Source organism: Sardina pilchardus, chromosome 3 (assembly GCF_963854185.1).
Source record: "Sardina pilchardus chromosome 3, fSarPil1.1, whole genome shotgun sequence".
Lineage (NCBI taxonomy): Eukaryota > Metazoa > Chordata > Actinopteri > Clupeiformes > Clupeidae > Sardina > Sardina pilchardus.
In genome coordinates, this window is record NC_084996.1 from 11,343,587 (window position 1) to 11,483,945 (window position 140,359).

The 140,359-nt window shown below is 42.3% G+C and overlaps 13 protein-coding genes and 1 non-coding gene across 18 annotated transcripts in view; 8 read left to right on the plus strand and 6 right to left on the minus strand.

Moving 5' to 3' along the window:
• The first annotated feature begins 6,637 nt into the window (after positions 1–6,637).
• Positions 6,638–12,067, plus strand: pick1 (protein interacting with prkca 1). Its single transcript, XM_062531790.1, has 13 exons — positions 6,638–6,776; positions 7,266–7,337; positions 7,886–7,997; positions 8,164–8,292; positions 8,399–8,465; positions 8,598–8,687; positions 8,897–8,950; positions 9,103–9,165; positions 9,547–9,680; positions 9,787–9,879; positions 10,063–10,113; positions 10,426–10,570; positions 10,979–12,067. Exons 2-13 carry the CDS (start codon positions 7,297–7,299, stop codon positions 11,233–11,235), a joined length of 1,236 nt encoding a protein of 411 aa, XP_062387774.1. The 5' UTR covers positions 6,638–6,776; positions 7,266–7,296; the 3' UTR covers positions 11,236–12,067.
• A 1,952-nt stretch (positions 12,068–14,019) lies between these two features.
• trnar-ccu (transfer RNA arginine (anticodon CCU)) lies at positions 14,020–14,092 on the plus strand. Its single transcript has one exon. It is a non-coding gene; the product is annotated as a tRNA-Arg (tRNA).
• A 178-nt stretch (positions 14,093–14,270) lies between these two features.
• plbd1a (phospholipase B domain containing 1a) lies at positions 14,271–19,024 on the plus strand. The gene is made up of 11 exons (XM_062531791.1): positions 14,271–14,430; positions 14,688–14,910; positions 14,990–15,073; positions 15,168–15,306; positions 15,527–15,667; positions 15,915–16,059; positions 16,462–16,662; positions 16,842–16,982; positions 17,322–17,507; positions 17,814–17,920; positions 18,107–19,024. The coding sequence occupies exons 1-11, from the start codon at positions 14,361–14,363 to the stop codon at positions 18,281–18,283; spliced, it is 1,614 nt and encodes a 537-aa protein (XP_062387775.1). The 5' UTR covers positions 14,271–14,360; the 3' UTR covers positions 18,284–19,024.
• A 3,954-nt stretch (positions 19,025–22,978) lies between these two features.
• On the minus strand, positions 22,979–36,473 carry gucy2ca (guanylate cyclase 2Ca). Its single transcript, XM_062531092.1, has 27 exons — positions 35,966–36,473; positions 35,533–35,645; positions 35,154–35,221; positions 34,206–34,427; positions 33,760–33,878; positions 33,130–33,229; positions 32,893–33,007; positions 32,338–32,479; positions 31,527–31,612; positions 31,303–31,417; positions 31,138–31,219; positions 30,760–30,862; positions 30,549–30,608; positions 30,367–30,438; positions 29,501–29,605; positions 29,160–29,246; positions 28,836–28,968; positions 27,907–28,044; positions 27,535–27,623; positions 27,251–27,342; positions 26,739–26,897; positions 26,136–26,328; positions 25,486–25,660; positions 25,112–25,210; positions 24,542–24,636; positions 24,348–24,424; positions 22,979–24,051 (listed from the first exon to the last, which is right to left on the minus strand). Exons 1-27 carry the CDS (start codon positions 36,165–36,167, stop codon positions 23,865–23,867), a joined length of 3,228 nt encoding a protein of 1,075 aa, XP_062387076.1. The 5' UTR covers positions 36,168–36,473; the 3' UTR covers positions 22,979–23,864.
• Positions 36,474–41,937: 5,464 nt separating this feature from the next.
• On the plus strand, positions 41,938–50,616 carry LOC134076645 (phosphomannomutase 1-like). The gene is made up of 8 exons (XM_062531796.1): positions 41,938–42,318; positions 43,724–43,841; positions 44,564–44,640; positions 45,322–45,413; positions 45,678–45,777; positions 46,098–46,173; positions 48,621–48,736; positions 49,162–50,616. The coding sequence occupies exons 1-8, from the start codon at positions 42,232–42,234 to the stop codon at positions 49,282–49,284; spliced, it is 789 nt and encodes a 262-aa protein (XP_062387780.1). The 5' UTR covers positions 41,938–42,231; the 3' UTR covers positions 49,285–50,616.
• A 1,647-nt stretch (positions 50,617–52,263) lies between these two features.
• Positions 52,264–56,535, minus strand: LOC134076646 (cold shock domain-containing protein C2-like). Of its 2 annotated transcripts, none has more exons than XM_062531797.1 (4): positions 56,319–56,535; positions 54,618–55,043; positions 54,359–54,481; positions 52,264–52,458 (listed from the first exon to the last, which is right to left on the minus strand). In XM_062531797.1, the coding sequence occupies exons 2-4, from the start codon at positions 54,794–54,796 to the stop codon at positions 52,296–52,298; spliced, it is 465 nt and encodes a 154-aa protein (XP_062387781.1). In that variant the 5' UTR covers positions 54,797–55,043; positions 56,319–56,535; the 3' UTR covers positions 52,264–52,295. The 2 variants fall into 2 exon arrangements, with proteins under 2 accessions (XP_062387781.1, XP_062387782.1); XM_062531798.1 differs by lacking the exon at positions 56,319–56,535 and adding an exon at positions 55,965–55,982.
• Positions 56,536–56,749: 214 nt separating this feature from the next.
• polr3h (polymerase (RNA) III (DNA directed) polypeptide H) lies at positions 56,750–60,167 on the minus strand. 2 transcript variants are annotated; one of them, XM_062531094.1, is made up of 7 exons: positions 59,987–60,167; positions 59,691–59,802; positions 59,407–59,503; positions 59,175–59,261; positions 58,432–58,495; positions 57,952–58,165; positions 56,750–57,322 (listed from the first exon to the last, which is right to left on the minus strand). In XM_062531094.1, exons 2-7 carry the CDS (start codon positions 59,799–59,801, stop codon positions 57,272–57,274), a joined length of 624 nt encoding a protein of 207 aa, XP_062387078.1. In that variant the 5' UTR covers position 59,802; positions 59,987–60,167; the 3' UTR covers positions 56,750–57,271. The 2 variants fall into 2 exon arrangements, with proteins under 2 accessions (XP_062387078.1, XP_062387077.1); XM_062531093.1 differs by having other exon boundaries at positions 59,691–59,805.
• A 292-nt stretch (positions 60,168–60,459) lies between these two features.
• LOC134076643 (aconitate hydratase, mitochondrial-like) lies at positions 60,460–75,836 on the minus strand. The gene is made up of 17 exons (XM_062531794.1): positions 75,768–75,836; positions 74,508–74,650; positions 73,135–73,393; positions 70,940–71,032; positions 69,763–69,921; positions 69,509–69,659; positions 68,668–68,772; positions 68,472–68,563; positions 66,720–66,825; positions 66,313–66,470; positions 66,098–66,171; positions 65,802–65,913; positions 64,831–65,109; positions 64,288–64,479; positions 63,918–64,050; positions 63,448–63,569; positions 60,460–63,243 (listed from the first exon to the last, which is right to left on the minus strand). Exons 1-17 carry the CDS (start codon positions 75,801–75,803, stop codon positions 63,109–63,111), a joined length of 2,349 nt encoding a protein of 782 aa, XP_062387778.1. The 5' UTR covers positions 75,804–75,836; the 3' UTR covers positions 60,460–63,108.
• Positions 75,837–78,327: 2,491 nt separating this feature from the next.
• LOC134076644 (protein Tob2) lies at positions 78,328–84,065 on the plus strand. The gene is made up of 2 exons (XM_062531795.1): positions 78,328–78,476; positions 80,653–84,065. The coding sequence occupies exon 2, from the start codon at positions 80,850–80,852 to the stop codon at positions 82,137–82,139; it is 1,290 nt and encodes a 429-aa protein (XP_062387779.1). The 5' UTR covers positions 78,328–78,476; positions 80,653–80,849; the 3' UTR covers positions 82,140–84,065.
• Positions 84,066–87,254: 3,189 nt separating this feature from the next.
• tefb (TEF transcription factor, PAR bZIP family member b) lies at positions 87,255–93,365 on the minus strand. Its single transcript, XM_062531799.1, has 5 exons — positions 92,755–93,365; positions 91,503–92,024; positions 90,718–90,932; positions 90,298–90,509; positions 87,255–89,732 (listed from the first exon to the last, which is right to left on the minus strand). The coding sequence occupies exons 1-5, from the start codon at positions 92,879–92,881 to the stop codon at positions 89,699–89,701; spliced, it is 1,110 nt and encodes a 369-aa protein (XP_062387783.1). The 5' UTR covers positions 92,882–93,365; the 3' UTR covers positions 87,255–89,698.
• A 1,990-nt stretch (positions 93,366–95,355) lies between these two features.
• Positions 95,356–118,839, minus strand: LOC134076648 (zinc finger CCCH domain-containing protein 7B-like). Of its 2 annotated transcripts, XM_062531800.1 has the most exons (23): positions 118,607–118,839; positions 118,146–118,247; positions 117,980–118,016; positions 117,456–117,656; positions 115,609–115,767; positions 115,257–115,337; positions 114,812–114,871; positions 113,639–113,681; positions 111,476–111,699; positions 110,894–111,236; positions 109,492–109,553; positions 109,296–109,395; positions 107,675–107,836; positions 107,163–107,368; positions 104,271–104,371; positions 103,879–104,063; positions 103,396–103,472; positions 102,829–103,019; positions 102,315–102,414; positions 101,041–101,149; positions 100,322–100,455; positions 99,913–100,076; positions 95,356–98,791 (listed from the first exon to the last, which is right to left on the minus strand). In XM_062531800.1, the coding sequence occupies exons 2-23, from the start codon at positions 118,202–118,204 to the stop codon at positions 98,611–98,613; spliced, it is 2,979 nt and encodes a 992-aa protein (XP_062387784.1). In that variant the 5' UTR covers positions 118,205–118,247; positions 118,607–118,839; the 3' UTR covers positions 95,356–98,610. The 2 variants fall into 2 exon arrangements, 1 of the variants encoding a protein (XP_062387784.1); XR_009938621.1 differs by lacking the exon at positions 95,356–98,791 and having other exon boundaries at positions 99,937–100,076; positions 100,322–100,450.
• Positions 118,840–119,363: 524 nt separating this feature from the next.
• On the plus strand, positions 119,364–128,042 carry LOC134076651 (ran GTPase-activating protein 1-like). 2 transcript variants are annotated; one of them, XM_062531802.1, is made up of 16 exons: positions 119,364–119,489; positions 120,515–120,634; positions 120,998–121,125; positions 121,572–121,631; positions 121,800–121,979; positions 122,147–122,281; positions 122,387–122,545; positions 122,844–122,957; positions 123,147–123,246; positions 123,702–123,786; positions 123,907–124,036; positions 124,802–124,918; positions 125,314–125,419; positions 125,561–125,649; positions 126,861–126,982; positions 127,341–128,042. In XM_062531802.1, exons 2-16 carry the CDS (start codon positions 120,523–120,525, stop codon positions 127,414–127,416), a joined length of 1,713 nt encoding a protein of 570 aa, XP_062387786.1. In that variant the 5' UTR covers positions 119,364–119,489; positions 120,515–120,522; the 3' UTR covers positions 127,417–128,042. The 2 variants fall into 2 exon arrangements, with proteins under 2 accessions (XP_062387786.1, XP_062387787.1); XM_062531803.1 differs by having other exon boundaries at positions 119,412–119,493.
• A 497-nt stretch (positions 128,043–128,539) lies between these two features.
• Positions 128,540–134,035, plus strand: chadla (chondroadherin-like a). Its single transcript, XM_062531801.1, has 8 exons — positions 128,540–129,029; positions 129,203–129,379; positions 129,734–129,928; positions 130,276–130,577; positions 130,810–131,317; positions 131,892–132,584; positions 133,190–133,356; positions 133,505–134,035. The coding sequence occupies exons 2-8, from the start codon at positions 129,203–129,205 to the stop codon at positions 133,812–133,814; spliced, it is 2,352 nt and encodes a 783-aa protein (XP_062387785.1). The 5' UTR covers positions 128,540–129,029; the 3' UTR covers positions 133,815–134,035.
• Positions 134,036–135,164: 1,129 nt separating this feature from the next.
• Positions 135,165–140,359, plus strand: part of rbx1 (ring-box 1, E3 ubiquitin protein ligase) — a 5,990-nt gene continuing 795 nt past the window's right edge. Inside the window, exons 1-3 of the mRNA XM_062531805.1 lie at positions 135,165–135,321; positions 135,957–136,035; positions 136,132–136,202. Of these exons, the coding sequence (XP_062387789.1) occupies positions 135,244–135,321; positions 135,957–136,035; positions 136,132–136,202 (228 nt within the window). The 5' untranslated portion in view covers positions 135,165–135,243. The remainder of the gene's footprint in view (positions 135,322–135,956; positions 136,036–136,131; positions 136,203–140,359) is intronic.

Below are 140,359 nucleotides of genomic sequence, written 5' to 3' on the forward strand. Positions count from 1 at the left end.
GGATTAAAATGGACCCCTTACTGAAATTTATCTGAAATCTGAGTTTACAATGGTTGTGCAACAGGATTAAAAATAATAGTTAATGTTTGGTTTATGCCAAGATTATAAAGGACTGGTTTAAATATACTAATGGTATCTTTACCAGACTAGATTTAAAGTTTGGTTCAATGGGATTAAACCTTTAATTTAATCCAGGTTCAAATTGAATAGTTGTTGGTGCAACTCACCCTATGCCTTTTATCCTGAAGTCTTGACCAGTTTAAATCCCTTCAATAGCATGCATAGCATGGATGATACACTCACTAGCAAACACTGAGTGTCCACCTATGACACCTTCAAAGGAATAGGTCAGTTTTGATTGAAAAAGTAATTTTCGCAGTGATCCTGGTGAAGCCTATTTACAATGTTTGCCTTGTCATTCCACTGTCATCTTCCGGAGTCATACTAAACTCCATTTTGTTCTAAAGGGTGTGGAGAGAACATACATTCTGTTCAGTGAATACCTTTTCAGGCTGCCAAATAAACACACCCCTTTCTCAAAATATGTTTGGACGTACAGTATATGTCAAATTACTGCTCTTGGTATTGCATTAGGACAATTATATTAAGAATGAAGCTGTAAAAACATAAATAAATGCCAAATCAGCTCTGAGATAAGCCATCAGGCTATGTGCAGGCATATTAGGCCTATAGCCTACATAAAACTAGCAAATCAACCTGTAGTCATCAAATATGCCACTAAAAGGCTGTTTCAGCCAGAACAATATGTAACTGTGTCGTGTAGCAACAGCATCCTTTGTCATATTCTGCTCCTTTTGTGTAGCCTAGAAATCTTTGGCTTGCCAGGCTACCTTTTGTGTGCACTCTGATACTAAACATCTTGTTTATGCCCAACAGTAAAACTCTTCGTTCAACACACACACAAATCTTTCTGCTGTTTTAACATGCTCATTCACTTACCGTGTATACACTAATAAAAATGCAAGTGATGGTCAATCTGAAATGTTTGTGGCTAGTTTATAGGCAATTTGTCATCAATTCGCGCAAAATAACAGGCAAAACAATGTTTGTGTAACCGGAAACTTATAGGCTAGCTAATACTGGGTTAATTCTCTTTCCACATGAACTTTGTTGGAACCAACTTTTTTTCATCTAATAGAACATGAACAGAAATTATTGTGAAAAATGAAAGCGACTATAACAAAAACTACACAGTCTGACAATAAACCATCAAATTCATGCTGAAAGAGCAATCCTCTTACCTTGTTTTAGAATGTTGAGAGCGTAAATGGGTAGATCCCTTTTATCCCAGATGTCCTGTCAATCGCAGTCCTGTTTCATAGAAATGAAAAGTGAAAGTAGACAAGAACAAAGAGAAATGGAAACTGAACCAGATAAGTCAAAGGTCTATGCCTCCCTTCAGCCCCTCATATGAACAGTTACTGTTTAGGTAAGCTTTGATGTAAATACATCTGGAGATAAATTGAGAGTGAATGAAGTGGGAATTTGTCTGTTTGTTTTCCTCAAGTGTCACATGCACCGTCATGTTGCATACACAAGATATGAGACAGACTGTGATATATGTTGTCCTGATGTGTGAAGTATTAGCTATGGATGATTTATTTTCAGTAGGATCTGTGGAAATGATGTGAATTTGATTTATCATTTCCATGGGTGTTGTTCTACATTTTGCATGGAGGGCGTAAGCAAATGTCAAGCATTCCTCTGTATGACTCTGAGTATTGGCGTGTTACAGATGATGGAAACCTACCTTCAGAAAGTTAAAGACCTAGTCTACCGCATATTTGTTCCAGTCACTGATTGGTATTTGCTCAACTCTTCTTCCAGGTATAAGCTAAAAAGCTAAGTCACCATTTGTAGGTGCTCAGGTAGAAGGTAGGGCTTTTACTTTCTGAAGCTGGGTTTCCAATCTCTGGTGAGTTGTAAAGGGGGATGACACAGTAGTGCAGCAGTAGTACAGCACTGATTCCATCGAACGTGCCCACTGATTTGATGATACCAGTAGGTATTCAAGAAAGGAGGTTTAACAAACACTGTGATAAACTCTAAATTCTAGGTTGTCTGAACTAGTGTTGGTTTCTCCAGATATTGAACAAAGACACAACAAGGTTCACTTTATTCACTCACAGATAGTCTCCTGATACACTTGTTTATATCCAATAGGGCGCTACTTGTGATGCCCCTTGACTGCCCCCTGGTGCCCAGGCAATGTAACAATATTATAGATCACACCAAATCTCTCTTTCCGAAAAGCAATCGACTGTGATCGACATCATTGTCACAAGGTTGCATCAAACTCTTAATCTAACTTTTGTATCACTGCAAAACATTTGATCTACGACAATACTCTTCTTTACAGTGCTAATTTAGCACTCTTCTTTCCTGTGAACTCATTTAAGACTCTAAACACTAAAGAATATGAACTTATTGAGGCCTCTTTAAGCTACAAACAAGCACACAGTAGTCACATAGACACACAACAGGATTCAACCTCCCATTAAAGCCTTAACAAACCACCCTATATTGCCCACGTTTTTCCACATTTCCATTTCTTTTTTTTTCTCATTTGAGTTCTCACAGGTCCAGTAGATCTGGCTTTGTGATAGACCTGCCAGACCTGGTCCTCACAGTTTGAGGAGTGCCCTGAGGCCTCTCCAGAAACCCCTGATCAGTGTCTGTTGAAGTATCTTGCAGGATACCCCATGCTCTTGTGTTTTACTGCTGTTGTCTGGAGCTTTCTAGGCATGTTGAATTAACTAGGCAAGTGGAGAAATCAAGTACAGATCCTATACAGAAAAACATATATACTGTAATATATTTTTAAGTGTCACAAATATATTTCTGAGCCAATTTTGAATATTTACATATAATATTTGAAAATGTATTTCAAATATATATTTTTTGTGTAGCCTATGGGATGGGCACAAGGTGGCGAAGATTAATCCTTAATCATCATGTGCAGATGTCACAGTAGATGACGATATTGTATCTGTGATCTACACTGGGTCTCCTGGTGACAGGTCAGAGAGATTTCGGTAACACTTTACTTGACGGGTTACTTGACATGTTTCATGACTGATTCATGAAACATGACTCAACATTCATACCAACACTTTCATGAATGTGGAAGACAAAACGAGGGGTTTGTGGTCTGTCTCCAGCTCAAAATGGAGACTGATGATCACTGAACCTTTCATATGCCCAGGTCAGCGCTAGTGCTTCTCTCTCCATTTGCCTATTAATTCACCATGCCTAGAAGCTCCTGAGCTCACTGATGTTGTGTGGCGGGTCCATCTCACATACAACGTTTGTCTTTTCTGGGTCTGGGCTTGTTCCATCTGCCAAGGTGATGTATCCGAGGAATTTCACCTTGGTTTTGCTGAACTCACACTTGGCTGTGTCCGGTGTGATGCCAGCTGCCTGTGCCCTCTGCATGCTCCTGTGTGTCGTGCTCTGCCTGTGTGGAACCCCATATAAGAACATCATCCACGTGGCAGTCGACTCCTTCTAAGCCCTCTGTCACTTCCGTCACCACTTGGTTCTGAAAATGTTCTGGAGCTGAGGCATCAAATGGTAAGTGGTTGAAGAAGTAGGGCCCGAATGAGGTGCATGAATGTTGTGCATGTTCTCAGATTATGAAACATGGATGTGTGAATGTGTTTTGCCCCAACCATTGCAATGCATTTGGGGCGAAAGTGTTGAGGGCATGACACTTGAAAGTTGTTAACCACAGGATAGGACTTGTGTATCTGTAACAAGGATTTAGGATACCGTGAGGCACTTTCAAAAACACAGACTTGGCATCTGCTCTGAGCTTAAGTTTGTAAACTAAACCTAACCCAATGCACAACTTTGGGTATTACTTTACAGAGTCCAAGTTGATGCTGTCTATGGCTACCAGTCTGAGGCAAGTCAACTCAGTAGAGCTGTGTTCAAGTACTTCACTACATAAATGTCCTCTGTGATATATTCATCAACACATTTCAGTATTTCTCTGGCTACACCCACTACAGAGAGAGGTACAGGGCCTGGCCCAAACAGTGCTTTGTTACAGGTTGCATTCGGCGCTTCTGCATATCTGTCACCTGCTCTGGTATGACAGTAACACCGCCCCTGTATCAATCTTGAACCTCACATATGCCTGACTTGTAAGTCTACTGTCCATGCATGTTCTCCTGCATCAACGGTCCCAGGAATATGTTGTCGTCTTTCGTGACAGCGCTCACACCTTTGGTAGATTTGCACACTTTGCCATTGTTGTGGCAGGCAGTCTGCATTCTTTGCTGGGCACTAGAATTTAGCACGTGACTTACCACATTTAGGGCAAGGCACTCTGATCTTGATTGTGCCTTGTGCTTGTCTTCGTACTGTTTCGATGTCTGTCTTTCATTTTTCCAGGCTTGCTGTTTTACTTTCCTACTGCACTGCATCCACGTATAGCATCTCCTTTCAGATCTGTTTGTTGCCGTCTCTGAAGTTAATCATGCAGTGCCCTATACTCACAATCTTCAGCCAGTGCATATAAACGAGTATGCAGATTCGGATGGACCATGAGCTTGCAGGTTAAATTTAGCTCATCGAAAAATCACATTTTTCTTTGCCACGAACGTTGCAGATGCTTTAGCAGGAGGCTGTGCAGGGTCATTCTGTTCTAGCCCATGGTACTCGGCAGCTTGCTGTCCTCGTTTGGAGTGTGACATGCTTACTAGCATAGTTTGAGCTTCTCCACTTAAAGGGGAAATCCGGTGTTAAATGGGTTTTTAGAAATGTTAAGTGTGACCTGATACCACAGATGAATGAAGACCCAGTCAGAACAATGTCAGGAAAAATTAGGAACAGAGTTTTATTTACAAGGAGAGACAGCATGCCTTCACCCTAAAGACACACCTAAAGATCCATCAGCTGCTCTAACTAGACAAGGAAATACGGTTTAAGTACTCAACAGCAAAAGATAGATATCAGTAACAGTGGCAAAGTTAGGAGACATCCAGTCTACATCAATGGCTGTTGATGCGAAACAGACAACAATAAGTGATATCAACCCTGGCGCCTTCCATGTTTAGGGAACAGTACAGATATCATACATGGTCACAATGCAGGAGCATACTTTTAGTGTCAAAGTGACCTACTATAGTGAAATACAGAACATTAAACCACCACATACTGGAATATTGGACATAATGTTCTATATTCCACCTTCTCTCAGACCATAAGCTAACCTATTCTTTTTTTTTTTTTTTTTTTTTTTTTTTACTTAATGATGTATTGAGTGTCCGAGATGTTGTCTGTATGCCTGCCTCCAGGGTCTTGTTATAACCTTTGACTTCCAAAGTTTACAAAGTTTGTCTGTAGAAACCCTCACCACATTTATATGTCGAGCATTGTTAGGGATTAATTATATTTCGAGCATTGTTAGAGATAAAATAGCGATGTGGCACCTTGCCCCATCAGTGTAAGCCCATATTCAGTGATAACGGTTTTACTGTAAATAGAGTTGTTAGCCAGAGTTAGCCTTTAACATATATTTAGTGGTTTTTTTTTTTTTTTTTTAGAGGCATTTTAATGTAAATTTGAGTAGCTTTCATATCAGTGTATGAGAGTGAGAGTGAGAGTGTCCTGCACAAGTTCTGTCAGACATGGGCTCTGACCCACAAAAAAAACTAAAATACTAACTTTCCAGAAAAAATCCAGGGAAGAAGAAATTCACCCTATACATTTGAAATGGAACAAATAAAAAGTTACTCCTACCTTGCACTGAAAAGGACTTCAACTGGTAATTTCAACTTGGCTGTGAATTATTTGAAAGAGGAAGCAAGAAGAGCTTTCTATGCGAGCAAAAATATACCTATTCAGATCAAAATATTCCCAACAGTTAGTGAACCAATCGCATTATAGCCTATGGCAGTGAAGTGTGGAGTCCTCCTACAATGGATTTGAAAAATGGGACAATACCCAATTGAAACACTATACAGCGTTATTTGCCAGACTACCTTTTTCACAGTCACTGATACCAGGTAGCCTAGAGAAAAACCTTAGATACAGACTGAATAGCCACAGTCTGGCTAGGCTACCGAGAAGGGCAAACCTGGCAGCCCAGAGAGGACAGGCTGTGTATACCAACTGTAACCAGTGCCATAGAAACAGAGCAAGGCCTACACTTCTGCCAATAGAAAGAAGTAAGAGATCAATTATTTCCTAAATTTAGAGAAATGCACCCAGACCTTCACAACTCTAAAGACCCAAATCTGAAAATAGGCTATTAGCCTATTAGAAGAGGAAAGAGCGCGAGTGGAGCAAGATACATAATTACCACAGAAAAAAAGTAGGCCTAACTTCATCAGTGAAGCACACACACACGCGCGCGCGCTCACGTTCTCACATCCATCACGCACGGACACACATATGTTTTGTTTTCTTTCTTTTACATAGGCCTACTACTACTTGTACTTCTATATATACTTCTATATGTACTAAGAAATGCTTTGGCAATAGAAATTGTAATTTTTTTGTCATGCCAATAAAACTCAATTGAATTTAATTGATAGAAAATTCCGTTTCTCACGGAACGCTGGTGTTGCGACACACCACCTACTTCCTGTATTATCGGAAATGACGAACTAAATTAAACAAGTCCTCTTTTACTCTGTGTGAATCGAATAAGTCTCATAGGCTTGGCAGGTGAAATATAACAGCAGCATATAACTTCATATGAAGACAGCACCGTTAAACGTGCATTGTTGAGTCGACCAGTTAAGGTATTCAAAGATTGAATCCCCGTTTTGTAATGTGTATTTGTTGGTTAGCTACTGTTAGCTAACATCCTCTTTAGCTTGTGCACCTGTCACCTCTCTCTATGCCTGAACAATAACGATGCATTTAACGTACATTTTTGTAACGGTACAGTTTAGATTCCAATGCTTGAATGTTACTTGAATTAATATTTTCATTTTGATTTGAAATTGTTGATGGCAGTGGTTTCATGGTCCAACTGTTTAATATGGGGCTGTGGGCAAGATAACATATTGTCCAGTATGATCCATAAAACTGGACGCTATTGGTTAGCTAGCTGAAATCACATTTACTGTCAGTTTATTATTTGTCGACGCCCAGAGCCAGTTGATGTTTCAGTCTAAAATATGATACATTAATTGATTTTACTTCCGCAGCATGGTCAAAATATCTTCTGTTGACTAAACAAATGTCCACTTATGATTGTTTGTGTGTGATTATGTTGCCCGCCACAGGTCGAATCGACAAAACCGTCTGAAGCCTAGAATGTTTACAGACATGGACTACGAGTTGGAGGAGGACAAACTGTGAGTGATGATATAATGGTTAATGAAGAACTCCTTGACTAATTATGTTGAATAATGTCAACAAATTCACCAATACATTCATTAAACACATACTGGGATCTCATACATTTACCTTTTCAGATGGACCTTATGCACAAAAGGCTCTTCGGGCAGCTAATTTGTTTCCAGTGGAGCTTGGTGTGTTTGAACCTGCCACTGTTGTTAATGTAATTGGTGTCTACACGAGCCTGGTTGGTTGATGCACCTAGTGAATCAGCATGTTACTATGTAAAATTATGTATGCGTGTGTCAATATAAATGATTATATTTAGGCAAACAAGATATTCAGTGTTGGAGTGAGCATGTAAGTAGCAGAGTATAGCAGAAGATGCTGTCACAACACTGTTAACGCTCCACTGGAAATATGTGAGCTGCCTAAAGAGCCTTCTGTGCATAAGATCCTTTGAATGGTACAGTAGATGAACCAACTATTGTTTTGTTTCTACAGAATAAGGGTGTATGGAATTATTGAGGATGCATTGCTAACATCTCTTTATTTTCTCATGAAGTGGGATTCCAACAGTACCAGGAACGGTTACTCTGCAGAAAGATGGACAGAACCTGATTGGGATCAGCATTGGTGGAGGTGCCCAATACTGCCCCTGTCTTTATATTGTACAGGTAATGGATCCAGACCTGCCACTTTTGAGCTGTTACCAATCAAGAAATGTTACCTATTAAGCTTGACCTATCTCCCTAGATAAGAAGGTATCAATTTGTTGGTTTTTGTACAAAATGACTTTGAAATCCTATAGTGAATGGTTCCCTCTCCCTCTTATATTCTCAGGTCTTTGATAATACCCCTGCAGCTTTGGATGGAACATTAGCTGCTGGGGATGAGATCACTGGAGTCAACAGTAAAACGGTTAAGGGGAAGACCAAAGTGGAGGTGGCGAAAATGATTCAGGCTGTGCAGGTACTGTACTTGGAATGGCACCGTGATATTCATGATCCAAAACATTATTTCCACCAGCTTTTTAAAAATTGATTTATTACAGCTTTGTTTTATTTTATATTTTTAGGGAGAAGTCACAATCCACTATAATAAACTTCAAGCAGATCCAAAGCAAGGGAAATCTCTTGATATAGGTAGGTTCATCTGCTCTACAGCATGCAAACAAGAGCAGAAGACTGCAGCCAAATCTTGAGCATTTTCCAAGCACATTCTGTCAAATTGACTTATGATATTATATTGATTATTCTGTATGTGTAATGCATTAGTGTTGAAGAAGGTGAAGCACCGACTTGTGGAAAACCTGAGCTCAGGTACAGCAGATGCCCTGGGCTTAAGCAGAGCCATCCTGTGCAACGGTGAGAACCAGCCATTCTTTGGCATCTTCCTCTATTATTCTTAATGTACATCTATGGAACCATATACACCCCTGTCACTATCTTAACAATCCCATCAGATCTTCTTTTTAATTGGTTGTAAATGCCCGAATTAATATTATGTAAAAGTTCTCGCATGTAACCTTTCTGGTAAAGCAGTGGTGCTATGAATGTCTTTGGTATTTTTGCAGATGGACTGGTGAGGAGACTAGAGGAGCTTGAGAAAACGGCAGAGCTCTACAAAGGTAGCTTAAGTTTTTCTGTCTGACCTGGTAGAAGACTATAACCCTCTAACTAATCAATAATATGCGGCATGCCTTCTGATATCTGATCGGAGGCAAAAGATTAGAATTGTTCAGCTGTTTGCTGTCTGATCAGTGCCCTCCTCCCCCCACAGGACTAATGGAGCACACCAAGCGGCTACTCAGAGCTTTCTTTGAGCTCTCGCAAACTCACAGAGGTAAGGGGTGGGGATGTCCACGTTTTGCTCTTCTTTTAGATAGATAGATAGATAGATACTTTATTGATCCCCAAGGGGAAATTCAACTGTGGAAAGTTACTGTGTGTGGTTAATAAGGCTGGGGAAAACAGACCCATGTTTACAGCATTTGGTCTTTTATTGTGGTTAATATGTAGTACATTATAATCCTAGAAAAAACTGGATTGATTACCAATAGGCTGGCTGAACTAGGCCTAGCCCTAGTTGGACTTCAGTCCAATCCATTAATAAGAAAAAATTAAGTGGAAAGGTGAAACAGCATGTAATACTTGAACAACTATGTAAGCAACCTCATTGTTGTCTGTTTGTTTTTAATTCCCATCTCCTTGTTCTGGATTCCAGCTTTTGGGGACGTCTTCTCTGTGATTGGTGTGAGGGAACCCCAGGCTGCTGCGAGCGAGGCCTTTGTGAAGTTTGCCGAGGCGCACCGCAACATCGAAAAATATGGCATCCAGTTGCTGAAAACCATCAAACCAGTTAGGAGATGTCCCACTCTTCATTTACATATTCTTCTACACACTCTTCTAAAGACTGTGAAACATCAAAGAAACATCACTGAATTGAATCCTCTCTTTTGTTCAGATGCTTCATGATCTGAACACCTACCTGCATAAGGCCATCCCTGACACCAAGCTTACCATACGCAAGTACCTGGATGTCAAGTTTGAGTACCTGGTAAAACAAAAACAGCAATTTCTCACCATATTAGCTGTATCAAATAGTAACTTTCAAGGCCATGTGTATATATTTCTATGTTAAAGGCATAATCTGTAATTTGTAAATTTGGCAACATGATATATTTTGGTGTTGTCTTGGCTGCGTTTGTGCTAATACACCATATGTGTTTCCCCCCCGTAGTCCTACTGTCTGAAAGTGAAGGAGATGGATGATGAAGAGTACAGCTGTATCGTAAGTGTCTCCTTTTTTGATTACATTCAAAATACTCCGATGTTGTATTGGTAATGCTGTTGAGGACCGCCAACAGGTTTAGGGGCATGTTTTGAACTATGGAGAAACACAATACCTTACAGTTATTCATTGCACTGTAAAGCATTGTACATTGTAAATGTCTAGCCTACAGTATGTATCATTCATGTTATAGTCAAATACTTTATTTTCATTACGTTACGAAGCATTGGTCTTTCATGGTGTGTTATGTCTCTCTCTCTCTCTCTCTCTCTCTCTCTATTTTTCTCTCTCTCTCTGTGAACCCTCCACCAGGCCCTGGGAGAGCCCATGTACAGAGTGAGCACGGGGAACTATGAGTACCGGCTGGTCTTGCGCTGTCGCCAGGAAGCACGGGCTCGCTTTGCCAAGATGAGGAAAGACGTGCTGGAGAAGATTGAGCTGCTGGACCAGAAACATGGTCTGTACTGTGTGGCGCTAAAATCAGCTGACTTTCTTCTCATTATCTCTGTTTCTCCATTACTCTAGTCTTCCCCTTTACTTAATCTCTCCATTTATCTGGCCCCATCTCCCACTACGTTTCCAGTTGTTGCTTCTATTCTCTTCAGTCCATACATGTTGTTACTCCCTCTGTTGATTTAATTAGTTTCTTTCTAATGACATGGGTCTATTTATTATGTTTTCTTCACCGTTCCTACTTTTGTTTTGGCACATCACCCAGTTAAGACTTCTTGGATGTGTGTGCTTACTGGACTTTTGACTACTCAATGTATTTTCTCTCTCTGTCTCTGTCTCTCTCCTCCTTTCTTCCTGTCTATATCTATCTCTCTCTCATTTTGTTCACTTTACTCTCCTTTTTGCTTTCCAGTCCAGGACATTGTATTCCAGCTGCAGCGCTTCGTCTCAGGCATGTCTCGTTACTATGACGAGTGCTACGCAGTGCTGAAGGAGGCTGATGTCTTTCCCATCGAGGTGGACCTCTCTCGCACCATGATCAACTATGGCAGCCAGTCGCAGGGATACACGGAGGATGAAGAGGAGGAGGAAGAGGAGGAAGAAGCTGGAGACAAGAGCTCCGCCCAGCAGACAGAGAATGGAGCTGAGAAGTTGATAGATGATGAATGACTGAATGAATGAATGAATGAATGACAGTAAATGAATGGTCATACAGTTACACACAGAGGCATCAAACACCCCCCCCCCTCCATGATAGCTGCTGTTGTTTCATCCTAATGTATTTAGCATTACCAATCTTGAAGATCTCTTACTTTCCACAGATTATATGTGCATTATGCGAACTTTTGCAGAATCTTACAGTGCACATTCTTGACTCCTGTCTATGACAGCACATCTTCATCTCAATATCTACTGTTGTATCAGAGCCCCAAAGCGTTTTATGTTCATTTTTTTGTGGTAAAGAAGTGGTTAGCATTCATTTGTTCTGAGTGAATAGGGGAACTTGATGCCTCTGTTGGAATTGTATTTTGGGTGCCTTTGACATTAGTGTCTCACAATACTTTCAAACCCAGTCCAAATACGTGTACACGAAAGTAGTTTTATGAAGGTACAATTAATAGCAGAAACGTGTATGTATTTACAGGTTCCTTTAAAGAAGACAAAAGGCATTCCGATGAAAAGAAAATTGATTTTGCTCATTGATATAAGCTCTTGAATAAGAATTAATTCTTGTCTTTACAGGGGCATTTGTTTATTTTGCTGCATGAGGCACTTTCAAGTTAGAAAAATGTTGGACACCTTACACTGTTACTCAAAGACTGGTGCCACATAATTAAAATCTGTTTTCAAAAACAAATTAATTTAACTAACTGGATCTTGAATGGCACAGTGTGTGATTCAGTTCCGGTTGCGTAAAATGTTGTAGACATTTGAGCTGAAACCCTATGATTGTTTTGTTCATGTCCGTAATTGTTTTCCCCATACAACATTTACAGCTTAATATTTTAAGTCTGTTGTTCATTCACAGCCATCAGGAAACACTACACTGCACTCTACAGAGTCAGTCCCCCGTCAACCCAGCCCATATTCTCACTGAAGTTTTTGGGCCCAGGGAGCATTTTAAAAAATTATTATACTTTGCAATTTCCCTAAATGTTGTTTACCATTATCTCAGATCATTGTCACGACCAGAGAAATTCAGCTTATGTTGTGCTTTCTCATTTTTTTTATTCTGCAAGGATAATGCCAAATATATGGCATTTAACTCTCAAAAAGCCTGTTTGTTCTACTATAAAGGGTCAATTCTGTGGAGTAAAAATGTTGCCCTCCCACCAAGCACTGCATTGCAAGGTGGTCAACGCCTGTAACTAGATTGCACACTGATAATCAAGGGACCTATTTAACTTATTTATTTTCCAATGTTTTTTTATTATTATTATTATTGAGGAAAATTCCAAACTAATCTTTTCTATTGCATCTTTATCATTTTATTGTGCTCTTTATAATCGTTTTGCCAGTAATGTATTGTGGTTTCTTTCCACCTTATGAGTTTTTTGAGTTTCATCAATATGATAGGTTTGCGGGTTCTTTAATGTAGGTGGTAAAAATTGTGTGTGAAGAAGTGGATGTTTGATTTATATGCAAATGTATAGTGTGCGTGTATTAAATAAAAATCTATAAAATATTTTTGCGTTTAGAAGAAACTTTTTACTGCTTAATTGCTCAACTTAACCTACAGTTAGAGCATGGAACATATTTTGTTTTATATTGTATACATTAGCGAAGCGTAACAAGACATGAGAGTGAACCCTCTACCTGTTCTGTCCAGTTATTCATTTAAGGCTACAACATGTTTGTGTAGCGATACATTTTTTTGGAAGCAGTGTTAGACATTTTGACATGAAATCATCTAATGTCGAATGTCATAATTTTAATATTCAACTTGGAAACGAACGAATTTAAAAAAACAAAAAAAAACAAACCACACAATTGATCAAATGCATCTAGCCTGCAAGAGTAATTGATGAGGAATTACAACATTTTCGAGGGCGCATCAGGCTAAACACTGAATATTTTAATACCACGAGGTGGCGCCATTTCACTGCACTTCGGGCATATATGTGACCCTGTAAAGCGGAACCAGTCGTTTCGGTAAAATTAATTAAATTAAGTTATTGTGCTCACGTGAACGGCCATAAACTAAGCTTTCCAACGATATGTATATCGAGGGTATTACACAAATTATCGCTAAGATAACAGCATCCAAAGTTGACATGGTTCTCCTGTCACGATATGCCAGAAGAGGAGAAATCACCTTTTTAAGCGGCGCGTGCACAACGGGAATGACAGCAAATGTGTTGAATCTTCGCCGGGTTTAACAGTCAAAACGTATGTTTTTCCGTGAAATGCGTTCACGATATGAAACTGTAGACTGTGTACAATCGAATTAGGCGAAAACGTGAAATTCAACATATTAACCCGGAAGTTTGTTATTGTTGATTTTCTCAAAATAACGTTGTGCGCAAAACGACTGATTTCGCTATGAATGGTCACATATGGGTTGTGAAGCGCTGTTAGGCCCTAAGCGCAGTGAAATGGCGCCATCTGGAGTCCATATCTTGAAATAGTCTTTCGGCCGTTTTCATAAGATTTTCTCCACATTGCTTTGAATTTCTGTTATTCAAAGCAATGTGGAGAAAGATCGCTTTAATCCAAAGCAAAGATCCGCTTTAACCCCCCTCTGGTGAAAAATGTAATAAACCTTCTCTGATAGTTTGTTTCCTTTTAAAAAGGGGCGTGGTGCCGAGAGCTTTCTATGTATGACGTTTGCCGGTCCAACGAATGGGAAGAGTGGATTCGATGACGTCACAGACCAGCTGATTTGAGTCGACGCCTGTTCGTCTTGCCATTCGACAATTTATATACAGTCCTGCCCCTTTTCCTGCTATCCCCGCCCCAGTGGCCTAATGGATAAGGCACTGGCCTCCTAAGCCAGGGATTGTGGGTTCGAGTCCCATCTGGGGTGATACATTTTTCACTATGATTGTAACATTATGACAGTACACTTGGTCGTACTATGCTGCGACGGAATAATTAAAAAAAAAAAAGTCTTCGTAGAGAATTCCCTGAATTCACACAATTCGTTGGCAACCAATTGGAATACGTCTTATCTGTTCAACCAATAAACACCATTCCCTCCCTACAAGTGAACAACTTTCATTTCTCCGAAGTCGCAGTCTTGGTTCTCCTTTTACCTTAAACGTTAGGCTACCGGGGTCTTCTCCGTCGAAGACATGGGTGTAGGAAAACAGTTATTAGTAACTTATCTCGTATTAGTGACAATAGCTTTCGTCGCAACAGAAAGTAAGTGGAAAGTAACACAAGTGGCCTTTGATAGTATAAACAAACGTAATCCGTTTACGGTTGTTCACTTGCCATTTAGCTGTATCGATTTAAAGGCCACGATGTCTTTTCATGGCCATACAGGGGCCGGGCACTGCAAATATATGGGAAGTCTGTGTAGCCAGTTTATGAAGTAGGCTAGCACCGATTGTGCAGTCTGTTGTCTGCTACAGCTGAGCAAATGTAGCCTACTATTGTTTTGTTTTTGAATATTTTAGGACTACGATTGGCCACCGCCTACTGGGATGCTACACATAAAGCTGTCCTTTTGAAAGACGGGGTGTTGGAGAAAGAAGGAGATGCTTATGGATTTTTCAACAACTCACTCTCCGACACTGGCTGGGGAGTGCTGGAGCTACGAGCAGGCTATGGAAAGACCCAAGAAAGAGACGATGTCACCTATTTTCTCGCAGGATATCTGGAGGGTTTCCTCACAGCTGAGTAAGCGTTTCTCTCTCAGAACCACGCAAAATAGCCTACCGCTAAGTCCATTTCCCCTGAATATGTGTTTGCTTTACAGGAAGATGTACGATAACTACAACAATCTGTACCCGCAGCTGATCAAGGACTCAAAGACGCTGATGGTTGTGAAGGATTTCATGAAGTCAGTGATTTTTCCCCATTTCATGCTAAAATCCTCTAATGAATGCACATCGTCAAGCTGTCTGAAATACCTTTATGGCATTTGTGTGTTCCAGTAAGCAAGACAACTGGACTAGGCAACAGGTTAAACTGCACAAGGCTGATCCTTTCTGGCAGCATGCAGGCTTTCTAGTGGCTCAGACAGATGGCCTTCAAGCTGGGGTTGCCCATTGGGCCAAAAGCCAAGGGAAAACTGTAAGTGGGAATCTATAGAGTGGGGATTGTTCTCATCACTAGGCCTATTTTTTATTTAGTTTTTAGTTTTGTTATTTGACCTGGTTGGTTGGACAGTAAATTAGCTTGATATGAAAAGCACTAACATTACATTTCAGTTGCATGTCATTGAGACGAATGTGAACGTGTCTGAGGATCTCTCACAGATCACTCTGGCTCTGTCTTCTGCATCCCTCCACAGCCGCTGTCCCTGTTTGCAGTGCAGTTCCTGAATGCAGTTGGAGACCTGTTGGACCTGATCCCTGCCCTGGTGCATGGACCAAAACTGTCTCTTGGAGACTACAGACAGCCACCAATGGGTCACTGCTCTGCTCTGATTAAGGTCGGCATCATAGGCGCTCATTGCAATTCATTGCAGCATGTTCAGAGTGATTGGGTCAACAGTGATATGGTCTGTTTTTGCTTTTTGTGTACACATCTTTAGATTTGTATTTTTTCTCTCCACTGTCTTTAATGAGGCACATTGAGATACACTGTATTTGAGTTTGTTTCTGAGTTTTAGCTCGAGAATAACGTGTGTGTGTGTGTGTTTCCGATCCCACTGTCCTTCCTTGCCCTGTCCTTCTCAGATGCTGCCAGGCTTTGAGAACCTCCTGTTTGCCCACTCCAGCTGGTACACGTACGCTGCCACGCTGCGTATCTACAAACACTGGGACTTCAACGTGCAAGAGCCGTCGACTGCCACCGGCAAGATGTCCTTCAGCAGCTACCCTGGTGTGTAAAAATCATCTTCGGGGCTGGCATGCAAAAACACGGCGCATAAAACAACCACAACAACAATCAGTATCAGCTGCCTGCTGTCTGTTAAATGATGCATGGTAATGCAGCAAACTGGCTGAGTGGGCCTGTTGTAGAATGGAGGGCGCTTTACAAATGAGGACTCGCTAATGGATAGAAGATGGATTGTCAGTTTTGAGTAGTTGGCTGTGAAAAAGACTGCCAAGTATTCAACTGAATGACTGGTCTGTCTGGTTTAATGATACTATCATGAGTAAACGGACACCAGTCTGAGTGTTTCAGGAATAGTTTTGTAATAATGTTGTCCATCCATTCTCTTACACACACACACACACACACACACACACACACACACACACACACACACACACACCACAGGTTTCCTGGTATCTCTTGATGACTTCTACCTCCTGGGCAGTGGCCTGATCATGACCCAGACCACCAACAACGTCTTCAACGCCACCCTGTTCACGCTGATTAAACCCGACACCCTGTTTGCCTGGCAGAGGGTGCGGCTGGCACACGCCCTGGCCCACACTGGCGAGGAGTGGGCAACGCTCTTCTCCAAACACAACTCCGGTGAGCACCAGTGACGTTTTTTTTTAGCCCCTTGCTTTGTCAAGCCTGTTGTTTAAACAGCAAGCAGCTGTTAAATTCTCATAGGGTGTTTGCAATGACCCCCCCCCCCCCCCTGTTTTGTGCCTCTCTTCATTGTCGCTCCCTGCCCTTTCCATGCCCCTCTCTCCTCTCTCCTCCAGGCACCTACAATAACCAGTACATGGTGGTGGACACGAGCAAAGTGACCCTTGGGGAGCAGATTGAGGACTGGGCCCTGACGGTGGTCGAGCAGATCCCCGGCCTGGTGGAGTACTCCGACCAGACACAGGCCTTGCGCCGAGGTCAGCAACGAAGCCACAGACAAATCACACGCCACCACATTACATTTCCTCAAAATGGTTGTGGATGAAACACTGTTTTCATTGCCTGTTTGCGTAAGACCACAGAGCTGTTCTGTCTGTTTGCCACGCGCACACATTGAGATTAGAAGTTATTTTTTTTATCGGTTTGAACTGCAGGTTCAAATAGCGCAGTGGAGATTTCAATGGATACACGAGAGGAGGAGAGGAGAATTTTCTTTTTAATCTCTAATTATTAATTTTAAAGTCTATATGGTCATGCCAGGTGTAAAGGTGTGGTGTACCATATTGATTGTTTCCGACTGGCATTGGTTTGTGCAGGTTATTGGCCCTCCTACAATGTGCCCTTCCATGCTGAGGTCTATGCACGCAGTGGCTACAGGGAGATGTGGGAGAAGCACGGGGCGGACTTCTCTTACGACCTCTGCCCCAGAGCCAAGATCTTCCGCCGGGACCAGGCCGGCGTGACCGACTTGGACTCTCTGAAGCACATCATGAGATACAATGGTGCCTGCCTCCCCTTGTATACTGTATTTATCATAGTTGATTTATGTAAACTGTTTGCCAGTTGGCTTTTGTAAGTTTCCCTTTATGCAGCAGCTTCCCTATTTTTATCTCCGGCTGTTCTCTTGTAAAGTGAAGCCATTGCTCTCTGTTCTCTTTTCCATAGCATGGGGTTTTATCATCACTCCTGTGTGCTGTGCAGCTTTTATACTCTTTTGTTTTTGCAGCTCCCATTTTGGGAGCCAGAGCAACTAATCATGTTGCATATGGAAAGCCATATTAAGGTCTTTCATATGGATGTTTCTGCAGATTATAAAAATGACCCTTACTCTAAGGGCAATCCATGCAAGACCATCTGCTGCCGCAATGACTTGCAAGAGTCGAAACCCTCACCAGGAGGATGCTATGATACTAAGGCAAGACTTCCCTTATTCTAGCCATCTACTGCTCTCCCTTCCCTTGTATTGCTCTCCCTTCCCCTTTGCATTGATAAACTACATTTTCCATTATTTTCTCTCTCTCTCTCTCTTTCTCTCTCTCTCTCCCACTACCCTCTCTCTCTCTCTCTCTCTCTCTCTCTCCTTCCTGTTTACTCTTTTCAGGTGACTGATTTCAGTCGTGCCCAGAAGTTCATAGCGGAGGCGGTGAACGGGCCCACCACGCAGGGCGGACTCCCTCCCTTCTCCTGGGACCGCTTCAACAGCACCGCGCACCAGGGCCTCCCCCCTGTCTACAACTTCACCTTCGTCACCATGCAGCCCGTGCTCTTCACGCCCTGATCAGGCCGAGGACTGGCAGGCAGGTGCACGTGCCTGGGCGGGGGCGGGGTTGGATGGGCGCTGGGGCCACCAGGGGAGCTCAGGGAGGAGAAGAGACAAATCATGAATCAAAGAGCCATAGAAGAAGCATACTGAATTTTCTTTCCATCTTTTAAAAGCCAACCAATCGATGAGTGTGTGTGTGTGCGTGTGTGTGTGTGTGCATGTGTGCTGGCAAACCTGTGTGTGTGTTTGTGTGTATGTGGTTTGTCCAGGACTAGTTGATTGTTAGTTGGGAATGCTGCAGTTTGACAGCAGGAAGAACCACCCTGCATGACCTCTGTGTCTTTGACTAACACAGTGCAATATTGTAGATTTTGGTTCATACCAATTGCTGATCATTCTTGCCATATGCAGTACAAGTATTGGATATATTACTGCCTGTGGAAACGGATGGGTTCCTAATTTTAAAGCCAGCATTGCTTGTTGAGTTTCTGAGAAGATCAAGAAAGCAATCCAGTGGTGGTTTCTTCACTCTGATCATTTTTTTGCAAACAGGGGACACAAAATAATGTGTTCACTGATACTGATGCAGTCTATCCGATACTGATTTGTCTTCTCAGGGCTAATCACAAGATTATATTTGATGACGTTTTTATTAGTCCAATGTCTTGATTTCTAAGTGGGTGCATCTATGATACAATCACTTGACAGTTTGCAAATTCTTTTTTTCCATGATGGTTAAATAAATATAAAGAAACATTTTGTGTCTTTTACCTTGACTCATTCTATACAATATGTAGCCTACACGTCTACACAGTTAACCAACCAAGTCATTCAGGACTCATATCAAGAATTCTTTTAAACATTCATTGATATTAACATCCTACACTTCCCCCCCCCCCCCATCATATTTTCCTTCAGTGAATTGACAGTGTGTTAAAAAAAAAAAAAGCTGAAAGTTGAAGGCCTTTAGTTCCAGACCTCATTTACACCTGAAATACAAAGGTATGACATGGACAGGCTTGATGTATTGAGACAATACACTGTTTGTTTTATGTGGTTGGAACACCAGTGTAATGAATGAATCAGCATTCACATGTGTCCCTCAGCTTCTGAGTAATATCTCTGGGATGCTTGAGGAATAGCCTGCAGCAAAACAACCAACTGTTGAACCCAAGCAACACCTTCACAGCACAATGATGAAATGAGCTGGGAAGCCAATCGAACTTTCATCCATGCAAAATCCGATGACCCGCTTTCTCTCGGATGTTACAAAATCCGATTGGTTGGAACATTGACTGACTATTGCTTTGTCCAGTCAGAATCCCGGGAAATGAATGAAAATAAAATAATTATTAAAAAAAACAACCACGTCACTCCAAACGTATTATTTACTTATTATTAAAGTGTCAAGCTAAATCAGACCAGCAATAAAAATGTTAAAAAATCAGAGCTTATACCGTAGCCTACTTCCTATATGTGTAGTAGCCTATGCTGATTGCTGTATATGATTGACGTATATGCAGGGTAGAAATTTGACTGAATTGGCATTAAGTCCCTTTTGATTCATTTGCATTTGCAATTTGATTCAGCGGGCCAAGACATGGAACCAAAATGCGAAAAAAAAATATTTTAACCATATCGTTTTGCTGCGTTCATGGAGTCAGGTGGGCCTTGAGTCCCCTCCAAAGTGGGAAATGACATGCCAACATGTTATCAGCTAAATATAGTTAATATAACAATTCAGCAGTCGGCAGTCAGCAGTTGCAGTATTCAGGAATTGAGCCCTCGGCTTTGTTGGTCTCCTTTATCAGTGTATTGCCACTAAACCACTGATTTATCTTGGTTTGTGGCCACATAATTCTTGGCTAATTGGACCATTTTATATTCCTCTTTATAGTCAACTTTAGCATATGTTCCAATACTTGCGGAGATAACTGTAATTCTCGGCTAAGTGGACCACTGCTCAAATGTATCTGCCTCTTGCTTGCTGTCAGCGCCCCCTCTGCCCAGCGCCTACCCGCTCCATTCTGTCTCCCCTCCAGGGACCCTGTGGATGATTCACTCTTTCCTCTCGTAGAGAAGAACCAGAAGTGAAACAGTCTTGCCTGCAGCCCCTCACACCACTACCCCTCCTTTCTTTCTTTCTTTCTCTCTTTTTCTGTCACTTGTTCTCTCTTTCTCATTTCCAGTGTGCACAGGTTAGTCCAGAAAGCACAGAGTGTAGAGCTAACACAAGAGTTTCTCCAGGTAAGGTCGCTGGCTGTGAAGGGATAGCCATGGCTCAAAGGCCATGTCCCCCTGGCACGACATGGGACTCCCTCGTCGATTTTTGTGTGAAGCTAGATATGCCCACCATCGGTGAGTTCTGCCAAGATGCTATATTCTGACCTTTTGCTCTGACAGTTTCCGTATAATGAATATCATCTCTGCTTCCATGCGGTCATAGGATCTTAGTACTGTCATGTTTATAGTGAATAATGTAGACATGGGATATATAGTTGCTGTAGATCATATAGGCATAACAGATCATGTTTTACTGGTTAGTGAGGTTCGTTCTGCCTACTGTACAATGGCATTGACATCTGGAATGTGGAGTACATGTATGTAATCTTTAATAGGTGTTAATATGTGTATTGCTGAACGTAGACAGCGCCCCTGTTCTGCGGCAGAGCACCGCGGCACCCCCCGAGTACATCAGCGTGTCCGTGTGGATATGTGCGGCTGTGGTCCTGAGCGGATCCATCCTGGTGCTGTTGCTCTTATTCATCATTTATCGACGGCATGTTGCTCAATCTCACAGCACAGGTGAGAGCTTAAACCTATGCGTGGTCAGGTCACGCAGGTGGACCGGACCGGGCACCTAGTGACCTTTGCGAAGTTCATTGGTGGGCCTGTCATCATGATGCTAGTCATTTAAATCACTCTTCTCTTTCTGTCTGTTATTTCTTTGTCTCACTAGCTCTCTCTCACTCTCTCTCTCTCTCTGTGTGTCTCACACTCTGTCACTCACACTTTGTCACTCACTCTCTCAGTATGACATATGGGTCTTAAAAGGGCCCCCCTCCTCCTTATATATGAGTATTTGCAGCCCCTTCCCCTCGTGCGTTTCTGAAGTTTCTGTTCTCTCTGAGGGTAGTCCTAAGGGATCCCGTCAACCACACCATCTCTTTTTGCAGAGCTTGCTCACATCCGTTAGATGTATGTGCTGAACTTGTGTCTTTATGGACTGGTAGTCAAACCCTAACAGGCTAACTATGACTATTTTTAGCCAAGTCTATTCTGCATGAGTGTGTGTGTGTGTGTGTGTGTGTGTGTGTGTGTGTGTGTGTGTGTGTTACTCGTGTCTGTTGCTGCTATTGTGCACTTGTGTGTAGGCTACAATACTGCATACTTGGACATACACAGTTTGCATGCATCAGTGCTTTTCTGAGAGCATATGTGTGTTATGAGTGTGCGAAATTCTGGAGGGTCCCTCAACATAGAGAGATGTCTTGGTGATAACTGACCTCACATGCCCTTGTCTGTTGTGCTCTAGAATAGACGCCCTGCATTCCGATTTTACACCGAGATCCTTCCCTAAGCATTGCTCCAGGATAGCACAGTGGACCACTGTTCACTAATTAGGCACATGGATTGGGAGAATGCAGGCAAAGAGGGCTGACAATTTTTTTTTAAAACAGTGCAGTTTAAACTTTGCTGACTGAAATATGTCACATAATGTGCAAGCTCATGCATTCTATTAAAATAGGGATGTTGAAGACTGCGAATAAATATCACATAGTTGCCAAGTAACTGTGCACTGTACGTGCTTTGTGTAAGATTTAGTCTTAAGGGCAGCATCCTAGAAAATGATCCACTTGTGTGTTGTGTTGTGTTGTGTTGTAGCAGATAAGGAGGCCCAGCCTTCTGACCCTGTTGCTGTGCCAGCCCCTGAGGGACCCCCAGCCGTGGTGGCGGTGAACGGGGACCCCCACCACTCTTCCTCTTCCTGCTCCCATCAGAACGGAGGCCTGGGGGGGCACTGCCAGCAGGAGGGCATCTGGGGGACGGGTGACGGGTGGAGCAGCACGCACATGTGCAACGGCCGGACGGAAGGTGGCATCCCACTTCCTGCCACCGAGCTTGGGGATGCCGCACTGGTGACAACCAAAACTGTGCAGTACTGAAGGTGGGGTAGTACGAGTGGCAACTAATAAGAAGGGTTTGGGGACCGAGAAATGTCTGTGTGTGTGTGTGTGTGTGTGTGTGTGGGGGGGGGGGGGGGGGGTGTCAGCACTGAGCATTTATTTTTATCGACAGTATGGCTGCCATAAACATTATTGCCGAAGAGTAAACCACTGAAGCAAAAGCACAAATCCTCATCTGCACTCAACTATATGGAAGGTGTTACAGTATTTTGCCTTTATCTTTGTTTCAATACCCAACTGCCTTTTTGAGGATAATACTTGTTCATTATGTGTCATATTTCTGTGTCCCTTATTTACAGTTAACTTTTTGTAAAGTTTATACTTTGCCTAAAATATCTGTTGTGGCTGCACACAACTGTTGTTGTTTGTGTGTTTATATAAACATTCTTAATTTCGAAACATAGGCTAATGTAAATGTAAATAAAATATCTTTCCACAAAAGTACTTAATAGCATGCAGATATTTGTTTTGATATGAAGTGGAAATGATGTACCTGTTTCGAGGGGGTGGGTGTGATATTTCATGTAAATTTATATGCAAAATATATAATATCACAAAACCCATACATATGCAATACATTCACATTTAGGAAAACATTAACTATGGCACAGACACAATCAACACTAATAATAGGATAGCTTATGAAAATGGAGTTCCTAAAACATGTTGACATTGACCACCTTGTTATATCATGAATTAACTGAAATAAGACAACAGTAACACAACACATGACCAAGAGAAATGTGCAGTAATTTAGGTAAAAACAATTAGTCATCCACCTGCAAGACATAAGACAAATGACAATATGACAATCATCATTAGATAGAGATGCTTGGACAAATGCACAGCTCTAAATCAATAATCACAACTCAGAATCCTGTTGTATTATGTAAAGTGCAGTACTACAGTATGTCATTTTGGGCTCTTTTCTCAATTTTTGGTCGCAGTTTTCCCTACAGAGCTTCTCTTACAGCTTCAGAGTATATATTTTATACGCTCCTCGCTCGGAGTGTCAACCCGGAAAAAGTCATGTAACCATTCTAATGACTCCGAAGCTGTTAAGTTAAGGTAAATTAAGCTTAGAAGAGCATAGTTCCCCTTTAAACCGATTAAAAAAAACCATCAACAACAGAGAAATAGCACAGAAAACTCCACAATAACACACTGGTATGCAAACCAGCATCATCTCTCACAAGAAAACTACTCGGTCAACCACGAAAGCTCCTCACAGATAGCTACATCTGTAAGGTGGAAGTTCACATTTAGTCCCTGGCTCCCCTGGTCATGACAACCAACACAGTACAGTGCCGTACTGTGGGAGGGATGAAGGTCAGTGTTGGAGGTGGCAAAGTGAATATCGACCAGTATAGAGGGAACAGAGGATGGGGATGGGAGGCCGGGGTTTGGGCCTACAGGTAGGTGCTGGGGTCGGCCAGGTGGAAGTACTCAGGCAGGCCCTGGCTCCCCTGGCTGCTACGGCGGTCTCGTTTCCTCTGCCGGGTGGAGAGGGTCTTGCCCCGTCGGGTCGCGCCACCCTTCTCCAGGCCGGACTCGATCATCTGCGCCAGGTCCTGCTGCAGCCGCTGGAAGTTCTCCCTTGACAGAGGACAAATAAAGGGCAAGAGGCTGAGCAGAGAGCAGCCCCTGAGCAATGAACCGAGATGTACAGTATACCTCCCCCCACAGTCCCCTGAGGAGGGGAGGGGCTGCCACCATGAAGTGATTGTAAGAAACAAGTGCAGGCCGTTTCCCAGTAAGTGGCAGAAAGGGAGAAATAAATTGAGATACCAAATATACAAAAATCTGACCAAACAGCAATGAGTCGGTGACAATATGAGTAAGAGCCAGAGCGGGTGGGGGTGGGGTGGGGGATGTGAGAGAGGTGTTCTTACTCTGTCGGCGGTGTCGGGAGGTCGTACTTCTGCCCCGTGACTCCTGTCAGCCAGTACGTCATCTCTTTACCTTTCCCCTGAAACGAGAATACACAAACAGAGCAGCCCAGAGCTCTGGTTAACCACACTGCATGTGTGAACGTATACGCATCAAAACACTTGCCACCGTCATCAGTCTCCTGGAGACTTCTCACCTTCAGGTATGTCTCCCCCCGCTTCTCGTACTCGAACTTGCAGTCCGTCCTCTGAAGGATGTTGATGGTGGACTGACTGACATGGATTCTGAGAGCTGAATCAAAGGTGATGCACGTCAGACATGAATGTGGCTTGTAATCGTTTCAAAAACATAGGGTGTGAGTTTGACAGCGTTTTTTGCCGACAGTGGGCCAGAGTGAAGTCAGACACACAAAGTGGGGCAGTCAGGCAGTCTAAGTTAATTAATAAAAAATAGATATATAGATCAGAATTTATGGAGAGAGAGAGAGAGAGATGCCGCACACTCCGAGTTACAGTATAAGTAGCCTAAGTTTTTAATAAAGCGGTAATGTTTCGGCCTATGGCCTTCATCAGAACAGAAGTTAACATCGTTTGCATGTGATTGGTTTATTCAAATGCACTTCACTGGGGAGGTCTCGCCCTGCCTTGACATAACTTCCTGCTACCTATATTGCCCCAGAACTCGTGACCATAAATAGTATCATAGCACTGTTTGTGTTTACAGTAATTGTGTGGAAAATTGTGCTTTTGTGACTGATTTGTCTTACGTTGTCCAGTTGACTCCATGCGCGCGGCGGTGTTGACCGTGTCCCCAAACAAGCAGTACCGTGGCATTTTGTTCCCCACCACCCCTGCAGCACAAGGGCCTGTGGACATATAAATGATAAACATACGGTTTTGTGAACACTTGAGGGAAATATCCTGCTGTTAGAAATGTTCATTCGCACCTCAGCTTGCATGTACCAAGTGAGGCTATTGGTAATGGAAAATAATGAATATAAAACAATCAACCTTTGCTGTCATCGCTTCAAAGGTGAACACTGCCCATTTGGCATACTGAGTGTTCAACCCATGATGCACCTGAATCATTCTCAAGTAAACAGATTCAAGTAAAAGGAGGCCAGATCCAGAGGAAGCCTACCTGAGTGCACACCGATGCGGATCCACAGCGGCAGGCTTGGCAGGTGGCGCAGCCGGAAGGTGCCCATGAAGGCCAGGATGTCCAGTGCCATGTGGGCGATGTCCACAGCGTGTCTGTTCCCATTGCGCCGGGGCAGCCCCGACGCCACCATGTAGGCATCGCCAATCGTCTCCACCTACCATGATGGGGACCAGTTCATAGCATAAGGAGGACAATAGGAGCTGTACAATTACGGTATGTATTCAAGTTGGCTATGAAGCAGGAGCGCCACTAACAGGACATGTGGTTGGTTATGGTAAAAATGCACAACATATGTCAAAACATATCAAGGGGTCAACAAGAGGATTCCAAGTAGGGACATATCCTGCCATTTTAAAGGTACACTATGCAAGATTTTTACAAAGGGAGCTCCTATAGGGAGCTCTACAGTCACAAAAAAATATCTTATCTTGCATAGTGTACCTTTAATCTATAAAAAGGATAGAGGTGAATATAAAGATCATTTTTAGCCAAAAGCATCTCAGTTCTCTCGCCAATAAAAAGGTTATTCATTTCTCAATATAAAGAGAGCCTGCCATTTTTGTGCCCACATGCTACAGGCTTCAAAAAGAATCGCTCCACCCTCCCAGGGCCTCCCCAGCCCTCGCTACCTTGTAGACATCGTGATGGTCCAGGATGCTGTCGAAGTTCTTGTAGATGTCGTTGAGCATGTCCACCACCTCCATGGGCGTGCTGTAGTGGCAGAGGGTGGTGAAGCCCACGATGTCGCTGAAGTAGATGGTGACCTCGTCAAAGAGCTCAGGCTCCACGTGACCCGTCTCCTTCAGCGAGCGCACCACCGGCCTGGCAAGGGGACACACGGACAGTATAAGTGTAAGTATATACAGTATGTATTTATACTCTTTTGATCCCGTGAGGTGACACACGGACAGTGAGCCAGACCTCCAAGAAGCCCTTTTTCTGATTTCTATTGTTCTATTCACCATGGTAGCAACTTAACTGGAAACAGAACAAAATGCCCAAAACAACTAGATGTTCTTTACAGTAGCCTACATCCTCCTATGTATTGTTGTGTACACAAAAATAGTGGCGCAATTCTCTACAAAGATGGAAATTCTAGTCTAGTAGTTTTCGTAGAGAAAGCTTCTTATTAAAAAAAAAAAAGCACCACTCATAGAGAGTATTTTTCATATGGTGTTCACTCTAATTGCAGAGAGAACGGCGTGTGTGCTCCTGTACCCCCAGACACTGACCCTGGCAACAGCATGAAGTTGAGGCGATCGGCCCTGTCCCTCTCGGCCTTGTACAGAGCGGTCCTCTCCTCCACCAGGTGCTCCAGGTTACGAGAGTACATCTGCAGCCGCCGAATCAGGGTGTCCATGTAGCTCTCGTTGGCATGGTTGTGGACGTTGCTGCAGTGTGTGTGTGTGTGTGTGTGTGTGTGTGTGTGTGTGTGTGTGTGTGTGTGTGTGTGTGTGTGTGTGTGTGTGTGTGTGTGTGTGTGTGTGTGTGTGTGTGTGTATTTGTGTGTGTGTGTGTGTGTGTGTGTGTATGTGTGTGTGTGTGTGTGTGTGTGTGTGTGTGTGTGTGTGTGTGTGTGTGTGTGTGTGTGTGTGTATTTGTGTGTGTATGTGTGTGTGCATGCATGTGTGAGTAGCAAATAGAAAATATCACCGTCATTCAAAACAATTGGTTGTCAAAGCACCACACTTCACTAAATATAAATGTACAGTATGATGCCAAAACCCTCCAAGTCTGTTCTTACCTGAAGATCTTTGCTACTGATCCCTCAATCTTTTTGAAGTCAGGTCTCTTCTCTGGATCTTCATCCCAACAGTTTTTAATCAACACATTTAGCTGCAGGGACACAGATTAGCATGCATGCTCTCACTGGTTAAAGGCTGCAGTGATTATCAATATGTTTGTTTATGTTTATGTTTATGTTTATGTTTATGTTTATGTTTATGTTTGTGTTTGTGTTAGTGTTAGTGTTAGTGTTAGTGTTTGTGTTTGTGTTTGTGTTTGTGTTATTCATGTTGTAAGTCATACCTCCACCTCTCTCTCATTGCCTGTCTCAAAGTTGAGGTCGGGCCTGAAGTACAGAGGTCCATTTGGATACTGAACCCTTTTAAGCTTCTCTGTGGAATAAATGTGGAACAAAAAGCCACATTTTTACAATCACAATTTACATATTTAACTGGTTTCTTGCAAATCAATGGAAAAACAGACAACAGACAAAAATAAAACATTAACACCACAAATAACCAGTTGGAGTATTTATATTTATAACCAGTAGGTGGGGCCATTGTACTTTAGACGTTCACCGCTCAAATGCTGCTCATTGCTAAAGGCAGTTTCACCAATCCCCTTGCGTTTGGCTCTCCCATCATAACAGCCGTTCAATCAGATGCCTTGTCTAACCTGCCACATCTAAGTTGGTCTCCATGTAGAAAGGTCTCTCCCTCAGGAGAATCTCGTGGGCCACGATGGCAAAGCTGTACACATCACCCTTCTGGGAGATGCCCTGCTCACGCAGATGTTCTGGAGCTGTCCACAGATCTGGAGGAGGGAAGGAGAGAGAGAGAGAGATAGAGAGATGGAGAGAGAGAGAGAGAGAGAGAGAAAGAGAGAGATTAGCAGTTTATGGATAAGGCTGCTTCTCCTACCCATCAATTTCCCCCATATACTGTGCAAAAGTCTCAGGCACCTTACATGTTTTGTTTCAGCAATGCCATAAGGACCATATTGTTTATTTCTCACTTTTTGAATTAGAATATGAAAAGAGAACACAGGAAACATTTACATAGGCCATTTAAATACACATCAAATGTTTTTTTGTTATTCATATTCCCTCTACCTAATACTTAATTATAATAAAGACAATGAAAAATGAACATTATGGTCATCATAACATTTCCAAAGATCTGTGTATATAATCTCTTAGGGCACATTCACACTAAACCGTTTGATAGGGACCCAAAACCAGAAAATAAACTGCAGTTTTTGCGATGTTACTGAGTGATATTGGTAAATAGAAGCTAGTGTGTATTATGTCATACAGTGTATGACATAAATGGACCCAGGTCCGCAAACAAAAATATAGTGTTTACAGAGACCAGCTAGGTCAGGGGCTAGGAGGAAGTAATTACACTCAGGTATGGTCCAGATAAATAGACCCAGGGTGAAGCCGACATTTTGAATATGACTGTCAACTTATTCAAATGTCGCTCAACAACAAGGATGACATCATAAAATGTGAAGTGGTCTCTCAATTTTGTCTAGAGAGAGAGGGGGAGAGAGAGAGAGAGAGAGAGAGAGAGAGAGAGAAACTGTGGTCTGAATATGCCTACCTTTGCTAGGGCTGAGGATTGTATGACAACCAAAGTCTGTGATCTTCACCACCATGCGGTTGTCCAGCACACAGTTGGTGGACTTGAGACGCCCATGCACACCAATATTGCTTGAGTGGAGATAGGACATCCCCTAATGTGTAGACATGAGCATCCACAGACATACAAAACACAATCACACACCCACCCACCCACCCACACACACACACACACACACACACACACACACACACACACACACACACACACACACACACTTAGTCACAGACACCTACGATGGAGTGCTGGAAAACGGAAAACATTTACACAAAACACACAAGGTACCTTAGCTATGTCATAAATGACAGAAATTTTAAACTCCAAATCCATGAAAGTCTCTTCAGGGTAGGAGATTTTGTCATCTAGAATGTACTGCAAGGGGGTAAAAAAGAGATGTCATCATGAAAGGATAGCATTATGTTCTCAGGCTAGTGACATTCAAATCTACAAGCTGCTTTGGATATTGGTGCATCTACTGTATATGTAAATGAGGATTTAGGCAAACTTTAATCACGTTCAGAGAAATAACCTATAAAACATTTACAAGCTTATCAAATAGCCAATAAAGTTCCTGTCGTGACAATCGCACCATTGAAAACATCATAAATGTAACCTGTCTCCCTTACCCTTAGCGAGCCTCTTTCACAAAACTCAAAAACTCCAAACACACCATACTCAAACTTCACTGTGCCGTAGAATTTGGTCAGGTTGTAATAGTCAATCCTCAAGAGCTGAGAGGGAAAGGTTTAAAGGACACAGAGTCAGAAGGTGAACATAATAGACAGAAAAAAGTGTGTCAATGGCAGCTGGAACATTAGACAAATGTCTGTGGAAACACACTTAAACCCTCATTAATAGCTCTTTAATAAAGCATTGGGTTTAAAACACTCAGACAAAGGTGGGATTTGACATCTTTTTCTCATGCCTCAAAGCCTGACCTCTCTCGCCCCGCTGTTACGAAATAAATCAGAGACATGGTCACTTATCTGACTCCAGTCTGACGGAGAGGCTGATAAGAGATTGAATATGACGACAATCGGCCTGATGCCATTTTTAGAACAATAAAGAGCCCTCACTCATGAGGACAAGCATTGTAAAACCCAGGCATTTCAACACTAGTTTGAGAGGGACTTAGCACTGATGTTGAATCTTGATTGAATTATGAGGTGTTGACAAGAAAACATCTAGGAGGAAGGGAACAAAATACAGGAAGTGTGGGGTGCTAATAGTTTAAAAATAAAGGGGCTCTATATATCACATATGCAATCAAAGATAGCCTACAGCTTGATAATACATGCTACATGCATGTGTGTGTGTGTGTGTGTGTGTGTGTGTGTGTGTGTGTGTGTGTGTGTGTGTGTGTGTGTGTGTGACTGTGTGTGTGTGTGTGTGTGTGTGTGTATGTGTGTGTTTGTACAGTATGTCGTTATTTGTATAGCCTATATGTCAACGTTTGTAATAAGGATGAAGCAGAGATATGAAAAGACATTACAGAATTCAGTTCTATCCTCTGGTCATCACTGAAGTTCCCATCGGTGTTCCTTAGCTCTTTAAGGATGACAGGCTGTAAAAGGCAAAGCACAGCACATGCAGGAGCACTGCAGTTTTCTCACAAAACCAGTCAAAAGACCTGAGTGAAATGGTCATGCCAAGCGAGTTAGGTTGATACTGCACCTTCTTGTCATAGTGAGCCTTACGGACGTAAACACCACTATCTCTCTGTTCCTCATCAATCTGGCAAATGCAGAGAGAGAAGAATTACCGTTAATCACTGTGTGTGTTCTGAAGTTAACACTGTCCTGCTGTAAGCCAGTGAAAGAGAAAGAGTCAGGAGTGAAAGATGTTATGGGAAATGTTACGGGACGTGTCAGCATTGAGTTTTCACCCTGAGAGATATCATGCTGTGCTTCTTGTCATACAGCTGGGCGATCAGTTCAGGCTGGATATGGGACCATCTGGTCTGCTTCTGACGCTCCTTCCTGTTCTGTCTATGAAGAAAACAGCAATATTGTTATCTATTTTTTATGACACGCTTTTATGTTGCATGGCACCACAGTGGTGTTAGCCTTCTTACAGTGCTTCTCTGAATGAAATTTAAAACATCTGGGCTTTAATTGAACATATTCAACCGTTTTGTCCAAAAAAAAATGGTGAAACAGTGATAATTTGGAGTCATAAACTTTAGTACATTTTAGACAATAGCTAATGATAGCTTCATAATATCTAATGCTAGCAACAGGATCCTTCTAGACAGTATATTTACCTGTAGAAGATCAAAGCAATGCCTGTTACGATCACCACACTGATGCCAAGGACAATCACAATGATGTTTTGAGCCTCATTATCTACAGTAGAACAAAAACACAGACATCAATTAACTCATCATACATCTTTAAATGCAACAGACTCTGCCGATCAAAAACATTACCTTTTTTTTCTGGTTTGTCATCTGGGAGCATTGATCTTGCCCAGCTTAAGGAAGGGCTGCTGTCGACCAGCACCACGGTATTTGTGGCCGATTGAAACTCAAATAGGATTTTATACTGAAAGGGGCATTGGAAGGGAATCACACAGAAACCATCAGGTAAGTGAAATATAAAGGCAGAGCATGTGAAAATGTCTTATGGGGGTATAGGATCAGTCCTGACTGACCTTCAGCGCAACATTGGAGACGTACATGAGGGAGAAATTAACATCCCTGTCTCCATACTCATCCAGAACATAGTGACCTCCCAGGCCTGTAACAACATGTGTAGAGGAAGGTCTGAAGAATATACAAACTTGTAGGCCCATGGCCACAGAGTGTTAGCTTATCATACAGTATGTTGTATATATCATGTTTTCTGTTGCATTACACTACACTACGGTGAAACATTACATTGTTACGCTATGCCTTTATTTTCTTGACTTATTTTAAAAATGCAAATACTGAACACATATCAATCTATAAAATCATTTGAAAAAGTCCATCAACATCACATTACTGCTACTACAGCACGCACGTCCATAATTATTGGCACCTGATATGAGTAACAAATGTGTCCAGATCAACACAACACAAATCAAGCTTCTACCATGGTCATCTTACAGTACAGCCCATCTGAATATTCTGCCTGGTTATTTCTATATTTGAGCCCATTTCCGAATAACCAAATACAATCACAACCATTCATGGCATGGGACAGGCTTTATATGACAGACAAAAGATTTCGGTTAGCAGCAGAAATTTCAGTGCAGAGCATAGCACTCTACAATCTTTGGCTAGCAGTGCTGTTGATAGGCAGTGGTTGTGCTGATGCTGTCAGTGCTAAATTACATGGACATGTACTGTATTTGGAACTAGGCCTACACAACTACATTCAAAATCTTATACGAGAAAGATGTTTGCTGTGTTTCTGAACATTTGGTAAGGCTTAAATGTATCTGGTTACACCCTAGCCAGGTTACAGTATTGGGGTCTTACCGTCAAATTCAATATTCCTGAAAGGATTGGTGAAATGCGGTGTAACTGAAGATCCCCCAGCCTTCTTCTGGATTAACTGTTGTCTTATCACTTCACCAAACAGCAACACACCATCATGGTAACCTGCCACATAGTCGTTTATCTGATGATTTGGAGAGATACAATTAATAGAGATCCAGCCAAATTAAGAGACTATAAAAACAAGAAAAGGGTCAGATCTGCAAATAGTTGCAAAACAAAATATGTTAAATTCTATGAATTCATACATATGTGGTGGAAGTTTCCTTCATGACTTAAATGTTGTGAATGTAAGCCTAAATTAGGCTCAAAATGTCTACCAATGTACATAGCTGATGATTTGAAATTTTTTCCACATCAAACAAGGGCCATGCAGACTTAAAACATTAAACTAATTAAGGCATACAGCTTTAAATGTAATAAAACTACCTTGGCAGCTGTACAACAACAACAACAACAACATTTCTAACTTCAGTCAAATGATGATTTCACCCAGATACAAAGTGTCATAAAGTATAGTAGAAACAGCTTGCTGACCATGCTTTGGTTGGAGGTCCAGTCTACTCCACTGTAATTCCTTGTGTTGGGTAGCGAGAACACCAGCACATCCTTCATGTATGGCTCGGCTGTCTCGTTAAGGTAATAATTTTCACTAAAAATAATAATAATTTAAAAATCTCTTTTTGTGTTCTCAATCAAACAGGTTCATGAATGTTTGTCAACTAGCTCAGAAACTAAATAGAGGACTATATATATAGTATGTGGCCTACTTACTTGTAAACGTCGATGAGGATGAAGACGATGTCGGGGTGAATGGAAGGTGATGTCTCTTTAATTTCTCTAATGTCATCTGGTGTTCCACATAGAATGAATACTGGGAAAGGGAAACAGATACAAAACAGGTTGGTTTTGTGAAGGACATCCATTGTAGATGTTACAAGTTCACGAATAAAATACGTTGTTGAAACATTCAGACGCTGCTTTTGAAACTAGGGAGTCACCAATCTGTCTTTTTCTATCCCAGTACCAATAATGCTGTGGACTTGCAGTGTTTTAATTGATTTCAACACTATATGCACTCACAGAATTTCGAGCAAGTCCTGATGATTGATGTAGTACATGCAGTCATGCATGCATGTATACATTAGCAATGAATAACATAGAATTGGGTTGAATAGATTGGCCCCATATTATGTTACCCCGGTTGTCACAGTTCTTAAAGTCTCACTGTTACCAATATCTGATCCATCTATCAGACAAATATCCAATATCAGTGCAGGGTCAGTGCATCCCTCATTGAAACTCTTCAATACCACTGATAAATAGCAATTTACAATTTAAAATATGTTTGTTTTTGTTTTTTTCGGTAGAACTAAAACTCCAACCAAAAGGAACATTTCTCACTGTTGCTGTGTCTCTTAGGGTCTCCGAGGCTATTTCGTATCTCAGGCAAACTGCGTAGCATCTTTCTATTGACTTCTTTGGCAAAATTGAATGAGGAGGCCTCCAGGGCATTGATGTACCTAGGGGAGGAGGTAGAGAATTCTTAAGCAAGGAGTTCTCTGCCATCATTGTGTGTGTGTGTGTGTGTGTGTGTGTGTGTGTGTGTGTGTGTGTGTGTGTGTGTGTGTGTGTGTGTGTGTGTGTGTGTGTGTGTGTGTGTGTGAGTGTGCGTGCGTGCGTGCGTGCGTGCGTGCGTGCGTGCGTGTGTGTGTGTGTGTGTGTGTGTGAAATCCTAACAGTTGAAAATATCTCTGTTATCTGTGATATAAATAAACCAAATAAACCATAGAGTGTGTGTGTGTGTATGAACGCACTATAGGCTTGTGTGTTTGTATGGCTCTCCTCACCAGAAGCACTCCTCTGAATATTCTTCCTGCTTGTACACATAGGCTGTTTCCCACTTGGTCTTTTTGACGTCGTTGCCGGTGACATTCCAGAAGTGCCGGAAGAAGTTGGAGATCTTGCGGGCTGGGGGCAGCAGGCGTGTCAAGTTGGGCTTGTTGTCACATGACAGGCCGAAGCTGCCCGCCGAGATGATGGGAATGGTCAGGATGAAGCCCACTTCCTGACTGACACAAAGAGGGCACAGGGTGCACAGCTTACACTCTTCAGCGACTCAGCCAGGTGACATGGGTTGATTAAGCTGGTGCCACAAGTAGCTCCGATTTGAAAAGAAGGCTTTGACACCCTTGTCACACCCCAATCTTGAGGCATGTTGCATACAGAATTACACAGAATTACATACCATGACATGGAGCAGCAAACAGACAGAAATCAAGACAGAAACAACCCCTAGTGTTATTAATATCAAATGGCAATTAAAAATAAAATATAATGAGAATAAAAACAAAAAACTGTGTCCAAAAAGAACTGTGATATATTTTTCCCAGTGTTAATCCTGCATAATGGTTTTGTAACAAAACTCCCTACCATTACGCAATGAACATTGCTAACAGGTGGTGTCTGACGTGAACTGCAGGTTATCTGCAGGGTGACGCTTTAAATCTATAGCTAAGGGACAAGACAACAATGACAAAGGCACCCAGGGTCACATAGAGATGAAAGACAATCGGAAGCTGATAAAGAGGTTAGCATACCGATGTCAGACACACAAGGATCATCAACTCTAAAGCCAAATCCATGGCTTTAGAATACTTACAAAAAATGTTCTTCACATATGGCTTACAGCATTTTTATGAATATTTAGCTAGTAACAGGTGAATGAAATGTCACGATTGCATTTTGCGTGAAGCCTGTAGCTGTTTGTGTAACAGCAGCCCAGATGGGATACTCACTCGACCAGCTGAAAAGTGGCGTATGTGCACGATGGACCCAGCATGGCACAGCCAGCGGAATCAGTCTCCTGCTCCAAACAGAGAGCATAAGGTCAAAGTTCAAAGAGAAAACTGAAAGAGAAACTATAAAGTGAACCTGTAGACCAATGGTTCAAATAATCTTTATACATGTAATAATTTAGCTTAAAGTATAAATTAGGTTTAGTGTGAGGAACATCACAGGATACATGTCAGTCAAGACTGCAGAAGCAGTCATCCTCACCAGGGGTTAAGGACCATAAGTTGCCCCCCTGTTTCAATACTTTTGTTCTTTGCCAAAGTGGCTGGGGAAAGCATAAGCAGTTCATGAACGAGATTGGTGCAAGAACAAGATTCTCACATATAGTGACTTCAGTATCTGCACTCCTTCACAGCTGCTGCTTTGGCAACCTCTTCTCCTGTACAAGGTGGTGTTGAACCCCGTGAAATTTGGGTTTATTGCATATGTTAGGCCTAAGACAAAGAAATATTGGAGACAGAGAGGCAAGGGGATACAACATGAACAGCTCCATGAAAATAATGTCCATAACCGTTTACAAGAAGCAGTTACGTTGGCATAACTAATGTAGATGTCATTGCAAAAAATAGTAATTCAATGACATGAACAGCAAATACATTACTGTTTGTTCATGGGCATTGCAATTGCATTAAGTTTGAACACTTTTCCAGTGACAGTTTCAGAGCAAAAACGGGCAATTGAGCCAATGGTTCATTAAGGGCATCATGAACACAGAACACTGTGCAGCCATTAGTACTGATAGCAAGACTGATACCGGCAGCTTCATTTAACGCCTTGTTCTTCTCAATTGCTGAGTAGACAGCATCTTCCACATATCTCAAGCTCCAGTCCACATTCTCGTCTTCCAAAAGCACCACGTTCAGATTAAACTGTCTGCTGAGGCAATTGTCCAGGAAGTCCCCCTGTATCAGCCAAGTGAGAAACAACAGACCGAGCAAGCATCGCAAAGCCAGCATGATGACCTTTAACACTGACCAAGTCCGGCTGTAAATTATTTTTTTTGAAAGAAGAATCGTAATGAGCCCTATGGCAGTCCTGATTTGATAGAGAACACTGCCATGATAGCGCGCCCCATGAGTTTAAATCAAAGCATGATCCAATAATTTCTTCCAGGAAAGATTTCCAGGCAGTCTCCAAAGTGGAGTATTCCAGACTGATTGAATATTCCAGACCGATTGGCAACACCCGATTTCGTGAGTAAAATATGTTTGACAATCCCACGCAATACAAAAAATTTTTGTAACTTTTGTAAGTCAGATTCGTCACAGTTGTCCACAACTTGTGCTTCCTGCAGTTCAACTGAATCTACACTTGCGCATCAGTACACCCCACCTGTCTCCGTGTTAATGAACAACCTGTTATGACAACACAGAGACAGCTCCCACACATTGCCGGGATCTGAAGCTGGTTTGAGAGAAGCCATTCCCATCTGTTACATCAAACGTATAGCGTTCAAAGTACTCTGAAAAATTGTATAATTTGTGTCAAATCAGTTATAATTATTGAATTGACTGATATTCCTCAGTGTTATCTTACATTTGTAAGGTTTTTTCTATCTGATCCCTTTGAGTATTGATAATTCAAATGTAAGCCCAGTGTGTCCTGTATATATATATATATATAAGTTATCAAAACAAAGGCTTGAAATGATCAAAATAGCCTACATGCACGACACCTTAACTGGACAGATCATACAGCCCAATGAAGAGGTAAGAGGTGTGCAAAGGTCATGAGGGGTAATAAAACAAATGCTTTCTGTCCGCTTCACAAAGGAGACAGATTGGATAGATCCTCAGACACCACAAACACTGTCAACACTTAGGAGAATTTATTTTCATAGTCCCATACAGTCCTGCACAGATACAAATACATATTGGTGTGTGTGTGTGTGTGTGTGTGTGTGTGTGTGTGTGTGTGTGTGTGTGTGTGTGTGTGTGTGTGTATGTGTGTGTGTGTGTGTGTGTGTGTGTGTGTGAGAATATGTGTGTGCCCATGTGTGTGTGCATGTGTTTTAGGAGAATTTGGGGGGGGGGGGGGGGGGGGGCAGTGTTCCTGAGAAGCTTCAGTGATTTACAAGTACAGTGGAAGCCATAAAATCTTAAATAAACATGTTGGCACATTAGCGTATGGAGGTAGCAGAAGACAGTGGCCTCTTTAAACACCTCGGTAGTTTTGGAGACAATAATAACAGTGGCCTGGCATAGTATGGTGTGTAAGCAATTACAGCTTTTATGGCTTTTTAAAGTGACATATGGGGCTATACAAAGTTCCATGACGTAAGCATGTATTATTTCAGCGCTGATTGTTGCCATTTCACGTCTGTAACATTGAGTTGTTTTTAACTCTTTACATTTTTTAGGTTATGGACAGAAATTCCAAGTGGTGTGATAGCATTCTGTGCTATATATGTACAGATCAGTTTTAAGTGTTTTTTTTTCATGGTAGCATCTGGTAGCATCTCTTCTATACCTTGAATTTAACAACTCTTTATGTCTAGCCACTGGTAGCCAAATCATAGTACTGTACATGCATTTGTCACAATGACCAAACATGTAGGTGAAGCCTGAGATGACAGTGTAGGTAAGCTCCTCTGCACCTGACCACAAATATAATTTTATGAGTCAGTGCTGCTTCAGATTGCCGGCTCATGCATATTCTATTAAAACTGTAAACTACAATCTTTCAGTTGGACATGTAAGTGAAATGATGCTGGAAATGTCGACAGATATCTACATGGACCATGACAGTGTCACAGACAAAAGTCAGGAGAGTGATGAAGGTGAAATGAAATTTGAACCCTAGGAGATATTTGGGTTAATGAGTCATTAGTCTGACTGATTTTGCCTCTCCATATTTGAGGAAACATCCCGTTGTTAGAGCCATATAAGATTATCTCAACTTATGACTGATAAGATATAAATTAATCATGAAGCTGTTAGTAAGAGAGCCTTAACAGGCTTTAGCTACACAAATATTTTTGTAAAAGTTGTCACATTAATTTTACCATGGAAAATGTTACATTTGCAAATGTTAAACTACTCTGTATCTTCCTTGGCAATCAAACAGGTCTTCATCTACAGGAAACCACTCTTCTAAGAGGAAGCAGCTGATAACAGCACACGTAACTTATCTGGGGTGGAAGGTGACAAATTAGAAACTCAACTAACTGTAAATGGCTAACTTTGCCAGCATTTTTTCTAAAGGATCTAAAGGATGTTTGAACGTTTGCAATACTTTTAATAATCTAGCTTCATATGGATGACCAGCCAAGTATAGGCTACTTTTGTATTTTTTTACACTGCTAGAATTTCTACTATTGTCATGCTTTATTTTTCATTATTCATTTTAAAAATGTTTAATCTAATAAATAAATAAAAATAAATCTAATAAAAACACAGTCTAAGCTCGCATGAGAAAAATGCTTATGTATGCTTTCCAGGTGGTGGCTCAACTTACCTACTCATCTATTCTTCGCTATTCTTAGCCAATGGCAGAATACACGCTCTGCACATACTCTGCATCATTGCTCAACGTACGGTGCAGAGCAAACACAATAATCAACTAAGTCAGCAATAAGTTAACAGTGTCCTAACCATTTGTCAAGTTAATAACTCATTTGTAACATGTTGATCACAAACATTTGGATAAGACTGACCTATCAGATAACAGACAATGAGCAAATTCAAAAAGAATAATCAATAAGGTCACTTCACTAACTAACTTCTTAGTGACGATAGCTATATGATGATATATATAAACTTTATGTTATTCTTCATTTTTGGAAGTTTGGATGCTTCAGAAGCGTACAGTATATGATGCAAAGTGCATCATTTTGAAATGTAAGCACATCTAAATCAGCAATATGTGACACACATTACTAAAATGAAGACAGAGATTACTTTTCAAAAAGGTACTTTTTACTTTTACTTATACTAACAGTCCCAAGTACAAAGACATACATATGAAGGCAATCATCTGTTTATATATAGGCATCGTGTAGCCTAAATCTTACACACCAAAACCATTTATTGAAGTGCATATACACACCAAATGGTACCATATAGGATATATTCAAATGAAGATGCAAATGTCCAAATGTAGCTGCTGATTCAGGTCATTTATTAAATGTGAATCTGTTTATCATTCACTGAATGTGGTCTTCTGCAACACAAAGTGCTCTTGTCAAAGCGAATGTTCTCTGTGAAACAGTAGGAAAGCCTTTGGCGCCACCCTCTGATGCCAACATTATACACCAGCACGTACTCAAAATACTGCTTTCTTCTGGAGTCTGCCCAAATGTCCCCCTTGTACTGTTACTGTCCGCAATTCTATTTCAGTAGGCTAGCATTTTGAGAATTGTCCTCTTGCTGTCCGTTCTGTGTGTGCACTGAAAAGAATCTTTAAGACGACTTGAGCTTAAACATCAACAAAGTTTTGCCAGACACACAGACTTTCCCTTTAAATTCTCATATAATGTCAAGGTTTCCCCCACTCTTTTCATTTTAACAATGTGTATAGGTTAAAGTAGCATTAGCCTACAAATCCAGATCCAAATCTGGAAAGATCTAGATTACAAGAAGACACACTTTTCTGTGATCTTTTTTATTTACAGGGACTGAAGTGTCTGCTCAATTGTCTACTGATAGTCTTATCCCTTCACTCTGCCATGTGAATGCCATTTGATATTGACATGTTCACCCTGTCCCAATCCAATCTTGGCTAAGAAAAGGTTGCATGGTGTACTCTTCCTGCAGAAGCCTAGAACACGTAGCTGCCAACTCTCACACATTGAGAGTGAGATTCATTCATTTGATTGGCTCCATGCACTCTCACATCAATCAACTGTGTGACTCTCACTCGAGAGTGAGATTCATTCATTTGATTGGCTCCACGTACTGTCACACCAATCAAATGCGTGAGGGTTGACAGCTATGATACTCTGACGTCAACATGCAGATTTCAAAATGTCTCAGTCTGTCTTGTCGTCATGGTTTAGTCAACAACCAGTTCATGTTGGTTCATGTTCTGTCAAAGTATCAGTTTATGACCTCCCTATTTGAAGTTCATTCATCCTGGCGGTGGCTGATATAGGCTAGCCTACCGAATATAGGCCTACTCAATATATAAATGTAACTATAGTTAACTAAAGCCATGGAGCCATGCAAAAGGAGAAGTGAGTTAACAGAGTGGGCAGGCAGAGGGGCCTTTCAATGCAAGGAAAGGAGAGGGAATGACAAAGCCAAACAACAGGCCCTGATGAATGCTCTGCAAATATCTAAAATAACTGATGTACCCTATTTAGGTGTGCTGAAATTTTTGTGTGTGAGAAATTTTCATAGTAGGCTACTGGCAAGAATTAAAAACTACTTTCACGCCTGCATTTACATGCATATAAAAATAAATTACTGACATGACATAAAACACAGAGTAAACACAGATAAATGTCAAAATATTGAGATTTATATTTTTTATCGTGAAATAGACTAAAAATATTGAGATTTTATTTTTTAGTCATATCGCCCAGCGCTAACTCACTCATCCCCATTCTTTTGAGCCTGATCTTTTTCTTAGTTTGAAATAAGTGCCCCGAAGTGTTACCAAGATGGCCACCAAGTGACAAGACTTGCTTTAAAGGACTTTGGCTACAGTTTACTAATCAGCCATAAAATTATGACCACCAACAGGTGTGAAGTGGGATATATTAGGCAGCAAGCGAACATTTCGTCCTCGAAGTTGATGCTTTTGAAGTAGCTAAAATAGATGTTGAGTGACTTTGACAAGGGCCATGTTTGACAAGGGCCTGAAATCGCCAAAACTTTAGTTCTTGTGGGATATCTGCAGTGGCCAGTGCCTAGTGCTTAATAAAGCAAGAGAACCAGCGACAGGGTCACCATGGCTATGGCTCATTGATGTGCATGGGAAGCAAGTTCTGACCTGTGTGGTCAGATCCAAAAGAAGAGCTAATAGCCCCAACTGAAAAAGGTAATGCCGTTTCTGATGGAAAAGTGTCAGCATGTGCATTGCATCTCCATTCATTGCATGTGTTGCATAGCAATAGCGGCAGATTGGTCAGGGTCAACCCCTGTTAATGGAGGCATCAAACATGCACCAGCACCATAATTGGACCACCGAGCAGTGGAAGATGGTGATGGAAAATACCATTTTCTTTTACATCATATGGATGATCAGTTGTAGGCCTATATGCATCACTTAAGACATGGCCCCATGATGCACTGAGGGAAGAAGGCAAGCTGGTGGAGGCAGTGAAATGCTTGGAAATGTGGATGTTACTTTGAGACAAACCACCTCTATTGGGAATTCCTTTTACATAATTGTTGTACGGCCTTTCCTTACAAAATGAATGCAAACTTAAATATAGACCTGATGAATAGTGCCCACTCATTTATTATTTAGTGTAAATAATCATTATTTCTGAGTAGGCCTTTAATTGGGCATTAATACATTGGCTAAAGTTTAACTGAACTTATTCGAGACTATCTCAACCGAAGCATAAGTGTTTGTGTTGCCTATTTATTTAGATCCTATACTTCTGCATTCTTTGTCAAAGACGGTTTCATGTGACAGTGAGTGAGACTTCAGGGAAAATCACTCTGTTCAAGTCAACTTGTCCATGTGATCTCCTAAAGGAGCTTTCAATTGGATGTTGGTTAAACCCTCCTCCTGTGACGACACACCAATACAGACTGCGTGCATTGACACATTGCCCGAAAGAATGTGAATTAACTCAGTCCTACTCTTACAGAACCGGTATTGGACTCTCAGCTTCATCCACACAGGACTCGAAGCATGATAAGAAAATAGCCTAAAAATAGACAAAAAGTTTAGTCGTGGGTAGGGTCACTTTACTGGTGCTTTGTTTGACGGAGGTTATTTTAAATTATTCGAGAATATCTGGGTTTTTTTTTAGAAGAGTGAATTTAACTGTTTTATTTCACCTTTTCGGTGATATATAGAACAATTTACTGTTTCTACAAAGCTGATTAGGCTACTGAACGTCGAATGATGGACGAGATACGTTGCTTTTCCTCAAACAGAAACATCTTGTGCTTATTTGATGTGGATGGCACGCTGACTTCGCCAAGAGAGGTCAGTTTTGTATCCTCATGGATTATTGAGTCGTTTTGGCTACTTGTATAACTCTGTGTTTTGCAATAGAGGCTCCTGCATGCGCAATATCCAGAATTTGCTTACTGTCAATTATAGGATAGGTAAATGTAGGCTATAGTCTTCGCTTGGATTGCATGTTCTTTTCTTACGTAACACCATTAAGGCTATTTCTAGGATGATGCTCTGTTGAAGGCTACTTGATAGCGTACTTGTTACACAGATCCTTATAATTTCAGCACTTAGTGTACTGAAAACAACCCCAATTTACCCTATATCCCAGGGCAAAACAAATACTATTAACGATATAATATCCCTGTATTTGAACAGTTATTCAATGACATTTTATTTCATTATTTATGTATTTATTTATTTATTTATTTTATCTCATTTTGCTGTAAAAAAACAAAAACATTATTATCATTGACGCAAACCGCTGTGTTTAACATATGTCCCATGTAAATATATATAAATCAAAATAATTTCAGGTTTCCTTTGGGTCGCTACATTAGCTTCCACAACAAAACATTCTCGAGTACGCGGTGTTCTCCGCGATTCCTATAAGGGCTGTAGCGTATGCTTACATAGACCATAGTTGTGTAATGTCCATAACATGAGATGTCAGTGGTTCTGAGCGTAGGAGAAGATCACGGCGTCAGTTTAATCTTATAGTAGGCTACTGAAGGAATGGTGCATGCATTGTTGTGTGTATTCAACGTGAAGGTCGTCTGTAGAGCAGACACGTCTTTGATCGTAAATTTTCCTGAAGCCTGTTGGCCGAGGGATAGTTTCCCTTGTATCAGTCAGTAGGCTAGGCTATTTTCCCATGACCGAAAAGTTTGGGCGAGCTGATCCTTGTTTTGCCATCCAGGAAATAGCCTACTGTTGCTATTAATCACCGTTTGTTTAATATTTTACACAAGGTGAAACGCACCAGAGGGCATGGACTTAAACTGGACAACAGCATGCGCAACTTATGACACTCCCAAAAACCGTGTTGGTCCTCACGTAACCCATGGACTGGGCTGAGATTTCCCAAACAACTTATCAGTATTGTGCGCCCAACGTGCAAGGACCAGTTACATAAGTCAGGGTGTCATTAAATCACAGAGCTGAATGTACAGTGCCTAACAGAGGTTTACAGTGCGCAGTAAGAACACACCTTGTCATTTTGATTTTGAGCCAGCTGATGATGGGGCCTATCTAGTGTTGTGACACACTGGTCAGAGTGTTGAGAGCAGTTTTGGTCAGTCAGACAGGAAGACGATGTAGCCTATCCTTTTAAGTAAAGGTATATTTGGTATGTTTACTTTGTGTTATGTGTCGTAACCTTGTAAGTATCAGTGCTTTTTGATCAAATTCTCCTCATTGTGTTGTCCTCATGCAGAAGATCGACCCGCAGCTGGATGCTTTTTTCCAGTCCCTGCGGAAAAAGGTGAAGATTGGTGTGGTGGGAGGGTCAGACTACTGCAAGATTGCAGAACAGTTGGGTGATGGAGATGAAGGTGAGTGTTGTAGGCCTACCCCCCTTTCCCCCCCTACATTCCCCTCCATCCCATTCACTTGCCTTGACACTTTGATGTGAAGAATAGAACTGATCAAAAGACTTTCACTACCTGATGAAAATAAGAAAACAAGGACCATTTCACACACTGATGAGGCCCTGCCAAGATGAATGGTTAAGAGACTCCTGCTGCACGCCTCACGTTTGTGATCTGCTGAGGCCACTGACGTCTGTTGGCCCCACTGTTGCATGTTGCCTGAGTGTGGGGGGGGGAAAAAGCATGTTGACGGACAAACACACGCTGATAGCACAGTTCACTGACGTACGTACCTGTGACATTCTCATACGTGAATGCACTGGCCTGGCCTGTGACCTAGTGACCTTGGAAGGGAATGGAGCATGTCTGGCCAAGTAAACAAAGAGTTGTGGAATGTGGGAGAACTGGCATTGCGACCCGCCGCTCCCGACCAGACAGTGCGCAGACATGCGGTCATGTTCACCACACTCTGTCAAATCTAAACAACAGGAGAGAGTCTTTACAGCAATTCGGGGTCAGGCTGGCTTTACATTGGGCGCTAATCTACAATGCTGTAATCCTACAATGTCCAAGAATGGCTGTCCTGAAAGGGAGGGTGGCTATTTGTGTGTCTTGTCATTGGGCTCAAAGTCTTAGTTCATGTAAGGTATGAAGCCTCATGCATGCTCTGACCCTTTCTCTTGTAGTAATCCACAAGTATGACTACGTGTTTGCTGAGAATGGAACGGTGCAATACAAAGATGGCAAGCTCCTCTCCAAACAGGTAATTCAGACTGCAAAGATTATAAGTGATGCAAGATGCTCTTAGTCTTATCTCTGATGTTGCAACAGTCTCTGTAGCTGATCTCCTCCTCTGTCCTCTGTCTTGAAGTGTAGAGTTAATTCCCACTCTGCAACCTCCTGTGCTGTGCACCTTGTCTATGGAGTCGCACATGACATCATGTCTGAGGAAGGGCTAACAGGCCCGAAATGTCACGGTTTTGTATATTAAAAAAAATTGGGAGCAAAAGTTTGGTTGCAGCGGACATTTTCCTTTACTCATTACTTTGCTTTGAGTCCTGCTCCCATTTTTTAATTGGGATGTGCGTGCTTTGACTGCACATGACATAGGACATGACATAGTCGCACGTGACACTACTACACTCAGACATAGGTCATGTGTGAGGTCATAGTTGACATTGTCCCTCCTCAGTAAACTTCATACATTTTAATGACCCCTTAATCCAGCATCAGAGACACTCCCTCAGATTACCACCAAGACTTAGAGCCATGTGCATTTCTAAACTATGCATTTTTAACCAAGTCCCACCTAGTTTGGCCAAATGAACAGTGCACGGAGCCACAGCTGGTGCTTCTTACCCAGTTATAACATTGTAATAGTGCTGGCAAGAGATTTCTGTTCAGCCTCAAAACACCCAGTTGAGCTGCTTCTTCATCTCTGTAGGCTATTCAGAACCAACTGGGAGAGGAGCTTCTGCAGGATCTCATCAACTTCTGTCTGCGCTACATGGGACTGATCAAACTGCCCAAGAAAAGGTTGGATATCTCTTATGTAGCCAAAATTGCACATCATTCGTAAAATTGTTGGTGCCAAAGTTTGAAGGCAGCATACATGTATCCTTAGTGACTTAAAGACTCATTAGACAGTTGAGGGCAGCTAAGCAGCTGGTAGCTGCCTTTCGTTTCAGTCAAACCCATTGACCTTTCTCCCTATTAACCACATGCCAAGCTTCAGAGCAAGGATGAGTTACAACTTGCTAATGAATCTAACAATCCTAACACTCCTTGTCTCTATCCCAGGGGCACTTTTATTGAGTTTCGCAACGGAATGCTGAACATTTCTCCCATTGGAAGAAGCTGTACTCCAGAGGAGCGCCTTGAGTTCTCTGAAATTGACAAGGTAACTGTGGTGGGCCAACTGGTATAGTTTTCCCACCTACTGTATACTTGGTACAGAGTGCTAGTGAAGTGCAATATATAGTCACATCTCACCTTAAAACACACAAACAAGCCTGCAATGTGAATAGGAGCAAAGAATATGTCAACACTGCAGGTTTCCAGATACTCTCTGTGTATTAGAGCAACTCAGTGTTGGATGTAAACGGGAGATGGGATGCCATGTGGCATTTGACCCTGGAAAAGCAGTCTGAAGCAGAGCAATGGGAGTCCTCAGTCATGTGACCCGCTAAAAGCAGGTTTTCATCTCTTCCCTTTGCACAGAGAGAGAAAATCCGGGAGAAGTTTGTGCAAGCCCTTCAGGAGGAGTTTGCAGGAAAAGGACTGCGTTTCACCAGAGGTGAGCACAATGGCTGGGTGGCACATGGGGCCAATGCACGTTCTCACATTCGGGGTTTGAACATTTATGTATGTCTTTGTATAAATGTAATAGCACGTCCCGCTCTAGAAAGAGGTTTAAAAAATAACATTTCCCCTTACAGTCTCCATTACAGTTTCTTTTCTCCTTTCTCAGCCTGTTAGTCAGCCCATTCCACCATCTGTGGAAACATTGAACCTGCTTGTCCTCTTTTATCAAAGGGTCCTCCCAACAAGGCTATTTTTGTGGTGCACCACTTAGCACTTAAAAAGGCCATCATCCACAGTCCCTCTGTCTATCCTCTCGTGCAGCCGGGGATGTTTTTCTCTCGCGCGTCAGAACTTGGGTGTTTGTTCACGGTGGAATGAGTTGTTTTGCTCAGTTAATGATCTGTGAAAATGTACTGTGGACAGACACACAAACAGCTTGCGGGGACGTTGTTTTTTTCCAGCAGGAGAGTTTGTTATCTGGCCGTGATGACACAATTAGCCGAAAGGCGTAAACAGTAGGACAGGATACGTTTTTCCATGATAAGGAATTATGTGGAGAGCAATTCATATTATGACTGCTCTCCTTGTTGACGGCAGAGACACACGTTCACGTCTCTGTTTTTGTTATTGCAAATCAAATCTCATGCGGTTAGAATAGCAGCAGTTTGTGGTTTGTTGTTATTGCTCCTCCCAAATAATAAACCTGTTTAGTGTATAACAAACAGACATGTAAATGCATGCACCAGAATGCTGCTTTTTAATCTCTTTCTCTCAAGAAATCGATTAATGTTTCTATTCACATATTAGCTCAGCTATATTATCATTGGGCTTGAGTCTTTTTCCCCATTTCGTGTAATCCATCTGTCTGGCTTGAGTAATGATTCCGCAGGGTTGTTCAAGCCATTTGCCTTTTGCCAGGGCAATGTGCGAAATGCACTTAATTTGGCCTTGCAATTGCCTTTTCTCTGACCGGGGGTTGGGTCGGAGCATATGCGCAAGAGGGCTGGACAAGGTGGGGGGTGTGCACCAGCTGAACTTTCTGATTGGCTGCTGACCTGCCAGTTGCTGCTTTTGTTGGAGAGTTGCTTAGTGCACTCTGGACTTTTTCCACAAAGGGCTTAAATCTGGGCAAGACGGAGGGGCACCACATGCAACAATGCCTGTCAAGAGGCATGCTGGTTGACCACTGACACACAGTGTAACCATGGTGAGCCTGCTGATGCATGTCTGTGGCTTGGGATGGAACCAAGGTCTTTCACCACCACTACCAAATGAATTGCTTGGCAAACTTGTGAGCTCACAAACAGGGCAGACCCAGAGACCACAAAGTGTTCAGGATTGCTTGGAAACCACCAGAATCGGCATTCCAATCCCAGTAAGACATGCATACAGTACATGTCCCTGCTGCACAAAATGCAGTGTATGTGCAGTGTGTTGTAGACGACTGCCTTGAATCTGCCAAGAGGGCGTTGCTTGTGCAGAGCATCCACGGACCCTGTCAAAGCTCTGTGTTGTCAGACTAATCACCCCACGGCTGGGTTCAAACGCCTTTGTTCTTCTAAGCTTTGAGTGGAGTGATCACTGGAGTCTCTGTTTTGCTGCGGAACAAGGGGGTTGTTTTTCAGCTGTGTCACTGCCGAAACAGCTGCAGTAGTTGTCTTAGCTGCAACAGACTGTTGTTGGTGCTTAAATCCACTGTGTGAACCATTTCTCTCAATCTCAGAGAATCTTAGTTAACCCTATTGGGTTTGCGTCTTCAGAAATTGATCTGAAAGACACACAATATGAGATTCTGTGCACAACTTTGACCAGAATTGATTAGACCACGGTAACTACAAGCTCTTGAAAAAAAAACCTGTGTCCGTATAGACTGTAAGGCAAGTTACTACACATTTTAGAGTTAGTAGATGTGATCATCATGATTTGAATGCATGCTTTTTTGTACTGAGACTGAGTAGCCTCGTGATCTTGGGAAGCAAATGCACAGCAGTGACAATAGTGATTAAAGGGTGAACAATATGTGAACATGTTCAACAACGAAAGTTCCTCAATACCTAATACAATCCCAACAATAAAGGTGAAAGGATTCAGAGTAAATCCAAAGGGGTAGATGTAAAGCCACCGAATGAGTTTATGACCTGCCCTTGCATGAAGCATGTAACACCTTGTAGAATAGAAGCAAAGCTCAAAATAATGGACCCGTGTGCTTCAAAGATTGTCAACATGACCACTGAAGCTGACACATTACCAACTGAAAAAAATATAAAAACGAATATGATTAAAAACAATATTCAGTGTGGATCACATCATCAACAAATGCAACAGTTTGGAAGTGCATTCTTTGACGATTGTTTGCGGAGCCTTATGCTGCTATGACTGGTTAAGCTGTGCTGGCGTAATTGATGAAACAGTGCCCCCATGCTGTCTGTCTCTCTACAGGCGGTCTGATCAGCTTTGATGTGTTCCCCGAGGGCTGGGACAAGAGGCTGTGTCTGCAGGTCCTGGAAGCCGAGGGCCTGGATGCCATCTACTTTTTTGGCAACGAAACAGATCTGGTGAGTTTGGGAGAAACGGCAAAAGCTGGGCTTAAAAGGGGCATTACACAAGGGCTGAAGAGCGGTAGCCTAAAAAGGGGGTTTATAGGAGAATTCTGCCGATTTATTTATTTATTTATTTATGCTGGTAGGATAAAAAACCCTGAAAACAATTGGTTCTATCTAGCTCAAGTTGCTGCAGCCAACAGCTAGAGCTACCAGATAGCTACAGTGCTACACTCTTGGGGGCACATTTTTTTTTTTAATTGTCCTTGAAAGGCAGGTTCAGCGGTATTGTGTGAAAGAAGACATAAACAGAGGACGTTTTGAAGATCCAGGCACAGATCATGAAATTTGTCATATAAGTTGTGTATTTGTTTATCAAAAATCCTCATGACACAGTTGTTGCCTGTAGTGACTGTCAGTTCTGATTTGCTCATCTCCAGGGTGGAAATGACTACGAGATCTTTGAGGACCCGCGCACCATCGGTTTCACTGTCTATTCTCCCAAGGACACGGCGAGGCTCTGTCAAGAGATCTTCTTCAACGCCCCTCCCAATGAATCATGACAGCCTTGAGAAGAGAAGAGCAACGTCCTCCCAGGAATAAACTCTTGCTTCTGCGTTTGGGAGTGCACTGATGACAAGTGCTCCTCCAGCCAAACCAAGGGAGCATCACTATCATCTCTGCATAGTGTACAGACCACTACTGATTTTATATATATGTAATTTAATATATATCTTCTTGTTTTCATTGTCATTGTGAATGATGATGACGATGGTGAGGATCATTCTGGAATCATTCTGGAGTACTGGAACTTTTAAAAGGAACAATCCCTGTGATGTGGTGCTCACCACTTTGTGGGATTTTTATGGTACAAATGACTTTGGCCTATTGCTCTCAAAGCTGAGAGCTCTGACAAAGATGGACAATGGATGAACAAAATAGCTCTGTTTCTAATCTCTTCGTTTTGTGTCTGATGTTGTGGTGGGGTGTGGGAGGGGATGGGGGTGCAAGCCTCCAAGACTTGTACATGTAGATAATCCATTGTGAATACCACAGCATCAGTGTGGGGTGTGTGCACTAGTTTTGCACTCAGACTGACACAGTGAGCACACTGTGTTTGAGATAATCAGTTTACATTGTGAATGTAGCAAGTGAGGTGAGTTATTCATTTCAAAGGTGCACCTTGTAATAATAAATGTAGCTAAGGGTAAGCCCAGTGACTGAGAGAAGAGAAAGAGACAACGAGTGTGCCAGTGACTGGAGTGGGTGGGATAGAAGATTTTTGCCAATGTATTTCTTGTTAATTGTTATGGAGCTAAACATTCCCAGCAGACAGTGTCTGGTGAATCATTCCCCTTTGCTGAAAGCAACTGCCAGCCAACAGAATACAAACAGCATGTCATTTGTGGGACACGGCTCTTTTGGGCGCATATCCCAGTGACTGATGTTCTGTGTACTATTTATTATTAGTCCTCTGCCTTGCGAGAGCTACATCAGGGCAGAGTAGGTCATTAACGATGTGCGTTGTCTTGTCTACAAACCAAAGACAATATGTGAAATTGATTATGTGAATTGAAATGTGAATTGTGCATGTTGACATCTCGTGGACAACAGCGCTGCACATCTGTAGCAGAAGCCATAGGCAGGAGTCACCACATAAAGCATGATTACTCTCCGGCTACCTTGCATTCTCATACTGTACATCGTTATTCAGTCGGATGAGCTGGAATGTAGCATCCATGTAAACACTCCCACCACAGAGAGGGAAAAATCACGTGTGTGTGTGTGTGTGTGTGTGTGTGTGTGTGTGTAGAATATGATTGTTGATAGACACACATACACATCCTGTGGCAACAAGTGAGACCATTTCATTAAAATAACACTTTTTGAAATCATTGAAGAAAACATTTGGGCTTTTCATTGCCTTCTGATTTTAACATCATTGTGTACTTACATGTGCATGTGCAGGCACACAATGACAAAAGCAATGTACTTTTATCTGGTAAATAATTCAGTGAGTGTGTGGGTTCTTACATTATATTGCAGGGTAATCCCACCACATTACTTGAGTTTACATTTAAATATACATTTAGTGTATGAATGAACTACTTCTACTGCTCAGCATTGTATTGTATAAGACATCTTAATACATGCTTTTAGGTATTCACTAATCTGTACATTTCTATCATTTAGGACAGTTTTGTCAATCAAACAGATCTGTGCTCCAAATATAAGGATTATGGCTGATGTAATATAAAAATGTTTGAAGCACAGGCAATTGTTACAAAATGCAAATCTGTGTCTAAGTAATGGCCTATCATTTCAACATCTGTGGTTCATTATCTAGATACGCTGACAGTCAGACTACCACATTAAATAAATGTTAGGGTGATACATAAAGGACCAGTATTGTTCAGCAAAGTTATTTAGAATAATTCATGATTAAATTATATTACAAAATGAAAAGAGAGGCCAGCACTTAACATATCTTAATCATAAACTGTTTAATAACTCTCTCAAATTCACATTAAAATGACTTCTAACACCAGTCACAGTGATCTGACCGGAAAGAAAAGTGCTCAGAAATGTAACAACTCAACATTTAAATATGACAGTACATGTAGTACCACAAACATGACATGAAATAAAAGTCAAGGACCGACAAACTCAAGCATATAAAAGATGCATAGAACTCTGAATCTAAAATAAAAAAATAAGAGGGGAGCATGCAAGTAATCCACAACCAATTACATGATGAATGCTTGGATATCTTAACAGTTATTTCAAAATATCTCTAATCCTTAATATATATGATTTTACGAATTCTGAGTTGGAAAATTATTGTTTTGTAGAAAATAACTAACTATAATAACTACAATTAAAAGTGTTCTTTTATTCACACAATTATTTTGATATGGCTATGGCTGCTTTGACGAAGCTCTGATAGGTATCTACATAGAAGCTGATTATTTGCCCTGAATAGCCCCAATTGTTTCAGCATGGGTGTTGTGGTGGTGAGTTTGGCAGTAAATCGTATTCAAGTCATAAATGTCTTCTTTGACTATGGATCCCAATCCAGCGTAGAATTTTACATTGAAAATCCCTTATCCGAGCAACAACCAAACACAAACAAAACAAGAGTAATAAATTAGAAAATAAATATCTAAATAAATAAAGGCCAAAGAAACAAGCCAGGTGCTGACTGTACTCAGGGGAACAATAATCATTGCTTGTGTTTCCATCATAGACTCCAACTCAAGTAAATTGATCCCTCTAAGTCGTGGTATTGAGCATCCCCTGTGGCTCGCCTTACATTCCCAAGTCCTGACACAACAACCAACACAACTCTGGATTCCAATTCTTCTGTCAACTTGCAATTTTCCTTCAATATGCTTATCCAACAAACCTTCAGTGTCCTATTCCTCACTTCCATCTACCATTCACAGTAATTCCATCTAACCTGAGCTCCCCCTATCTTCCTTTGCCCGCCACCCCACCCCGCTCTGCTCCGACCCACCCCAACCCACCCCCACCCTTCCCGCTGTGTTCAGAGGACCAGGACCAGGACCAGAGCCTAGGAGCTGATGATCTGGCCTGACCAGGTCTCATGCTTTGTTCCTGGGTTCAGGTGTGTGATGACCACATCCACGGCCTGGATCTTGAGGTTTTTGGGTGGAACGGGGCAGACCTTGTAGGTGACCTCGTCTCCCTCTACCGGAACATACTCCCCTTCGATGCTATGAGACACAAATGAAAAAGTGACATTTCAGAATATGACCTCTCAACATTTTTGTTTTGTTTGTACTACAAGTACTACAACACAAATTCCGAAAAAGTCAGGACATTTTGTAAAATGTGAATAAAAAAATCATGTCATCCCTATATTTAATTGCATATCCCGGTCATGTTGGAATGGAAGTGGCCATCCCCAAACTTCCCAAAAAGTTGGGAGCATGGTATTGTCCAAAATCTCTTGGTTAATGCTAAAGCATTCAGAGTTCCTTTCAATGGAACCAAGGGACCAAGCCCAGCTCGGGGATGGCCCCTTCCGGTTCCAACATCCACCAGTGCACAAAGCAAGGTCCATAAAGACATGGATGACAGAGTTTGGAGTGGAACTTGACTGGCCTGCACAGAGTCCTGACCTCAACCCAACAGAACACTTTTGGGATGAAACAGAGCGGAGACTGAGAGCCAGTCTCCTCGTCCAATATCAGTGTGTGAGCTCACAAATATGCTTTTGAAAGAATGAATAATCCCATAAACACACTCCTAAACCTTGTGGAAAGTCTTCCCAGAAGAGTTGAAGCAGTTATAGCTGCAAGGGTTGGACCGACATCATATTAAACTCTATGGATTAAGGATGGGATGTGACTGAAGTTCATATGTGAGTCAAGGCAGGTGAGCAAATACTTTTGGCAATATAGTGTATTCAAACAGTATTTCTAGATAGGAGAAGAGCCCAGGTGCTAACATAGCCTGTCTGCAGTCCAGACTCTATTTGGGTACATTATGGAATGAAACATACAGTCATGGTTGAAATTGTTGGCACCCATGCTAAAGTTGACTAAAAAGAGGAATATCAAATCATCTTTTGGAAATTGATTTCAATGGCTTAAGTAATAAAATTAGGAAAAATCCAACCTTTAAGGACACCAATTTTCTTTGTGAATGAATAATGTATCATAAATAAATAAATGTTCTTCCCAAAATACCGAGGTCAAAAATATTGCCACCCCTATGTAACCCTATGGGAATTTAACACATAGGGTTAACATAGGGGCAGGCAGTTTTTTATTTTTAAAGGCCACGTATTTCATGGATCCAGGATACTATGCATCCTGATAAAGTTCCCTTGGTCTTTAGAACTAAAATTGACCCACATCATCACACACCCTTCACCATACCTAGAGATAGGCATGGTGTTTTGTTCAGTTTTCTTCAGTTAGCCTATTAGCCTGTTTGATGCTCATTGAACTCAATGCAAATCATACCATGACTGTATGATTAAGAAGTCCACAGACTTTTGTGTAGCTGACTTTTGTGTACACCCTATATGGGGCAAGAATCAGACCACACTGCACTCTCAAAACTCTAGCAACCAGTCTCCTCAGTTCCGAAACATTTACAGAATGTTGTTAAATGAAGAAGTGAAACAACAACACAGTGCTAAAAATTCTCCTGTCCCAACTTTTTTTAGACTTATTGCTGGCACTACATTCAAAATGATTTTTTCCCCCCCAGAAAACGATCACATTTCTTTCCTTCAACAGTTGATATTTTGTCTTTGAACAATTCTCAATTAATTATAGGGTTAACATGATTGGTAAATAATAGCATTCTTCTTTTATTCATGTTTTAGAAAGCGTCACAACTTTTTTGGGTTGTACATCCCATAAACATAATCCCATAAAAAAAAATCATGGATAAAGAGGAGCATCTGCTCCAAAATTACAATACAGTGGTTGCACTGAGCAAGCCATGACAAAGACAAAACACAACATCTCAAAACTAATCCTTCAGCAAAGGGCTACAGTGTCTCTTCATGTCAGCACAGAACACTTAAACAACATGTGCTTTAAGAAAGATAAGCATCAATGGGCCAACATAGGTTGCCACTGAGACAAAGTCACTTACTCGGAGATGTGGACAAATATGTCCTCCCCACCGTGGGAAGGACGGATGTAGCCATGCCCCTGTGACCTGGAGAAGTTTTTGCACACACCCTTGAAGACTGGTCCTGAGGTGGCCCGCACGGTGCTGGTGAGCAGAAAGCAAAGTAGAGACAGAGGAACATTGAGCACCAGGAAGTTAATCAAGCCACAGGAGACGGAAGCATATGGACTGACCATATGGTCTAGCCCTAAACAGACTCAAATGACAGGAGAGTCCTTACGCCGAGTAGGTGCGGGTGCGCTTGGTGGGCAACGGGCTGGGCAGCTCTCCTGGAATCGGCGGTGCCCTCTCCCACACGCGGCTTCCTTCCCGCACAAAGGGGAAGGACAGGGAGAAGGGTGTGTTGCGGGGTGACCGCAGTGATGAGTCCGTGGGAGAGGAAAGGCCTGGTTCCGCCATAACAGCAACAATATTCTTCCTCTTCGCCTTGTGGTATGGTAGCTGGTGGCGGGGCTTTGGTTGTAGGTCTACAACTTGTGTTGGTGGATTGGAGTGTTATGTCCAGATGTGATCTTAGTTCTTAAATGTGATCCTAATTCTGTTTGTTTTTTTTTCTTACCTACTCTGTGTTTTAAAGTTTACTGATGTAGTGTGTGTCTGACTGGCACACAGCCAAAATGTGAAAGATTCAAAGCCCCTGGACTTCCTACAAGGGAGAGACAGCAGAGAGAATTTGAGTTAGAACCTTTTAACTTTTCACCCATGGTTTTTCACCACGTTGACATTCTTTGCAGATAATGTTTTTTAAAAATTAAGCTTGATCAACTAATAACTACTAAAAACGGAGAAAGAATGCAAAAGTTGAGAGAACCAAATGATAAAGTACCAAAAACATAATTCTGTAGCTTATTTCTACTACAACGCAAAGTGCCAAATATCTGCATAGCCTACTACAGCTTACAGCCTACAGCAGATGGATTTGTTTACATGTAGCCAGTGTCACTAAAATCAGAGGGATTTGGGAACAGAGACACAGTGTAGCCATGTGAGGCCACACTGGATACCTTCGCGCACAAAAGCACCATTGTGCATCAAGACTTGCTGGTACAGATTGAGACAATGTGTTTGCTATGAGGCGCAGGCTGTAAGAGCACTGTGTGCTTTCAGAGCATCGAGAGATGCACTGTGCCATCTAAGACACCATTTCTTATCCTGGACCAATACGGGATCAAGGTTATGCTAGCCTACTCCAAAGACCACTCACTGCTGCTCTCGCACGTTCATCTGCGCCCTCGTCAGTGATGCTGGCATCACGCTAGTGTTGTGCTTCTTACGTCATCGAGCTATCCAGCACGACATCGACCAGCCCATGACTTTAATTAACCGATAGTAACGTTTGAACGTTAGCCTATTGAAATTGCGAGAACCAACAAAACATCAATAGCCTACACAACAATACCAGTGAAGACATAATGTAAAATGATACAACGGTCTGGTGATTTTGTTATCATGCCAGTGATGCGACAGTGAAGTTCACAACAGCTTGCCAAGGTGATAGACAAAATTACACACGCTATAAATCTGTGGTCAATTATTACAATCTTATGAAAAGACTGTATTGTCTCACAGCAACTTGCGATTAGAAGTCTGAAGATGAAAGTAGCCTACGAGCATCCGCAATGAACCCCGTGCCCCGTTCAAAACTGATGATGAAATCATGCCCTCCTCAGATTCCAGAAAATTCTTAAGGGTGATGTGAGACAAAAGGGAGTGGACTACAGAAGCAAAATGGCCAGGGTCGTAGTTTAGTCACTAAAAATAATTCAAGACGACTCATTAACTCACAGAGCAGAGTCACATATGCGGACCTATTCCTCATATTGTTGCAATCAACAGAAAGGGACACCGTCAATAAGAGTCCCGCGCATCACTAGTCATCAAGGACAAATATTGGAGACTACAATTTAAAAAGGCTACTTACCGTAGCAAATTAAGTCCGTTTGTCAGCCGTGGTCGAAAATGCATATGTCTTGTCACTCGCTATTATATAACTACAATTAAATAAATAAATCACGTAACGGCGCGTGTACCAGTGGAATACCCAGCTCCTCGGGAATGTGTGCTTGCGCAGCTGGCTGGGATTCCACCGTTGATAGTGAGGACAAGGGCGTGAGTTCGTGGGCGTGAAGAGAGAAGCCCGCGCTATGACAGCTCAAGGCAGACCGGGAATGGGACACTATGGAGGTGACGTTGTTATTTAAACAGTGTGGATGCGTGACAGTAAACATGCCCTTTAATGATCCAACAGCCACGGACGTGTAATTTGAGTGTTTTTAAATTGACCAGAAGCACACAAAAACAAGACCGCACCGCACATCTGACAAGCAAAGTAGCTGAAACCATACAACAGACTGAAAAGGCTTCACGGAAACCAGCATTTCAATATTTATTAAATTCGAGACACATTATGCAAATACAAAGTTCATCCACACAACTTGTTAAATCCATCACTGACGTGTGCGGAAGAGACATACAGTTAACATTCTCGAGATGATCAAAATGCGTAAGACAGGAATGAATCTGAAACTTGCTTCTTATTGGCCCTCTTCAAATTTTCCAATAAAAATAGATTTTTCAGACAAAAGTCAAGTGAGTTTCGGCAACAAGTATGTTCCAAAGAGGAAATGATGGAGTCTGATAGTGGATTGAGAGTAACTGTCTGCAGTCTAAAGACACAGTGTTTTGCTTTCATTAGAAAATATAATATGACCATATGTTACATACATGTACATGTACCTTCAACTGTGTAACAACCATTAGGGCAACAGCAGCAGATTTTGGTTGATTCATACTAGAAGCTGCTGAAGAGGGCAGAAGGTTCATTCAGTGGCTAGGGATGGCAATTTGTCCTTTTGTGAGGCATCAACCCTCCAACTAGTTGTTCCACCACGACAGAAGACCCAAGCCTGGTTCACTTATAGAGCCCTGAAACAGAGAGGAACAAAATGTCCATTAAAACATGGCTAAAAGGAAGTTAAGGTTATTATAGAGAAACTATGCAGTTTGGGCAATTTTCAAATTTTTCGCTTGCAGGTTTCTCTGCAGAGCCTCCCCTACAGCGTTAGCGCGTATATTTTCCAAAACTCCTCAATCGGTCTGTCTGCCATTTTATGAGCATGATCGCAAGGCTGCAACTTTCTGTTTGACAGCCTGCTGGCCCAAAGTTGCAAGGGTGGTTTTTCCGCTCACAGGCACTAGGTGGAAGCAAGACGGCCACCATTCAACCCGAAAAAAGACAAATAAGCATTCCAATGACTCTGAAGCTGTTCAGTTAAGGTAAATCCTGCATAGTTCCCCTTTAACTGTTATTAATATTATAGCTATTAATTACAGACAGACAAATATTTATTAATCCCCAAGGAAATCAAGGCATCCAAGCTAAGCTTACATAACACATTATAAAAAACAACACACCCACAACAGTGGAAGGAAGCACAATAATATAAGATGTGACAGAGAAATAATATATAAACCAAAGGTTTTCAGTACACTCAGCCAAACAAACAGGAAACAAAGACCATCCAAGTAGTCTTTAATAAAATGTCGTCTCTTACTACGAGCGTGTATGGAGCCTCTTTCTTCTGCTCAGGCTCCGGTGCCCCCGGTGCTGCTGGCGTCTCTGAGGCTGTGCTCGGCCCCGTGGGCGAGGTGTCCAGGAAGAGCTCATCCGAAACCCGGAAGCGGATCTCCTCGCCCTGGTCCATGTAGAGGTCGTGGGCTCCCTCATCTGTCTCGTACTCCCACACCCATACCTGCTCTGCCTCATCACTTGTGTTGCCGTTAAGGTATATATCTCAATGATGTCAGTGCATACTTGTGCGCGCACACACACACACAGAGACAGACAGACAGACAGACAGACAGACACACAGACACACACACACACACACACACACACACACACTATATACAAGCAGATTCTGCATTACCAGCACCATCAAAAAGACGATAAACATTCATATAACATTAACTCAATGTCATCCGCTGCTAATACTTTACATTTCCAAGCATTTTGCCATCAAAGAGAAGGATACAATTTAGCAGGCTGTTGTAACGATTCTGGTGGAATGACTATGTCGTCGAAAAATCCAAGACTGACTAGAAACCCAAAAAAGACAAGATAAAATACTCAGTCATGAACAGCAGTAAAATTAAGCAGTCTGCGTCAACAGCAGCAACAAACTAGCCCTGACAAAAATAGGTAGGCAGAGAGAGAGAGAGAGAGAGAGAGAGAGAGAGAGACTAGACTTAGACTGTTTATGTGAGTCTGAGATCCGAACTACTCAACTTTTACAGGAATGGAACTAGGGCCAAAAGCCCGCACTGCCCCACTGCTAGGGTCAAATAACCAGACGTCCCGTTACTGACACTAACCCATATTTTGGCAGCTGCAGAGCACAAAGTGACACTTAGGGCCCTATGTTTAAAAGGCAGGCAAAGCGTAAAGTCTATCAACAAGCAAAGTTCACATGCATGAACTAGCCTGTAGATCCTGTGTGGTGTATGGGGGCATCATTATCTGGTTAAGGTCTTGTCCATGGTGTTACACTGCCAAACTGATTTAGCCTAGTTACTAAATTAGCTTTAGTTAGACGTCAGACTTATTATTTATTATTTTCCTCTAGCAGTGGGGCAGACCTTGACACTTACTGATCCATCATGCAACCTGTGACACTAGTATCAAGGTTTCACTTTACCTTACATGCTATTTAGGATGGTTCAAAGACAGATACAGCAGATGTTTATTGATAATCATCTGGTCACTATTATTTCTCACCGTGTACCCCCTCCTGGCTGCAGTATTTAATTTTGCCCACAAGTATCTCATCCAAGAACGGGTGGAACACCACATACCTGAAATGGACTAAGGAAAAGGAAACGGTATGAACAGCTCATACAAGTCCAATTATGACTGCAATTCTACTGAAACATTATTTGCACTATTTTTTGAAGGGGGGGAGGATGATGATAGCTACCCCTGCAAAAGGGGAATAATGCAACAAAGTTACCTTTTGTGTGAGAGGCACCGTCACCAGGGAATATGTAGGAGTCCTCCAACTTCACAATGTCATAAAGACAGATGCACAGTCCAACATTGTAAACCACCTGGAAACATTAACACAGACACATCTTAACAGTAAACATGAGGTTAAGATTTGAAATATAAAATCTAACCTATACACCTGACACGCATTTTACAATGCTACAATTCTAAAATTCTCCTTAGTTTGAACTGTTACAGTGACAGCCATGGCTAGTGTATCCTACTAATTAAGGTGAGGACATTCCTTACCTTGTTGGCCAATTTTTTATTGAGTTCCTCAGTGACAGCCTCATTGAGCTGCCTCTGGAAGTTCCATGGAGGAATCCTCACAGTATCGACCATCTCAACCAAAACAAACATCCTGCTAAACATAGCGAAGCGACAACATTACATTGTAACAGATGACTTCCAATGACAAAAAGTAACATAGCTAAAGTGGCCATGGTGTCAATGTAGCAACACTCGGGGAAAGTAACGTTGACTAACGTTAGCTAGCTAGGTTGCTAGCCAGCAATCACGTTTATAGTAATGTAAATGTTAGCTACCTTGTCGGGACTGTTCAGCAGTTATGTACGAGTCACGCAGTACAAGGAAGGCGCTTATCATCCATTTTTACGTTCTATTACTCTTAATTATATTACTTTTAAGCTGACATTTTAAGTACTGGCACGCCAAGCTTGCGGATATTTATATATCCATTGACGGTAAATTGCCACACGTGCCGTGTATGACGACAGTGTGCATCAACATACGGCAAGTCGTAAAGTCAAAACAACTGAGAAGATTTTTTTTTCCCCCACGGAAACAAATCACAACAGCTACTTTGAAGGGGGGAAACTTTGTAATGTTAAATTTAATAATTATATTACATTAATACAGTTGAAATATAGGCTTAGATGTTTTTATTTATTTATTTATCTCCAATTGTTATTGCCTGCAGAGTATATAGAACTTCTACTCATGTATATCACCAAAAACGTCAAAATAAAGAATAAAATAAATAAAACAAACCACAATAGGCTGATAAATAGTTTATTTACCAGGATAAAGGAATTCTCTAACATCTTTCATTGCATCTTGCTGGAAATGAAACTAAGCATTTGCATCACTAACTGTAACACAATCAACCTCAGAATCTGATGAAGAGACAGAACTGATTCAGTCAGAGTTGGGAGAGCTTCACAGAAGACAGCCCTAGAGGAGCACCTGAAAAGCAACGCATTGGGACCACATATAACCGTAATCACATTGCTTTACATTAACACACAGTGTAAGCAGAGACTTTTTGATAAATTTATGATAAATGCTATGCATGGGGTGATTGTTTGAGGGGATCGTGTCACGTCAATACTGAATATAGTTTGCCAAAAGATTCTTCTGGAAATACTGTGTTAAAATTCAGTCTGCTATAAAGTGGTTACACAGTGCATGCCTGGTGGTATTTCACTTACAAAATAAAAACACATCAAAGATCCAGACAACAGTCTCTCATTCCAAGCTTCCATCGGACATGTCTGGGTTTCACACACATACTCTGCACAATACCACACTGAGGCATCTTTGGCAATTACAGCAAAGGTTTAGGAATTCTCACCCCGTGCAACAATGATCAAAATTTGTGTGAAATGCTGTCAATTTACACCCAATGAACACATGATATTTCTCATCCTTTACAGGTTTGTTTATCCATCAATTTGCCTTGATTTCTGGAAGCATTTCAAGCAAGTTCTAACGGATGCCCTAAATAGGTCTCAATCATCCCGACTTCCCCTTCTGACCGACATTCGCATACTAGAGTCTGTAACCTAGGACCGACACATACTGGAGAAATGTGTGCAGTTATCTGGTTATTCATTCTCCCTTGCATATCATACGTAAATACACACTTAGCTACGCAATGTGCGGCTATATTAAAATAGTTACACGTGCCAAGATAGGGAGCCATTGTCACTTACAGGTCCTACACACAATCACATAAAATAACATGTTTATCATGGAATAGTCTACAAATGGAATAGCGATTCATCAAAAGGCATAATATTACTCTAAAGGTGCTGAGAAAATAAATGGAACATAATAGCAAAGGGTCCTTCAATCGCATGGTTCATTACAGTACGCCTATCATAGATCTAGCGGATGAGACCACAATCAAGTTTACAATACGGGAAACAGTAACTGGCAAAGGCCCCCTAAACTTTTCATATCACATTCATACATAATAATCTCAGCTTTAATATCCGGTCACTGTGAATTTTTTAGAACCATACAACCTATCCCATAAAATGGATTTCTGGCATAATTATGTGAAACGACAACAACAGGGAATAACTGTTTCTCAAACCTCCTCCTCTGATTATTTAAAAGATTTATAATAACATCTAACACTATGCTCAGCTATTAAGGAGTGAAGCGCTAGTGGTACGAAAGTGACAGAGCATCTGCGTGCCGCAGGCAAGACGCTGCGCTACACACAGGTGCACTGCACACTGTAGATTGTGCGTTTAGTTTTTCTCAACAAAGACAGACAAGAGGTCACCCCAGGCAGGGAGTGAGTCAGCAGGGAGGTCAGCACAAAGAGGAGGCCGGCTTAAAGGACGATCAGGCAGATGTCCTCAGGGATTAAAGAAAGAAATGACCAATGTGTCAGACGCACGTGTGTGCACACACACACACACACACACACACACACACACACACACACACACACAAGCAGCAGAACAGATGTAAAAGCAGCACGTCTACCCGGTTAACCAACCACAGCTGATTTCGGCACCCTTCTACATGTATCTACTGCAGGTCATGAGGTCTTACCCTGCTACAGTAACAAGTCAGTACAGTAACTTTACAGAAAAAAACAACCGCTTCCTGGAGGGGACGCGCTCAACAAGTCAGACCAAGTCAACACATAAGCAAGCAAGCCATCTCCATCAGAGGACTGACTCATTTCTGAGGTCCCTGCTCCTCTACTCTCCACAACAGTAACATGGGATACGTCGTATACAGTGCTATCAGACAAAATATAACCAGTGTTACTATACAGCAAGTGTATAACACAATTCTTGCGTTATTAGTGTGCAGAGAGCAGTGTAACAAGTGGCCAGTGTTGACCACACAAAGCTAAGTCATCTGCAGTAGCATGGATATGGACCAAATCTAGCTGTCCTGAATGTGTCTGTGTGTGTGTGTGTGTGTGTGTGTGTGTGTGTGTGTGTGTGTGTGTGTGTCTTTTTGGAGCTCCCTGATAATAGATATGAAATTCTACATTTCCAAGTGGCCACACGCCTGAGTGCAAGTATGTGTGTGTTTGTGTGTGTGCGTGTGTGTGTGTGTGTGTGTGTGTGTGTGTGTGTGGGGGGGGGGGGGGGTTAGATGTGTGCGCGTTCAATTCATACAGCGACCTGAGGTGTGTGTGTGTGTGTCTCTGTGTGTAGTTGTGGGTGCAGTGTGCAGTGATCAGTTGGCGGCAGTTACGTGTGGATGTATGGGGGTATCTGGGTCTGGGGAAAGGTTACAAATTACTTTAATCTTTTCTTTTCTGTTTTTGTTTGGTGTGCATGCTTTACCCCCCATCCCACCCCTCCCTTCCCCTTCAGTCTTTACTAGCCCTGCCTCTCGTCCCTGAGGCCTCTCCTCCTCCTCCTCTCCTCCTCCTCGTTCCTCCTCCTCCTTAGTTCTGCAGAGACTTCATCCTGTTCAGGGCACTGCCAGCTTGGAACCACTCGATCTGCGTCTCATTGAAGGAGTGGTTCAGCTGGATGGTGTCCTGGCTGCCATCGCCGTGGGTGATCACTGCCGTGAGGGGCTACAGGCCAACAAGGGAGGAGATGAGAGACACGAACAACTGGAGTTTGTTCACACTCATATTTCATGCAGCTGCTGTATCGAACAAGTTAACGCTATGTGAATGATCCAGAGTGCTTTCAAACTTCACTCCGTGTCATTCATGTTCTATGCGTTGATTTACTCAATTCAAACCATGTGTGGCTGAACACTATGCGATACTCACCTTCCCAGGAGCAAAGGTTGTGAGTCCTTTGATGGAGATCTTGTCGTCGGGGCGGATCTTGTCATAGTCAGCCGGGTCATTGAAGGTGAGAGGCAGCAGCCCCTGCTTTTTCAGATTGGTCTCTGTTCAGATGGAGAAGGAGCAGAAAGAGTTGAGTTGACCAGAGCGGAACACAATTCACACTGCTGAGTGATTTGGAATGACAGTATTGCTTAGGGTATGCTGGCAGTTATACAGTTTGTCACAACACTGCAAATCGTTCCCACCATACTTTCTTTTAATACAGTCCCGCTCAGAACACCAGAACACCAGATGATGCAAAGTACCCAGCTTAAGCCACTGGCAAAAACAGAGTATCATGTTTCTTCATGACCTTTCTGTCCACCTGCCAGTTTGAGCCAAACTCTCCATCCAGTAACTGTCATCGGCCTTCTCCCCCACAGACCCCCCACCCACACGCATGTATGTACCGTGGATCCTGGCGAAGCTCTTGACAATGATGGCCCTGCCCCCCAGGTGGCGTGGCTCCAGGGCTGCATGCTCCCTGCTGGATCCCTCTCCGTAGTTCTCATCCCCCACCACCACCCACGACAACCCATTGGCCTGGAGGAAGAGGAAGAGTGACACTGTGAATGGAATGTGTGAATGGCACTATACGCACTTGACACGTGATAGTAATAGAAATGATAGTTTTATCATATCTATGGTATCAGAGACAATACATGTGCAGTTTGTAAAGGTAATGCAGACATTAGGAGTCAATTCCAATATTCCATACGAAATGTCTTGATCAAGGGTGAAGTTATGTCCCCCAGTGTCTCCCCCATCCCCTTTCCTCACCTTGTAATGGCGGGCCACATCAGGGACGCCTCCGTACTCTCCAGTCAGGAGGTTCTTGATCTTATTGACGGCATCATTTTCGCTGTTGACGGCACCGATCAGCATGTTGTTGGAGATGTTGTCCAGGTGGCCGCGGAACTTGAGCCAAGGGCCAGCAGCACTGATGTGGTCAGTGGTGCACTTGCCCTTCACCTGAGGTGGCCAGGAGTGGACAGAGGACGGAAGGTTTGAGAAGAGATCAGACAGATACGGTCATTGACCGTTTTTAACACATTTATTTTGTATTACTGAGAAGACAGATTATACAGGTCAACTTCCATTTTTGTGGAACTCCTAACCCCTTGATCATAGACCCAGAACACTAGTTTACATGGGCTGGCATCAGGTGAGCCAAACATACCCATAATTCTTTGTGTTTTGATGACATTGGTCACATGTCTTAGCGATCTCTATACAGCATGGGTTATGCTACAGACATGCCTTGGAGATCTTCCCTGATGATCCACACAAATTAATGAAAACCCTCATCTTCCTTGCCCATACCTTGATGAGGATGGCCATGTTCTCCAGGTCCTTGCCACTCCAACTGTCGAAGGGCTCCAGTAGCTGCAGGCGGTTGCTGGATGGGTTGACGTCCACCGAGACACCGCTGCCGTCGGACGGGGGCTGCTGGTAGGTGTCCTGGCCCGGGTCGAAGTCACGGGAGGGCAGCTCGTCACCAGTGGGGGGGACCAGCTTGAACTTCTCACCATTGGGAGCGGTGAGGAAGTCCTTCTCGGGGTTGAAGTTCAGCGTGCCGGCAATGGCCATGGCTGTGACAATCTGATGGGGGTGAGATAATAAGCTTTTGTGAGTAAAGAATCATAAGTTAGAGGTCTTTATCGATTGTGAGACAACCCATCAATAATCTGAAGTTGGGTAGGTACTATTACCATTAAACAGAACCATTTGTAAAAGATCAGTGCACATCAGGGACACTGTTACTAGTGCCAGTATTAATGAGCAGCTACAGTAGGCATCCCAAAAATCTGATGGATGAGAGAAAATAAAAGGAATGGGCATCACAATTAAAGAAGCCCAGAGAGACCACACACACAGACAGAGGATTTTGATCCAAAATGGCTGGTGGGCTTCATCGGTCACCCGTGTATTGCGCATCATAGGACATGTTCTACACAAAAAAAAACGCCAGAGGCACTGTGACCTCCTGCTGGGGAAGCCAGCGAAATGCCAAGCATCGGCTGCAGGCTTTCAAATGTCATGAGGTGACCGCAAGCCATACTGTAGACCTAAAGGACACCATGCTGCTTATTTCACTGACATTCAAAACAAGGGTTCTACAGAGATCTGATTAATGATTTATATTCACTTTACAAGGACTGTCCACGGATCCAAATTTTAAAACGGTTTATAAAAAGAAAAGAAAAGAAAAGGGAAACTACAGTACATTTACTGAAAAGGGATTCAATGAGGGCACTTCATGACAGAACACTGGTCATCATCGTGATCCGTACCTCAGGGGAAGTCACGAAAGCATGGGTGGCTGGATTGGCATCATTCCTGGCCGTGAAGTTCCTGTTAAAGGAGGTGACGATGGTGTTCTTCTCTCCCTTCTTCACGTCCTGCCTGTTGGGAGATTTATGAAAAAACCAAAGAGTTACAGAAAATGTATGCACCCAATGGCTAAAGAAGCTTCAGATACAAAAGAGTAAGAATTTGAAAGGCTTTTAAACGAAAGCCAAGGGTTGGCTAACTAACCCCCAGGAAAAAGAGAAATAGTTTTCATGCAACCAGAAAAACAGGTCCTCACCTGTCCCACTGCCCAATGCAGGGCCCACAGGCATTGGCGAGCACCACACCTCCAACATCCCTCAGGATCTTGGCCTGCACCAGGAGTAGAGGAAAGGAGCCAGGGACACAGAGAGGACTAAGAGGTGGAGAAGTGACAATACGCTCAAATCTCTGATGCCGCATAGCATAGCACACAGCATCTGACCAAAACTAAAGCCGATAGGTCTGTCTTACGTATCCGTCTCTTTCGATGGTGGCGCGGATCTGCTCGGAGCCGGGCGTCACCGTGAACTGGGCCTTGCACTTGAGCCCGCGGTCAAGGGCTTGCTTGGCCAGCGACGCGGCGCGACCCATGTCCTCATAACTGGAGTTAGTGCAGCTGCCAATCAGACCTGACACAAACAAAATGTGGGACGCAGAAAATGAAAAACTATTCATATATTCTACTACTTAGAATAATTCTATATACTACTACTACTACTACTACTACTATTCTTATTCCTGTTAACACACTATACATCATTTGCAAATGCACTGACAGCTATTGGCTGAATGAGGAATGAAGCCCTCCTTAGGTGCAAGTGTTGCACCTAAATAAGTCTTTGGTCAGAATGTCCTCCAGCATGGTGGTCAGTACTGACCTACTTTCACTTCCAGGGGCCAGCCACTCTTCTCAGCTACAGCTCCGATGTCAGACACGGGGTGGGCCAGATCAGGTGTGAAGGGGCCGTTGATGTGCGGCTGCAGCTGCAGAGAGGGATGGAGGATTTAGAGGACTGTTAGAAACACAAAGCTTAGAGCGGGCCCTTACCATATGGCCTACCCCGTTTCCTTTTCAGAGGTACGCAGCTATTCCTATATCAGGGCTGTACGCTAAGCTTTTTCACTAGGAGCACAGGTGCTCCTAAATGAAAAAGTTTAGGAGCGCAGAAAGAAATTTAGGAGCACTATGAAATTTCCTTGAAAACATCTTGCCTTAAGCAGGATACAGATCATTCACAGCAGTGGCAATCATAGTCTCTGCTCAAACCCTACACACACAGAAAATGGCTTGTCTTGTTTCTATTTCATATTTTGAATTCAGAATTTGTACATTTTGTTATCAATTTATAGCATTTTAGGATCTGCATAATTACTTATAGCTTAAAATATTCAGTAAACTGAATACTTCATATTTATTACACTGTAATGATATTACAGGGGTGGTGTGTAGGTCTAATTGAGTGCCTGTCACTTCAAGATGTACGTGAACATAATTAGGTTTCATTCGGTTTTAGGAAAAGAGTCAAGCATAGTTCAAGGATACATCATGTTTTCATTAAATAACTTAAATGTTCAAAAAACGAACAAAGGTAAGGACAAATATTTCTGGTGTAATAGAAAAGATGAGTGTCCACTGTCCAGTAACTATGATTTAGGTAGCCTACCATGGCATGGCATGGCATCGTGAGTTGTCACTTTTTCCTTTGTCATGTTTAATTGGCTGGGTGCTGAACTTACTCTACCATGACTCGTCTTGGAGTTTGGAAGGCTATATCTGTTATATCCAATGAGTGACAACCAGAGCTCAAAATAAAACGTTACGGTATTCTCCTGATAACGTTAGTGGAATGGAATTAATGTGAATGTAACCTCCATACAAAGACGCAGAGTGGCTATATGATGCGCACATTTGCAATGAAAATGTTCCGCCTTTTTAAAGCAGGTGTAGCCTACACCAAATCGTGGTTAAATCCATCATTTAGACAACAGAATCAGTCGGATTTCTCTCATAGAAGTCAACCAGGCCTATGTCAAATGCAGACTGGGGTGAAGCTAACACGGTTTCCACACCGTGTTTATCAACCGTGATAATAATAATATTTGAAATGAACACGGTAATTGTAGGCTATATAGTCAACATTCTTATCATGGTTTGCAGTTTCAACGGTAGGCTAATCGCTACAAAGTCACCTACTGATAACGAACAGATTGAAGAAAAAGAAGAATGGTTTTGGAGTGACATTTCTTGCGTGTGTGAGAGACAGCGAGGTTGATGCTGAAAGCGTGAGTTTCCAGCCAGGAGCGTTAGAGTTGTCAACTATGAAATTTGTATACAGATGCGCGAAAATTGTACTAGCCTATACTTTGATCCACTTGGTGTGGATTTTTAGGAGCAAAATGCGAATAAAAGGGTTGAATTCAGTACTCGCACCTGTGCTCCCATTTCATATTTTCAAGTAGCACAAATATATATTTCCTCGCATTTGCGACGAGGTGCTCGCAGTGTACAGCCCTGTATATATATTCCTATACTATGCAAATAAAATAAAAACTAGATTCAAAATAGATTCATCATCTGACCATAATATCTGTGTTTAACAACTTAACACATGATTTATTCTCTAACATACTTCGCTGAGGTTGATCTCGATCAGCTGGTCATATTCGCAGCCGGGGTCTGGGACGAGGCATTCCTTATACTCATCAGCAAGCTCACCAATCTCTGTGAGACAGACAGGAGAGGCACAGAAATAAGAAGTGTTTTAAAAAAAAAAAAAAGGAGGACAGACAACAATCATCCACCACTATGCAAGGAAACACACTCACCTGCGCGGCCTGTCTTGTCCAGGTAGGTCTTCATGCGGTGGTTGTAGGGGAAGACGGAGGTTGTGGCTCCGATCTCAGCTCCCATGTTGCAGATGGTGGCCATACCTGCATACAGACCATCAAGGTGGGGCGGGTTCCAAGGGAGCGACAGTAAACATGCGTGTAAATTATGGTTGGAAAGGAGTACCAACTACACGAACTACAGCTGCAATGCTCGAGTCGTTCCTCGTCTGGTTGCCCTCACACCCTGAACACTGCGATGACCAAAAAGGCACGTTAGAGGAGTTGAGTTGGCAGAAGTTTAAAGTCCTACTCCATACAGGTTTTTTTTACTGAAACTCTGATCATGCACATTCAGAGTAGTACTTACTATTCCAGCTGGAATGTTTGTTGGTGACTTGGCGAGTTAATTCCACTCCATGTCTAAGTTATTATCATGCAGAGACTAAATGGCCCAACAATAAACAATGGTATCAGAACAACAATGAACTACTTCACCAGACGCCAATGAAAGCAACAGAATTCTTTATCTGACAATCTTATCTATGGGTGCTGCTGCAGGAGAGAGGAAACGTCAAAGCTGCAGTTGCACGCCGAGCATGCTGGCATTGCGGTTGTTGCTCTAATGTTGGGACCTTTTGACCTTAATTCTCCTAACTAGCCAATTAGGTTTCATAATGTATGTTAGTGTCTGGTTAGTATTTTAAGACATTAGTTGGCAGAATTGAATTACAAAGACTGCTTTTACAGATGTGTTAAGAGACCCTCATATAAGAGTGATTAATGTTAGTAAAGAGAAAAAAAAAAAAAAAAAAAAAAGGGCTCATTAGTTTGGCCTCACCAGTGCAGGAGATGGAGTCCACGCCAGGGCCATGGTACTCCACGATGGCTCCAGTGCCTCCTTTAACAGTCAGGATGCCCGCCACCTTCAGGATGACGTCCTTGGGAGAGGTCCAGCCAGAGAGCGCACCCGTCAACTTCACACCAATCACCTGAGAGAGGGGGTGGGGGGGGCATTTACAGTACACACGTGTAAAGCCACTGAAGTGAAGCCTATAAAGTGAGTTAGGGCTGGAAACACGCAGTGAAACTCACGTTAGGACATTTGAGTTCCCAGGGGATGCCAGCCATGACATCAACAGCGTCAGCTCCACCGACTCCAATGCAGATGGAACCCAGGCCCCCGCCATTAGGTGTGTGGGAGTCTGTGCCGATGAGCAGGACCCCTGGGTAGGCGTAGTTTTCCAGAATGATCTGGAATCGTTCACACAAACACAACATAATTGAAGCTTTGAGAGCAGTGCCAAGGTTCATAAGAACCAAAAATGGTGCACATTAGTTTAAAAATAGCACTGATAATGGATCACGGCATACATCTGCCAAGAAGCAACTTCCTTAAAGGGATAGTTCGGATTTTAAGACACGAAGTTGTATGGGTTCCCTGTCAGCAACGTAGTGCATCAGCACTGACTTACCCCCGACAGCGTCCTGTGAGCCGAGATCCAGCCGGTTTTTGATCGTTTTTGATGCCGGACTATTTTCTTCAGCAAGTTTCTGGGGTCACGAAAGTAAAGTGTTTTTCTTCTCAAAACCATATGCGTTCAACAGAGTGATATATAGCACCACAAAAACGTTGTCCAGCTGTCAGTAGCGCGCAGTGATAGGAATCGCGAAAAATAAGTAAGTGATAACGAGGTTTGAATTTTTCCTGGACAACGTTTTTGTGGTGCAAATATATCACTCTGTTGAACGCATATGGTTTTGAGAAGAAAAACACTTTACTTTCGTGACCCCAGAAACTTGCCGGACTACTTTCTTCAGCATCAAAAACGATCTAAAACCGGCTGGATCTCGGCTCACAGGACGCTGTCGGGGGTAAGTCAGTGCTGATGCACTACGTTGCTGACAGGGAACCCATACAACTTCGTGTCTTAAAATCCGAACTATCCCTTTAATCTTAGCAATACTGCTAACTGCTGAGTGACTTAAGACTAATCTTTATTCATCACAAGGAGAGGTGCTTCAAGAAGAAAAATGATGGCCCAAGTCGTGGCGCGACTGGCTGGGGCACCTGCACCGCACGCCGGCGACCCGGGTTCGATTCCCGCCCCGTGGTCCTTTCCGGATCCCACCCTACTCTCTCTCCCACTCGTTTCCTGTCACCCTACACTGTCCTATCTGATTAAAGGCATAAAAGCCCCCCCCCCCCCCAAAAAAAGAAGAAAAATTATAAAGTAAATGTATGCTTATGCAGTACAATAACAAACCACACCTGGTGAATGATTCCAGATCCTGGTTTCCAGAAACCCACTCCATATTTGGCTCCAGCTGTTGCCAGGAAGTTGTACACCTCATGGTTCAAATCCTGGGGGCGTGGAAGGGCAGGGCGGAAAAGAACACAAACTTTAGGTTACATTCTGGTTGCTCTTCCGTAACATCACATGATAGGCCGCGGAATCCCTCTAATCCACATTACTCAACACAGGATCCAGATAAGTGTTAATCCAGCTAAACACTCTGCACTCTCTCTCAATCGGCCAAAACATTTGCCCACACACAGGCTTGACCTTTTATCCCTCCCAATTTTATCCTTTAGCTTTCCAAATGTTTATTGTGATATGGTACAGTACAGTATATGGCTTGTGCAGAACATTAGTTCAACAACTGTTGCTTTAAATGTACTCTATAAATAAACATGACATGACATGACTTTCTTTTCACATCTCTTCTTGCCTTCTCTGCTACTCTAATGGCCTGTGCAGACTACACGATTTCAGCCCGATTTTGCCACGATTGTGTCGTGGCCGACAAATTTCCATTGTCGGGTCCGAATATTCAAAGTCGGGAACGACGTTCGAAGGAGGAAGCGTCTTGTAATCTGACATGTTCAACGACCCGCGATTTATTGTCTGCGACATTCTAAGACGTTACGACCAAAAGTCTAGCATGTTTGATTTTTTGGGGAATCTCCTACGACTCCCGTGTTGACACTGATAGGCCTACTGTGACGACACACGACGAGAAGGCTACGATAAATGATCTTGTAATGTGGCCACTCTTGCGGCCACGACACTGCATGATTTTGTGGTTCTCTGATCGCCTAGTCTGACATGGTCAATCGTAAAAGATAATCGTGAAAGACAAAAAAGTCGTGTAGTCCGTACAGGCCATAAGGCAATGTTTCTTAACTGGTGGGTTGGGACCCATAAGGGGAACCATTCTGAAAAAAAATCATATGCCCATTTCAAAAGCTACCTTATCAGATCTAATATTGGACCTTTATTTTGCTAGACTTTATTCATATGTCAGTCATTGCAATGGACGTAGACCATGTTTATGTGACAGGTCATGCTAGACATAATTTTAGTGGTAAACGCAAATAGGCTACGATCCTGAGTATTTGAGGTAGGATGGATTCACTTAAATTGTGGACCAAATGGTACAGAAACCCCAGTGTGTGGTGTGCAGTGAATTGCTGTCACGTGAGTGCGTAAAACCATCAAAACCGAAATGCTACAAGGAAACAGAGCAAACCTGACAAAACTTGTTGAGTAAATTGACAGGTGACATCAGGAGTTGAAGCTTTCACAAATGTAATTGCAAACAGCAGCATGTTCCAAACAAGTAGGCCTACAGGCGCTTGGCACATCTTATCACGTAGCTCATTGTATCCATTAGCATGAACGCAAAAAAAAAGAGGCATGCATCCTTGCACAATACTGAATTGTGAACAAGAGACGCTTTCGAAGACTAATCATACCCTCCAAAACTTTACACTTAAATTAGAGGCAGTGCAGAGGGCTTATTGGCAACGGTTTGCTATCAAATCTTCACACAACACAGAGATACTGATTTTCACTACTACTACTACTACTTAGATGCCAACTGGATTTTGTTGTTAAAGTCCTTATACTTGTCCAATGATGTTGAATCTTGAACTTGTCCCACTGCTCCAATAGCCTTTTCCTCCGAGTTTTAAGAAGCCTCCAATTTGTGATCATGTTGTCATCTCTTGACCCAAACCCATTTCATCAAGCACTGCTAGACTTAATCCAGGTCAGATTAATACATGCCGTCATTTCCAGCCTATTAACCGTGGTTTATACATTTATTTTATTAACCTCAGCTATGAGGCTAATACACAGGGGTGAATTATACATTAATTTTTTTCATTCTTCTTTTTGAATAAAAAAAAAACCTCTGCTTCACTGGGCCATTAGGCACCTTGTGGGCACAACCTACAATTGAGTTTCATATTTGCCAGAGATAGCTTACTACATGATAATTCGAAATGTAGCTATTATTTTGTGACACAATCAGGTTTTAGTAATCATTAGGTCAGGTTTTAGTAATCATTTGCGTAAAACACCATCATGTGGTGTATACACAATACACAGGACATTACTGCACTGCACCCTCTATTCCAGTCTCCCAACTCCACCCCCTACCTGCCCACCATCCCCTCACCTTGGCTCTCTGCAGGTCCTCAGCCCCACCGATCTGGGCCTCGATCAGATGGTCGCAGTGGATGGTGGACGGGACGGCCACCTTGGGCAGGCCGCTGCTGATGAACTGCAGCATGGCCATCTGCGCTGTGGCGTCCTGCATGGCCACCCGGTCAGGCCGCAGGCGCAGGTATGTGCGCCCCCTTTCGATAGCCTGCCCATGGGGGTCATCCAAGTGCCCGTACACAATCTTCTCCGAAAGGGTAAGGGGACGGTTAAGCCTGTAAAGGACACAAGTGGTGCAAGTACAAGATGAAACCTTACGCCAGTGGACTCGGCAGTCAGTAACCAGAATTTAACACCTGCTGAAATTACATTTCCACTGCCAAATTCTAACATTCTTTGTGTATTATCTTCCGAACCATGTTATGTAAGCAGCTCCTTGTCTTAGTAGTGTACAGTGCAACATGATCATGTAACCCATTCATATTTGGTTCATCAATGCTGCCAAGTAATTAAAACCAAGTAGCCTAAATGGTTCCTCGAGATTTGAAGACCTCAAAATGACACCATTGTTACCAATGCAGGCTACATGATAATTCAAGTTTAAGTGGTAAACAAAAAGTGCATGAGTTTCATTAATACGGTCTATAATCACGTGGATCACACCATACTATCAGGGATGCCAAATCTCTAGCAAGCTCTTCAGAAAATGGAATCCATCGACTTGTAAAACTTACTGACAGCATAAAGTACATTCAAAACCTGGGCTATTGCACAAAACACATTGTGTGTCTTTTACTTGAAAACAATCAGCAATTACAATGCACTACTGTGAAATGATGGAATTTACATGGGCCTACAACAACACATTTCATTTGCAGTTGGCTGATTGGTCATTCTGAATCAGGAAAATGGTTACTGCACTGTCTCAGACTTTGCTCAAAGTTTGTCCACATAAAATTCCAATGTTTCACCCTTGATTCGCAGTCTGACCAAACTGTTGCATAGAAAACAAGCATGGTCTGGGAGAATCCAGACGAACCTGTTAACAAATCTGAATTTGCTATCCAGCTCTGTTGCAGTTGAGATTTGAGTAACGGTCTGGTGCCCACCAAACTAAAGCAAGCATGTTCTCAGTATGAATTTACTGTGACCATGAAAAGTTTGTACTGCATGGGCCTACCCATTGATTTCATATAGTCCTGAATGCTGAAATACTATTTATAGCGCTTAAAAATATGAAGACATGTGATTTGAATAGAAATATTTTACAGGCCTTGCTTTTGGGACCTTTTCATGATTTAGTGTTTGAACGAAAACTGAAACTGAGAATGACCCCGATATCCATCCCTGATAGTATGGTGTGTGAGCCCTTAAAAAATTAGGACTGACCTCTTGCGCACAATATTGATATTTGTGTTCAGTGCCTCATAGTTGATGCTGGAGCCAGGTTCGAAGCGGCTCATGGACACCTTTGCCTTTGCGCTGAGGGCTGCTGTGACATGCAGTCGTCTGGCCCCATCTCCTAGCACAAGCTTAGAGAAAGAAAGAGAACGACAAGTCACTTGCTGCTAGAGCATGGCAGGTTAATGTAATGTTATGCAATAAGATTCCAGAGTGCTTTTTATGGATGACAAGTCAGGTGGCCAACATTCATCAAGAGCATTCAGCACTAAGTTTGTTGAAACCCTGAGCCAAGCAAATTACTTTATACTGTAAAATGATTTATGATCTCGAATTGCTCCTTTACAGTGAGTTTTAGTGCAGAGCACTGCACACTAAAGGGGGTCAAGTCAGGTCATGGATATAAGGGGAGATCATGTTACCTAATGTGCCCAACTATACGGCAAACTATTTTACAAAGGGAGTTTTCACAAACATTGCAAAGCTAACATGGCAAACAGCTTTGCCCGAAAATAATTAAGATACAACTGCCAGAGAGATCATGCAGGCAATCTATAAAGTAGTACCAGAGACTTGGATAGAACGAACAAACAAAAAATATCAATATATTTGACGAGAATTTCACTGGGATCCCTGAGTAGAACAAGGCGGTTCACATACGACCACTATGACAACGAACATGGTTGAGGCGTGCATCTCACAACAAGACTAATATCTACGTAGGCTCTAATGTAGACTTTATTTTTTGTTCACAATCACTGTTCTACTAAACATTCTAGTGTTAACTGCGCACTTATCATCAAACTGCACTGAGATAACATGGTGATCACCTTCTAAACAGCTGGGTGACTTTATTGGCTTACTATCCCCGTTCAACACGACACAGGCTACATACGCTAGAATGCATTTAAAGTTAGACAAACTAAAACACACCGGGAAAAATACCATTCCACGTTAAAAACGAACCAAGTTGCATATTGGATATAATCATCATGGGAAATGTGATGTGCGGTCTGTTCTGATGAGCAGTAACGTTGCCGTTAGACGTCGCTAGCAACAATCTATCCACCGGGGACACAGTGACCTGGGAAACTGCGTAGTTAGCCTGAAAGATGTCAAGCAACGATATGAACTTGAGATTTTCCGACGAAAGGATGACAGCTGCCATGAAAGTCTCAAATATCCGTGTCATTCACGCAATTGACCGAGCGTATCTGTCTATATTATATGGTAAAATATGATTCTTACCCGGAGCCGAGAAACTGTCATACAGTAGGACGCCATATTTTGTTGAACGATGTGTCGCTAAGGTGTGACGTAAAGAAATTCCTCTTAAAGCGTCCCGGTCTTGTAATCCAGACAGATGTATAAAATTGTAGTGGTCTTTGAATTATTTTCGTTTTGTGACTGGTATACTATAGCTAATTTTAATTAGATTTGAGCACAATAATTCCGAATGAACTTGAATGTATACGAATAGCTCTACTACAAACATCCAGACAGGGTGTCACTGTTTTTTTTGTTCACTTGTCTTACAGGACGTGAGTAGTGATAATGAAGATTATATGCTACTGAAGTAAGCTTGTAGCACACTTGTATCAATTTCTCATAGTGATTTGGGGAGAAAGTCATTGCATGTTATTGTGGTGGTAAATTAGAGTTTTACAAAAGTTAACACAAGGGGATACATTCTAAAATCAATCTTTCAGAGGCTACCTAAAGGCACAATACAATTCATAAATTTGAACAGCATCCCCTGCTAATTCGACTTGTGGAAATTGAAGGTGAATGGTTCAGATCTAATCTAGCCTAACTGAGGACTCAACATGGGTGGCATCATGTAGCAGCATGGGGGTCCTTGAGGTGATATGAAATTATATTTGAAATTGGAAATTATATTTTCAATATTTTCATCAGACAGGTGAGACATTCAAGGGGAAACTAAATGTCGGCCATAAGGGACAGTGCAAAGTTGGCAGTTTTACTAATAATATTGACATCTAATGAATGTATTGATTTATCAATGTAAATATGCATGGAAAGTTTTTTTTGTTTTTTTTTTAACTATGCATATGAACTCATTTCTAATCAGATGACAATGAGTCACACATTTGCATATTATTATTTTTGTGTTTTAAGTGATGTATGGCTGTATGGCCAGGTCTACTAGCCTATATTTTGTTTGCTGGAAAAGGGCCTCTTTAGCCTACTCTTTCTTGCTTGTACTCTACCTCACTAGTACTTTGGATGATAGATATATTAACACAAACCTAATGTGTGGAAACATAATTGAATGTCTTTAGAGTCTAGAATAATTGAGCCTCTTAGCTTTGTGATCAGAGCAACACTTGTACCATTCAGTTTCCCTACTTACTGGTACCAAAAAATACCAACATATCACCCCTGTACTGGCCTCCTTACACTTTCTCCCCATTAGCTATAGGATCCATTTCAAAGTCCTTCTGACTATCTATAAGGCACTGCATGGGTTGGCTCCATCATATATTGCAGACCTCCTCCATCCCCTCTCAGCATCCAGATCCCTTAGATCTGCAAACAAGGGTCTTCTCTCTGTGGCCTGCACCCGCCTCAAGCAAAGAGGCGATAGGGCTTTTGCGGTAGCAGCCCCACGTCTGTGGAATTGCCTGCCCCCAGATGTTAGATTGTCTCCCACTATCACCACTTTTAAATCAAGACTAAATACCCAACTTTATTCCTTGGCCTTCCCTGCTTCCTAGCTGTCCATCTCTCTCCTCTATTCTTCATATTTAAGTGTCTTCTGTACTGCTGCTATTTATGTTGTATAGGGCTGTCTATTGTCTATTTGTCTATTGTATTTTTGTATTGGTCTTACTTACTTTCTCTGTGCAGTGCTTGACTTTTTTATTTCTCTTGTTCTGTTTGCTTTTATTCTCTATTTTTAGCCATATCCTACAGCACTTTGGTCAGTGGAAACTGTTTTAAATGTGCTCTATAAATTAAATGTAGGCCTACTTATTTACTTACTTACTTATGTATTATGCATTTATGTATTTTGCTATGTAGTAATCAGTTGAAATTATTATCTGCACTCTGCTCTGGAAGTGGAACGATTATAATAGGCAATACAAAATATGTTCTGACAATTGTATTTAGTCTTTGTTTAATTATTATTATTATTTCATCTTTGACCAAATCGTGTTGAATAAAATCAACAGTGCAATAACATTCAAACAAACCACGTTACCCATCATGCCTGTAAATGTAAAATATGAGCCCTGGCTGTAGTCGATGCTGACTGGACATTGAAGCAATCCAATTGATTCTGGGTACTCCCTCCTTTCGACCAATAGCGCGTCTGTTGCTATCACATATTGTATTTTTAGCAATTGCAGAGTACTGCTCTTGAAATGGTAATGTCAGTTCGCCAAATAAAGTAGCGCGTAGTAACATTGCCATTTTGGCTTGTGCATATCCAGTAGCCTTTAATTGCACGGCAGGCATGCAAAATAAGCTATACTGGAAAGACAGGAACATTGGAAATCAGGCAACAATTGCATTTAATATTGAGTGTTGAACAACTCGGAAAGCCTCATTATTTTCTTTTCCTGGATATCATAGGCTACAAAAATATAAGTTTGCATGTCCTTATGTCCATCTTCCTGAGATGCATAGCCTATGATTAATAAGGGTTAATTTCTTACTACAATAACGTAAAAGTAGTTCCTACATTGCAGCGCGTCATAGGGAAAGGGGTGTGGACGAATGGGGTGTCACTTGTATAAATGCGCAAGATTGTCAAACAGCAAAGTTTCTGCTGGTTGTTTCATCCTCTTGTACTGGTGATGGGTCTGCAGTACACCAATGAATTTGTAGAGTAAAATATCTTAAACTTTTCTGCAATCAACTCCTCTGCAATACCGTTCTATTTCAATTTAACTTAAAAACCAAGGAGCAAAAGAAGCAGGCGTGCCATCAGTAAGTAGCCCACTCTGGCATGTTCTGCTTCTATAACGTTTGTTCATTTAATATGTGCATATGGCTTAATATTAATCTGTTCCATGAAAGGAAAGAAGTGTATCATGTTACATAATCTAATCAGTATTGTCATTAAACAATGCATGTTGGGACAGTCATCCATTTTAGGTGTGTTTGGGATTGACTAGCCTACTTTTAATTCGGAAAGAACGCTTTCAAAAACAACAACGCAGATCTTATGACTGCCTAATAAATTCCATTGTCAATAGGCTATTGCAACTGAAATATTTTGCTTTTCATTAGGCTAATCTTTACAACGGTTTCTTCAGCATTTGAAACACAATGGTGTTGTGTCTTGTGTCTGAATTACCGATTAAAAACGGGTTCTACCCTTTAACTAACGTATCCAAACTTATTGGAGAAATCGACAAGCTCTTCAGTTATCAAGAAACCATTAGGACGTTCTGTTCTCAATTTTATGAGGCAAGCTATGAGTGCAACAAAAGTAGTCTGATGGCCTATTTATTCTAATGGCATATAGCCACAGACATCTTTTTTGCTGTGCATAGGCCAATTATCGTCGTATCGTTCCACAGAAGATAAATGGGTTATGCTATATCCTTCAGTATTTTTAAAATGTCTTTTACATTCATGCATTGTCCTGGGGGGGGGGGGGACGACGACATAGTCTAAGTCACAGGCAGTGACATGCACTCCGTTCTGCAGGGAAATAATCAGTTTTCTTTTTTGTAGTTGTGTCAACACTAAAACTGTAGCCTACACCATGAAGGTAATCTGCCAAACGCGGGCTGTCAGTGAGCGAGAGAGAGAGACGCACAGAGAGTGTGAGTGAAGTGACATGGGTGGCAGCCAGAATGTGACATGGCAGATAATACTCATTTTCCCCTTTGTATTAGGCTCATCAAAATGCACTGAGCGGTCACGCTTTCGGGTATTGTCAATGACATTGAATGACATTGTACACAAGTTACTGTAAAGATGTCATAGGCTACAGTGTACTCGTCTGTTATGCAGTAGCCTACCTATATTCCCCTTGTATTTACAAAATGTGTGTCTGTCACGAGCTTCCAGGCTTCTAAATGGAGGTCACCCCTGAATTCACGGGCCTACCATTAGATTACTTTGGTTTTAAGGCAGGGCAACTTCTATAGTCGACGCTATCATTTTGCAATTCACTGGCCATTCCATAGAACCATGCCATCGCTAAATACGGTGTTTTTTTTGTCGTAGACGGATAATTGCCCGTGCAGCTTCTCACCATAACAAAACGAGTTGTCTTCTAATGTCACAATTTTGTTGAAATGTTCATTACTGGGCACTCGTTTTTTCGAAAGGACACAAAATGAAAGGATACAGACAAGAATTGACAACCCAAACGTCTATCACAACATCGCCTATCTAAATAATGGCAAAGGTCTCACTATCGTGTCTGTTATGTTTTGATGGTGCGGAGGCGGGTGCATTATCATTTACACGCGTGATGATGACGTCAGTAACAGTGCATACTGGGAAATTGTGTTTTCTCAAACCTTCTCCATCAAATCACCTGCCATTTTAAATGCTTAATCTCTTGACATTTCTTAGAGAATCATACACATATGATTTTGTGGGACTGGTTTGTCTCTCCATATTTTCTTTCTGATTAGTAATCTTGATGCTGTGCTATTTTCAGAAATCCTTCTCACAGGATAGTGCAATGAAGTTGGCTAGGGATCCTTTTGTTGTGATATTCACTATGATAGGCCTACTAGTGAGTCACTGGTCTGATGACTCTATTGCCAAGGAGCATGTTCAGCTATTGTCCTTGGTCTAACTTGTAGCAGGCAGAATTTGTCTGAAGATTGGAACTCAAATTAGATACTTAATATATTGGACAAAGTCTAAGCTTTGTTTTAGAGAACTGACTTTAGTTTATTCTAGGCCTACTTGAATAAAACAGGCATTTCTAACAACAAAATGAAGTCTAATGAATGTGCTTAGTTTCCATGTGAAGACATTCACAGTATTTTGTGAAATTGAACAGATTGAAAAGAACCATGGTTTGCATTTTCAACAGAATACAAGCACGGTCATAAAATGTAGACTTGTCCAGGCTAGCTTGCACTCTTTGCATAATTACAGCAATAACATATTTCTTCCTTGTATTTGATCTTAGGAGGAATATTGATGGAGGACTGAAGATTATGGTGGTCTCTTGGCAATTTTTACTGTAAAGCCTTCTGATACACTGGATCAGACTTTTTTTGTATCTCCTATTCACTCTGGGAAAGTGAAGGGAACGGAGGAAGCTTTGACTTGCATAGTGGCTTCACTCAAGTATAAACACAGTGCTTACGAGACTGCTTTCTAACCATGCACCTGGAGGTGAAGGTAGCCATTAACTTCATTGTGTCCTACCTGTACAACAAGCTTCCCAGACGGCGTGCAGATTTATTTGGTGAGGAGCTCGAGCAAATCCTTTTGTTGCGCTTCGATGGCCATTGGTACTCTGACTCACCTTTGCGTGGGTCTGCCTACCGATGTCTGCATCTGGGCTTTATCAGGGACCCTGTTGTGGAGCTGGCAGCCAAGAGAAGTGGGCTGGACACTGAGGAGGTCCGCGCCAACGTCCCGGAGGAGTTGACCGTCTGGATTGACCCTCATGAGGTATCCTACAGAATGGGGGAGGGCAGTGCTTTGAAGGTACTGTACCTTGACGATCCACTCGGTTTAGGGAGTGAGGCTGAAATGGCCGAGGCCATCCTGAGTAAAGGAGACCTAGAGGCAGATGAGGTGAAAAGCTTGGGGTTCAACCCCGAGGCCCAGGTGTTTGTGCCGATTGGTGGCCAGATGTCACCCATCCTTCTGCCCTCTCTGTCCAGCTCACCCACACCCCTGTCTACCTCATCCTGCCAAGGCTTGTACTGCTACTCGGCATCTAGCACCCCCACCAACCCCACCGCTCACTCCTCAAACACTTCCACTCCATCTCCACCGAGTGGTGGACTCCCTTACCTGCAGGCCCAGCAGCAGCAGCAGCAGCAGCAGCACACTCCGCTCCCGCCAAACACTCGGCCGCCTCCGCAGCCCATCACCTTCACCACAGCCACTTTTGCCGCCACAAAGTTCGGCTCCACCAAGATGAAGAAGTCCAGTAACGCCGGATCCACTGTGGTGCCCGGCATAGGCATGTCTCAGCAGCAGCAGCAGCAGCAGCAGCAGCATCAGCAGCAGTCGCAGCAGTCCCAACCGCAGATGCTCAGTCGCTCTCCCACCACCATCTCTCCTCCTGGGCTGCTGAAGCACAAGTCCCTCTCCCTCTCTCTGCACTCGCTGGGAGGGGGGGCCATGTCCAGCCAGCTCTCCCCTAATGCCAAAGAGTTTGTTTATCCGTCCACCCAGGGCCACCTCTACTTCGATGTGGACACCCCGACCTTGCCGCCTCACGCCAGCCCCTTCCAGGCCACCTCTGCTCATGGTCACCCCCACACCCACCCGTCCTTCGACCCCTTCGCCAGCCCTCCGCCAGGTCAAACTGTGGGCATCATCAATGCTAACACAGGAATCTCGTTTGTGGAGAAACCCACGTTTGTTGATGGTCTGAGTGGGTATAACCTGCAGTATCCAAACCAAGCCTTCCAACCTGTGGTTCTGGCCAATTAACCATGTCTTTCGATGATTCCAAAATATCAACATAAAGGTAGTAGTGGTCTCGGACCTTTTCCCTCCCCTCAAAGAGTTGTTGTTACTAACACTTAGCTAAGAGCTTAGAGCTAGTATTAAGACTACAGATGCGACTACTTTGTGTGTCTTGTCATATCACTCATTAGTTTCAGGTGTTTTATTATGCCAGAGGAGTAACAAGCCTCTTGTCAAAACCATTGTCTTTTGAGTTTAATGTTGACCACCTTTTTGGCGGGGCCCCTTTTCTTTTTACATGGACGTACAAACCCCCAACACCAGTGTCAGGGTTATCATTCTCAAGCTTGCACTGCACCCTCCTGCTGTGAAAAAAGGAGCAGATGTTGGATGGCTTTGGAAAGCTAGGCTGTCTCTCGGCATGCTGTGTTAGTCAGACCTGAGTAATGATCCTCACTGAGCACCCTTTTTTTTTGCTTTGTGCCAATGTCATTTTCATATACTTTTATTTTTTTTGTGGCTTGTGACCTTAAGTCAGCCTTTGTTAAGAGGACCTGATTTGGTTGAGCTAAAACTGCACCTGTCCTGCGCACATACATGCATATTGTGAACTTTGATTGTGTCACGCTTAAGGACAATTCTGGTTGAATGTAAAGAGCTTGGGCGTATGTTTGCTGTTGATGTCCCTCGGAAGGGTTGTGAGGTGGTACACTTTAAATATGTTTGGCAAGGAGTTCCATAGCAATTCTAAATGACCGATAAGGAAAACGCATCAAGCCTGGCTGGATTCAGATTCTGTGAAAGAATAGCTATAAAAAACCAAGTAATCTGTTTTTTTACCTCTCCTTCCAGCACACTCACGTGCACACAAGCAATCCCAGTCAGCAGAGCATGAAGGTGAGAGGGCGGTATTGGAGGGAGGGAGGGGGGGATGGGGACGACGCTAGTGGCAGGGATTGGGATAAATGGCTTAGTGTGACTTTGACTATGAAGATTTTACTCTGCAAGGAGAGGAGGCGGAGAAAAGGGATGTGAGGTAAACAGTATAGGCATCAGTAGAAGCTTTTGCCATCATGTCTGCACTGGTAGAGCTGCACTGTGTAGAGAGGCTCTTTTTTATACAGTATATATAAAAAACTTTTGCACTTTTTTTCCCCCCTTTTCACCGTGATTCGGTGAACAGCGCAGTTGAGATTTACTGCCCAAATGTGAAGGCAAGAGCAATGCAATGGAAGAGTACATATATTGCAACGGTGAATGTTGTCTGTTTTCATTTATGAGGTATACAAGAGCCCTCTAGCTCACTGATATTTTGTCTGGGGACAGGGCACATGTTCTAGTGGCCTCTTAGTCCTATTCAATTCCTGAAATATCCAGGGGAAAGCATGGGGAAAGCCATATCATCCACTGTTTGGCCTGTTGGCCTGGTAAGTGATCAGATGAGTGCTGTAATTTTTGGATTAGGGTTGGGTGAACGAAGAGGTTCTTCTATTCTTCATCTGAATGTTTCTGTGCCCAAATTGTGCCCATGAATAATTTACATGTGAGCTATCTCGAGGCCCCTGACTTGATGTTGCCCTTTCATCATCTGTCCCATTCCATTTTTTTGTTTTTGTTTAGATTTGGCTAGCTGGGTACTGCTCTGTGAGTGAGATTGGGTGAAATGGGTGTAATTTTTTACATTCGTTTGTAATTTATTTACAATTTTCTATATTTTCGTGTGTTTTTGAAAGAAAATATCTATGACATTTGTATAAAAAAGTATGACATGAATATGTATAGATTTCTTATGTTTAAATATCCTTTCTTTAGTTTCTTATGTGCTGAAGTTATTTTTCCAGAATAACTATAAATATATATGCAAGAGAGATAAATAAAATGTGTAAAACAAAGTATTGAATGTGTATTGTACCTTGTATAGAGTTTGTTTAATAAAAGACGGGTAATATATTATGTGTTCATCTGAGGGATTTCTTTCAAGAATTTCAGGAACGAATGTTTACAATAGTGTTGCCCTTTTCTTTTTCTTGTTCTACTTGTAATAGATCTTGGAAATGCATTAGTCATCTATGCGCTCTAAAGGCAGACTAAACACCACCATTTCCCCCATGCAACAGTCACTTTCACCAATTCAGAGCAGGTGCATAGGCTTGTTTCTGGTTTATTATTGTCCATTTTGTGCTGAAATTGCAGTGTTGGTGTTTTCTGCACCTTCACTTGGGCTTGGAGACTTTGCCACCCAGTGTAACCAACTCAAAATGGTGGCCAAACATTTGTCTGCACAGGCTTGAGAGTGACGCTGTCATAGTAATCTGATCTTAGGCCACCAGAATAAACCTTCTATTGTGATCACCTCCCTGCTGCAGTCCAACACCAGTCTGTCTGCGAGCTCACAGATGACATTCATGATGTGCAGTGTGGAAAGCCCTCCCCTGGGTCATTTAAATGTGTGTCCCTCATCAATCCCCACATGCAACTTTCAGATATGGACATAGCGTTGGAAGTGGGTTGAGATGAAGGGAAAAGTGAATGTGTTTGGGATCAGGCAAGGGCACTGTTCTCTGTGAAGGGCCCCCAGTGAGCACTACTACTGAAGTGATTTTTGTATTAAAATGTCTTAGTCAAATTCTCAAAAATCCAAAACGGCACAGGGCCATATAATGCTCAAACACACCCTGCACTCAAATACTGAGTGGGATTTAGCTCAGTTAAAATCACATAGGGACCACATAGAAGTTGTCCGAGTTTGAGGTGAAATGGTTTTGGGCTCTACAAATGCTTGTGGGGGGTGGGGTGGTAAGTGTGTTTTGGATCACAGTGAGTGGAGGCTGTGTGGTTGATGTATTTCCCTCACGGCCAGTGTCTAATACGCCAAGCTTCTTTGCTGTGGGGTTTAACATATTGCCATCTGCTACAAACAGCATAATACTTTGTACAAGCTTAGTCCCTATGAGGACTTGCTATGATTTTGTGTTTCTCAAAGAAAAAGCGAAAACTCAGTGTCCTGCACCGGTAATTATATGCAAGATTTATTTTCACACTTAACACTTAGTGGGGCCCTGCCTATGACCAAGAATGTCTTGAACTGAGGGAAAACATAGTTTTGTATTTAAACATATTGCATATATTGTACTGTATTTTAGTTTGCACTCCGGAGTATTTTGTTGAGAGAAATACAAGTTTATTTTATATGTAATATTTAGCTTTCAAGAGTACATGAAATGAGAGTAAAAATGATTAGCTATATTATTATAATTCTTTGTTTTTTTTGCCTGAATTTTGTTATAGTTTTGTCCTATTTTCTATTTGATTGTTCTATTTGAATCTTTCACAAACAAAATGCAATGACCTTTTTTCTGTGCTACCCAAAATGGGGACTTACTAAAGCTGTTTCTTATTGTATGAGATTCTTTTTTAAAAGTTTGTAATAAAATAGTGACAAGTGGATGCATGGTATGAACTGTTGGTCCTGTCCTTATTGTACTAACTGTGCGCTGACAAGTTTAAGAAAGGCCTTTTGTGAAGAGTTTGATTCCAAAACACTATATATCCATTTTTAAAAACATTAAAAAGTCATATTATTTAATTGTGTATTTCAGGTAATATCAATAAAAATGCAGTTGTTTTGTTTTGATTGAGTAAAGATAAATCAACTAAACATAAACCAATACAGTTCCACTGTAATTACTTGCTAAACAAAATGTACATGTGATGGTATATGTGGAACAATGTAGGCCTATTGGACTACAATTCTTACGACTGAAAGACCATGGGCCCTAATTGAAATGACTGTTGAAAAACAAAGGCTATGAAAAACCGAAGTTCTTGGCATGAACTACTGTAGCTATCATGTTGCATGTGGAAGCGATAAGCTGGGTCATCAATGTTTGTGGTTAGGGTCTTACCAATGGTGTTAAATTACCAAATTGATTTAGACTGACGGGATTAACTTTTGGTAGGCTTAAGACTATGCACCTTGCCCTGCATCATGTAATTAAGAGCCCCATAACTCAAAACAGAAAAAAGACATCCAATGTAACAGTTAGCCTGCTTTCAATGCATCACAAATACAAAACGGTGGTGAGCTGGTGATATCTATGCTATAAATCACGTTTTTGCAGCAAGATACATGACAATGCTTAGCAAGCCATTCTCCATCTTCAGTATGATACCATACCAATATATCTTTTGTGTCTTTATTGAAGTGAATGAGAGATCAAAACTGACTGGGGTCTTCTCTTTCAAATATTTTGAGGTCAGTCATCCAACTAATTTAACAAAAGAATTAATGGAGATGGGCAATCATCTCAATAGGGATGAACATAAGGGATGAACTGTCATTGATTTGCTTGGTAACTTAGTGAAGCATAAGTACATCTAAAATAAATGAATAGTCATTAAAATCTTGATGCCAAGTTGAAGGTATGTATCATGTAGAATTACACGTTACACATAGTAACTATCTACCGCTCAAGTATATACTATTAAGTCCCCACTTAAGCGTCTACCTCATATTACCTACCACCCACTCCTGTAACCTCATATCCTCTCTGCCAGGCAGTCTGTTCTCAGGCATCTGTTGGGTACACGTTTTCTTGTGGGCAGATTGAAATGTGCTTTGTTCTCTCCTGGCACCACCGTCGGTGAAGGTTAACAGGAGGGAATCAACACGGAGAGTGATAACAGCAGCCTTTAATGAAATGCCCTTCCTTTCCCCTCTCCGCTTCGAGATGCCGTGTTTGTTGCATCCCTCTGTGCAGTCGAGCGTCTCCCTCCCTGATGGTTGTCTCTGCTTCCACCTAATCCCTTGGCTTTTCATCACTGCCTCCCCCCACGCAGCTCCCTTCTCCTCACCCGCTGCAGCTTCCATCTCCCCTTGTCTTTGAGGCAGATGTTATGCAACATCTCCCCCTTGTGTGTGTGTATGTATGATCATTACGTAACACCACACACATGCAGAATACTAATGACGATGTGGCAGAGGCAGTCAAACCGCTCATATGGTGTTTGTGTGTGTGTGTGTGCATGTGTGTCTATGGTGTTGAATATAGAGCTGATAGGATGGTCTCTCAAATCCACTTCAGTGTGATGGTGGATTTAACTTGCAGTACAATGGCAATGACAGTTGAATGCCAAATCTATGTTTCAGCAAATTAGTCTTTATTAATATGCATGACACAAGATACTGTTAGAACATACAGCTATTACACACACCCCATAATGATGGGGAGATAAGTAGGAAACAGAAGGTGCCTTTATATAAAAACAGAAATATTATTTCTTAAAAAATAATAATGAAAGAAGCTGAAAATGCACCAATACTGGACAACAGGCGACTTCAAAATGTCCAAGATTGTTTTTGTTTTTCAAAAAGTGAATCAGGCGTTAAGTGAGGTGTCAGACTGCTACATTTCCAAAACAAAGGCATCTGTGGTCAATCACAAATTGTACAGGTGATGACCAGTACCCTCATGTCATAAGTTCTTTTTTAAAATGGCAAGCAGAACTGAAGTCCTTTCTAATAATTCCCAAATTTTGCAGCATGAAAAAGGCAAAGTGATGACCTCCAAAACCCATTTTTCTGAACCACAATATTTAATCGAAATACATAAATTACACAGTGATGAACATTTTTGAATAGGGCACGATTTGTGACTGACCACCTGCTACTTTAACTTCCATATAAAAAATGCAGTAATTACAAAAATAGTAAGAAAAGAAAAACATTTCAAAATGTTTTGGAAGTACAGGAAGCAAGCAATTAGTGCTGAAAACGAAACTCGGTACATTTTAACATTGCATTACCTTGGATACACTTTGCTGCTCAGTAGATAACTAAGGAAAGCACCTCCCTTACTTAGGCAAAGAAATGTGTTCTATACACCAAATGTGAAGTCACTACTGTGCGTCCTGATGGTTCTACGCATCCAAGCCCAAAGCAAAGCTTACCATGCAAATCCCAACCCCTCTAATAGTGTGTTGATCTAGCAAGGCCTCCATAATGACCATTTTTCCCCACCACAAAACTTGAATTTAAAAAACTATTTCCATTTTCAAACATTTGTGATTTCCAGCTTTCGTTAGTCCAACTTTTACCAATCATCAGATGGAAGCACAAATAAACTTTGGTGCCTATATACCCTTCAATTAATCTCCGTTCCACTATTTTAGCAGATAAATAAATGGAGATAGTCTTACTTACTTCAGACAATATTTAAAAAAAAACATTTATATTTTTGACACTTCTCTGTGGAAATGCCAGGTCTGTTCAATGATCCATGTGGTGATCGGTTTAGATCCCCAGATCTGTTGAATGAGTCCCATGATGATTAATGTCCATACTGTATGATAGTCTGTAAGAAAGACACCCAGCCTCTTACTGTTCACAGTCCTTGGCCAAGTCACCAAGGCCTTTTGAAAAAAAAGAGGCCCCAGCCTTCATGTGATCACGTTCATTTTAGGAAGACAAACTACTCCCCTAAAGTCCAGAACAGCCAAAAATTATTTGTATGAGGTAAACATGACGGTGGACTGGTTGGAAGAGTACAAAAAGCATAATATTCAAATCAATTGGGTACATTTCTTGGCAATGTCATCAACGTGTTGCACTTATTTTAAAATCATAGAATCCCTGCACAGTTACTGGTTCTGTTTTTGTGTACTTTTTTCACTACACAAAGAAATTATTGTTGTAGAATCTTTTTTGTGCACATCAAAATCAATAGATGCATCAAAGAAGAGATGCACATCATTACTAAATCATCAACAGATTAAAAAAAAAAAAAAAAATCATAGTAACATCAGTAAGGTACAAATTCCCAGCTAGTTCATCACACTGAAAGAACAAAACAAAACAAAACAAAACAAAAAACAAGCCTATTTACAGTTTAGATAACAACAGATAACTGTTCCCTTTTATAACTACCTGATATGCCAGACCACAGACATGTTTGTAATCTGTAAAGTAATCTGCCTCCACCTTGCCAAAAAAAGGTCATCTTACCCTTTCAGTGATGTCAGCGCAGGAACACGCAGGACAGTGCTAGTTCTTACAAGGATATCCTTACACATCTCAAACTCTATTTCACAAATGGGTATGCAAGACCCATGTAAATATCACTATTGAGCAAGCAATTGCTTCAGTTGAGTTATCCCTCTCCAATGTCATCACCCTCGCCTCGAGCACAGACACACATTCACATGCAATCTCTCATTCACACACACAGACAATTGAGAGTGCAACACAGTGGGGAAGAGCAAACACAAAGCCTTTGTGTGAACAAGGGAAGGACAGTACAAAAACCTCTCCTGCAGACACGCACACACACCCCATTGGTGATTTAGGAAGAAAGAACTCTTGAGGGCCACGGTCACTATAACCACGGACCGTGACACACATCTACTGAGGTGCTGAGGAACACACACATTTTACAGACACCCAGTCCCCTCACGCCATTTTGTCCTCTTCTGCGCAAGATTCCCAACCAAGACGTCCATCTGCTTTGGTGGTAATCCACACCATTTATTCATTTATTCATCTGGTTCACCCTCTCCCGTCATGAATAAATCAATAAATCATTGCTTCACATGTCCTTGTCCTGAGTCTCCAACACAGTGCTTCAAACAGAGGAGAGAGACAGTCGGTTATTTGGACTGGCAAGGTTTGGGAATAATTGGGAGGGATTGGGAATGGGGAGGGCAGGTGAGGGAAGACACATCATTCAACAGGACAGGGACTTCATGCTTTGACTGTGTGCTGTATTGAGCCATTGTGTTGGCCCTTTTCTCTCTGGCTTTCAGCATGGCTAATTCAAAAAGGTGGATTCAGGTGCCTTCTTTGTGTCCCTGCAACTTGGCTTATCTGATGGGCTCTCTTGGTGCCTTTTCATTTTTCAGAGACTGAGCTCGTTTTTTTTTTTTTTACCCCTTATTTGTGACAGTGGGTGCCTTGTTATACAGCTGCTACTCAAAACCAGGCCCGACCCACCTCGCCACCTCCTAGTGCCTCTGACAGAGTCGCTCAAAACCTTTAGGTGTTTGCCACAACATCCTGCAGGGACACCGTTTTCAGGTGGTGGATTTGTTTGTGTTGTCTTGTTTGGTTTCAATATACGGTTGTCATTGCTGCTGCTGCAGCAGCTGCAGCTTTTGGGGATCAAGAGGGCTTAAAACTGTCCCTTACAGTGGACCGTATTTGGTCTCGTAGCGGGCGATGACGTTCTTGCACCGGCCGTAGTCCTTGCGCAGATCGGCCACCTCCAGCCGCAGCGCCGCGTTCTCCCGCTCCAGGAAGGACGCCCGCACGGCGATCTGGTTCTCTTTCAGCCGGCGTGCATCGCGGGAGCGCTTCGCTGCCACGTTGTTCTTCTTCCTCCTGCACCAGTACTTGTCATCCTGCAGATGAAAAACACAGGCAGTGGGTTAGGTAAAGCATGCCCCATCCTACAACACCATCAGGTAAGGGTCATTTTGTACAACCTCAAAATCAATGTGCACATCCAAAGTGCAGGAGTAGGTAAATACAAATGATGTCGAGAAAAGGTCCGAGTAAACCTGTGCGCAGACTTTTTCCCTCCATCATCACGGCCTCTGTCCAACCTACCTTTCGCTCATCAGGAACAAACACCTTCTTGGCCTTCTTGATCATGGGTTGGGGCTTCAGCTCGTCCTCTGAGAAGCGATGCTTGCGAGGGTTGAAGAGCTCACCCCCCGGCACACTTGACAGGACCAGATCAGTGGGGTCTGGCTGGAAGTTCACATCCACCTCAATCTCCTCTGGATCCATGGGTGTTGGGGTGCCTCGTTGCTTTCTTTTACCTAGGGTGACATTATGAAATTTTTTCTTGTCAACAGAAACTTTGTGAGATCACCGCAGTTGACAGTGTTGATGCTAGGGCTAAAGTAGGGGATTATGATTTGGATGAAGATAGCCAATGGAGTGAGTAATAACTACACATTAATTCATTCATATCAGCTGGGTAACTAAGCAGGCTTTATTTCTGGATCAGCTGATCGTAATAGGAGGCACTTGACACGAGAACACGTGTCATGAGAGCACAGCATGTCAAGAGCACACTACACTAGTATATGCTGGCATAAGCAACAGCTGGTACTTCCCTCACAAGTCTATCAGGGGGTAAGGTGCTTGAGCCTCACTGTATGGAAAGTGCCATAACTGACATACAGTACATGCCTGTGCATTTGCATGATTGACCTCCAGTAAAGCTATACCTACGTATGTGAAGAGGTGGTGAATACATGCAGGTAGTCTGTGTATGGGTGTGTGTGTGTGTGTGTGTGTGTGTGTGTGTGTGTGTGTGTGTGTGTGTGTGTGTGTGTGTGTGTGTGTGTGTGTGTGTGTGTGTGTGTGAGAGAGAGATTATTTACCTGCTTCAATTTGTGCAGCTTCTAATTCGGTGGCATCTGTCAGAGATTCGTCATCATCATCCTCTTCCTCATCCTCCTCATCATCACCATCTTCCTCTTGTTCCTCATCCTCTCTATTCTGCTGTTCCTCCTTATTCTTTTTCTTCTTCTCCTCCTCCTCCACTGTTGCCTGTGGTGGGTCTGTGGCTTCTGGCAGAGCAGCCTTGGAGGTGGCCGGCGTCGTAGAGGACAAAGATTCCTTGGCCTCATCGGCGCCGCTGCTCCCTTCGCTGCCCTGCTCCTGTCCCAGGCTACGCTGTAGCTCCTCCTCGAGGGAGATGGGGATGCCGTTCTCCAGAAGAAACTCGTCCAAGTCCATGTACTCCAGGTGGAAGTTCTCGCCGTCATACGGGATGGTCTTCTCCCAGATGGCGGGGGTCAGGGAGGCTGAAACGCTCCCTGTCCCTCCACCACTGGCCGTGCCGGCCGCATCGCTTCCAGGCTCGGTGCTTTCGACAAGGCATAGCTTCTCCTTCTTGATCTCTGAGGGTTTGATGAACACGCACCAAGAAACAGGCGATGATGTGGATGGGTGTGCACGGGTGAATTTCAAGGGAAAAGGGGAGAAAGTTTAGAATGTGAACTCAAATCATACATTGCGAAGTAGATTGTTTAGATACGCAGGACTAAATAATGACCGCACCATTTCACAACAAACATGGTGGTGGAAGTTTGCAACTGCCAGATACCAGAAAAAAACATGTATAAATAAATCAAAAGCACAACTATGGTCTCGATTAAAAATCATAATATCATCGTATATGTCTCGAATCTGGGGCACCGGATATATTTATAGACACCAGTCGGTTACCAACACTGGGACAGGAAAGCGGTTAGAACTATGTGTTCTTTTTCTCAGTCTCGGTACGCACTGTTCCAAGTGCCACAAGGCACAATGCTGACAGATGAATGAAAATCGCTACACATGTATGCTAAATAATCTTAGAGAATATCACAGAATATAGTATGCATAAATGTGTACAAACGACAGAAGAAGAGAGTCCGACGGAATTTGTTGACATTTGTATGGGCCAATATGTTCTAGCGCCGCCTAGAAACAGCTTGACAATTGTATCATTTTCATACTAGTCTGCATGCTGAGTAGCCCATAGCCTATTGTTAACCCCTTTACATCTCTTTACGTACAATGCTGTTAGCTATGCAAGTTAGACTGTCCGTTCGTCCATTTATTACAGAAAAGCAGAAAGCTTACCATCATCGCCCTCGTCAAGAATATTGGGTGGAGGAATATCCATGACTTTCTTCAAAACAAAAGGGAACGGCTTAGCTTGTCCCGAGTTTGGCGCAAGGGTTAATGTAATTGTCGCTTCTCCAGGCATAATTGACTGCTCAAGGACCGATTCCGCGCAAATACTGGCTATGGAAGACGGACGTTTCCTTGAAGTTTGTCGATTGTTGTGATAGTCCTATCGCCGTGAGACCTCGTCAAAAATTAGTTTCGCCAAAACAATTGTGAACCGAACCAATCTACCCTTTTGCGCTTTGTGATTAGATATTCATGAAGTACACGCCTTGGGTAGAAACTTGCTGTCGCTGATAGGTCACTCGACTGCTCGTCATGAATATGAATAAGGCAACATCTGCAGGACGCTGTGTATACTCTTACTCAAGGACAACGCTATACGGAAAGCGGATACTCTATTGGTCGGCAGGGATCCAATCCCTCTCGTCGCAGTAGACCGATATACATTCCGCGTGAAACGTGATCGTAGAAAAGAACACTGTGTCTCCAACTATGCCGCTCCTATGACAAAACCAAAAAGCACGATGAGTACAAGGTGACGCTGGTTGAGAACCTGACTGGCATGTCTCTTTAACCTGATAATAATAATAATATAATAATAGGCCTATGGCTTAAAAGAAACCCAGTAAAACATAATACACTATACACAGTAGGCTAATACAAAGCATATTCATATACTGACCTACATATTTTAGGCTATTCTTTCAAAACATTATTTAGAAACCAATGGTTTCGCTTTTCCAAACAAAACAGTCGTATGAGTCTGTGTTTTTCCACTTCCGCGGAACACTCATGTCAATACACGTGCCGTTCTCCCTCTGTGAACACTCATTTGGCGAGGGGCGGGGGTACCGCATGTGCAGGGCTGGCCCGTCTCTACTCGTGTGTGCACATGCAGGCGACTGGAGTGCGCCTTGCGCGAGAACAGGCGAGAGCGTGCGTGTGTAGCCTACTTTAGTGTTCCAACTTGCAAGTTGTCTTGATGTCTTTGGTTATGCGCTGTTCTAGTGCATCTAATCAAAACAGTCTGGCAAGACGCAAAATAAAGACTATTAGTAGGAGAGGATTCCAGACAGGATATTTGTAACACATGTAAAGTGAGCATGTTCTTTGAAGACCCTTATTTGAAAGGGTCATGAGAACCTGCGATTAATATAAGTTCCACACATTCGGACATGGCCTTTACAGATGCAGCCCTTTCTCAGATAAGGTGCCTGAGCTGGGAAATTGAACAAATGTTCAATTCTGTCACTCATTTCTCCAGCTGCAATAAAGTACAAGAGGTAGTGTTATGGCTCTATACAGCGACATGCTCTCTGCACAACATGGCAGGCAATGTGCCGAGTCCATTATGATGCATTGGTGAAGCATTTTCAGATTTTTGGAGTTGCCAAAGAACAGCATGTGCCGGCAAAAATGGGTACAAATGTAAGTACACCATGTTTTGAGATACTAACAGGTGCTATGTTTGATTCTGCCCTGTGCTTGTTCTAATTGGTTGCCACAGAGCCAAAGGCTTCTTTAAGTGCATGTTGTTGTTCCCTTAGTGTCTAGCATAATCCATGCAAGATCTCATATAAAAACATTTTGGATTACAATTGTAGGGTAGTTGTATAGTTGCCTATAGTTCCCGACAATAAATGTCATCAGTCTATTGCCATTCACCTAAGACTTTTGAGGTACAAGTAATTTATTTTCTCTGCAGTATTAGGGTCACATGGGCATTTTGACCACAGCACAATAAAAGCCAATTCAGAGACATTCCATCAAGTCACTTTCTATTAATTTCAGTCTATTGAGAAGTTTCCACACACTGCTCTTTGTGACTGGCGACTGATGTGTTTAAGAGAATCTTCAGTGAACCAGAATGTTATTGACCACTATGGTAATCTCTGCATGGGCAGAGGTCAAGACATCCATGTTCACAAACAGAAAAGTCCTGCTGATCTTTTTTGTTCCAAAGTCTCCATGCAATCAACAGCCAATTTCACCTTTTGTCTCCTGAACGATATATAGCTGTACAATATATTTACAAAGCAATGCTGCTCTTTTACCCGAAAAATGATGGCTTTAAACTAATTTTGATGCAACACTGATGTACAATATGCAGAATGGAGTCTCTAACATTGTCAATGTAAGCCTCGGACACCTGATTCACCAGTTCTGAAATCTGTTCTCTTTATCCAACAAATTGGGGCCAAAAAGTACATAACTGGGTTAGAGGGTAGGGGGAGTGATTCTAAGCGAGAAATCCAGTGCACAGTGTAAAATAACCTGGTATTCTCACATAGCCCTGGCTCCATGAAGGAGAAACAAAGTAAATGACAACAAAACACTGCATAGAGTTTCTAGGTGAGCACTGAGGGGGAGGATTGAGCTACCAAACCTTTCTGGTCTATGCCTCAAATAGTAAATTGCTCTGGACAAAAGTGTCTTCTAGGAAACACAGACATAAACATGATCCTAAACAAATGCGATGTCATTCAGAATAGTTTACCCTACCGTTAATTTCCAAAACTTTTTCTGACAAAAAACATCTGAACACAAAGGATCCCTTAACATCTTTATTGGTATGCTTTGGTCCATTGCTCACATGATAATGTCAAAATCCTCAAGAACTAAAAACAGTTCTCTGTCTGGGTCTTTTCACATTCAATTCATATGTGCACAGTGAGACCCATTTTCACACTATGAAATTCATAGAACATAAATTACATAGGCTTTTGATTGCTATACTTTATTATCCCAAGTAGTGAAATAAGAATAAAATCTTGTATAAACAGTAAAGCAGTTATTATTTGTTTAAACACCATTGTGAAGATCCGTTTCAGAACGGTTTAAAAGCTCAACTTAATTATGCCCTGGAGTTCAGTTTTTTCTTTTGGGGGGGGGGGGGGCTCATCAATATCACATGTAAAAGGTCTATGCTCTGGCCTCACCCAGATACCTGAGGCCAGGTGAAAAATACTATAATGTATCTACCAATTGTAGAATGGACGTGGGGTAACAAAAGTTGCCAGATCTGTTTGTAAGCCTAATGGCAATTTACATTAAAAGTGTAGGAGGTCATTTGAACAATATATATAGTTAGTAATGCTTGTTGTTCAGACCAACAACCAAAACAAACATCCTTTCTTCATTTAATAGAGTGACATAAAAAAAAAAAATACTAGCAAGTGAAATAAGAAAAGAAAAAATTGATTATTGATGCTTTGTGCCGAAATGTGTGTCAACTCCAGTATTTCTAATGCATCTAGGCCTGGCTTTCAGTAGAGCCTTGAATGCTGATACTTTGGCACACAAAAGGAAAATCTCTTCTCATGATCAAGTCAGGAGTGACTGGGTTGTGGCACTGAACAATATAACCACTAACAGTTTTTAACTACCAACAGTATAAAGGTGTAACAACTTTAAGGCACAGAGACATAAGAAAATAAGTCCCTCATTAAGCCAAGGAACCAAATACCATAAAACATAAATGGCGCAGATTATACTGGCAACAAAGAAAGATTGTTTTAAATTCTGAATCATTCATATAACTATTCTATAAACATTCTACAACCTAATATAGATGTTACATTATTGTACAATACAAAGAAAGTATATCTTCTGATTGTATGTTCACAAATGTAACATTTCAGTGAGACTGTCTAAATACAGACATTGTAAACAAACATATTATGCGGTTGTTCAAGATAAATCCATTTTTACCATTTTTCCGGTACTTCTGTTTAAAAAAACATAGCAGAATTAGTGTATTCTCATTCACACTATCTCCAAAAAAATAAAAGAAAATCAACAAGCCTTTTTTGATCACTTGTGAGAAACACACAACTTGCAGTTTTCACTATTCTTGACCTCCTTGCAGTGTTTTTCATGCTCCTTTCTTTCATTCAACAACCAATTATTCTTGGATGTGAAAAGTTTATTAAATACTAGGTTTGGAGCAAACGGTGGCTTGAATTTGCACGGGACCCAGCGTCAACAGAGTTCAGAATGCCTGATCTAATCCAACAACTTTTGAAAGAGGAGCTGGATGTCACAGTGTTGATTCAGAGTGCAATGTAATTTCAACAAGTTGCCTCGAGATTTGTGTTTTTATAAAGAAGTGGTCCCCATGGTACTAGCAGACAGAATAATTATAAGGAGCCAGCGAAAATGACTTAAGTAGGCAGATTAAAATATGGCTCATATGGCTCTGTTGAATTAACCTTTTTTGTCCAAATTCTTATCCAACAAAGTACCAGTGAATCGTAACAGAAAACAATTATCTGGTTCCCACTGATCAGTTGTACTGCTTTAATTATTTTCTCTCCAAATCTAACTGTTGTGACTTTATCTCTATTACTGGGTCAATACCACCACCATTCATTGACTGTAGCAACAATGTCAGGAATGCCTAAAACCAAAGCATGGGACTGTGCCACCACAAAGCCATTACATTCTCCTGTTGGCCATGAGCACAACCACTCCTTGTTCACAGCATTAAAGTGAAACAACGCTGTACTATCCCTTCTTCTATCTATCTATTGTCTGTTGGAACATCAACAGAAGTGGCCAAGACCTGTATAATTCCGCTGACTTAGTTCTACTTATGTGGTTTACAAAACAGTTACAGTTACATTCACTATGTTCTCCAAAAATACTACTTTTGTTTGAATGCTTTCTCTGTGGTTTGACTCCTTCAAGCTGTCGGGACAATACAAAAATACTTTCTTTGTGCAATTACAAATCACTTAATTTCCAATGTAATTCAATGTATCCCTTCAGTAGCATTATAGTCAGTATAAACTCTGTATTACAATCAGCCAATTTCACCCTTGGCAACATAATGCTATGACAGGCCTAGCCTTCCCTCTATGCAACTCCAAAGAAATGTGACGTGTACCCTGTGTAAGCAGAGCACACAGCATTGTGAAGCTAAATGGCAGTTGAGGTGCGTTGTACAAACTTCATCCTCAACATTCTCAACCCTCCCTCAGACATATCAAGAGACTGTCTTGTAAGATCACATCAGCATTAAAGAAATTAAGATATCCAGTTCAGGCTGTCTGATGGTACACTTTTGATTCACAAGGCAATGATTTGGTGGCACACGAAAACTGCTACAAACATTATGACACCAGCCAACATCAAAGGCCACGGAAGATATATGATCTACAAACCTTTGTAAGGTTTTCACTGCATACAAAGACAGAGAAATGCACACTGACTTTGCTCGCAGAAGGCAGCGCATATGACACTCTGAACCTTACAAGACCTTGGTCTTCAAAGTGCAGAACTAGATTTGGACACATTTGAATCATGATTATCCACCTTTATCTGCAACACACACACACACACACACACACACACACACACACACACACACACACACACACCTAAATCTCTGATTATCAAGAATATCAATATGATACATATTTTGGGATAGGCCTGAAAAGGTAAATAATACTGATGAGTCAACTTATAACTAATGGCTTAAATGTACAAGATGTTCCCCCTTTAATGGGCAATTCAGAGTTCAGGGGAAGGAAAAACACTTTCTCTAATTGGTAGCGGTGTTAGAAATGATCTATATTCTGATTATTTATCCCACGTAGAATTCATTTTAGAAATGTCTTGGGGGTGCAATTTTGTTCTATATTTAGATTTCATTGATCAATGATCCAAGTCAGAGGGCAGTAGACTAGTTATTAACTTGCACTTCACTGAAAAACAATTTTGATGGCAGTCTGCATATACACGTGTGTGTGTTTGTGCATAATGTGCATATGCAATTAATGAACGTGAATCCTGGAGGATGGCTCAGTCCCTTAAGAGGAAGTTGTACCTCCCGAAGTTGAAGTCAGTGGGGGCGATCAGCATATCGGCCCGGGCTTTGTCCAGCTTCCGCCGCAAGAAGGCCCGCCGCTCATGCCACTCCTGAAGCTCCTCCTCGCTGTGGGCAAAATCACAGGCATGGCCGTCTGGACACACGCCGCCCAACCTGTCGAACACACAGTCCTCCGTCACACCATGTTCATCGTTTCATCTGACTCCATGCGCACAGTCACGTCTCACACACACACATGCACACACACATAAACAAACTATAGTTGGAGAGGGGCATTTGTGCTGTAGAAGTTCAACTGCTGACAGAAGTTGACAACATGCACATCTTCATCTCCAGAAACCCTGTACAGCAGCTAGTAATCCCCCCAGTGGGTCATGACTTTGCATATGGGGTCATGCATATTTAGCACTTTGTTCTTCAACTCCAAACACATCCTAAGGATCTGGACTGACCAGGGCGCCAGCAATGGAAAAAAAACACAAGGAAAAACATTCATAGACCCTCCTGTTTCCATTCTGAGTTTTGTTCAGTTTTTTTGTGTTGTTCTGACTCTATCTGATGCACTGTGTGTGAGAGCTCTGCCAGGCTCATCCTGTCCTGAACTGTGGTGTGTGTCTCCGTGTGCTTGAGCGCTGGGTGCGTGCCTAGGCATGTGTCCGTTCTAGTGACATCACTCTCTCTATCCTATGTAAAGATCAAACTGACAGTTAGCACTGTAAACACAGACACTAAACTATCAGATTCATTTTTCTTCTTGGTCATCAGGTGTGCCTGGAACAAATGTACAAGTTTCTTAGCTTGGTGGAGGGCAGGGGCATTAAGAGTCCCCGTCTTGGACCTAAATCAGGATTATTTCTGTGATTTGATTGACTAGTTCCATATGTAAACAATGGTGTGTAACTACGGGTGGGACCTCTGACCGGTGCTTAAACCAGTGAACACTGGTAACAAGGATACAATGTGTACTACGTTTCCATGGCAATCCTTTTAGTCCTGCTTCAAGCCATATTGTGTTCATTACACGCATAAAATAAACAAAAGTCTTACTTCTATTTACTTACTTACTTACTTACTTACTTACTTACTTGACAGTGGGACAAGGATGCTTGACACATATGACCTACACATTCATTTGAACGAATTTAACATGTCTGTTCCTGTGTGTTGTACAGGAATACAAGTGCAAAGCTAATCGCTCCCTGCCATTCCCCGGTTTAAAAATCCCTGTGCATGCCCTGACTGGCGGGTTCTGGCGGGTGCCGACGGGTGCTGACCTGGGGCAGAGGGAGAGGTGGAGGCCAGGGAAGCGGTACATCCAGTCCAGGTTCTCCTCGTCCTCTTTGAACAGGCGGTCCTTGTGCTTCTCCGTGGAGATGTGCTGCTGCCACTGCCGCTCGCTGTTGCTGTGCTTCCCACAGAAGCGACAGTGGAAGCCGCTCTGTCCAGGGGCAGAGAGAACAGGTGCATCTCACAACATGACCAGACCAACACTTCTCATGCCAATACGTCTGCTTGGCAACACTTCTGAATAAAAACCGAGGAATAAGGTTGTGCAATTGTCTTGCAAGGTCAAACAGAAAACACCCAGCTGTCATAGCAAATGACTGAAATCTCCTTGCAGTAATTCTAGGCTAATTAATAATAACAATAACAATAACAAAAATGACGTCAAGCCTTGCGTACCATTAGCTCGGCATAATCTGTTGGCATGGCGATATGCTTGTCATCGGTTCGTTGGTGCGGGGGGGTGTTGTTTGGATGGTGACTCTGACTGGACGTGGTCACCCACATGTCATACAGCTGCTGCATGTCCTGCACTGAAGGTTAAACCCAACGCACACAGACAGGAATAGGAACCATGTGAGCATATGGAGCTCATATGTTCAACCTCCTTTAAATATCCTTAGGTGAAGGATACTTAAAAATAGTGTGACTAGACAGAGATGCCATTCTGGAGGAAGCATTCTGAGATGTCTGGTTTTAACATTAACTATACTTGGAGGACAATTAGGTAAATAAACATCTTTGATAGAAATGTACTGATGTAATTATATGTTTTACTTGTTTATTTAACAGCAATTATTATGTGGTGGGTATGTGTACACAACTATCCATTTTACAGCCCTGTGTCTCATTCTTAGAGGGTGAGCACAGTTGTATCGGCAAGTTGCCTTAAGCCTACCTTACACTGACAGACTTTGACAAGATTTGGGAAAGATTCTTGAAAGATTGTAGTCTTTTGAGTAAAGTTTGAATGAGGGGCATTAGTTAAAACACTACAATCGTTCAAGAATCTTTCCCAAATCTTGTCAAAGTCTGTCAGTGTAAGGTAGGCTTTAGACAACGACTGCAACAACACTGCAAACTTTTCAGTAAGCCAAAAGGTTACTAAGGGAGCTCACGGCCTTCGTTCTTCATGTAGGTCCACACGTCCCTCTCCTCCTGGCTGTGAGCGAAGGAGCAGTTCCCTGGGTAGGTGCACTTCCTCTGCTTCACCACATGGGCACAGATCTGAGGAGGAGCACAGACGTCAGGCACAGCACAGCACAGACCCCCGTCCACAAACACAGACACCGAGTCAGCATGCTGGCTGGGGCAAAGTGACAAGGACATGGGAGTAAAAGAGAGAGACTAGCGCTTACATGGAAGACAAAAAAATGAAATTCTGCTTGTCTCAGTTATGGCCCCCATAGGGATCATGGGGGCAACAACAGCGAGACACTTTCATCTCTCTTTGGGTAGATAATTAATAGACGGGCAACAAACAAAGCATTTAGGAGCATAACCATGAGGAAGGTCAGGCTGAGACATACAGTACATTATTCCACCTGCAAACATCTTTGTTGGAAATTCTGTGTTTCAAGCTTTGCCATCATTGTCTTTTAATCTTTTTTGCTTTGTCAGGTGGAACCAAATCCTCAATGAGCATGTGGAGTTGTCACAGACTACAAATTAGAATGGAAGTGGAGGATTGAGGTGAATTTTTTTTTTTTCATAACACTGTTGAATACAGGAACAAATTGTACTAGAAATGGCTGTTATGACACAGTTGCTGGAAGCAGGGTTTTTTTTTAACGGTTACCCAGTCTTACGTCACAGGTTGTCATGTTATCAAATGTACTGCTCAAAAGTTCCCCACGTGAAGAACTGCGAGTTCACCTGATCATTTCAGGATGGTGTAATGACATAACAACTCTTTAACATAAACATTTCAGTTGGTTCATGTATAACATAGAAGAAGGAAGTACAAATTCTGTCTTCATGCAATTATGGAATAGACATTAGAACTAGAGGGGGGGGGGGGGGGGTTATATGGTGTGTGTTAATGTTATATGTTATATGTTATATGTTATATGTGATATGTGATATGCTATATGAGGCTGTGTATATCCTGTGAGACGTTAACATCAGATCAGATGCTGCTGTATTTTTGGAATGTAATGATACTGTATGTGTGAAAAAGAATATCCTTATAGGTCAATAAAGACTATCTATTAGACACACATTTCAATCTTAGCCTGTGCTGTGAAGCCCCATTCAACATTCCCCTGTGGTATACCGTACACAAGACAAAACACAAATCTGTAAGGACCTTCTGACCTGCTTATGTTTTGTATGCATGCCTGAAACATGACGCTCAGAGAGATCAATGGATGGAGCGGTTGGGTGCACTTACATCATACTTCTGAAGGTGTTGCTTAGAAAAGGGTGGTGCTCTGACCATCACCCACTTCTCAAAGGCATTCACCAGCAGCACCCGATGTTCCTTTATCCAGCTGCAAAAGATCATGGGAGACCAGTCGGCATTGTGTGCATTCTAACGTGGTGACCTAGATGTCAGCATTTGTACACACATGACATTGTATATTACATTGTTTACAATTACAAATGCTACAGCGTGATACATTTCTGAGCCCATGGATAAGATAAAAGTTTAACAAGACGGATACTCCAACATTAACAGAGTGCAACATGAACAAGGTCATGAGCCATGGCCTCCACGGTCTCTTTTCCAAGGTCGTTCCTAGGAGGCACTGGAGACATGCAAGGATTGGGAGCAGGGTGGGAGTGTCAAGAGGCAACACACACACTTTCGGATCAGCTCCTTGTTAGGAGCCTTCCTTGGGCCGGCACAGCTTCTCAGTTGTCAGTAAAGGGAGCGCCAGAGGAGATGAGGTGGCGTGGCTTACCTGTGGCGGGCTTTGCCCAGACAGTACTTGAACGCCTTGTCCGGCTCGTTGACCACGCCGTCCCTCCAGCACGGACTGCACACAAACTTCATCTTCATGTTCAAGCTCCGCCCTCTGGACGCGCCAGCACGTCCCGCCGCCGGTGGAGGGCTGTTGGCAGGAGCTACGGGCTTGGCTGGAATGTACGCAGGCTTCAGCCAATCACATCGGGCAAAAGGGACAGACAGATAAAGGAAGGTGAGATGAGGCGAGGAAAAACTTGACATCATGTTAAACATTGTTTGGGTTTTCCGAGCCTTTGCTGATAGAACAGTGAGGAGCAGACAGGAAATGAATGTGGGAGAGATGGGGGGGTGGGGGGCTAAAAAACCAAATGTCAGACTTCACAAAATACAATCGTAGCTATGTCTGCATATAGTCAGGAATCAGTAATTACAGTTTCAACTGTGTGGCAGCTTGTATTTGTGGTGTTATCATGACACCCTACGTGACTAGGTGTGATCTCTTTAATTGATGGGAACTGGAGAGACTGTCAACACAAGCCATCTGCCGCAGCAGTCATCTCACCTTCTGTCTCTTCAGGATCAGCTCCTGCTTGTGCCAGTGTCTCTTGCACTCCTGCACGATTTCTTCATGGGTGGTGCCTAAACACACACATGCACACACACAAACAAACAATCAAAATAAACACACAAACATCTACCTTCCTGAAGCGACCAGTAGTGATTGAAAACAAGCTTTTTTTTGTGCTTGGCTGTGCGTCCACCACACTCTCTGCCTGCACACGCAACTACGAATGATTATAATTCTCTGGAGTCTTCGAAGACTTGCTAAAATAAAGGTTGTGTCGCCCCCTGCTGGTCAAAGGACAACCGTGTGCTGTTTACATGCCAAGCAGCAGAACTCCATATTGTAACACAAATGTCCCTCAAAAATACATCATGGGAGCTGGTGCACGTTCCAAAGTAAGAGACTTGAGTGTGTCCTAAATGGCAATGATCGTGTGTATGCGGGTACATTAAGTGGTGCGGGTGGTTTGCATTTGTGTACCAGAGCTGTGCTGCAGCACCCAGCACTTGAGCTCGATGACCGAGTGGGCGAAAGGGCAGCTGTCCTCGCGCTGGCAGCCACAGCGCGCCTCGTAGCGACACACGTCAAACTGGCATGGGGGCCGCAGCGGGCGGATCTTTGTGTAGCGCACCCTGCCATTGGCTTTCTCCACGTGCACTAAACATCTGCATGCGAGACACAGAGAGAGAAACAGAGAATTGGAGGCCAAGCAAGGAAGGAAGGAAGGGAGGGAGAGGGAGAGGGAGGGGGCAGAGGGAAGGAGAGAGAGAGAGAGAGAGAGAGAAAGGCTTAACACACCTTTATCAAAGAAATATTAGGTGCTAAATCACTACAAAATAAAAAAAAATGTACAGCTATTTAGCAGGACTCACTTGTTGTGGTCAAACACATGGTGGGCGGTCAGATTGGAGCAGGCAGTCCTGTTATCTTTGCAGCGTTTACTGATGATCCGGGGCTTACTATCAAAACATTCCTGGACAAATGGAGTCATACAAACATTACGTTTGTATGAGAGCATGTGAGCATGACAAGAGAAAACATGTTCACGTAGAGAAACATGAACATGACCAACTGAATAGTGGGAACAGGCAAATGAATGTTTGTATACGCACACACACACACACACACACACACACACACACACACACACACACACACACACACACACACACACACACACACACACACACACACACACACACACACACACACACACACACACACACACTTCACAGAGGAACATAAACCAGGACTATAACACTAGTGTGGATTTGTAGCAATTGACTGACACTTTGTGAGTGAGTGTGTGTGTACCAGTGATGCGCGGGTACGTGTCTGAACGCCCCGCCCCGCCCCGCAGTTTACAACTAACCCGACCGCAACTCGGACCGCAAAAAAAAAATATTGAAATACAGGACCCGACCCGCTTCCCGACCCGCTTATTGTAAAAAGTAGCCTAGTCTAACTTAGTCGTAGCGTCATTGAGCTATGCAAAATTGGTATCTCATATGCATGTAAAACAATAATATAGCCTATATTGCCTAATTATATATAGCCTATAATTGCTCAGAATTTGGGAAACATGCATTTAGTCTACCTTTTTTTTGTTCCGTGTCAGCATTCATCCAAAAATGTGGCTGTTTGACTCAACATTGAACATAATTAGCCTAGGATTTTCCTATACAAATTCTGTTTCAGCCGTTCCTCACATGAATGCCTTGAAGCTCTCCCAAGCATGAAATGCAGGCATAGAATATTATTAAGAAACTCTTTATTAACGTCTTCATCAATGGACCAAAAGTCCATTGCTCCGCGATTATAAATTGCAGCGAGATGAAACCTTTATTGCACGACGTGGGGAAGAGCAGACGTGGGGCTTTCCAACGAGCCACTAGGCCTATAAGTTGCGCAAGGACGCACATATTGCATGCTCATACCAATTGTAGGCTATATGCCTTGATGACATTAAATTAAGAAATATTTCCTGATTTGGGAAACTTTTAGTTTATTTTTCTTTCCATAATACCATTCGATCTTGCTGGAAATTATCAGACTTGAGAAACACGCATTGCATCGGCAACTTCGCTGCTCAGTAGACGATTCTGCCACTTTCTGTAGAGGCCAGCAGTTCGAGATAAAAGCTGCAGATCATAGACAGAGAAAGCATATGCTCTGAGAACAGAACACAACTGCATGTCAAGTGTAGCCGAGGGTCTGTCTACGCAGAAACAACAAGTGCATTTCTACATGTTCGTGACAAAATGTGGGGGATAGAATCGCGTTTCAGTGGGAATGCTGCAACTTATGTCTTTTTCTTCTAAAGACAATTATGTACGATATAAATGACAATTTATTTTTTTTACCGACCCGACCAAACATGACCCGCATATCATTAAAAATATTTTTTCTTGACCCATAACCGCGGGTGACCGCGGGTGACCGCGGTCGCCCGCTCGATTTGGATCAGCCCGCGCATCACTGGTGTGTACCAACTACACAAAAAAACATGAACATGCCAAAGTGGGTGTGTGGCAGGTGGCAGAATAATTTCAGTGTGTGTGTATGTGTGTGTGTGTCCATGAGAGTATGCGCATGTTAGGGCTGTTGATTGTGGAAAATTATTTATATTTATAATTTATACATTTATAATTACTTTGTTCAATATTGAGATCACGAGTATTAAACACGATTACTCAATGATTTTTGTGAAGGAAAACATTATTATCATTGTTGTATGTGCGCTTGCAAGTTGCTGTAGACCTAAATTGACCCTTGACCGCCGACACCCAAATCTGCAGACACAGAATGTTCTTGTCTAGTTCACACCAAGAAAAGTTCAGTGTGCAGATTTTAAAATTTAAAGAGGAACTTACTGCAAAAAAGTGTCTGGTAAACAACTGCTGTAACCACTGATTGTATAACTGATGTGCCATGCTTTGCTGAATAAAAAGACTTGCGCTGCGAGGAGAAAGTCAGAGACTGTTTTGCAGAAAGGAGAATTCTCCTTTCTGGTCACTCTCTCCTCTCGGCCAAGAGTAAACGTACTACGTGTTGCGGTTCTTGTGTCTTACTATCGGGAAGATTTTCCTGACAATTTTAGAACCATCATCCATTTTCAAAACGCACATTTTTAACATTTTTAAATTTAATTGTAAATATAATCCAACAGGAACAAATACTAGATAGATAGATAGATAGATACTTTATTGATCCCCAAGGGGGATTCAAGTTCAACTACTGCACATGTAAAAAGATAATGCACATGACAACTCAAGACAAAAGGAGGGCGTTGTTATGAAACTGAATGTAGCTATAGAAATCATTATATTTTGATTATGTTGTTTTCATAATCGTTGAAAGTCATAGCGATTAATTCAATTTAATTGCACAGCCATAGCATGTGTATCTGCGTGCCTCTCATGTGCGTGTGTGATAGCCTGGCCCCCACCTGGCCCCCGCCCGACTACGTACTTGCGTCTGGTATAGCTTGATTCAGCTTAGTTTACTCCGGCAAGTCCATCTTCACCCAATCAGCGAACAGAGGGCGTTCCCAAGAGCGATTACATTTAAGTTTCAAGCCTATCGTTATCATTGTGTCCCCCGTGGTTATCATACGTCATTACCAAATGTTAGTGATTGAACTCCAATGAATTCAAACTTCAGACAAGCGTCCACAAACCAGGAAATAAACATTTGCCAATGGATCTAGGCCAGACTCTGTGCGGAGAAGAGAGTCTGGTCTCCAGGCTAAGTGTGAGCCCTACCTCACAGAGGAACATGAACATGCCGGCGTGGATCTGCAGCATCTGGGCGATGCTGAGCGCCTGGCCACCAGAGGAGCCCAGCGGGTCGAAGAGCAGCTCTCGGATCAGGGTGCCCATCCGCTCCTGCGTCCACACGTCTATCTCCTCCTGGTGGTACGCAAACGTGCAGTTCTCCCCGTACTTACACTCCTGCCGCTCGAGCACCTCTGTGTGCAGACACACACACACACACAATTCAAAAAGAAGCAAAAAACTATTCGTACAAAATCTCCTGGAGGACAGTTATAGCAGTAAACTAGTGTGGGTGCAGAAACACAAGAACACGACATGAAATGACAACATACTGTACACATATACTGTTCAATAAGCAAACAATACACATACAATAGTATACATATACATTTCAGTATGCGAAGGACAACATTATCTTTCTGATACAATACTTTTATGAAAGTGTAGGGACAACGTTAGTAAACCACGTGGACGTGTTAAAGCAGCACGTCTGCGGTTACCTTTGCAAAGCACGAAGGGTCCCATGAAGTTGTTGTGTGCTGGCCGGGGACGGACCCTTCTCCAGGAGGGATCCTCCTGAGTCTTCCTCCGGCAGAGCAAGGTGTTCCGGTTACAGTCATGGGCCTGATCCAGCAGGTGCTGATAGTCCGACACTCCTGGGCCTTATGGGAGGTGAGGGAGGGAAGGATTGGCGAGTATATATCATACACACAATCATTATGCTCGCTCACATTAGCTTGCATTGCACTTATGCACAAGTACAGTCATTTCCCGCATATAAGCCGCAGGTCAGTGTTTCATGCAAGTTAGAATAAATAAAACCATATTAACACAATATAGAGAAATTTAGCAAATTAAGCAATAAGCCCCGAGAGGCCGGGGGTTATACTGTATAATCGAACAGCGTCGTGCCTAACAACGCCCCTTAGCTGTTCGATTATACAGTATAATTCCCGGCCTTCGAGTGGCTTATTGCTTTTTTTTCATAAAACGGTTACTACGTCGATCTAACAAGATTTCATCATGAAACAAAGGCACAGCAACGAAAAAGTAACGATGTATTCATAGATAATCATTCTTCCGCCAAGAATTATTCCCTCAATATGAATGGTTGCCATGCAACAAACGAGATGCAGCCACTCTTAACTTTTGTGTTAGCTTTGCTATGCGGTCAAGGTGTGTGTTTATCGTGATATTTACAATGGCATCGAACGCGATTCAGCCAATCATAATCAAGAACCGGAACTATCCGTTTTAGAAATCAATGTAATTGCCGCGTAGCCTGGGTTTTCCCATACTGCCTTGCGCGGTGATTTCAATCCCGCTGCTAAGCCAGTCTGGAAACTAACGCCCTAATGTTCGCCTGATGTTGGCGAACCAATCACAGAACATCCGAGAAGTTTCCGTTGCCCTCTTGCGTCTACATTCGACGCCAAAGGATTTACGGCAGCCTAGCGTTGCATACGAACGAGTTGGGTGAGCTATGCGCATTTGATAGACATCCGTGGCGCCCAATGAACGGATCTGGGCATTTTTTCAAATACGAGAAAATGAACGTCTGGTTGCCAGACCACGTCTCATTTGAGAAGTGGGAGGCGTTAGCCAGGCTAATTGCCGCGGGTAATAGTTGGGAAAATTACGGGTATGTCTGCATCTTTGAATGCTGTGTGTGTTCATTAATCTCACAGGTGGGATAAATGCGGAGACCAAATTCCTTGTATACGCAAGTACACTTGGCCCAGAAGCCTGATTTACTTTGATTTTATGTGCGTGTGAGAGAGAGAGATAATGTGAAAGAATGAATCAGGTTCAGTAAATGAACTAATTGGGTGAATGGCTGTAATGTACAAAATCTCCAGTTTGTTGTTAGTTCCCCCTGCCCATCTCTCTAGCCCATCTCACCATTCACCCGTAAAACCAAATTACACATAATATGAAATATAAAATGCAAAGCGAGCACATTTGCAATGCAAACTACAGTATGTAATAACTGTGTAGTAAACAGAGATAAGCAGAATTAAAGCAATATCGTGATAACAAGACAGAGATAAACAAAACAACAGCACTGTGAATGACCTTTATACATCATACAAAAATAGAGACAGGAAATGGGAGGCTCACCGGTCTTCACATAACAGACAGGGCAGGCCTGAAGAAACTCATGTGTGGCTTCTAGAGGGTTCCGTGAAAGCAGAGAGAGCTTAGAAATCATCTGACCATTCTGGAGACAAAAAGAAGACATGTCACGGCTTCTTAAGGCTAGACATCACCAAGGTAACAAAAGAGCAGAGCCTTCAACCTTATTAACAAAACTTACATATTTGTTTGGAGGGTTTGGTGTCCGTAATGATGACAGAAAACTATGCGACCCTTTGCTGCCTGGGTTTTACACAGAAAAGAAGACAGACATAAAACTGTCAAAAACAGACAGACATCTCTTGTGACACTTCCTTAAACACAAAAGCTGACTATGATAAACACTTGGGTATCCATGTTTAAGGTACAGTCCACAAGTGTAGTTCGGCTGTAATAACCAAGTCATTAACTGAAACTATCTCCCTAGCTAAAACTAGCTTTCTTCTCTTGAATTTGATAGATTTTGGAACTATCATCCATATTCAAAATGTATTTTTATTTTAAATTTTTTATATAATTTCGCATTTAAAATATAATCCAACAAGAAAAAATAAATGTATACCGTAATTTCCCGACTATTAGCCGCGGCTTATACATTGATTTTGCTAAATTTCTTCAAGGTTAATACACAGGGACAGTTAAAGGAACCGTACGTAGGAAATGTATTTCAATTAATCATCATAAAATCATCATAAAATGGCCCTGATATGTCACTAGACATTTAGAAATCATGCTAATTTCAAATACTCAAATCACTGACAACAGTAGTCCGGCCAAGATATTGTCATTTAAAAGTGAAGTTGCAGCCCTCAACTGATGTTGATGTTGTTATGTTGTGTTTTGGTTTGATGCGCCGCCCTACACTGGTCTACGAATCACGAAGTCAGTAGTATTTCGCCATCCGGGTTGCCAGCTATGCTATTTACCACCATAGCCAGCTGCCGTTACAAACGTGTCAGATAAAAAATGTCTAACGTTATGGAACCTAAAAGACCTTGTTATGAATCAGAAATATGTCGAAATAAAACAAGGATTTAGGAGATTGAGACGGCTGAAAACGGAGACGAATTAGAAGACAGACGTCAGTGTTGATTATTTGCTCCTGGACAGGTAAAGATTCATCAGTTTGGCTAACTTACTTGTAGGCTAAATGGACATTTCAAATAGCCTATTCATGACAGTTGAATAGGCTTGAGGGGGAGGCGATACACCGCGCTACAGTATTTTGAAAGTAATTGCAGTAGGCTACTCGTTTTGGCCAAAATCCTACATTCGGTTCCTTTAATATGGTATCAATATGCTTTTGTTTCTTTTAACTTGCATAAAACACTGTCGGCTTATACACAATGCGGCTTATATGCGGGAAATTACTGTAACAACTCAACTCAACACTTAAGAAAACTCAAGACAAAAGGAGAGCATTGTTATGAAACTGAATGTAGCAAAATAATAATTATATTTTGATTATGTTATTTTCATAATTGTTGGAAGTCACGATTAATCGATTCATCCAATTAATTGCGCAGCCCTACTCTATACTCTACTGAACTCCAGTTCTCAACCATGCAGTTCCACCTACTCACCAGGCAGGGAGAACTCAGACAGAGAGTCCAGCCCCCCTCCGCCCACCACCAGCGCTGGCCCCAAGGGAGCGTGTGAGGGAGCCCCTAGGGGAGAGAAGGCGTCCAGGGCATCTAGGCCATCCAGGGAATCCAGGGCGTCCAGGGCATCGAGGGCGTCCAGGCCTCCGGATGAGGCTGCCGGAGCCGGGCAGAGCCCCGTGAAGGCGTCCAGAGAGTTGAGCTGGCTGAGGCCCGAACCGAAGAGGCCAGAAGGCAGCAGGGGTGAGGGAGTGGATGTGGGGGCGGGAAAGGGAGGCGGCAGACCCACGGAAGGTTTAACAGGCAGGTGACTTGGTACAGTCCGCTGTAAAATTTCAGAGTTCCCAGGTTGGTAACAGCAAAAAGCCAATTTGTAGTATTACTAGTCATACAATGGAAAAGAATAATATTCTTGCCGCAGTGTGCATGAAGTGACGTTTAGCTTTCAGTTGCGAACAGAGAACAAGACAACTCACTAGCCTGATTGAACACCATTTCAGCTACTTTCAGCCGTTCCTAACTGATCTCCTCTACTCCGCAGCGCAAAAGACGCAGCTCTCTCACCAGGTTGGGATTGTCCACCGTGGACGCACATGCGTCCAGCAGGCTATCCAGCTCGTCCCCCAAAACCTCACAGCTCCCCATGTCCTCGGAGATGGGGACTGACAGAGGGACACACTCTGGGCTGAGAGCCGCGCCGTCTGGGAACATGGCGGTCTTGGCGGCGCACACGGGCGGAGGGGAGGATTCCTCGCTGACTGGGATCGGAATGCTCAAGGACAAGTGGTCTGTGGACACCATGAGGGAGAAAAGTCAAGAGATTGAGAAGAAAGCTAGAGTTTAGCTGGGAGAAAGTTTCAGTTAAGGACTTGGTTATTACAGCTGAACTACACTGGGGCACACAACTGAAGCACTGTGTTTGTGGAATGTATGTGAGCTTCCTCTGTAATCAATGGAACTGACTATACTGTGGAAGAAATTTTGGATTACTAACCCAATCTGGTAACACTTTACATTACAGATCAGTTATAAGTGGGTAATGTCATGGTAATATATATGCAATTTCATGGTAATAATATTTTTAAACCACATATTACAAATAATTAATGTGTAATTTCTAGACAATTACTGAGCAATTACCATACAACAACAATGCAAATAACTTGGGTAAAATAAAATGGTAATAACTGCTGTAAATATGTACTTACCGAAGCAATAAATATTTAGGATTTACTTATTGTGACATATTATTTCTGTAATTATACCAACATGATGGTGCTATGAAGGACTAAATTACATAGTAACTTCTAAGTGTAATGGCACAATTACACAGTGGTCAAAGTTTTTGTAGTAGATAGTTTGATGGTAAAATGTGTCCTGTTATCTGTTATTATGATGAAATAAATGAGTTTATTTCACAATAACTATATGGTATCAGGGCTGTAAAATACTGTTTTGTCTTTTCGAAAGGATTTCAACAACTCTCCACCATACAGAAAACCTTTCGAAAAGACAAAACAGTATTTTAGAGCCCTGATACCATATAGTTATTGTGAAATTACCTCATTTATTTCATCATAACAACAGATAACAGGTCACATTTTATGTCACAATAAGTAAATCCTAAATATTTATCGCTTCGGTAAGTACATATTTACAGCAGTTATTACCATTTTATTTTACCATTAAATCCAAGTTGTTTGCATTGTTGTTGTATGGTAATTGAACAGTAATTGTCTAGAAATTCCACATTCATTATTTGTAATATGTGGTTTAAAAATATTATTACCATTAAATTGCATACATATTACCATAACATTACCCACTTATTACCGATCTGTAATGTTAAGTGTTACCCAACATTTTACGCAATAAAGGTGTTTACTAATACATTTCTATGTATTAGAAGTGAATACTAATCAACATTTATTGCATAGAGGTGATTAACATTACATTTTCATATAATATGTATGCTTTTCGGTACATACAATTCTATGCATCAACTTTGCTTTGTCGTTTGTCATTTGCTTTCTCCATGTCACGACTTTCTAATAAAGGTCATGAGACCCCTTTTGTCACAAGTTAAGGGTATTCTGCCTGAGGCAGTAATATTAGGAATATCCTGACAGGAAACATACTATGACAAGAAAATGCTGAAAGATGTATATTGTACTGACCTATTATCTTACTTCCTCGGAGTAGCCACACGACTTGCGTATGACGTATGGAGCGAATGCTATGTCCAAGAAGTATCCATGCATTGTTATATTTCTACATGTACAGTGGGGCTGAGCCCATGCTAAAGCTGACTAACAAGAGGAATATAAAATCATCTTTTGGAAATTGATCTTAGTGACTTAGTGAAAACATTAGGAAATATATCATCTTTGTGAATGAATACTGCATCGTAAATAATTCAATGTTTCCCCTTAAAATACAGGGGGCATAAGTATTTAAATCCCTATGTTAATTTCCCATAGAGGGAGGCAGATTTGTATTTTGTAAAAGCAAGTTATTTCATGGATCCAGGATGCTATGCATGGTGTTTACCAAACGAAGCCTACCAGCCTTGGCAGATTAAGCTCTTGTATGTGGTATCAGATCCTAACTGCACAAACTGCTATCAATGAAATGGGCAAAGGGCACTGCCAGGAATGTTTGTGAGCAAACTTGGAAGACAAACATGTTGAAAGAAAGCTCTACTTGAATTGTCAGAATAATACATACCTGATGAAATGTCACTCAAGAAATCAAGACCATTTGATGTCCCCTGAAAAAGAAAAAAAGAACACAGATACAACAGTCAGAATGCTTTGATGCCTGTCGGTCTGTCTATCTATCGCAGAGTCAGTCAGAATTCTAAGAGAGCTTTATTCTTGCTACAGGAGTCTTACGTCCCGTGGCTAACAGACGCAGTTTGATGATACAAGGAAACCACACATCTTATACCCATCAGTTCAATATACATCTTCATTTGTGGTATTCCAATCACTCAATGAGCACATCAGCCAAACCTTGTCATTGACAACAAAGCTGCAAGAGAAGGCGCTAACGACGGCAACTCCATCTCAGGCCTCCCTTTATCTTAACAATCCAGCACTTAGGCCCGCAAATGCTGACACCCATAATCATCCCAATTTTTGTACACTTATACATTTCAATGGATAGTTTGCTCACAAACAAAACCAGTTGTTCACAACCAAGACCAAAAGAGTAAATGAGCAAATATAGATAGTACACATATATGGTTCTGCACACACACACACACACACACACACACACACACACACACACACACACACACACACACACACACACACACACACACACACACACACACACACACACACACACACACACACACACACACACACACACACACACACACACACACACACACACCCCTCTTAGGGTTAAAATGTCTTCCTACAATTCAGTACAAACTTACACTTCCTTATACAGCTTGACAAATCTGACATCTCCATTTGAGGCATGTCAATCATTCAATGACCACATCACCCAATTCATCAACATTGACCACACAAGGCAGTATCCCTCTCAAGGCCCACACTGTCTCAACAGAAACAGCGTGTATTCCAACACCTTGGAAAGGCAATACCACAGATGTCAGACGCAAATCATCTTTTCAGCATCTATCCTGTCTACTCATGCATTTCCATGAATAACTTGCTTCCCAACAAGACCAAAAGAGTAAAAGAGCGAACATAAATAGCACACAGATATGGTTCTTCACACACACCTCCTTAGGGTTAAACTTCTTGCCAACATGCTTATTTTAAAATGTGTAGTGAATGGTGAATGGCATTTAAGCCAGATATGACCACATTACAGCCTACAGTACAGTATGTGGATTGTGAATGTCTTAAAAGCAGAACCTGCCTCTTCTTCAGTAGCTGGGGCCGAATGTCCATTACTCCCTTCTGTTGGAGTCAAATCATCCTATGAAAATAGCCATGAATTACTTGTGATATAGTAACAGGTTAACTTGACATTCAATTGAAATAACTACAGTATGTCTGGTGATGTAGACATAAAACAGAATGAACTAAAGACATGTTTACTCTACATAAAGCACATTTACAAAATGACGTTATACATAGGTTACTCTGTATATTGTTCTGAGCTATTTTTGAAATGCTATTAAAGTAACACAATGCATGCAAGAATCCCTTTTTTCATTTGGTTACACAGTGCAACACCAGTCATTCAAGATTGTAAGTGTGAAGAATCAAAATAAGTTTGAAGCTGTTATCTTAAGGTAATAGAACCACATTCTGCTGCTTAAAGGCATCTGCCATATTTAGGAGAGAGGGTTTCAGCTAACCAGAGAGCTGGTGTAGGCCTTTCGTATCTTCAAGCCCAGTTTGCAGGCCAGCTCCTGTGCTAGCTCATTCACCCGTGTGTCCTGAGGAGGAATCGTTCATCACACATTCAGTAAACTCAACAAGACCAGAGCCAGACCAAGACCAGACAATCAAACAAAAGGCTCATTTGGAATTCGGATATAATCACTATTTCAACATATGTCCTTGCTGATGGCGGTGTGACATTGCCAGATGTGATAACTGTGCCAAGATCACTCCAGGTGTTGAGTGTCAATGTGAAGCACATTATTTCTGAGAGACTTCGCAAGAGCACAGCTGAGTAAACTGCTAGGCTGTTTTCCAGAGGCTGACCTGGGGGGAGGATAGAAGGCACTCCGTGCTGCAGTCGTACGCCTCCCTGACACGGCCGAGCTCTCTCAGGCACAGAGCCTTCCTGTAGAGTGCTCTCGGGCTGTCCTTCTCAACAGCCAACACACGCTCGCAGTCCTGCAGTCCCAGCTCATACTCGTGCTATTTGTGAAAGAAAGAACGGAAAGAAAGGATCAAAGGAAAGAAAGAAAGAATACAATAGAAAGAGACGATTGAGTGAGATTACATGACTGAACAAAGGGTAGGGAGCACAATAGCTAGGTTTCCATTCCGTTCATTCGCATATTCTGTGTGAATTCATGAACATTTGGCCAAAGAGAATGTGTGTTTACATCCACTGTGTTATGATAGTTAAAACTGAATATTCTGCTAATGAGAGGAGTTCTGATCATCTGTAGGATCATAGGTAAGTTCATCAAGGTAATGTTGATGGAGACATGCTGGTGGAGATGAGCAAATGTCAATATATGTGAATAAAGTGTTTCCATAAACTTAAAACACATTATACCATGTATGAATTCAGAGTTAAGTGAATCCCAATATACCTGCACTGAAACCAATGTTTATGTAGATTAGAATAATAAACACAAATTTCCAGTCAGGATTTCTTATTCAAATGGTCAAAATGCACATTAAATAATGATAATGATAACGGCTGGCGTGGTACAAAACTTCAGGATTTGTCAAAGAGTCTCAAGCAGAGTCAGTGGTCAAAATTCTCAGGGAGCTTTATTTCACTGTACCAGAGACCTACGTCAGAGAGGGTTAGAGATCAAGGATCTTTGCCTACGTCTTGTGGCTAACAGACGCAGTCTGACAATACAATACGAAGTTACACTTATACAATCTTGACTAATGACATCTCCATCTGTGGTATGCCACTCAGTCTACAACACAACAACCATTTACCACACAAGGTTGTAATCCCTAAACGACCACCATCTGTGGCATGTTTTCAGGTCTGACCTGATCCCACTAAATTTGCGGGAGGTGCCAGACTGGCCCTAAGACAATGACAACTCCTTCCCGGGCCCACACTATCTCAACAGAAACAGCACGAATCCCCAAAACACCACAGGAAAGCATACCACACAAATCATCATTAGCCTACTCACAAACAAGGCCATTTGTGCAGTCAAGACTAAAAGAGCAAATGAGCAGATAAAGATTCATTGTCAAACATATATGGTTCTTAACAGACACACACTCCTTAGGGTTAAAATATATTTCTACACTGGAAACCAAAGTAATGTGGGAGAAATTAATTGAGAAGATGCATACTGAAAAGTGATCAACACCAATTTAGAGAATGTTTAAAATGAACAAGTGTGAAATAAATAAGCCTATAACTGCCAATCTGTCATGGATATCTAATAGATCCATAGATTAACTAGAAAAGCACGCAGAGAGCGCAGACCTCCGCCTGCATTGTTCCTCCTAGGTTGTCATACATTTGAACCTAAACTATTCAGATCGCCACCACGTGGCCATACCATGCCATTACACCACTAAGCTAAATACATAAACGCCTCCGGAATCCCGACGGAATTACGGATCACTCCCAAAATCTAATTGTTTCTTCCTTGGGTCATGTCCGACTATCCCTAAAATTGTCATTGAAATCCATCCATTACTTTTTGAGTTATCTTGCTAACAAACAGACAGACAGACAGACAGACAAACAGACAGACAAACAAACACCAGTCCCCGATGAAAACATATACCTCCTTGGCGGAGGTAAAAGATTAACAATAGATCAGTGCAGATGACGTAAACCACCATCACATGATAACTCCCTGAACCAATGTATCTTCCTAATGATGACTCACCATACTATACTTGGCAGCTGCCCTGTTCACGTAGAGGCTCTCCAGTAGGGCAGTGGGGATGGAGAGGGCATCCTCCTCCTTGGCATAGTTCGCCACGCTAATGCCCTCACTATAATGCCCCACTGCCTTCTTCCAGTTGCCCTCCCGAAAGGTGGCATTGCCCTCGTTCAGGAGGTTGCACACTAGCTGTGTCAGGAACACCTACAAGACGACCCGAGGCCCCATAAGGAAGAGAGAAAGCAAGGAAGAGATGCAACAGTCACATAACTCTGAAGGCTGGAATGGCTTCAGAGGAGAGTGACAGTCTAGATGACATCAACATGATCGGGCTCTACATGTGATGAGGAGGCATGAGTGATCTTGTGGTTTAATGAAAATATTACCAAGTGCCAATAAGGTCAATTCAAACCCATATGGTACATGAGAAAGACCTCCAAGTGGTGAAAAGAATGACTCCCACTCCCACAATAATCATTCCTCTCCTTTTGTTAAATATGTGAAAAAGTGTATTAATGAAAATCTACCTCGTAGCTTTCAGGCTCTGGAAAAGGCAAAGAGGACCTACAAAAATAAAACAGTGCTGTTGAATGCAATACATGATGGTGACATGAGAGAGACAACGGGAATCATGGCAAGCGGAATGTGGAGGGACAACTCTGAAAATGAGGTCCATGTCCACTATGCACCTACTGTATAAAGGCCAGTGCCCTCTGAATATCCTCTTGGCGCCTCTGTCGCTCCAAATCCATGGCACATGAACCAGTGGTTTTATCATCAACCTTATTATTGCACCTGTATGTGGGTTTCAAAATGATTTAGTTAAGCTGAACCTCAACTTCCAACGAGCTGTGCACGGAGGACGTGACGTCGACAAAACATCAACCGATCAACCAAATCGACGAAAAAATAATAATTAAAAAAAATTACTAAAAAAAATAGTTTTTAATGTTTGCAGCTGAAAAAGTGGACTACAAACTCGTGCTTCTACTTAGCAGACCTTTAACAGTTACTTGCCATTGAGGACCCTGCTTATTGATATTAATGCAAAAATAATGTTAGTGCAAAACCAATGCACAATTGTCAGCAGTAGAAATGTCTGCACATTGAAATATATTATCTGTAACGTTAATGTACCATAAGGATCGACTCACGTTGTTGAGCATTCGCAAGACTTCTCCTGAAAACGACAACACAAGCAGGCTGCTCTATCCACTTGGAAGAAGTTAAATCTTGTTGCATAAACCTTACAGGAATTTGGCAAGCCAAGGAGATGTCTACAGTTGTGAATGTAGGCTAGAGATTTCTCGGAACCGCCGTCGTCATTTCGGGTTTCTCAAAGGTTTCTGTTACTTGAAAACCATAGAAAACGCCTTCCTTGTTTCGCGACGAGGCATTTCGCTCTCTGCCTGGCAAACTTCCGGTTCACCGAATGGTCCGAATGGCACCCATAAACAGACAGTACACCTAGACGCCTCCACTTATTTAAAATATATATATATACCTGATTTGTATACTTGTTAAATAATTGTCTTGGGGATTGCTCTTGCAAACTCAGATACTATTTGATACAATATCAAAACGATGCAGTGTATGAAATGCAACGAACAGTTACGTTCAAAATACTATGGAAAATTAATACATTTAAAGCAGATCATTTTTTGTTTACCACTTTCCCTTCTGACCCTCGGGTTGACGCTATTTTAAGCGGGTTTGGGGTTACTAAACTAGCCTTACAAAGCCACTATAATCATGTTAATACTTTTCCTTTTCCTATTGTGATTCAAAACATGTTTGACACTTTTTCATTCATTCATTCAAACAACAAATGTTCAACTTTGCTCACTAGGGAAAACAAAAAAATGAAATAATGCCACCAGGAACTACAAGTCCCTTGGATCCACACGAGGGAGACCCCGGTTTCGGAGGTTTTTGAACTATCCGACGTCATTGTCGTGAGCGGGACTGGACAGCTCTTTGGGAAGTGCAGTGGTGGCCGTGGAGACGACTCTCGCCAGACCTCTGCACCTTTGTACGGTAGGTAATTATTGTGTCAGCTTTCATAAACTATTACTCACACATTCGTTAGCAATTCAGTTAAAAGGTGCATGTGTGGACACGGTGACGAACATCCTGCGGTCTAGGTAAAAGGCTAACGTTAGCTAGTTAGCCAGCTCGAGCTCTGACGGCGCATGTGGTTCTGCCAAAATATTTGTGCTTGTTTGCTAACTAAGCCCAGTGTAATTGTGCTCCCTATTTGTTCTCTGTAGCACAGTCTTCAATAATTTCCGTATGGTCACACGATTATACCTGAATGGTAACAAGACTGCTCTCCTAGGCCAGACTTGTTACTTAATAACGTTAATGTTTTTAAGTTGCCTAACGTTAGCTTACCGGGTGGTTATACTTGGTGACATTGGGATGGAATAAGCTGAATATTGCTCCTCTTTTTGTGAAATTTAACGTTGATGTTTAAATTCTCACGTTCAGACCTGGCTTTAATCTCCATCTAAACAACTTTGTTCTTAACTAGACTCATTAGTGAGCTATTTAAAGGATCAGGGATTGGTTGTTCGGGTCAGAGCGTCTGGCAAATAACAGGTTTTCACAAATCGAGTTAAAGTAGTTTATTGTCATGTCATGTAAGACCATAACAAATGCAGATATTTAAGCCACATGATTTTACCAAGCCTGGCATTGTGACTTAGGCGAGGAGAACCTAACTTCAGAATATAGTTAACTCATGCATGCATGCATATTATTATTGGTAATTTGTGCAATTAATGTTACAGCAATACTCTCTTTCTATGATCTTTGGTCAAGCTTTTCTGATTAGGACGTTCACAACATTCACCGTTATGTGCATCTAGTAAACATGTCCTGAGTGATGAATAGTAGCATAAATATAGTGATGGGAGCATTTCAGTGTACACAAATGATGTTCCTTTTGCTATGATTCATCATGTTTTTCAAGTCATCTGTTCTAAAGAGGAATATTGCTGTATAGGTATTGAAATCAATTAAATGTAATCCACCGGACTTAACAAACAGATTTGTTGCAGGTATCGTCATGGCTACAGACGATGTGGCGCAGTTGGCTGACTCCTTGGCCAAGACACAGGTGGTAGTAGGAGAACTCAGCTATAAAGGGAAAGGGCTGAAACTAGACAATGCAGAATCTGGTGAGCTGGACGAATGTTTTAAGAACTTGTATGCAATGATGATTATTCAAGTTTATTCCATTCATCGCCTAAATGAGCCTTAAATCATGAAGATGATTACAGTATAAGTGCATACAATGTGGGTGTACATCACAGAATGCATCAGATGTTTGCATTTGGGTCAAGTTGACACTTCCTAGTGTGAAGAGATCAATTCAATTTCTGTGTTCCGCTGTGTTGCACATCCCCAGTGCCATGTGAAGGTGTTCATCAAATACTTTTGCATGTTTGTATTTGACAGTGCTAACTGAATTTCTCTTTCCTCCTCCCTCTCTTCCTCTGTCCCTTCTCTCTCTCTCTCTCTCTCTCTCTCTCAAACTCCAGTTGAGGATATTGTCAAAGAAATAAAGGAGTTCCAGGGGCTCCAGGCTCTTCGGCTGGAGGGAAACACGATTGGGGTGGAAGCTGCACAGGCCATTGCCAAAGCCTTGGAGGACAAGAGTGACTTGCAGGTACAGGCAATCTGTAATTCTTTTGAGAGGTTGTTGATATTTGAACTCAAAAGACAATCAAATTACACCCCTCCCTTTCATGCTCCTAAAGCAACACGTTGAATAGAACACTGTATGGTTCAACCTGAACAAAGTTTTCCCTCCCTCAATTTCCAGACCCAGGACTGAACAAACACATAATACCTGTGTACGACGTTTATCATTTTCCCCCCACAAGTGGAACGCTAAATGACTGTGGAGGAACTTAGTAGAAATGAGTCCTTTTGCCTTTACTTTGTGGACTCAACAATTTAGCTGACACCATATTGCATCTACATCGACATTGTATGTTGAATATATCTACATTGTATGTGGAAATTGTGCTCAGGCAATATAGCATTATCCTGCCTGCATGGCATAGCATTACTTTTCTCTCGATCCTGACCTTATTCCCCCTATATTTACAGTACTGTTACTGGAGTGACATGTTCACGGGCCGGCTGCGTCCAGAGATCCCTCCTGCCCTGGTGAGTTCTCAGTGCGCACATCCAAGGCCTAGGTGTCAATAGTTGGCTCCCTTCCCATCAAGTGAAGACTAAAATGTTGAACTATACAATGACAAAGAAGCTTGACAGAAAACAGTGGTGAAAAGAGTCCATTACAACAAGAAATATTCTCGTTCTTGTTATTCCCAGAATTCCCTGGGAGCAGCCATCATGACATCTGGTGCCCATCTCCGAGTCCTGGACCTGAGTGATAATGCCTTTGGGCCGGATGGGGTCAAGGGTATTGAGAAGCTGCTCAAAAGCTCTGCTTGCCACACACTTCAGGAGCTACGCCTGAACAACTGTGGCATGGGCATCGGTGGTGGAAAGGTGGGTCAAGTGTTTTTCATGGATGTCATGCAGGAAGTTGCAGCAAGTTATTCTTGCACACAAGTCAGAATATTTATTATACTTTGAGTATTTATTTGACCTTTAGTTGACCTTCATTTGACCTATGTACCTTGAGAAGATTGAGTAATTTGAAACTGTCCCACCAGATCCTGGCAGCCGCCTTGACGGAGTGCCACAAGCAGTCTACTGCACAGGGCGCCCCCCTCAGGCTGAAGGTGTTCATTGCAGGCAGGAACCGCCTTGAGAACGATGCAGCTACAGCACTTGCCCAGGCCTTCCAGGTGCTCATTATTACATTTCATGATTTGCCAGCTCACCTAGTGGTGGGTGAAATTCTTATTTGCTCTGAAGAAACATATACTGATGCAATGCTTTTGTGTCCTTAGCTGATGGGTAGTCTGGAGGAGATCCATATGCCCCAGAATGGCATCAATCACCCAGGCATCACAGCCCTGGCCAATGCCCTGCAGCACAATCCTCAGCTCCGTGTCGTCAACCTCAATGACAACACCTTCACCAAAAAAGGAGCTATCGCTATGGCACAGGTATGACCTGGAGACTATAGTATTATTGTGATGAGTTGAATGCCTTGTGAAGAATCTCTCATATTTGAATGAACTGTAGTGAGCAAGTCCTAAGGACCTTTTCCAAGTTTTGACTTTATGATGTTTAAAGAAAAAAAGAAAGGACAGCTTTGTAACATGGAAATGGGGTCAAAAACAATGTTGACATTTTCATTTGTTACCTTTTGGCTCAAACCGGTTGACGATGGGCAATTTATACTGCTTTTATACTTCTACTGTAGGATCAGTTGGTGCCTATAATCATTTCTCGACTCCACAGGCACTGAAAGATCTGCGCAATGTGCAAGTGATCAACTTTGGGGACTGCCTGGTGCGCTCTGAAGGAGCTATGGCCATTGCTGACATTCTTGTGGATGGCCTGCCTATTCTCAAGGTATATGAGAGCACCTAGTACCTGATTTTCTTGTATTTTGCTTAATCTTGCATATGTTAGTTTTGAAATACATAAGTCCTGTTTAAATCATATTCCTGTGGAATATCTGGGTACAGTTTTGTGTCTGTCTGTGTGTGTGTGTCTTGGTGTCTTTATACTAACTTCTGTGTCTCTGTATTCTGCTCTCAGGAGCTGAACTTGTCGTTTGGCGAGATCACTGAGGACGGTGCATTGGTTGTGGCTCGGGCGTTGGAGCACAAGACACATCTGGAGAAAGTCGATCTCAATGGTACAAAGCAAAAATGTAAAACCTTAGACATACAAGCATGTTTAAGTTTGACCACTTTTTACTAGTTGCGAGCTTACATTTATGTGAGCTAGCATGATCTTCTCAGCTCAGTCTCATGGCATGGCATGGAATTATTTGAATAGCATATTTTAAAAACATTTTTACAACAGTTACTCATCCTAAAGAAATGTAATTAAGGATGCAGTGTAGTGTGCATTTGAGTGATCAAATGTAAACAAGGTAACTGGCTGGTTTGAATGTCTTTAGCCTGCTTCAGACAACTCTTTTGTGCTTGATGACATACAGAAGTTCTATAATGTACATTACATGTCCATGTTTCTGCCCCAGTTATCGGTCAGCTGAATTAAGTTCTGTGCTGCTATGTTTTTTATTAGGAACACTTTAAAAAAATCAGGCAGTGTTAAACACATTAGGTTCTCTTACCATGTTCTTAGGAAACTCTCTGGGTGAAGAAGGTTGCAACAGTCTGAAGGAGGCGATGGAGAGCATGAACATGGGAGATCTGTTGGGATCTCTCAGGTACGGCACGGCCATCAGATAAACGGCCTCATTTCCCCTCTCACCTTTGACCCTAACCACTGATCTCCTGTCTGACCCACTTCACATGGTGCTAACCGAGTTGCGCCCTTGTGTTTGCAGTGACGATGAGGGAGAACCTGAGGACGACGAGGAAGAGGATGATGAAGACGAGGAGGATGAGGATGAAGGAGAGGAAGATGCTGAAGAGGAAGATGATGAAGAAGAAGAGGAAGAGAACAGAGTCAACCAGGTCAGCTGTCTATGGGGATTCTTGACTTGGATGCATCATTCATAATCCATGCTCTGATTGTTAGCTAAAGGCTTTAGCTGTTGAGCTACCTGATCATGTGATCCTAACCACTGATTTTCAACTAGCAGTTGTAGTTGAAGCCTGTGACCTGTGCACTCAGAAAAGTGGTTTTGTTTTGACAGCAAGTAAAGTCAGCCGGTCCAATCAGAGCGCTCTATCTGTGTACCGAGTCCTAAAGCCCGCCTTAGCATGGTGACAACAGAGCTGCGCTACAGCGAGATAGCAGCAGAACAACAATAGAGAACAACGAAGATGGAGGAGGCTAACGAAGCGCGCTCGTTTGAATCGGCTTTGTCATCGACTGGAAGAGTTAGACTTGCACTCAAGCACTCAAGCTATTCGTTTTAAAGAAGGATGTATTTGCCACTTTGCCAACCGGCTACGATTGGTCACAAGTGCTAGCCTATTACGTGCAGAGGCAGTTTGAAAGACAACGATTCAGCCCACCCACAGGCTTCAGCTCTGTGAATGGTCAGACTCCAGACTATACATTTAATGTATAGTTTGGCTTGCCAGGCTAGGTTAGAGGCTGAGTTGTAAGACAAACTGAAGTCGTTGAAGAGAAGGAAAACTAAATGTATTTTTCCAACTCTGAGAACTGGTAGTCACCATAGCTTTAGACAAATCCGACTAGCTTGTACGGTAACTCATATGAGGTCAGTGAACATTAAGTCTTTAAAAAAAAAAAAACTGTGTCCCCTTCAGATGACCCCTCCACCGTCGGAGCCCCGTCCTCCCGATGTCTCCTCCTTCCTGAGTTTCCCATCTCCGGACAAGCTACTGCGATTGGGTGCCAAGCGAGCACTGCTCATCGAGCAGCAGGTACGGGCCCAGGGCAGAGAGTGCACTGCTCCCTGACTAGTTTAGTTGCCATACGTAGCACACCAGACACAAGAGGTCAAATATATAGACCCCAGGCCTATTTTTATTGGGAAGATATAAGCCTACTGATTTCGCTGGGGACTCTACAAGGTAGGAACATTTCTCAGGCAAAAGTAGAGTATGCAAGTGTTTTTGTCAATGTTTGCATATTTAGGTAGGCCATGTGTGAGAGTGCTATCCCCTGTGAAGGAGTAAGATTCATTCAGCCATTCTGCTATAATTTGATGGTTTCCAAAAAAATCTATAATATGCCCACTGTTGGCCTATTACAAACATGGGAAGGGAAGGACAATCTGACTGCTGTATGGAATCATATGTGGCCGTTGTCTCCTCAGGTGGATGTGGACGATGCCTGTAAGACAGCCGAGGCCTTCCTGAAAATCTCCTCAGTTTACAAAGACCAGGATGAGGAAGTGAAAACAGCGGTCCTGGACAGTGTCGGTGAGGGTCTCCCTCTATTACAGTCACATCCATACACACACCTACTCCAAAATGCTGTGAATCGTTTCAGAGCAATTTGAGTTCACACCATGTAGATTTGCGAATGGCCTACTGAGCTCATGTCTGTGTTTGTTGTTCCAGACGCCGTTCTCAGGAAAGCCTTCTCCAGCTCCTCCTTCAGTACCTTCACCTTCATCTCCTCATTGCTCATCATGCTGGGACTGTTGAAGGTAAGTCCAAGCTCTCTCCCCGTCAGCCACACTTACAGGTACACCGTGTTTGTTAGGTATGCTGATTGATTAATCCCTGTCCCTGATCAGTTATTAGTTGTATCAGTCTTAAATTGACCACACTGAATGATTGAAACTTGTTTAATTGGGGGCACCCACCATTACAGTGATCAAATACATAGAGGTGGACATCCCGGTTCAGAGAGTAAGGCCCTGTTCACACATACACGGATATGTTGACAAGCAGAGACTTCATTTGTGCCTTTCATATACACACGAACGGTGATTTCGCCTCTGAATATGATTCTTTCTTAAAAATCCGGCATAAGTGGAGATTTAGGAAAACTCTCGTTTCGCAAATGAATGTGAACTGAGAAAAACGAAGAAAAACAGGGGATCTACGCGCCTTCTCGGCACCCAACGTCATGTATGTGGGAGTACTTGCATCTACGCAAAAAGTGCGACCAATGTTTACATTTTCATTTGGCTATGGTGATCATGGATGCATCCAGAATAGCAGTCGCAAAATGTTGGTGCCAACCCTTTTCGTTTGTTTTTGCATTTGCAAATACAGTTGTAATGAAACAGAGGAAGTGATTCATTGATGTTGTTGCTATTTTTGGGATTCTGATTGGCTAACGAGGGCTCGAGCTTCTTGTTACACTACTACTTACAGGTTTGGCATGTTCTTGATGGCACATACATGGGTTAATGTCAGCAAAAACTTTTCTGAAAACTGACAAGTGTGCACAATGTTATTTTTGAAAATCGGAGGGAAGGAATTATTAGTTTATCAAAATACCTGTGTATGTGTGAACGTAGCCTAAAAGTCCTGCCAAGTATTTGATCCAACCATTTAGTAAATCAGCTAATCCTAATTAGCAGCCAGGTAGATCAGATTATTAGTGATATCACCTGTGTTAAGTGCACAGGTAGAAAGAATATATGGCAAGACCTTTTCTTTCTGGACCCTGGGATGTCCACCTCTGCAAATACATTGCTAGATTTGGCTATACACTGTAACCAAAATGAGTGTACTGTATACCGATTTTGCAAAATCTCTTCAGCTATGGGATTAATACAGGGGGCAGTTAATATGGTATTAATATGCTTTTGTTTCTTTTAACTTGCATTAAGCACTGTCCTTCGGTTTATACACAATGTGGCTAATGACTGAGATTAATCCGTGCTCTCTGTCTGTCTCATCTCAGAGTGAAGAGAAGGTGAAGCCAATGCGGGTGGTGGCAGGCCATCTGCAGGCTATTGAGCATGCTGTGCAACAGGACTATTTCCCCCAGGAACACATCGGTGTGCTAGATGCCTTCATGTCACGGTAATTTAAGTGGCAGTCCCGTTCTCCGTAGTCAAAGCACTTCAAAAGTTATCTGTGTGGCTGGAAACTAGTGTTTGGCTGGAAACTAGTTTCACTTAGTTTTTTGGGAAGAAGTTGAACTATGTAATTTACGTGTTTACAGAAACATGTCTTGATTTTAATCAAATATACAAATCTGTGTCATTTACAAGCCTTACAGAATCGCTTTTATTGTCATTGTACATAAAAATACAGTGAAATTTGAAATGACCAGCTTTTGAACGTTTGAAAACTAAAATATCTATTTGAATTTTTGTATTTTTCAAATGCATGAAAATGTATGGCATCAATGGCATCATGTTTTGTATCGTCCCTGTAGACACACACAGGCCTGCGAGTCATGTGCTGGAGCCCGGGACAGTCTGAAGTCCACCCTGCAGAGGATCAGGCCATAGTGCTCGACGTCGTTGTGCTCCATGTCTCCCACAGACTGACTTACATGGACCTCACCCATAACACTCCCACACACCCAGACCCCCCCCCCCCCCCCCCTGCCCTACTCCCCGCCCTGACCCACCGCCCTCTTCCCCTACCGCCCCCCTGCCCTACCGCCTCTCCCTCTGGTACCCCAGCCACACCATGATGATGAGCAGGGACAAGCAGGATGTCCAGAAACCCAAGGCTCCTGTACCAGCAGGTCATATCACGGGACACTATGCCAGACAGGACTGATCAGAGTTCACCTTTCAACGGACTCTTTTTGTGACTGAAAACTGAGACAACAAGCATGCAGTTATTGGAGGCACTTTTTTTTAAAAAAAGAGAAAAAAATACATTGATGGACAAAAAAAACAAAACAATAATTTTTAGAAAATCAATAGTTATGAGAATACTTATGGAATAAAGAATATTTAAACACTTGATTATGGTAATAAGAATAATAAGCAAGAAGGGATAAGCAGTGTTTTCATTTTGCACTTACAATTGCTCACTACATTTGTCCAAAAATGAAAATGCTTGTTTACTGATGGGTGAACCTAGAATTAAAAATGTCCATTTCAGTTTGGATATCTAAACCTCACTCAACCCTCGTGGTATTTGCACTTAAGGGACAGATGCTTACTGGTTTTATTATTCACAAGTTACTTAGTTATGTTCATAACAGTGCTCCCTCACAATCACCTCAAGATAAGCTTGCCTATTGAAAACAGTGTCAGCTATTCAAATCAGGGTTTTGAAAAATAAAAGATACTCTCTAGAAAAGGCACAAGTTTCCCCATAGCTATTATCCAGATGTATGTAAGAATGTTATTATGAAGCTGAATGGTCTCTGTCTAGAGTGAATTCATGTAATTGTTCAAGTACAGTCAGCTTGTTTTGGATAAGTACTCTGATCCAGTGCCCAGCTGAAGTAGCCATGGTCACTTTACATGACCGGGCCGTGTGAATATGTAGTTTAGTCAAAGTGGTCAGCCTCAGTCAATGGATTAGCCATTTATTTTCTTCACAATACCAACAGTCTCCTGTTGTAAAGAGAGCAACAGTGCGCCTTTGTGCGCAAACCTGATGCATTTCACTCCTCTGCTATAGAAGATAGCGAGTGTCCTTGCCATTCTAGGAATGGAGTGCATGTGTCAATTGTGCAAACTTCTTGTTTAATTTTTGACAAAATTACACAGCCTTTAGGCCTATATTTTCTTTAACATTTCAGAAAACATTCCCGAAATTTCGATTTGATGTAGACTATTGGAGGTCTTTCTCTTAAAGTTAAGGAATCAAGGATTTGTTCTCAGACCTTTAAACGGCAGGGAAATGTGTGGCCCAAGTGCTAATTCAAAAAGCGCTGACGGGGGGACCAGGGGTCAGGACAAAAGAATGTAACAAAGGTGTGCTTAAAGACTTCTGTCTGTTTAAACTGGTCTAATGTTTCGGCCAGACCAGTCGAATAAAATAACCAACCACTGACCGCATCGTACACTGATGCGTGATCATAGTGGAATTGCCAATACACTCTGGATTTATTTGAATGGTCACTTGGGATTAGGTCGACATTACTTTAATGTAAAAGGTAAGTCGTTTTTTTGTGGCGAGCAGTATGGCTACATAATTGATAAGCATTACATTTAGACAAGCACTTTGGTATTTGTTCGGCATGGATGCGCGCACGCCTCATTGTGCCCGATTCTATAACTGCAAATCTCGCATTCATGTAAAAGTGGTTTGTCCCCGCCAAATACATAGATGTGGTCTTCAATATTTGGATTCAACCAATGGCGAGCCGCTGTTTTGCTGCTGCTGATGACAGTCTCACCATCGTTTTCGGGAAAATGCGTGCGCCCGTGCAGCTGTGACCTGAGGAAACTCACTGTTGCCTGCATCGGCAAAAATCTAACTAAGGTTCCCCCCACAATAGACGAGGTAAGTTTTAACTAAGATAATATCCGAAACTAGGGGTGTTGCGTGATATCTTGAGTTTTATGTAAGTATAATTGGGCCCTCAGATAATGGTGATGGTCACATTGGGTTACATTGGTTCAGGAACCAATGATTAGCCTACTGTATAATGACATGTCACAACAGACTGCTTGTATTGCAAAAATGAATTCCTCTCAAAATGTATAGGAAAGTGTGTCCATAAGCTATGAATGAAATGCATATTTTACTGTTTACCAGAATATCAGCACTCATGTTCATTTGTCATTTAACTGAATTCAAAACACTCTCTCCCCTTAATTGATCTGCACACACATCATGCCCACAACATAAATGCAGATAACTGTGAAGCTGGACCTTAGGAAGAATGACTTGCAAGAGTTACCCAGAGGGTCCTTCAAGCACACGCCCTACCTCACTCACCTCAACCTGCAGAGCTCCAACATCCGGTCAGTGCGGGAGGGGGCATTCCGAGGCCTTGGACGCCTTGTCTATCTCAACCTGGCGCATAATAACATTGATGTCCTGTACCAGGTTGGTAACACTCCTGACTATTGTAAATCATCATCCTCTTTGTTGTTTTGCATTTGCATTTTGTGCTGTATAAATAAACTTGCATTGCCTTTCCTGATTTGTGAAGTGAACATCACACTACCTCCATAAATACAACGAAGTTTGCAGTATTTCTGTATGAAATGGTCATTGTGCATGCACTCAAAACAGAGGTTCAAAACATTGCAGTAACATTATTCTCATGTCCAATCCACAAAAAGAATTGTGTTCAGTTACAACTGCACTGTCTATTACTGACTAGTTTATTATCAACTCAGCCCTGTCTCCCCATCTCACTGTATTACATTCTTTATTACTTGCACCAACAGGAGTCCTTTGATGGCCTCTTGTCCCTGAAGCAGCTCCTGATTGACCACAACCGCGTGGAGGAGGTCCAGCCAGGGGCCTTCACCCAGATGAGTTCCCTCAACCTGCTCTCGCTTACACACAACCGGCTGGTCTATTTGCCCAACATGGCCTTCCAGGGCCTACTGAACATCCAGTGGATGAAACTTAGCCACAACTCCCTCAACAACCTGGCCACGGAGGCCTTCGCCAGCCTCTTTACCCTCACACGCCTCAGTCTGGACCACAACGAACTGCAGTTTTTCCCCACGCAGACAATGACCCGGTAGGCTAGATAGGCTGAGGGCCAGGCTTATTGTCATTTAATGATATTGAAAGTTAACAGATGAATCATAGGTGTTCGACTTTTGGCAATTCAGTTTAGTTTCTGAATTTTCAATCAATAGCCAATACAGAACATTGTGAAAACAAGTTTTTGGTGCAGCGTTGATTTAGAATACAATAATTACTCTGTCTAACAACCGAAACACTAACAATATTGTCAAATTTATGTGCAGACTGGTTGAGGTTACCCACCTGGAGATGAGCTACAACCCAATGATCTATATGGGAGAGGAGACTGTGTCCATGCCCAAACTCACACACCTCTACTTGGACCACATGTCCCTGCAGGACCTCTCAGACACCGCCCTCATCCACGCGCCCCTCCTCTCCCATCTGGACCTCAGCCACAACCAGCTCCGCTCTCTGGAGCCCATCTTGGGCCCCAGAGAGCTGTCGTCCCTCAACCTCACGGCCAACCCCATCTACTGCAACTGCCACCTGCGGCCGCTGAGAGAGTGGGCCCAGGCGGGCCAGGTGAAGCTCCTGGGGCTCTGCGTTGGGCCTCCGCACCTCTCGGACGAGCCTCTCGGGGCGGTGGAGCCAGTAGACCTGCGCTGCAGGGGCAGGGAGGGCCTGACCAAAGAGGAGCTGGAGGAGGCCGAGGGAGCCGGGGCGCAGCTGTTGGCGCCGCCGCCAAAACCGAAGAAGAAGGTCGGCTGTCCAGACAACTGTGAGTGTGAGGTGAGCCTGAGAGATTTAGTAATGGTATGGAGGTGGGGGGGGGGGGGGGGGGGGGTGCTGTGGTGCAACAGGCAAAAAGTGAGCACAAGGCAACAGTGATGGCAAAGAATTGTTCCTGCCTCAAAACTCGGATTTCTGCTAAAAAGGTGTGGTCTAGAATGGGCTTGGTAGGTATTATAAGGACCATTTTGAGAGCTGTTAACACAAATAACAATGTTTTCCACTGATGATTTAAAAATGCTGTTACTAACTGTACTTAAAAATATCATCACATACGTTTATATCCTCCTAGAACATAGCGTAACAACATAATTGAATCCAAAAATGATACTGCAATGCACACTCAGTTAAATTTATCAGGGAAGGAACCTCCAAATTGAATAAGAAATCTGACAGGTTCACAACTCTAAGATGTACCCTTTGTATGCAAGTTTTTGTTTGAAAGTGACTCAGATTAGTGTGAAACCAGCTCTTTGTACTGGTGGTGATAAAGATGGAGGTAACAAAATGGTGTTGGCCAACAACTTACAGTATGTCCCTTCAAAGTATTCCTCCAACTCTTCTCTGCTTCCAGCCTGAAGCTCAGCACGCCACCTGTGAGGACAGGGGTCACACTGCAGTCCCTCAAGGCTTTCTCAAAAACACCAGCCTGCTGGACCTGAGGGACAACCACTTCCACAACGTCCCCTCCAACAGTTTCCGGGGACTTGCCAGTGTCGTCTCCCTGCACCTGGACCGGTGCAAAATCCGTGAGATTGAATCCGGGGCCTTCCGCGGTATGAAGGGTCTGCTCTACCTCTACCTGTCGGAGAACGACCTCACCTCCCTCGAGCCAGACACCTTCGCCGGGGCACCACAGATCACCTACCTCCACCTGGATGGCAACCGGCTGACGCAGTTCCCCTCGGTAGCCACGCTGGCGCCGATGCCCAGCCTGCTGGAGCTGAATCTGGAGGGCAATGCCATCACTAAGTTGGAGTCGGCCGGCATGCTCTCCTCGGTGAAGATGCTCAGGGCGTTGTACCTGGCGAACAACACCGTCGACTCAGTTGCGGCCGAAGCCCTTGACCCGGCACCGCACTTAGACAAGTTGCACTTGGAGCGCAACAAACTGACTGAGGTGCCCAGCAAAGCGCTGGGAAACGCTCCACTCCTTCGAGAGCTCCATCTGTCGGGGAATCCTATACGCTGGGTGGGCCCAAAGGCATTCATGCCTGTCGCTCAGAGCCTGCAGCGCCTGTACTTGGATGGCACTGGTCTGGCGAAGGTGGGGAATGTGATCACAGTCAAAAACCTATAAACATAAAGATATACTGACATACCACATGCCATTACACCCATAGGAACTTCAAAGACTTCTAAATTCCATAAGCATTAATATGGAATTTGTACCCCTTTTGCTGTTATTCCACTCACTTGTGGGAAGGCTTTCCACTAGACATTGGAGGGACTGTAGTATTTTTTACCTATTCAGCCAGAAAAGCATTTGTGAAGCCAGGTGCTGATGATGGCTCGCAATGTCTGTTTTAGTTCATCTCAGAAGTGTAGCGATGAAGTAGAAAAAAATATTCTTTGTGAGTGATTCTTTTGTTACGTCTTGCTTGCTTGCTTCACTGCGTATAGTTATACTTTTACTAAATTAACATGAGCAAAACTCCATATAGAGTAAATACATATGGATTTATAATGTCACAGTATCTGGGGGAGTATTGGTATGTGTCCCAAGACTTTGGTCCTTAGAGTGAATGCAGACTTTTTATATTACTCACACACATATGTCAAATTATATATAATTTACTGTTAGCATACAGTAACATTGCACTGATCTTTTTCGTTCTATTGATAGCTTCTGCTACTTTATCCATTCTGTAGATGTCTAAGGACTCCCTTGCAGGCCTGGGATCAGGAATGCTCACCTTGTCCCTGAAGGGGAATCTGCTGGAGGGCTTACCCAGTCTGAGTTCTCTCACTGGACTACAGGAAGTCAACCTGGCCGACAACCCACTGCTCTGTGACTGCGATCTCCTACTACTGCGCAAGTAAGAGGCACACACACATTGTCCCTCTTCATTTAACAACTGTGCCACAAGTGTGCCAAGTTCACAAATGCACTGTGAAGTGAATAACAAATGTAAACAATCACAAATATGAACAACAACATGTAACCTTGTGTCACGTTCTGTTCAGGTGGATGGACAATGTCAGCCTGGCGGTGTCAGCAACCTGTGGCCATCCAGTTGAGCTGCAAGGGCAAAGTGTCAAGGATGTGTCCATTTTCCAAACGTGCCCAGGAGATGAGCTGAGCCCCACCGAGCCCCCTCTGAAAGCCAAAGGTGCTGCAAAGGCCCCGAAGAAAGTCAAACCCAAGCCTTCACTGCTGAAAGGGGGCAAACCGAAGTCGTCAAAGGCCAAGCCCAAGCCTGTGGACGGTCCACAACCATCAGCACTTCCTAAACCAGCCAAGAAGAACAAGAAGTCCAAAAAGATACAGCAATGATGATGAGAGATACACGGCATCTTTCCTTTGCTACTCTCACGTAAAGACATGGAAATAACACTTTTTTTCTGTGCATTAATTGCATGTGATGTTTAAGATTGTGTTGCTATTATTACAGTTATACTGTTGTGTCTTGGTTTGAGGTAACAGTGAGAGATATGTGTAGCATCACTCAAAACCTACATTGGCCTATATACCGGTGAATATCAGTGAGCAAAGTTGATGACCATATTAAAGATAATTTGTGAAATACACATTTATGACTGGGCTGGTTATCAGGTACAATCATGCAATCAATCATGGAACATGGATCTGAGGCCAAACCTAATCCATTCCAATCCTTAACGTTCCATCTAATATGTAATTACTAAGCACATTATTTGAGTAAGCACATAGGAATAAGAAGTGACTGTACATTATGTAAACTTTCATAGTACACAAAAAACATTACAAACTCTTTTGGAGAACTGTCAAGATATGTAATCCCAATTCAAGTACATGATTATGGTTATGGGATTCAGCAGATGCTTTTGTCCAAATTGAGATAGCAGGGAGCAGATTCAGTAAGTGTCCTACTGGCCAAGGTGAGAGATTTGAATTGAATTCTGCCCACTTTGAGGAATGGAGAGTAACTGGAGTTATGTGTCCTCTTTGGCTGATTAAAGACCGATCTTACTACACAAGCAGGCAGACCAGCTGAATTGCAATAGTCTAATTTGGAAATAACCATGGCCTGTACAAGTGGTTGTGTGGAAAATATAATATAATACATTATAATGTGATTGAATATATAATGGAATATACAGTAGAGCACTTAGTGGAAATATAATACCTATGACCGCTAGGTGTCACCCTCGCGGCTTTGCACAAAACCAAAAAGGAAATCACAGTAGAAGCTACGAATACTGACCTGTGTACTTCACAGAAAGTCACGATATTGTTATTTACGTAAAGGACACAGAAACGACAAAAGCACAATGCATACTGTAATCTTTCAGACATATATTTCTACAAGTGTTTAAAAAAAAAAACATGACCAAGAAATATTTTTTTCACAGTTCTGCTTGACAGTAGCGTGTGGTTCTATGGTGTAATGGTTAGCACTCTGGACTCTGAATCCAGCGATCCGAGTTCAAATCTCGGTAGAACCTAACATTTTCTGATTCTGAAGATCCGACGAAGGTTAACGGGAAACTAACAAAAAATCTCACAATCTCGGAAATAAGAGAAAAATGTGGAAATGTGTATTACATGAGACAACGTCAGCCTGGTCTATTTTGTAGGGATGAATTCCACCGAAGCAGACTAATGCCTAGAAGCCATGCTAGAAGCAGCTAGAAGCAGCTAGAAGCAGAACATTGATATTGCGCATGCTCTAGCGCCGCCGTGATAGCATCATAGACCGTAAAATAGCATAGGCTTTAGAAACATGGCGGCTGCAATGGATGTTGATACTCCCAGCGGAACAAATAGTGGAGCTAGCAAAAAACGCTTTGAAGTTAAAAAGGTAATGTTTACATATTCTGTATATCAAGATTACTCCAGTCATTGTATGATCTGTTGAACCGTTTGTTTTGCTTCATTGTTTCGTGTTCATTGTCGTTAGCCTGCTAGTTAACTTAGCTAGAGAGGGAGTGAATGCGCATTTCCATTGGCTAACGTTAGCCAACATTGTTAGCTGATACAAGGAAGACGATGATATTTTCACTCAGGTTTGGCATTTCTAATAAGTGGTATTGTTAGTATGATTGCGAACAAAATCGTCTAGACCAGGGAGACTTGATCGGTTATCCACCGATATCTTGGGCAGGTAACTTTTGTGTAGCAATTGCTAGCATAGCCACCCTAGCCATATTGAGCGTGTACATAGATGTCAAGTTAACTATGGGACAGCTAGTTGACTAACGTAACGTTTGATGAAATTTCGACACATGTAAGATAATCGTTAACACTAAACGTCTAAGCAACTAAGAACTCACCCAGACATTTTCCCAGTATACGGCTTATTTATATATACCGGCAAATAGTGTCTTGTCTTCTAATTTACTGGATGAAGTGATGATGCAAATTCCCCAGTCAAGTATAACCTTTTACTGTCTATGTATATAACAGTGGTTACTTTTTTTTCTTTTTTCTCCCCAGTGGAACGCCGTTGCACTTTGGGCATGGGACATTGTAGTAGACAACTGTGCTATTTGCAGGAATCACATCATGGATCTCTGTAAGTACGAGGGTTGGGAGGTCAAGTGGTTTAACTTTTTAACGAAGGCTAGAGATTGGCTCATGTGTGACATACTGACACATTTATCTATTGCAGGCATTGAGTGCCAGGCGAATCAGGCCTCGGCGACATCAGAAGAGTGCACAGTAGCGTGGGGTGTCTGCAATGTAAGAATTAATCTCTTATTTATCCCTTTCAGCTACACACATGCCCAGATTACGAATACATAATTGAGTAATTGCAATGTGTTAAAAGAAAAATAATTAATGCTATTCGTTTACACTTTTATCAGATTATTCTGAGTTGATTGTATTTGATTTTGAAAAAACTTTGCTGTGACCTGAATCCTGGTTACATTACAGGTCTCATCATCTTTTGTAGTTAGGCAAGTCTTTGTTACGTTTGGTTTGTCCTTCCCCCTACTTTTAAATACCATATAAACCAAAAATAGATATATGGTATGAGTTTGTCACTCTACAGCTAAGGGTGTCACCATTAAAACCACTAAAATGATCTGATGGAATACCAATTAGGCAATATTAAATTAAAAGAAATAATGCCATACTGCTCTCATGCTGTAGACCAGTCTACTGACTGTATTGAAGCCATGCCCAACCAGGGCAACAGTGCTGCCCCTCTCAACCATGCTACCACATAGTTCCATCCATTCTCTGAACTAGCAGTCAGTTAGCACAAGTCTTTGTCAATCTATAGCCTTGTATATAGTGAGTTGTGAGGGGTTTCAAAATTAATTTTAGCCATGTGATTCATGTAAGCTTCAAAAAGGTTACAGGTTGATTAAAATACACTGGATAGTGGATACCTTGCAATATAGACACACATACAGACAGAACTGCTTTTTTTGTATTTTTGGTGAATTCAGCCATTCTACTCAGAACCAGCCTTGCGAATGGCTCTCTCCTGACCCAGAGAATCACAGATTGCTTTATGGACCATATGCACGGAAGGCTCTTAAGCCAGCTCATTTATTTCTGGTAGGGCCAGGTGTGTTACAGGTGGCATTATTGTTAGTGTAATTAGTTTCTACACCAGTGTTTCTTAACTGGTGTGTCAGGACCCAAAAGTGGGTTGTGGAACCGTTCTGGGTAGGTTGCGGAGCTTATGGTAAAAATGATCAGATCTAATATTGGACTTCTACTCTGATAGACCTAATTAAAAAGTCAGTCATTGCCATGGACATACACAATGTTTATGTGACGGGTCATGTTAGATATAATTTTAGTGGTAAATGCAAATTTACTACGGCCCTGAATATTTGAAATATAGGATATCGGATAGGATCACTTAAATTGTGGACAAAATGGGACAGAAACCCCAGTGTGTGGTGTGCAGTGATTTGCTGGCACACGGCAGCATGAAACTATCAAAACTAAAATGCTACATAGAAACAAAGCACCTCTGTCAAAGACAAACATTGCTCTTTGGCAATACATACACTGTTGGAAAGCCTGTTTAGTTCACTTTCAAGGTATGAAGCCCTTAAAAAAATGGGCAAATCTTCTCTGCCATTGCCAAACGGGTTATTCTGCTGTTGCTGTCGACTCTTGTTTTGAGCTCCTGGTACCCCCAGGTGCTGCTGATCAGGTGTCTGATCGGCATCTGATTAGCAGCACCTGTGAGCATGGGCCCTACTACTGTAAGTACAGCTACAGTCAAGTGTCTACTCCAAGAATTGACATGCCGCGTTTGACTGGTCTAGGGCAACTTCAAGCTGGTGTTCCGTAAAACCAAGTTGTGGCATTATTTGGAGTGACCCCTAGCACCATCCTCAAACTGAAGGCCGAGTTCCATATAATGGGGGATTTCAAAGACCCATTTCCTCACCCTGTCAGCACTTCAGTGTCAGGCTGTTGTGGCTGTGTATGGATCTCCCACATGCTACGCAGGCTCCTGTTTGTGAAATGAATAAATTGTTAAATTGTTATTTCATGGGTTTCATCAGGTCCCTTTCCACAGTTGTAGAAAATCAAGCACCTAGATTATGAATGCAGACTGCATGGTGCTTGATTAACCCACCTGTGGAAAAGGACCTGATGAAGCCCATGAAATTATGTCTTATTTCTTCAAACTTCAATCATCCAATCATGGGCTTATATGGGCGTAACCCATATACTCAGCTCTGCTGCTCATCCCAGGGGGTCAAGGCCGTGTTGATTAGCTTCGGCAAGTTAGCAAGCGCCATTTTCAAGTATGGCGCCTCATGGAGCATTTAGAACCAGCTCCGTGCACGAAAATCCGTGTTGGGCACGAGCTCTCATGCGCGTACATGTTGGAGGACAGGTACCTACAGCCAATCATTACTCCGTGCGACACTCCACTGGACTCAGGTGTGCGTTCCCGAGCAACTTTTTCTGCTTGTTGTTACGCGGCAAGCAAGGTATGTGCATTATCGCCACCGTCTGAACTGGAGGATGACTCTCTTTTTACAGAATGTCCAATAGAAATCAATGTAGGTCCATGCGTCATTTCCAGCTTTGGAACTTTGCGCATGGTCAGAGCCGACTGGCGCTGGATCGGAGCTCCAGTGTTCAATATAGAGCTCCCCAGTCCCGCCCCTCCTCCGAGAGAGGTGATAGTCCGGAAGTAAATTTCCCATTCATTTCTCCCATTGACTTATGGAAAAATTCGGATATAAAGAGTTTTAGACCATGCCTTAGGCTAACCAGCTACGATGTGACTCATAAGCATATAACTTATAATTTCGAGTGAAAAAATGAACAGAAAATGTAAAAAAAGCGAAAGGTACAAGACTGTGTACATATCTTAAATTCCGAGATAGAGAACTCAAATCCCAGGATGCTTTGCAAACGTAAACACATTTCCAACATTTGCAGCCTAAAGATAGTTTAACATGGTTCCATATTAATCTGAGAAAAGAAGATGATTACTTCCTACCGTTTCCATTGAGTAAATTCAACCTTCAAGATGAGAAAACCGTTATTTTTCGGAAGACCACACATCGGTCCTGATCAGCCCTGCAGCCATTTTAAGTTTTGAAGTTCCAGCGAGACGAAGCTGGACGATAGGCGCGGGAAAAGCTGAGTACAGTTTGTTTGGCATTGCCATGGCAACGGCGATCTCTACCAATCAAAGGCTCTGCTTTCACCAGTTTTACACGTTAGGGTGTCGGGTAGTGTAGTACTCTCTCGTTAAATCGTGAATAAAGCATTGTTTTCTCAAAACAAGGTTGATGCCCCCATTAACTTTTGACATCTATATGAGCAGGTATAATCGCTTAGTCACATCGTAGCTGGTTTTAAGTCTACCATGGACGGTTACGATGTTATGGCTTATTCTCCAATTGTCAATGGAGAAATTGTATTGGATTTTTACTTCCGGACTAGGCTGTGGGCGGGACTGGGGAGCTCTATGGCGTTGACGAAAATTGGCCGGATTTACTAGCCTAGCATCGGCCATTCATTTGTATGGAGGGCGGGACTTAGTCACTCTCTCCAGTTATATATAATACCTCCATGGCTCATCCCACAAGAACATGTTCTTTACAAATGAGGCACAATTTGAAAGGGAGCTAAACAGGCTTTCCAACGGTATAAGATTTATTGCCAAAAAGCATCGTTACCACAGAGAAATAATCTACCAAACACAAATTCCCTTACTTTTCGTGCTGGGTTTTTATGGGATGTGACTTTTTGTGAACATGGGTAATTGTGGGTCCCAAAGCCAGACCACAGTTAAGAACCACTAGTCTACTCAGGTGACAATTGTTATCATTGGGCAAACAAGATATTCAGTGTCGGAGAGAACGTGTAAGGTGTAGAATATAGCAGAAGATGTCGTTACAGCACAGCTGTAAAGACATCTCCACCGGACATCACCACCAGAACGACGCTCCACCGGAAATAAATTAGCCTGTCATGCATGTGGCCCTTTGTGCGGTGGGCTCTGTGCACTAGCAGTACTAATCTACTGTAGAAAGCAGATTTTTCACAATATCTGTAGTTTTCTAATCTACACAAAGTGTTTCCAAAAACATTGTAGTTTGCAATAATCCTGGCATCAGGGGTAGATGCATCTATAGAAAGGCAAGGCAAACACTACGAAGATGGACTTACACTTTTATAGAGTAACTCACTCACCGAGGTTGTAAACTCCTGTCACAGATTTGTTGCATCTATTCAATAAACCAGCTGATTCTAATTAGCACAACTCTTCAGGGGTTATGTTAAGTTGGGAACTCATTACATCATCAGTGCCGATTTTTAGTTGTCTAACTCCACAATTCACCATCACACTGTTCAGTCTTTATATTTTTAACAGTCTTTTTTATGTTTTCAATAAATAA

Bases quoted from the DNA above. Each gene is read 5' to 3' on its own strand.
- pick1 (XM_062531790.1), top strand. From the start codon at position 7,297: ATGTTTACAGACATGGACTACGAGTTGGAGGAGGACAAACT. The intron at 7,998-8,163 runs GTAATGGATCCA...TTATATTCTCAG, and splicing joins CCTGTCTTTATATTGTACAG to GTCTTTGATAATACCCCTGC. The intron at 9,880-10,062 runs GTAAAACAAAAA...TCCCCCCCGTAG, and splicing joins ATGTCAAGTTTGAGTACCTG to TCCTACTGTCTGAAAGTGAA.
- plbd1a (XM_062531791.1), top strand. From the start codon at position 14,361: ATGGGTGTAGGAAAACAGTTATTAGTAACTTATCTCGTATTAGTGACA. The intron at 14,431-14,687 runs GTAAGTGGAAAG...TGAATATTTTAG, and splicing joins AGCTTTCGTCGCAACAGAAA to GACTACGATTGGCCACCGCC. The intron at 16,663-16,841 runs GTGAGCACCAGT...TCTCTCCTCCAG, and splicing joins CTTCTCCAAACACAACTCCG to GCACCTACAATAACCAGTAC.
- gucy2ca (XM_062531092.1), bottom strand. From the start codon at position 36,167: ATGCTGGCTTTGCGATGCTTGCTCGGTCTGTTGTTTCTCACTTGGCTG. The intron at 33,230-33,759 runs GTGAGAAATGTT...TCCCTTTCCCAG, and splicing joins CCCTAAGAGACACAGCAACA to TATTCATTCTATGTGGAACA. The intron at 24,637-25,111 runs GTAAGACAAATC...CCTTTGATTCAG, and splicing joins CATGGAGTCAACTGGACAAC to CTCTCAGAATCCATGTCAGT.
- LOC134076645 (XM_062531796.1), top strand. From the start codon at position 42,232: ATGATGGACGAGATACGTTGCTTTTCCTCAAACAGAAACATCTTGTGC. The intron at 42,319-43,723 runs GTCAGTTTTGTA...GTCCTCATGCAG, and splicing joins CGCTGACTTCGCCAAGAGAG to AAGATCGACCCGCAGCTGGA. The intron at 46,174-48,620 runs GTGAGCACAATG...GTCTCTCTACAG, and splicing joins AGGACTGCGTTTCACCAGAG to GCGGTCTGATCAGCTTTGAT.
- LOC134076646 (XM_062531797.1), bottom strand. From the start codon at position 54,796: ATGGCGGAACCAGGCCTTTCCTCTCCCACGGACTCATCACTGCGGTCA. The intron at 54,482-54,617 runs GTAAGGACTCTC...TCTGCTCACCAG, and splicing joins CGCACCCGCACCTACTCGGC to CACCGTGCGGGCCACCTCAG. The intron at 52,459-54,358 runs GTAAGTGACTTT...TGTGTCTCATAG, and splicing joins ATATTTGTCCACATCTCCGA to CATCGAAGGGGAGTATGTTC.
- polr3h (XM_062531094.1), bottom strand. From the start codon at position 59,801: ATGTTTGTTTTGGTTGAGATGGTCGATACTGTGAGGATTCCTCCATGG. The intron at 59,504-59,690 runs GTAAGGAATGTC...TAATGTTTCCAG, and splicing joins ATAAAAAATTGGCCAACAAG to GTGGTTTACAATGTTGGACT. The intron at 59,262-59,406 runs GTAACTTTGTTG...CCTTTTCCTTAG, and splicing joins CGGTGCCTCTCACACAAAAG to TCCATTTCAGGTATGTGGTG.
- LOC134076643 (XM_062531794.1), bottom strand. From the start codon at position 75,803: ATGGCGTCCTACTGTATGACAGTTTCTCGGCTCCGG. The intron at 65,914-66,097 runs GTGAGGACCTGT...ATCTCCCAACAG, and splicing joins TGCATTGGGCAGTGGGACAG to GCAGGACGTGAAGAAGGGAG. The intron at 64,480-64,830 runs GTATGGGCAAGG...TGGCCACCTCAG, and splicing joins ACATGGCCATCCTCATCAAG to GTGAAGGGCAAGTGCACCAC.
- LOC134076644 (XM_062531795.1), top strand. From the start codon at position 80,850: ATGCACCTGGAGGTGAAGGTAGCCATTAACTTCATTGTGTCCTACCTG.
- tefb (XM_062531799.1), bottom strand. From the start codon at position 92,881: ATGCCTGGAGAAGCGACAATTACATTAACCCTTGCGCCAAACTCGGGA. The intron at 92,025-92,754 runs GTAAGCTTTCTG...TCAAACCCTCAG, and splicing joins TCTTGACGAGGGCGATGATG to AGATCAAGAAGGAGAAGCTA. The intron at 90,933-91,502 runs GTAAATAATCTC...ATGTCACCCTAG, and splicing joins AGCTGCACAAATTGAAGCAG to GTAAAAGAAAGCAACGAGGC.
- LOC134076648 (XM_062531800.1), bottom strand. From the start codon at position 118,204: ATGGATTTGGAGCGACAGAGGCGCCAAGAGGATATTCAGAGGGCACTG. The intron at 115,338-115,608 runs GTCAGCCTCTGG...ATTCCTCCTCAG, and splicing joins GCCTTCTATCCTCCCCCCAG to GACACACGGGTGAATGAGCT. The intron at 113,682-114,811 runs GCAGGTTCTGCT...TTTCTTTTTCAG, and splicing joins CCCCAGCTACTGAAGAAGAG to GGGACATCAAATGGTCTTGA.
- LOC134076651 (XM_062531802.1), top strand. From the start codon at position 120,523: ATGGCTACAGACGATGTGGCGCAGTTGGCTGACTCCTTGGCCAAGACA. The intron at 123,787-123,906 runs GTACGGCACGGC...TTGTGTTTGCAG, and splicing joins GATCTGTTGGGATCTCTCAG to TGACGATGAGGGAGAACCTG. The intron at 126,983-127,340 runs GTAATTTAAGTG...TCGTCCCTGTAG, and splicing joins CTAGATGCCTTCATGTCACG to ACACACACAGGCCTGCGAGT.
- chadla (XM_062531801.1), top strand. From the start codon at position 129,203: ATGTGGTCTTCAATATTTGGATTCAACCAATGGCGAGCCGCTGTTTTG. The intron at 129,380-129,733 runs GTAAGTTTTAAC...ACATAAATGCAG, and splicing joins TTCCCCCCACAATAGACGAG to ATAACTGTGAAGCTGGACCT. The intron at 133,357-133,504 runs GTAAGAGGCACA...CGTTCTGTTCAG, and splicing joins GATCTCCTACTACTGCGCAA to GTGGATGGACAATGTCAGCC.